This window comes from Schistocerca gregaria, chromosome 3 (assembly GCF_023897955.1).
Source record: "Schistocerca gregaria isolate iqSchGreg1 chromosome 3, iqSchGreg1.2, whole genome shotgun sequence".
In the NCBI taxonomy this organism is placed as follows: Eukaryota; Metazoa; Arthropoda; class Insecta; order Orthoptera; family Acrididae; genus Schistocerca; species Schistocerca gregaria.
This window is the reverse complement of record NC_064922.1, coordinates 555,846,443-555,968,521: the sequence shown is the minus strand read 5'-3', so window position 1 is coordinate 555,968,521 and position 122,079 is coordinate 555,846,443. Positions and strand designations below refer to the sequence as shown.

The 122,079-nt window shown below is 39.2% G+C and overlaps 2 protein-coding genes across 3 annotated transcripts; one reads left to right on the top strand and one right to left on the bottom strand.

Moving 5' to 3' along the window:
* Nucleotides 1–38,510: 38,510 nt before the first annotated feature.
* LOC126354479 (exosome complex component CSL4) lies at nt 38,511–95,550 on the bottom strand. Of its 2 annotated transcripts, XM_050004185.1 has the most exons (7): nt 95,348–95,550; nt 68,577–68,692; nt 64,291–64,365; nt 48,574–48,663; nt 45,972–46,145; nt 40,947–41,028; nt 38,511–38,765 (listed from the first exon to the last, which is right to left on the bottom strand). In XM_050004185.1, exons 1-7 carry the CDS (start codon nt 95,382–95,384, stop codon nt 38,656–38,658), a joined length of 684 nt encoding a protein of 227 aa, XP_049860142.1. In that variant the 5' UTR covers nt 95,385–95,550; the 3' UTR covers nt 38,511–38,655. The 2 variants fall into 2 exon arrangements, with proteins under 2 accessions (XP_049860142.1, XP_049860144.1); XM_050004187.1 differs by lacking the exon at nt 48,574–48,663 and having other exon boundaries at nt 95,348–95,549.
* Nucleotides 95,551–95,643: 93 nt separating this feature from the next.
* LOC126354478 (UDP-galactose translocator) lies at nt 95,644–101,188 on the top strand. Its single transcript, XM_050004184.1, has one exon. It carries the CDS (start codon nt 95,937–95,939, stop codon nt 96,966–96,968), a length of 1,032 nt encoding a protein of 343 aa, XP_049860141.1. The 5' UTR covers nt 95,644–95,936; the 3' UTR covers nt 96,969–101,188.
* The last annotated feature ends 20,891 nt before the right edge of the window (nt 101,189–122,079 follow it).

The window sequence follows — 122,079 nt, the reverse complement described above, 5'->3', positions numbered from 1 at the left end:
ATAACCATAACATATCCAGTTGCAAATACAAAAACAGAAATCCTTGTATATAACTATCGTTTCCGTAGAGTATAATGGCGTGGCCTGTGTCTTAATGAAATCACCCAGGATGTTGAAATAGTAGCACCTTTACCTTGGCCACAATCTAGCATTTACACCTTATAACTTTTTTTTCCCCAAGTTTTATGCCTGACAAACTGTTTGGTTTTTCTTCTTTGGATTTACATTCTTTCTCCATAAGCTACTGTACAGTGTGTAGCAAAGTAATTTTCATATTTTCCCCTCTACATTTGCAAATCGTACAATTTCCTTCTGTATATGCTAATCATACTAGAGACAAACATTTCACACCAACAAATAGTATATGATCAAATTTCTCTACTTCGCTCTGTTAGGTTATTATTTGAGATGATGTAGACAGGCTCTCCGAATTTTGAAAGTAAGTCTTTCTGAGATGCTTTCGCCCTTCTGGTTATATAAACCAATGATCAACAACACAACCCTTCTTTGAATCTTATCTATTTCTTCCATTAATTTGGTAAGAATCCCAGACTAACAAACATTATTCAAAAAAGGTCAAATGATCATTTTTGTAAGTGGCATTTGTGGGTGATCTACATTTCACCTGCATTTTCTTGAGATATGCTTTTGATAGGAGTTGACTGATATGGTGCTTCCTCCTCAAATCATTCTAGCCCAATGTTTTCTTTCAGTCAAGTTGTGCCACAAAATTGTTTTCTCCCCATTTCAGTTCAATACCATCTCATTAGCTACGAAATCTACATATCTAATGTACAACATTCAACTAATCATTAACATTCATCTAACTGTCAATATTTGTCTGACCTTCAACATTCTTGTGTAGCACCAGATTAGATTAGATTAATACTTGTTCAATAGATCATGAATACGACACTTCGTAATGATGTGGAACATGTCAGGTTAATAAAAGATGTATGTACAAGATAATACATTACACAAAATATTGCATGACACTAATGTTTAAGTTGTTGTCCCCCCCCCCCCCCCCCCTTAATTTATATCTAAAATTTCAGCCAATGAGTAGAAACTTCAGTTCTCTTCTTGTATGAACTGCTTATTGTCTATGTTTCGCTTCCATACAAGGCTGCACTCCAGACAAATTCAATACCTCCAGAAGAGACTTTTTTAACACTTAAATTTATATTTCATGTCAAAGAATTTCTCTTCTTCAGTACCCTCCCAGGGTGCCATCTTATCGTAGGCACCCTCTGTGACAGGCAAGAGGGTTTGTGCACCCGAATGGCACTGAGGCCTACGCTGGCAGCAGTGTAGCTACTTGTTAGGGCCACCCAAGCTGGTCAGGTCTCAGCAGAGGAGCCTGATAATGAAAGCCCACAACGTAGGAATGGGAGGACTTCCCCCCCCCCCCCCAGGTAGGTTCGCCAGCAATGGTTGGATACAGGCACAGCAACATGGGGTTTCCCAAGTCTCGAACTGGTCAGTGCTGCCAGACCTTATCTACCTTGAACATTGGGCATACTTCATGGACCAGCGCTAGGTATGGTGGTGGAGAATTAAGTTTTCTGGAGAACGGGGGCCTAAGCTTCATCACCTGGGCTGCAAGGAATATACACATCTCTATACTAAAAACCTCAAAGTGTGCCATGTGCCAATGGGGTGAATGGCTGTTGAGGCAAAACAGCCTCTACCAGGCAACCTCTGGGGCACTTGCGACCCCCAGTTGTATAAGGTTTGCTGAGGCACACGGGACTCTGCCTGGATCAACATCTGTTTCTGTAGCAATTCATGGTCACTCAATGGAGAGACTTCAACTCAAATCTACTCATAATGAGACGGATGTACTGTCAGGTAGAACACGCGCCCACCCAACAACGAGATGTCAAATGGTTAGTCTTCTTTCACATTGGCTTCTTCACGGACAGTCACCAAGAGTGATGCCTCCACACAAACCCAGACTACAGATTCAAGTATGAGTACATGCACATGTATTTCCAGGAGGAAAGCTACACTTGACCCTAAAACCATTTGCAAGCTGTCAACAACAGACTTGGAACCACAGCGAAATACCACAGCTCATGATCAGAGACTCATTAAGCCATCATCTCTACTCATGCAACTAACTCCTCCCATAAGTGAGGAAGATGTCAAATAAAAAGTCCTTCAAAATCACAGAATGTGTCAGCTAAAACACCTGATCAGTGTGCACTCTCCGTTTCCAATGGCGATTTTACTGACAAGGATCTTGATATCCATAAGGTGGACCCGGAGAGCCAGGTACCATCTAAAGTTACTCCCCACCTCTTGTGTAAATCACTGCCACTGATGAAGGAGGACAGGGAAAACCAGTGCTTATCAATGGCCCCCAGGGACTTCTCTATTGCAGTGGAGCTGGAAGGAATTTTTGACTTCCATTAATCAGCCCACTTCCATTGCATGAGTTTGAGAATCAATAAGCGGATTTCAGGCAAAGGAAGTTCGCTTCCCCTAATAGCCTTGCTGGGAATTAGAGTCTTGGTAGACGTGCCTAAAGATGTGACTAAGGTCTTAGCTGAACATTTTCTTACTGTCATTATGTCATCTGGACAAACTTATGATTTCTGTAGGACTGTGGAGATGAGGTGGCTCAAATTCTTCTCATGTAACGAGGTGGTTTACAATCATCCACTCTACATATTGAAATTGGAATCAGCTCCATCCGCAGCCAGGGACACTGCACCAGGACCGGATCAAATTCATTATGCCATGCTCTATCACCTGTGCTCTGGAGCCGAAGGCAAGCTCGTATCTTGTTTCAATCAGATCTGTCACTTGGAAGGAAGCAATATCAATTCCATTAAGAAAACCAGGCAAGCATTTCACCAACTCTTAATAGGTACCAGAGTGTACCCATTACCAGCTGTGTGAGTAAGACTATTGAGCACAACTAGGCAACTATAGCTGACCATTAGGAGACTGGATGCTTGGGCCAATAAAACTGGTTTTAGATCTTCATCAAAGAAGGCTTACTTGCATCAGTTTTAACTGAGCTCATCGAAGTTTTAACCAACGAGAACTCATGATGAGGGACACTATTTTACATTTTAAGGACAATGTGCCCTTTTTGAGTCCACTATTTGATATGAAATTAACCTTGCTTCTGCACCTGAAAGATTTGTGAAAAAGAACATCAAATCACTAAATCTTTTGAATCACCTTGGTGGAAAGGTGTGGCGAGCTGACAGGCCTCACCTCCTACATTTTCGTAGGGCATTTGTCAGATCACAATTAGATTAAGGCAGTGTTGTTTATGGACTGGAACATACTTCCTGTCTCAATTTTAGACATTATCCACCATGAGGGCATTTGGATATCAACTGGAACTTTCTGAATCAGTCCAGTTCAGAGTCTGTGTGCAAAGGTTGGTGAACCACCACTCCGGATTTGGCGACACTTCTTCAAGCTCAACAGGCTCCGAAAATCTTAGCTTTGCCTCAGTAATTAGCATTTAGGGTGACAGTCCACACCAAATTTGTGGCTGTTGAGGAGCTGATCCCATGCAACTGCGCCATGCATAATAGGTGTTACTAACTGTCTCACAGTTCTGCATATATCAGACCTCTGAATACACAACCAGAGATGGAACAAATTGTCACCTTGGTGTCTTCAGAGGTCCAAAGTAATCTTAAGTTCAATACTACAAAAAAAATGTGTACTCCAGATTATTGTATTTTAACAAATCTGTTTTATTGTTAAGGCTTCCAGCAATGGAATGCACCTGACTATGGGTATAACAAGGGCAAAGACAGCTCTAAAAAATTACAGACCAATATCCCTAACATCAATTTGTTGCAGAATCCCTCATTTGAGTACAATAAATTTTGTTGAGACTGAGAAGCTTATGTCCACAAATCAGCATGGTTTTAGAAAGCATTGTTCATGCAAAACTCAGCTTGCCCTTTTCTCACATGATATACTGTGAACTATGGATGAAGGGCAACAGGCAGAGTCCATAGTGCTAGATTTCCGAAAAGCATCTGCCACAGTGCCCCACTGCACACTGGTAAAAAAGGTATGGGAATATGGAATAGGTTTACAGATATGTGACTTACTTGAAGAAGACTTCTGAAGTTACAGAACCCAGTATGTTGTCCTTGATGGCAAGTGTTTATCAGAGAGAAAGGTATCATCAAGAGTGCACTTGGGAAATGTGATAGGATGGCCTTTATTCTTCATACACGTAAATGATTTGCCAGACATGGTGGCAGCAATATGCAGTTGTTTGCTGATGATGTTGTGGTGTACAGTAAGGTGTCAAACTTGAGTGACTGTATGAAAATACAAGATGACTTGGACAAAATTTGTAGTTGGTATGTTGAATGGCAGCTAGCTCTCAATGTAAAAAAATGTAAGTTAATGTGGATGAGTAGGAAAAATAAGCCCCTACAATTTGGATGCAACATTAATAGTATCCTGCTTGACACAGTCACATCATGTAAATATATGAGTGTAACATTGCAAAGCACTATGAAATGAAACAAGCATGTGACGATTTTGGTGGGAAAGGTTCATTGAGAGAATTCTTGGAAAGTGTGGCTCATCTGTATAGGAGACCATGTATAGGATGCTAGTGTGGCCTGTTCTTGAGTACTGCTTAAGTGTTTGGGACCCGTACTAAGTCAGGTTAAAGGAAGACATCGAAGCAGTTCAGAGGCAGGCTGCTAAATTTTTTTCTGGTAGGTTCAAACAACAAGTAAGTATTACAGAGATGCTTAAGAAACTCAAATGGGAATCTCTAGAGGGAAGGTGACATTCTTTTCAAGGAACATTATTGAGAAAATTTAGAGAATCAGCATTTGAAACTGACTGCAGAATAATTCTGTTGCCTCCAACACACTGCAGATAAGGACCAAGAAAATCAAATATGAGAAATTAATGCTCATGTGGAGGCATATAGACAGTCACTTTTCCCTCATTCTATTTGACAGTGAAACAGGATATGAAATGGCTAGTAGTGGTATGAGTGATATGGGGTACCCTCTGCATGCGCTGTAAGGTGGATTGCGGAGTATTGATGTAGATCTAGATGCAAATTGTTCAGCTGTTTTCTCTGATAGGGTTTCCTAGTATGCCTTCCAGAACACTTTACAAATTACGATGCGGAGTTATATGCCATTATGACAGCACTAAAGTGAATTCAAAGGCATCACAGTACAAAGTTTCTCATCTGCTCGGACTTGCTCAGTGCACTATGAACAGTCCACTGCATGTATCCAGTAAACCAATTGATTCAAATCATCCATTCATCTGTGATACAGTATTTTCTACATGGAGGCAAGGAGATGGTATTTTGCTGGGAACCTGGACATGTCGGGATACAGGGGAATGCTACAGCCAACAAAACATGAAAAGAAGTGAGTAGGGATGGCATTATGCATCAATGTGCCATTCCCTTGCACATTGTCATGTCATTGGCTGACAGAAAATCATGTGAGAGTGGGAATCCAAATGGTTGGAAGTGGTGAAGAACAAACTGTGGTTGCTCAAATTGACCACGAAGGCAAGGCAGGGCGGACTTCAGGCCAATGACAGCAATGGAAGAAAGTGCTGTCCACCAGACTGCACATAGGAAATTGCCCACCACCACATGGTTTCCTCCTCTGCCTCCACAAGTCTTTGAAGTTTGTGGTGTGCCACTTTTGGTTCAACACAATCTGGCTTTGTGTTTTCTGTATATTGACATAAGGGCAACCCTCAGATGGGCTGGATATCTGCCCACCATCCTAACGAAGACTAGTGTAACATGGGTTTTGAAATTTTGTGAACTATCAGGCCTCATCCCTTAAATGTAGGGGAGTTGACATCAGCAACATATGAATGAGTAGCTTGCCAAATCAGTTTGACATTTTCATTCTTCTATATTCTGTGTCATAGATTAGTGCATCATGATAGAGGTGTTTTACAACTGATAGGTTGATCTTCATGCTCTATAAATCACTCTGCTCATGGAGACAGCTTCTCCCTTCTCCCTCTCTACCACTCCCCCCACCCAAGTGAACGGCTGGCATGCTGACACTTCATAAGGGTCCTGATGACTATGCTGTTGAGCACCATCCATCAATTAACATCATCTTCAGTAATGCTTTTCTTGCCATTGCCAGTCTACATTTTATATCCTTTCTACTGTAGCCATCATCAGTTTCCTTACTGCCCAAATACCAAAACTCACTCACTACTTTCAGTGTCAAATTTCCTAATTAGATTCCCCCAGCATCACCCGATTTAATTCAACTATTTTAATCTCCTAACATTGTTTTATTTTTGTTGATATTCATCTTATTTCAAGCAATATAGAGTCAATTCATTTTTTTAGTACAGTAGATTACATTTATTTATGGTGTATGATGACTACATGCATACTATAATTATGTCCTGATGGTGGTTGAGTAACGACTGATGATGAGATTGTAGAAGGGTGACAGCTGATCAAGTCTCTTTTATAAAGATAGAGAGAGCGCAAAGGAGGAAGTCTGGACTGCTAAAGTTAACTGTTTAGGAATGTGATTCTTCAAGATAAAGTGCTTGATTTTTTTGTTGCCACAGGAGCAGTTGCTATATGTAGTAGAACAGTATCTAATGCAGGGTCATCTCTGTCCAACTGTGGATTCTTCCCAAATGATTATGAAGGCATATTTCACTACACCAGTTTGTGGTTATGTTCCTATGCCTCACATTTTCGACTGTGGCTGTGTGTTCACCAGCAGTGAAGAATGCTTACACTGTTCATTTTTGTGCACACACATTGTTATGGTAATTTTTATTAGAGAAGTATCAGTAATTTGAAATGCATCATCTCTTGTAAATTATGCACACTACACTTTTCCACTAGTGACAGAGCCAAATGGTGTCACTAAACCTATCCAATATATGAGAACAGAAATCCAAACCCTGAATCTTTGGTTCTTGACTTACCCACTATGGCATTCGACAGCTGTATGCAGTGACGGCTTGTAAGTATACAATATGGGTGATCACAAATTTCTGAATTCAGTTAAATATGAGAGAGTGAAATTAATAGCATCTGCTGTATAACACTTATGCTTATCATCATATTTATACACTTTGAGCTGCTGTCAAAAATCATAATAACAACATTATTATTATTATTATTATTATTATTACTTGCATAACTATAGTGAAAAAAGAAAAAAAATTATTTGTGGAATTTTGTTATTTTTCACATAATTAAGTACAGTTTATGGTAAGAACAAAATAATGTTTAAGTTTTCACTACTCTCAATTTCGCATTTTGTGTAAATGGGAGTTTTTGGGCTTTTTCATTTTTTCGGACAAATGTACAAGACCCCTAAAACATGTATTAGTTAACAAATTAACTTCCAGGCTGAAAATCAGACATTCTTACACTTCTACGTAACAACTTGCGCTTATTATACACTTCTTTGTTGAATGTTTGCTTATAGTCTCACTTATTTCATTTTTTCACTTTCTCAGACAATGGATCTGGTCTATGAGACACTAGTTCCTTTGTGGTTAACTTTTTCTGCTAATTTTCTCTTCTTTTAGCACTTAAAATAGATTCAACTGAGTTATGTTATGGAAAGCTGATTCATGTACAGTAAACAACCAATTATACTCTGAATAGTAATTTCTGTCGAACAGATCATAAAAGTGGGGGAGTTGCCATATATTGTAAAGACAATCTACACATCACAAAACTGGATTTTATCACAGAACTTAGTGTGGACATGGCATTTGAAATTTCAGCAATAAAGCTGTTGGTAAACAAAGTGCCTCTGATTTTATAGGTCTGTACAGATCTCCTAGTAGTATCGTGGACAATTTCTTACAAAACATGGAAAAAATTACAGAAATTGTATGTAATAAGTATAAGAACATAGGCATTGTTATAGCTGATGATTTTAATATAGATTCCTTAAAGTATACTAAAGATTATGAAAAAGTAAATGATATTCTATGTAGCTATAATTTGTCAGACAGGGTTAATGGGCCAACCAGACTAACTAAGGACTCCTCTAGCTGTATAGATCACTTTTACACCAATATAGATAACTGCAGAGTTGACATAATAAACCTTCACCTCTCTGATCATCTTTGCCAGACAATGGAATATGTATGATTCACAAAGTACATATGAGACAATTGAAATAAGATGCACAAATGAAAAATGTTTAGAGAAGTTGGGGTCCGCACTGTAGTCTGAGACACGGAATGACACATTGTGCAGAAAATGTTGCAGACCAATGGAATAACTTTTATAACACTTTCTTCGCCCATTTCAATGTAACATGTCCAATTACTTTCAAAAATAATTATACTCAAAACTACATAAGACTTCCTTCAGAAGTAAAACAGCTGAAGAAGAAAATGTTTATTATTTGGAAAATATATAGAGTGTTCCAGGACACATCAACTAGAGACAACTTACCAAACATGTCGAAAAGCCTATAAACAAGCACTGAATGTATACACAAAGGAAACTATACAGCAAAAAATTGCCACCTCAAATAACATAAGCAAATCAGTATGGAACTAAGTAAATGAGAGAATCAGCAGAAAACCAAAGCCTAGTGTCAACAATATCCAACTAACGACTGATAATGTAAATATTTCAGATCCATGTATGATCAGCAATGTTTTTAATACCCACTTTATAAATTCAGGTAACATGTATGTGACCTCTGTCACTGATGACTACAGAACTCCTTGCCAGGTACAAAAATCAGTGTTCATGTATGAAACAGGTACAACTGAAGTAGAGGGAATAATAAATAAAATGCAAAACAAATTCTCTACGGGATGGGATGAAATCTCCTCCATTATATTAAAACAACGCAAACATTCACTCATACCTCTTCTGGTCCACCTCTTCAATGAAAGTTTGAATAAAGGTGTGTTTCCATCTGAATTAAAATATACAATAGTCAAGCCATTGCACAAAAAAGGTAGTACTGAAAGGTAGATACTGTGTCAAATGCACGCAATAAAGTTAGGAACAAACATTCCACCCTTTATTTTTCATCTAATTTCATAAGTATCATGTGTACTACATCACATATGGCAGATGACGTTGAATAGCCTTTCCTAAAACCATGTTGGGTTTCTCATAGCACTTTTTCTTTGACAAGAAAGTTTTCTAACCATACTGATATAATCTTTCCTAATACTTTGCTTAGGATTGGAATTAAGCTAATGGTAGAAAACTACCGACCCATTTGTATAAATAGTATTTGTGTAAAAGGTATTTACATGTAAAAAAAAGCAACATAATTTTTTATCTGTTAGACCTATTTTATATAATTGTTTCCCACAATGTTATAAGGGGAAATGGTCAACATGTAAACTACCCAAAACAAATCCTTGTATTTGTCCATGGACAATAACTAAATAAATAAAACTACAAACATAAACTGTCATTTGCGGAAATGATTCAATTGTAGTAGTACCATCCACCAACAATATCATTTGACTAGAATACGAATGAGGCACTGAGAGCCATAAAGACCAAAAGCACACCATCTTCGACACCACATTCAAGTGAATATCAGAGAAACCAATATAAACAAAGATTCCAAGACTTACCAAGCGGGAAAGCGCCGGTAGACAAGCACAATAAAATAACACACAAACACACACACAAAATTACTAGCTTTCGCAACCAACGGTTGCTTCTTCAGGAAAGAGGGAAGGAGAGGGACAGACGAAAGGATGTGGGTTTTAAGGGAGAGGGTAAGGAGTCATTCCAATCCCGGAAGCAGAAAGACTTACCTTAGGGGGAAAAAAGGATATGTATATACACACACGCGCGCGCACACACACACACACACACACACACACACACACACACACACACATATCCATCCATACATATACAGACACAAGCAAGACAATGGTGAAGCATGTACAGTGCAAGCTGTTACTGATTTGTTTGACTGATGGGGCTGCTAAGTGCTGTACCACCTAGGGCACTCCCCTGACTTAAGCCCTTTTGAGTTCAGCTCTATTCCTAAACTGAAGGAAACACTTCTTAGCATTCGCTTCAGAACTGCTACAAATTCATCAGGCATTAGACCTTGCCACTCAAACTGTCAACACAACTGGCTTGGGGACCATTTTAATTTCAGGTCATCTGCTGATAAACTTGCAGCTTCTCAGTTGCCAAGGGAAAAATCCAGTATTATTGTAAACATTGAGAAGAGACTATAGAAACAGTTCTTGAACTCAATCCATTTTTTTCACTACACTAAAACCTGTATGTGATGTCATCCAGACTTGCAGGGTTGCTACATGTTCACTGTGGGAATCAGTATGAGCAGTTAATCTGTGAGGCGGAAAACAGAGTGTGCATACTCGAGCAAAATCTTGAGGCCTCTGTTCTGTAGTTATGTAATACACTGATAGCTATTTTGACACATCTCAGCATACGAAGCACTTGGTTTGTATAATAAGCTTGTAAGTGTCATAACCATTTTTCAAACAATCACAATGGCACCTTTGTTTTGTCGCCAATGCAATGAAACTACAATTCAAACAACGAGCAAATGCGCATCTTTAACAAAGAAAAAAAGGAGGCTTTGAAAATAATGAAATAATTATATAACAGTAAGGAAAAGAAATTCTGACATTCATGTAAGGGTGTCAGTACACTTGTCTCATTTGGCACACTTTTTACACCTCTTTCTCATCATTCGCTTCTTCTTCCTGTGGATCCCATCTCTTCTGCACAAAAGTATAGTAGTTGCCATTACTTGTCCACTTGACTGCAACTGGTGTTTCAGTGGTAGATATAAGTAACGTGTACAGTGTGGATGAGTATCAGGGAGGACACAGGGCATTATACTGATTCCGCTAACCAACAAATTTGAGGTCCAGTCTTCCACTGAAACTGAGGCAGTGGGACAATAATGGTACTCCTCAGGGAAATGGCAGCAAGGGACAGGAAATGACACAAGGTGCACAGCCATTAAGTGAACAGGATGCAACCAGCTGCAGACTGTGGTGCACACAGGAACAAATGGTGCCTGTCATCTCGGCTCTAAGGATTATTCTGCAACTAGTAGGGTACAATGAGAAGAGCAGCCTAGTGCGCAGAGTTTCAACAATGCCCACAATTTGTAGCATTGTCACCAGAACTGATTGTGGTTCCTTGGTCTTGAGTTTAGTGGAAGGACTGAATCAAGACACTTTGAAGGTTCTGTGACAAGTTAGGCTGTGACATACTGGACTTGTGCCACAGGGTTGAGATCTGTAGTGTCTGCCAAAATGTTGAAGTGTGCACTACACATCAGATACTGCTACTCAGGTAGCTGAGTGTGTGGGGTGCAAAAAAGGGCTGCTTAGGTTAGGTGACTATCCATCCAATCCAGGTAACAACAGCTGTAGGGAACCCAGAAGTAACAGTGTAAGATTGAAAGTAATGTCTCCCACAGCTGAGAGAATCACAATCCTAATAGCTAACTGCCAAAGCATTCGCAAAAAAAATGCCAGAGTTTGGAGAGCTCATGAAAAGCAGTGAAGCTCACGTAATATTAGGCACAGAAAGCTAGTTGAAACAGGGAAAATAAAAGCAGTGAGATTTTTGTGGCAAACTAAAGTGTATGTCGAAAGGATAGGTAGATAGGAAGCGGAGGTGGTTTATTTGTTACAGTACATGAGAAACTCAAATCCACTGAAGTAGAAACTGAAGCTGCATGTGAGATTGTTTTCACAAAACTCAAATCCAGGGTGGGCATACAATAGTAAATGATCCTTCTATCACCCACCAGACCCACCTTTTGATGTAACCAAAAACCTAATCTCAGTTTGCTTGTACATTCAAGGTCCCAAATCATACTGTAACCATTGGTGGAGATTTTAATCATCCAACAATCAACTGGCAAAATTAGTGTTGTTAGTGGTGGACATGATAAGACATTCTGTGAAATAATACTGAGTGCCTTCTCTGAAAACTCTTTGAGGCTGTCCACATTGAACCTGGTCAGTGGTCATAATGCGGTTGTGGCAATAATGATTACCAAACTAAAACGAGCAGAAAGATATATATGTTCAGAAAAAAGTGTGGGGGGGGGGGGGGGAGAGAGAAAACAATAGGGTCATATCTCAACAAGGAACTTGAAACTTTTGTACAGAGCAGGGGCATGTAGGTGAACTATGACTCAAGGTTAAGAGAGTAGCTGACATGCATTGGATAGATATGTACCAAGTATAACTGTTCATAATGGGAGGGACCCTTCATGGTACACAGTCACTGTAGAGAAACTTCTAAAGAAACAGATATTACTGCATATTAGGTGCAGAATAACGCATAAGGCTATAGATAGAGACATACTGCATCAAACGTGTGTGGCTGTCAAGAGAGCAATGTGTCAAGCCCTAATGGCTACTATAGTGGAAACTGTCAAATGATCTTTCACAAAACCCAAAGAGATTTGGCATAGGCAAAAGCCAGTTAGTGACGGCAAAGTCAGTGCCCATTCCTTACAGAATGAGGCAGGAACTGAAACTGAGGGTAGCATAATGTTTCACTGATTGTATCACGATATATTGTGAAATTTCGAACATTTGCGAGAGCCATGATAAACTTTTACTATTATCATTAATTGTAGGCTTAAACATAATTGCGCTCTTCAGAAATTTTTGAGAACAGCAGGCCTATCGTCATTCAAAACAACCAATCTAATTTCACTATACAATTATGTGATAAATAGGTTAATTAAAGAATTTTTGGAAGGTCACAAAACCACGAGGGTCATCCACAAGGTAAGTTCCGTTTCTATTTCTATCCGCGGCAGCACAGTTCCGAGCATGCGTAGCAGTTACTCTGACTCAAGAAGACATGTACGCCATTTTCAGATTGATGCTGCCAATGTGTGCTTTGTAGTGCTTCTCTATAATGTCAGCCGTAATTGAAAATGCTGACACATGTGAAATCAGATCTGTGATTTGTTTCCTAAACGCAAAGAAAGTTAAACCAACGGAAATTCATCGGCAAATCTGCGAGGTTTATGGACAAAATGCTATGAGTGATTCAATGGTTGGAAGACGGGTCAGACTGTTCAATGAAGGACATGATCAAGCGCACACTGAAGAACGAAATGGATGCCTGTCTGTGGTTACTGATGAACTGGGTCACACAACTGAAGAGAAGATTAAGCACAACTGTAACGTTACACTTAGTGCCCTTGCTATGGAAGTTCCACAAATCTCATGATCACTAATTCATGAAATTGTTACTGAAAAACTGAAATTTTGAAAAGTTTACTCACGTTGGGCACCCAAAATTCTTACTGAACAACATAAAAAACACCGGATGGGCAGTGCACTTCCGTTTTTGACATGCTACAATGAAGAAGGTGATGGTTTTCTTTCTCGGGTAGTCATGGGGGATGAAACTTGGGTATCGTAATGTATAGATACATAAGGAAAATCACCTGACAAAATTTAAAAACCAATGATAATAAACACTAGCACGACTGCTATAAGCATCTGAAAATATGTATTTTGCTATGCCGGAAGGCGAATGACAAATGATGGAAATTTAATTTTTTTTTTGGTCAATTATTTAATAGACTCTGTCTTTAGTTCTCATAGGGAGAAGACGTATTCTTGTGAGAAGCGTGTAGTAGACATAGTATTATCTGAAAAGTAATTTTTATGAAAATATGAAGTGTGAGGATCCTTATTAGTGCAAAACCACAAAAGTTTTCATTTCCTTATGCTCGTTATGCTAACGTCATGTCACTGTAGCTGCCTGCCTCTGAAGAGGAAGTCTGATAAAAAGCAGCATTGTATCCAAAATGAGAATTACATAACTAATTTACGGAAATTTCAACGGGCGCTTTCCCGCTTGGTGAGTCTTGGAATCTTTGTTTTTAATATATTTTTCCCATGTGGAAGTTTCAACAAAGATTCCATGCCTTACCAAGCGGGAAAGCGCCAGTAGATAGACACAATAAAAACACAAACACACACACAAAATTTCAAGCTTTCGCAACCGGCGGTTGCTTCATCAGGAAAGAGGGAAGGAGGGAAGGAGAGGGAAAGACGAAAGGATGTGGGTTTTAAGGGAGAGGGTAAGGAGTCATTCCAATCCCGGGAGCAGAAAGACCTACCTTAGGGGGGACAAAAGGATAGGTATACACTCGCACACACACATATCCATCCGCTCATACACAGACACAAGCAGTCCCTAAGGTAAGTCTTTCCGCTCCCAGGATTGGAATGACTCCTTACCCTCTCCCTTAAAACCCACATCCTTTCATTTTCCCTCTCCTTCCCTTTTTCCTGACGAAGCAACTGACGGTTGCGAAAGCTCGAATTTTGTGTGTATGTTTGTGTCTCTATCGACCTGCCAGCACTTTTGTTTGGTAAGTCACATCATCTTTGTATATTTGCACAGTATGACACCCCTGAAACAATACAGCAATCAATGGAATGGAGGCACACTTCATCCCCAATGAGGGTTAAGCCAAGCAAATCTTGACACCTCAAAAAGTCATGTGCACCCTTTTTTGGAACAGAAAAGGCATTTTGCTGATTGATTGCTTACCACAAGGCCAAACAATCAATGCACATGGTTACTGTGAGACCATTAAGAAATTGTACTGCACATTACAGAACAAGTGCCGAGAATTACTGTCAAAAGGTGTTCTTTTCTTCCATGATAATGCCTGACCTCACACTGCGAATGTGACCAAACAATTCTTACGGGAATTTCACTGGGATGCGTTTGATCATCCTCCGTACATCCTGGGCCTCACTCCTAGCAACTTTCATCTCTTCCTACACCTAAAATCTGTCCTTGGTGGTCAGTACTTCAACAATGATGACGAGCTGAAAGAATGTGTTATCCCATGGTTGAATACACAGGCAGCAACCTTCTATGGAGAAGGCATACAAAAAACTTGTGCCATGCTGTGACAAGTGCCTACAAAATTTCGGTAGCTATGTAGAAAAGTAATTGTAGATTTTTGTACAATAAATATTTTTTCTGTATCTGTACACATTTGTTTAATATAACCAAAGAGGACATACACTTTGTATATTTTTGTGAGTTACTGGTATGAGTGATTTGGATATGTAATTTATTTTGTAGAAAATCAGTGTTGGTGGTTCACAGTTCTGCCAAAGAATACATCACCCCTGAATTTCAATGCATATCAATGCAAATAAACACACATTTGGGAGAATTTTTGGAAACTGCCATTGTCCTTTGCATAATCTGTGAGTAATTTGTAGTAAATCGCCATTTGTGGTTTAGTTACTGTAGCAGATTCTAATTAACATATTGTGTTACACCCAGTTTTTCCGTAAGTGGGACCTATATTTTATCTGCATTTGAATTTGCTAACAACAACATAAATATTTGTATAATAATTGTATAATTAACCCCTAAAACTTCTATAAAAATACCTTGTACCACAGGTTTTTGTGTTCTGTGTATTTTCTTACGTTCTTATATGGAATTAGCAACTTTTTAGCTCAACACATTAAAAGATATTCAGTGGGCTTCATTTAGTTATTTGTTCACTTCTTGTAATACATTCCACCAGTCAAAATGCAGTCCCACAGTGAATGCTATTCTTGGACACAGGACAAGTTGGTTGATGTTCGTAAGCAAATGGAAATTGCTCTGACTACTGTCAGCCTATTGACAGCTGCTGTGAACTGGAGTGTTGGAAAATCTCCTGTGAGTTGTGTACCTGTGATACCTGTACCAGAGGTACTTCAAGTGCTAACCTCTCCTCTGCAAAAAGTATTTGATCTGTCATTACTTATCCACTTGACTGCAAGTGACATTTGAACAGCAGTTTAAGCGTCCAGGACAGGGTGGGCTGGGTCCAGAGAGGACTGAAGGTGTTGCACCAATGCCCCCTAACTAACAAGTTTGAGGTGTGCCTTTCACTGAAACTGGAGATCAAACTGAACTAGTGGGACTCACTTCACCTGTACTGTCCACTGTGAGGAAGAGATTGGGGGGGACAGGGGAGGGGAGATGGAGGAGGAGGAGGAGGAGGAGGAGGAGGAGGAGGAGGAGGCAAACACAGAAGGGTAGGGGTCTATTACTTGTCGCCATTTCAAACACACAGCTAAAGATGGTACCCCTTAAGGAAATGGCAGCAAGACACAGGAAAGGACAGCAGGTGCACTCAGTGTGTATGCCTGGGGACAACAAGAAGAAGAGGCTATTCCAGCAGCCACTGAGGGAACAGGGTGCAACCAACTTCAGACTGTGACGCATGTTGGAACAAATGATGGCTGTCGTCTGGAATAAAAGTTCATTCTTTGGGCATTACAGCAACTGGCAATCTATATGTCGAGAAAACCAGCCTTGCGTATTGAGTTTCAATGAAAATCACAATTTGCAGTATCATCTCCAGAACTCATCATGGACCTTTGGTTCAAGAGGAACTGTGAAAATTCTGTGACAAGCTAGGCTGTGACTTCCTGGACTTGCGCTGTAGGGTTGAGAACTGTAGCATCGCCCTTCGTGGGTCAGGTGTGCACTACACATCATAGGCTGCTACTCAGGTAGCTGACTACATGTGGGATGCATAAAATGTTTTTTTTTAGATTAGGCCATTTTCTATCCAAACAAGATAACAATAACTGTAGGAAACCCAGAAGTATCAGTCTAAGAATGAAAGAAATGCCTCCCACAGGTGAGAGTATTAAAATCCTAATGGTAAACTGCCAAAGCATTTGCAACACAGTGCTAAAGTTTGAAGCGTTCAAGAAACACAGCGAAGCCCACATAATACTCGGTACAGAAAGCTGGGGAAAATTTAAGTACATATCTAAAGGATGGGCAGATGAGAGATGGAGGTGATTTGTTTGTCGCAATGGACAAGAAACTCAAATCCACGAAGGTAGAAATTGAAGCTGCATTTGATATTTTTTGGGGGAGGACTCGGTATATGGGGTGGGCATAAAATGATAATTGGATCCATTTATCACACACCAGACTCATCTCCTGATGTAACTGAAAATTTTACAGAAAACCTCAGTTCACTTATACATAAGTTCCCCAATCATACTGTAATAATTGGTGGAGACTTAAATCATAAAACAATTAATTGGGAAAATTACAGTTTTGTTAGTAGTGGGTGTGACAAGACATCCTGTGAAACTTTACTAAATACCTTCTCTGAAACTTACTTAGAACAGATAATCAGGAACTCCACTTATGACGGAATATATTGGATCTAATGGGAACGAACAGACCTGACCTCTCTGAGGATATTTATATCTAAACTGGTATCTGTAACCATGACTCGGTTGTGGCAACAATGATTACCAAAGTACAAAGGACAACCAAAACAATCAGAAAGAAATATATGCTCAATAAGCTAGACAAAATGTCAGTAGAGACATATCTCGATGAAGAACTTGTATCTTATAGCAAAGGGCAGGGTTGTGCAGAGGAACTCTGGCTCCAGTTTAAAAGAATAGTTGACCATGCAGTAGATATATTTGTACCCAGTAGAACAGTTCTAACAGTAAACCAGATCAACCTTGTGTTGGCAAATGTGATACACAAATCGGACCTATTGGACGTGAGGAGCCTCAGAGGCCAAAACATACATACAGATCATTTTCTGGTATGGGCACGGGTGAGGGCAAGGATACCTAACGCAGTGAAAGAAGACCGACCCAGGGCACAGAAATATAATATAACAACTTTAGAGTCAGTGGAAGTTAGAGAGCAGTATCAGGAGAAGATAATTTGGATTCTGGAAAACGCTGGAGAATATAACAACATTGAAGATCAGTGGGTAGTGATTAAAAAGATGGTGGAGACATCAGCAAGAGAGATACTTGGAATTGGGACAAGACAAGTAAGACCATGATGGTTTGATACTGAATGTGAAATAGCAACTGAAGAAAAGAACTAAGCACATAGAAGGACATTGCGATCACACTGTACGAGGGGGATAGTAGGAGACAACAAAGAAAAATGGAGGATTGAAAAGAGGACTCAAAGAAGAAGAAGAGGAAAAGAGAGAGAGAGAGAGAGAATGGATGAAAGCAAGTGTCAAAGAAATGGAGCTCATGAGAAGCAAAAATGAAAAAATAAAATTCTACAGAGAGGTGAATGCGGCACAGAAGCCTTTTGGTAGTAAAACAAGCTTAATAAAAGAAGAGACAGGAAATATAATAAGTGAAGAGAAGAGAATATGTGAAAGATGGCGCAGGTATTTTTATAGTCTCCTCAACTCTATAAAACTATACCACGGAATCCAATAGAAACGAATGGGGTAGAGGACACAGACAACAATAGTGCCCCACCAAATATAGAAGAAATGAAAACTGCTGTGAAGAAACTGAAAAACAACAAGGTGGCAGGGATAAATGGTATTCCAGAAGAACTGTTTAAGCAAGGAGGCAGAGAGCTGGAACGAAGCCTTCTGGAAATGGTCACCAGAAGATGGGAAGAGGAGTAAATGCCCCAACAATGGAAAGAGTATCATATGCCCCATATATAAGAAAGGAGATCAGATGGAGTGTGGCAATTACAGAGGGATCACACTACTTAATCTGGGATATAAAATATTCTCTAATATGCTATTCGACAGAATCCTCCCAATCATACAGAGGGAGATGGGGCCATACCAATGCAAATTTCTCCCCAGAAAGTCAACTGTTGATCAAATATTCACTTTAAGACAAATCCTTGGGGGAAAAAAAAGAACGAATATGGGGTTGGCACGGATCACCTATTTATAGTTTTCAAAGCAGCTTGTGATAGCATAAATAGAGAGCAGTTATATCAAGTTCTAGATGAACTGGGATTCTCGACAAAGTTGGAAAGACCAACCCATCAGAAGGAAAGTGAAATCATCCAGACTGAGATGGATGGGACATGTGGCTCACACTAGTGATGCAGAAGTACCAAAAAGAATATTTCAAGGAAAGCGAGGATGGCTGAGAGGACATGGCTGACCAAGAGCCAGATGGGAAGATGTAGTCAACTGTTGATCAAATATTCACTTTAAGACAAATCCTTGGGGGAAAAAAAAGAACGAATATGGGGTTGGCACGGATCACCTATTTATAGTTTTCAAAGCAGCTTGTGATAGCATAAATAGAGAGCAGTTATATCAAGTTCTAGATGAACTGGGATTCTCGACAAAGTTGGAAAGACCAACCCATCAGAAGGAAAGTGAAATCATCCAGACTGAGATGGATGGGACATGTGGCTCACACTAGTGATGCAGAAGTACCAAAAAGAATATTTCAAGGAAAGCGAGGATGGCTGAGAGGACATGGCTGACCAAGAGCCAGATGGGAAGATGTAGTAATTGAAGATCTTAGGAAGATGGGCTATAGAAACTGGAGTAAGGACCGTGAGAAATGGAAGGATATTTTAGAAGAGGCCAAGGCTCATCATGAGCTGCAGAGTCATGAAAGAAGAAGAACAGTTAATAATGGGTGGGAACCTCAATAGTATATAATCACTGTAACGAAACTTCTAATGAAACCAAGATTACTACATAATAGGTGTAAAACAAAGCATAGAGATACACATAGAGAAATGCTGAATGAAGTGTGTTTGGTTGTCGAGAGAGCAATGGGTGATGCCTTCAGTGATTACTGTAGCAGAATATTCTCAAGTGATCTTTCACAGAACCCAAAGAAATCCTGGTCGTATGTGAGGGATGTTTGTGGCACCAAAGTTAGTGACCAGTCCCTAGTGAATGAGACAGGAACTGAAATTAAGGGTAGCAAAGCAAAAGCTGAACTGCTTAATTTTGTTTTCAAATGTTTCTTTACAAAAGAAACCCCAGGAGAATTGCCCCATATTAATACTCGTACCACTGAAAAGATAAATGAAATAAGTATTAAGTGTCAGTGGTGTTGAGCAACAACTGACATGGTTAAAACAGAACAAAGCTCCAGGGCCCGAAGGAACATTGCCAGATTCTATACTAAATCTGCGGCTGAGTTAGCCCCTCTTCCAACTTTAATCTATTGAAGATTGCTTAAACAGAAAACCGTGCCTAGTTCTCGGAAAAAGTCACAGGTCACACCCGTCTACAAGGAGGGCAGAGAAGTGACCCACAAAACTACTGTCAAATATCCTTGACACCGATTTCTTGTAGAATCTTAGAACATGTTCTGAGCTCAAACATAATGAGGTATCTTGAACAGAATGATCTCCTCAATGACAACCAGCACGGATTTAGAAAACATCGATCATGTGAACTTAACTCGCACCTTTCTCACATAACGTACTGAAAGCTTTGGATCAAGGCAATTAGGCAGATGCTGTATTTCTTGATTTCCAAAAAGCATTTGACTAACTACCGCACCTACATGGCCTTCAGAAGTACAATCATATACGGTATCGAGTGAAATTTGTGACTAGACTCAGGACTTTTCGGTAGGGAGGATGCAGCATGTTATCTCGGATGGAGAGTCATCATCAAATGTAGAAGTAATTTCAGGTGTGCCCCAGGGAGTGGGTTGGGATCAAGCTGTTTGTGTCATATATTTATGACCTTGCATACAAGATTAATAGTAAAATCAAGCTTTTTGCAGATGATGCAATTATCTATAATGAAGTGTTGTCTGGAAGAGGATGCATAAATATTCATTCAGGTCCTGATAGGATTTCTAAGTGGAGCAAAGGTAGGCAACTTGCTTACATGCTCAGAAATGTAAAATTGTGCACTTCACAAAACAAAAAACATAGTATCTATGATTATAATATCAATGAGTCACAGCTGGAATTGGCCAACTCATACAAATACCTGGGTATAACACCTGGGTAAAGCAGGTGGTAGACTTCAGTTTATTGGTAGAATACTGGAAAAGTGTGACCTGTCTACAAAGGAGATTGCTTACAAATCACTCGCGCAACTCATTCTAGAATATTACTCTGCGGGTGACCCATACCAAATGGGACTACAAGGGGATACTGAAAGTATACAGAGAAGAGCAGCACGAAAGGTCACAGGTTTGTTTGACCAATGGGAAAGTTTTAGAGAGATGCTGAAGAAACTGAACTGGCAGACTCTTGAAGATAGACATAAACGATCCCAAGAAAGTCTGCTAATGAAGTTTTGAGAACTGGCTTTTAATGATGATTTTATGAATATAAAACATGTTATGTATTGGTCATATAGGGATTGTGAGGACAAAATTAGAATAATTACAGCACACACAGAAGCTTTCAAACAATCATTCTTCCTGCACTCCATACGTGAATGGAAAGGAAAGAAACCTTAATAACTGGTACAATGGGACCTAACTCTGCCTAGCACTTCACAGTGGTTTACAGAGTATAGATGTATTTTGCATAATGTATTATGATGTCTCTTTGAATTTTCACGGGAGGAAGTTTTTATTATCTACTCATACTCTTTGTTTTGTTCCTTAAGTATTTATTGTACAGGTAATGCAAATTGAAAAGTAGCACATCAGTGATGTGGAAGAATAGTTCTTGCACCAGCATATGGTCCTCCATTAACATAAACAAGATCATCTGGTGCTTTCTATCACTCCCATACACATTTGTGGTGTATTTGACAAATGGAAGCAATTTTGAAATTATTTGCTAGCATGAATTCATCATCTGGAACATTGTATTAAGGAATCTGTGAAAATGTAACTAACATTCTACCTATCATTCCATTTTCTGAACATCATGTCATGCAAACAGTGAGCAAATGTATTTCATTTACCAGTATTGTGACTACAACTTCTTTAAGGATGTTCTTCCTATTTAACCTTAGTATCTCAATGCAATCCATTTTCAGATATAACAGAGTTTTAGATATCACAAAGTTATTGTAATAACTTTCCGTGTAAATATGCACCAGAAAGCGACCACTGAGGAGAGGAAAATGGCTTTGAGCACTATGGGACTTAACTTCTGAAGTCATCAGTTCCCTAGAACTTAGAACTACTTAAACCTAAGTAACCTAAGGACATCACACACATCCATGCCCGAGGCAGGATTCGAACCCGTGACCGTAGCGGTCTCGCGGTTCCAGGCTGTAGCGCCTAGAACCGCTCGGCCACTCCAGCCAGCTGAGGAGAGGAAGTGAGACGCCAATTGTATTGATGTCACCAATGATGAAGTTTGCAACAGCCCTTTTTGAATGTAGAAACTGGATTTGGACATGTCTCCAAGACATGATGTGGTACAAGATTGCACTAAAAATCAACTACAATATTATGAGTAACATTTTGGCCAAAAGAAATTGGCTCCCGAGGCCAAACTGTGACTCAGTATCTCCACTGTACAGTAAGGAGCAATCTATCCTCTTCCTAATACTGTCATTAATCTATACTGAATTTTCCAGAATCAACTACAGCATGTTGTGGCACCTTAAATGGAAGTGTTACGGAAACTCTCCCAGATGCTTTTAATTTCATATCTGAAACAGTAAAATTTCTCGGTTCCTGGGAAAAGGAAAGTATTTTAATTCCATCCTCCACCTGGGAAGGACCTTACATGCTTGAGTAGCTGTTGAAGTGATACCCTCTACAGGTGCATAAGAATAATCTTGGGAACAATAATCAACTGTCACTTCGGAAAATTCATACACTTCCTCAGTCATTTTCTGAGTGGATTCAGGTAGTATTTTTCAACAATTTATATCATGAAGCTAAAGGAGTGTCAGGCTTTCCTGAATGTGGTTGTTTTATTTTATTTGAAGTTAACACTATTTCATTATTAATACTTAGCTAACTGTTCATACAAATGTGTTATTTCAAGTACCAAAAATAGGAAAATATCTTCATTCACAACTCTTATTACATTATTTTGATGCATAGTATCCTCAGACGACTCCATACACTGGATTTTCACAACTAGCTTGCTTTTCTTTGATTGTCCTTGTTCACCCTACACTGACTTGTGAACATTCTATCTGACTGTTTTAAACAAAAGGACTGCATCCTTAAAGTAGTGAGTCAATGTGAAACCCACTTATCATCATCATCATCATCATCATCATCACCAAACTCACATTATTATGATTCTTCCACACTAAGAAGCCTCAGTCAGTGTTTCTTATTTGGGGAAAATTGTTTTTCTATTTTTTTGCGGCCTCCTTGAACCCACTTTCCATTTGGAGCTGACAATAAATGGGCCAGAGAAATTTGCAGAGATTGTTGCTTGGTTTATGGCCCTCACTGTCAGTGATAAACTAACACAGAGATCTGAAAGTGCAAGTACTAAAAACATCAAAAATTTTGAAGGGTGTTATAGTGATGTGCACATAAGGAGGCAGGTGCAGAGGCAATGCACAGAGCCAAGAGGCAGTGCACCGCATGGCATGATGCTCCAGCCAGTAGTGCCAGTCTGCATTGGCTGCCTGCAGGATGTGTACTGGGATGCACATAGCATATTTAGCATTGATTTTCATGTTAGCTAATGTATGATGAGGTTACTTAGCCACTATAGTGTTCATTATGGATGGCATAAATGAAACATGACAAGTACTGCACTAAGAAGTGATGAGGATAGTCTTCCCAAGCTTATCGATGTTACTAAGTGACAATACTGTGGCACAAAACCCAGACACAGTTGAAGAATGCCTATGTAATAGCTTCCACGTGCAACAAAAATTTGATTTTCAATATATCATGTAAAGAGTCACTGAATGTAAAAATTTAACGTAGTCTAATCATTAATAGGTATAATTTAATGTGAAATGTTCAACGCAGTATGACAAGTATTACAATTATAAACTGTGTATATGCCTCGAGGCAACGTAACTTACCGTGCGCAAATACACTGACTATATTCATCCAGTATTTGAGATGACAGCAGTTGGTGACTTGCAAAAAAAAAAAAAAATTTACACACAATTTCAAATCTTTGTGGAAATTTTTCTTGTTGACACCTCCCCCCATCCTCCTGGCCCCATAAATGATGAAAGCGAAAAAGTTCATTCCTTACTACATTTCCGTTGTTCATAGTGTAAAATTTCAACAGCAGGCATTACTACTCAAGTTTATCAGCAACATATTTTGCATACAGTATCCACATATGATGATGGCGTCCTCTTGGGTAAAATATTCCGGAGGTAAAATAGTCACCCATTCAGATCGAGCGGGGACTACTCAAGAGGATGTCGTTATCAGGAGAAAGAAAGCTGGCGTTCTACGGATCAGAGCCTGGAATGTCAGATCCCTTAATCGGGCAGGTTGGTTAGAAAATTTAAAAAAGGAAATGGACAGGTTAAAGTTAGATATAATGGGAATTAGTGAAGTTCAGTGGCACGAGGAACAAGACCTATGGTCAGGTGACTACAGGATTGTAAACACAAAATCAAATAGGGGTAAAGCAGGAGTAGGTTTAGTAATGAATAGGAAAATAGGAATGTGGGTAAGCTACTACAAACAGCATAGTGAACGCATTATTGTGGACAAGATAGATACGAAGTCCACACCTGCTACAGTAGTACAAGTTTATATGCCAACTAGCTCTGCAGATGACGAAGAAATTGAAGAAATGTATGATGAAATAACAGAAATTATTCAGATAGTGAAGGGAGATGAAAATTTAATAGTCATGGGTGACTGGAATTCAAGTGTAGGAAAAGGGAGAGAAGGAAACGTAGTAGGTGGATATGGATTGGGGCTAATAAATGAAAGAGGAAGCCACCTGGTAGAATTTTGCACAGAACACAACTTAGTCATAGCTAACACTTGGTTTAAGAATCATGAAAGAAGGTTGTATACATGGAAGAACCCTGGAAATACTAAAAGGTATCAGATATAATGGTAAGACAGAGATTTAGGAACCAGGTTTTAAATTGTAAGACATTTCCAGGGCCAGATGTGGACTCTGACCACAATTTATTGGTTATGACCTGTAGATTAAAACTGAAGAAACTGCAAAAAGGTGGGAATTTAAGGAGATGGGACCTGGATAAACTGAAAGAACCAGAGGTTGTACGGAGTTTCAGAGAGAGCATAAGGGAACAATTGTCAGAAATGGGAGAAATAAATACAGTAGAAGAAGAATGGGTAGCTTTGAGGGATGAAGTAGTGAAGGCAGCAGAGGATCAAGTAGGTAAAAAGACGAGAGCTATTGAAACCCTTGGGTAACAGAAGAAATATTGAATTTAATTGATGAAAGGAGAAAATACAAAAATGCAGTAAATGAAGCAGGCAAAAAGGAATACAAACGTCTCAAAAATGAGATCGACAGGAAGTGCAAAATCGCTAAGCAGGGATGGCTAGAAAACAAATGTAAGGATGTAGAGGCTTATCTCACTAGGGGTAAGATAGATACTGCCTACAGGAAAATTAAAGAGACCTTTGGAGATAAGAGAACCACTTGCATGAATATCAAGATCTCAGATGGAAACACAGTTCTAAGCAAAGAAGGGAAAGCAGAAAGGTGGAAGGAGTATATAGAGGGTCTATACAAGGGCGATGCACTTCAGGACAATATTATGGAAATGGGAGAGGATGTAGATGAAGATGAAATGGGAGATACGATACTGCGTGAAGAGTTTAACAGAGCACTGAAAGACCTGAGTCGAAACAAGGCCCCCGGAGTAGACAACATTCCATTGGAACTACTGACGGCCTTGGGAGAGCCAGTCCTGACAAAACTCTAGCATCTGGTGAGTAAGATGTATGAAACAGGCGAAATACCCTCAGACTTCAAGAAGAATATAATAATTCCAATCCCAAAGAAAGCAGGTGTTGACAGATGTGAAAATTACCGAACTATCAGTTTAATAAGCCACAGCTGCAAAATACTAACACGAATTCTTTACCGACGAATGGAAAAACTAGTAGAAGCCGACCTCGGGGAAGATCAGTTTGGATTCCGTAGAAATACTGGAACACATGAGGCAATACTGACCTTACGACTTATCTTAGAGGAAAGATTAGGAAAGGCAAACCTACATTTCTAGCATTTGTAGACTTAGAGAAAGCTTTTGAAAATGTTGACTGGAATACTCTCTTTCAGATTCTGAAGGTGGCAGGGATAAAATACAGAGAGCGAAAGGCTATTTACAATTTGTACAGAAACCAGATGGCAGTTATGAGAGTCAAGGGACATGAAAGGGAAGCAGTGGTTAGGAAGGGAGTGAGACAGGGTTGTAGCCTCTCCCCAATGTTATTCAATCTGTATAATGAGCAAGCAGTAAAGGAAACAAAAGAAAAATTCAGAGTAGGTATTAAAATCCATGGAGAAGAAATAAAAACCTTGAGGTTCGCCAATGACATTGTAATTCTGTCAGAGACAGCAATGGACTTGGAAGAGCAGTTGAATGGAATGGACAGTGTCTTGAGAGAAGTATATAAGATGAACATCAACAAAAGCAAAACGAGGATAATGGAATGTAGTCGAAGTAAGTCGGGTGATGCTCAGGGAATTAGATTAGGAAATGAGACACTTAAAGTAGTAAAGGAGTTTTGCTATTTGGGGAGCAAAATAACTGATGATGGTTGAAGTAGAGAGGATATAAAATGTATATTGGCAATGGCAAGGAAAGTGTTTCTGAAGAAGAGAAATTTGTTAACATCGAGTATAGATTTAAGTGTCAGGAAGTCGTTTCTGAAAGTATTTGTATGGAGCGTAGCCATGCATGGAAGTGAAACATGGACGATAACTAGTTTGAACAAGAAGAGAATAGAAGCTTTCGAAATGTGGTGCTACAGAAGAATGATGAAGATTAAATGGGTACATCATATAACTAATGAGGAAGTATTGAATAGGATAGGGGAGGAGAGAAGTTTGTGACACAACTTGACCAGAAGAAGGGATCGATTGGTAGGACATGTTCTGAGGCATCAAGGGATCACCAATTTAGTATTGGAGGGCAGTGTGGAGGGTAAAAATCGTAGAGGGAGACCACGAGATGAATACACTAAGCGGATTCAGAAGGATGTAGGTTGCAGTAGGTACTGGGAGATGAAGAAGCTTGCACAGGATATAGTAGCATGGAGAGCTGCATCAAACCAGTCTCGGGACTGAAGGCCACAACAACAACATCCACATATATCACTGAATGTACCTGCAAAATTATATAATTGTACGACAAATGATTACAGGTGGTAGGACAAACAGTGAGATGCATGAAAAATTAGCTTTTTCTCAAAACAGAGCAGAAATGACCTAAAACATACTCATCCAGTGTCTGAAAATGAGAGCATGTAGCGACTTCAACAGATTTTAAATATAATTTCAAATATTTTCTTGCTTACATGTTTCTGTGTGTGTGTGTGTGTGTGTGTGTGTGTGTGTGTGTGTGTGTGTTTGTGTGTGTGTGTGAGAGAGAGAGAGTGTCTGCATGTACAGAATGCATTGCGTTGCCAACTTTTCACGTGGAAACCACTATAGCCATGAGGCATGGGGGGGGGGGGGGGGGGGGGGGAGGCGGCAAACAAAACATGCCTTCACCAGTTTTATAAAGCCTTTGTGTTGCTGCAGCTGTGTTATGGTTGTATTATGTGTGGGCTGTTCCATATTTTTAGTGTATATTATCCTTTGTCACTGCAATGTTGTACTCTGCATAATACTAGTCGGCAGTTGCATCCTATGTAAATGTGCACTGCAGGGATAAAAGTCACCACATACCACAGAAAGTAGTCAGTGTGAAGTCAAAATATGCATCTGACTGTAAGTAGAAACAGACACAATGCATGAATACTATAATATTTGTTTCTGCCAGAGCATGAAATAAGCAATTTCGTGTTAGTTAACATTGGTTGTGTGCCACTACAGCATTACCACATTGTGTGTCAACTGTCCCTTGCTCAACGCATTGATTGCTGCACGAATAGTGAGGGACGTTTCGCTGCCATGCCAGGCACAGGGTATTAGACATGAGAGTCTGCTGTGGATGCCCGTTGCCAGAAAGCAGTCAGTGCTTTGGAGCTATCTCAAAGAGGAAGCAGGACAAAACAATATTTCCTGCTACAGTCAGTGTAGTCAAACAGTCTGTGAGTAGGGCTTAAAATATCAGTTTTTACATGCTGCTTGTTCCAGGTGTCTCAGCTGCATACATTAACATGGCACAATTGCAGCAGCATACAATTTGTGCATGACATCAAGAGTTTTGATTGTAGGAAGTCAGTTACAAGATGTGAACAGTCAGCTAACAAGTAATTTTATCGGACTATAAAAATCTGTTTTATTTGTTTTCTGCAATACATTATGTGACTTGTTTCATTATAAGAAATTCTACACTGTTGTAAAATATGTTATTAAAAATCAAAATGTTGTGATGTAACATAGATAATCAATTATTTTAATAAACTGAAAACCTTGGTGAATGATAAAGAGGAAACTGAAAGTATTTCAAGTATCAAAATGATTTAGATGTTAAAGAAATGACCAAACAACATATTGCAAGTGTAATAAGCTACTGGTACTTAATAATCATATTTTTTGCTGGAAGGATGTGTTAACTTACTTATGTGCTGTCATATCCACATTGCAACAGCTGTGACAAACCTTCAACCTGCAGTACTATTGAGTTTCCTGTATACACTGCCTAACTGTGTGTTCTTGGACCTACAGCTTTGTGTGTAGGATAGTACTAATCACAATCCTGTGACTTTCCTCAGAATGCTGGCAAATGGAAGTAAATATAGCAATATTTTGAAAATACTCTTCATGGTAAGGTAACCAGAACTAATGCACATATGTTAAGCCATAAAAGCAGCAATGAAATTTACTACAGGACAGTTCATTGTATGTGTGTTGCAAGAGAACACTAGTTGTGAATAAAGGGACTTGTTTACAAGTAGGAGATGCCATTTTTGCTGATTTTTGTTTCAAAAGATCTTGTATGAAGACCACATCTTGTCTGAAGACCAACTTTTGTAAACACACAACTGCAAAAACCATTCTTTGGACTGAAGTGACCACCACCACCACCACCACCACCACCACCACCACCACCAACAACAACAACAACAACAACGCATTATCTCCTTTGATTAGCAAACAATGACAAATGGCATACTAACAATTCCTGGCAAGCAAAAGCACACTCAGTACTAAAAAGACGAATTGCAGTCTGAAAGAGTTCAACTTTTTTAAAAAAACAAATCAAATTGGTACAGTCTGCTCAAAAGAAACTGTATTACATAGATATTATATCACAAACATTCAATGTATATAGCACTAATCCATTTCAAGTAATAATAGCAGTTAGGCCCTACAGTTGATTTCAACTCATCATTTCATGACTTTTACGAGAACTGTTCATTCCACCATCATTGTAGTATTTGGATAAACAATTGTACATATCAGTTTATGCCAATAAAGGTCACTGGATGTATCCAGTCTTAGAAATTATTCCATCAAATGGTATGTCCTATATGTCTGAAATGCTGTCTTTCTGTAAATAATGGCGCAGAAAATGATTACAAAGGACTATTTTGTTAATGGAAATTGAACAATGAAGTATTGAGAATGTACAAGCTTGATTTGGTGTGGAAGATGCACAATTTCTGAGCAATGGGTTGCAGTTGTACACCCTATCATCAAGTGATACAAGGATAATGTAGCTTTTTCCACCAATGTAAGAATAGCACAGTTACTGACATCATCATCTTCAACCATATAGGGATAAGTAAACCTAAATCTTTCCAGCTGCCCTGTACAGTATGTAAATTTAAAATCTAGTTGGGGTAAATAACTTCATCTTTCAGGAAAGTTCTAGCTTTTCCCCAGAGAGTTAGAGAACAGGTGAATAATGGTAAATTTTGCAATCACCTGACATAGTAATAGTAGTAGCAATGGTTTATTTAATTGAACCATTTGCCCAGACAAACTAGTAACTAACATTTTTGACAAAAGTGAGTTAGAATTGGAAAAACATTGTATATGACACTATATATCTGCTGATTAAACTGTTTCCACTGCAGATTATTTTTATTATAAATGCTGAACTGTGAAATTCTTTGTTGCAGTGTACTTCACTATGAGTGAATGAGCTGTGGGTTGACTAAGAAACAAAGTTAACATTTGTGTATGGAAGGACAATAAACGCAAGGTGCTAGGGGATAGTGGACACCGCTATACATTGAGGGGAAATTGTCCTGTTCTTGGAAAACTGCTATCTGAGGGGGTGAGTGGTACACCGTACTGCTACTTGAAATGAGAAAATGTTTTCATAATTCGTGTAGCCAAAAAGGTGTACATGTTGTATTTTTGTAGAGTTTTATAACAATAATAGAAATTCTAGGATGGAGCAATATGTAAAATACTCACCTATAGTAGATCAATGCACGGAGCACAAAAACACACAATAGCATTCACACTACCTTTCGAGCACTAGCTCTTTTTCCAGGAATAGTACACACATTCACACACACAATGACACAGACACCCAAACACCTACTCCTCCGGCCATGGCAAGACTGACTGAACTAACAACAGAAGTAACCCATCCGAGTGTTTTCTCTCTACCTCTCCTCCCCCCTTTTCAACCCCTCTCCCTTCGCACTCTTTCTCCCTCTTCATCTTTCTCTCCATTTCCTCCTCCCCTTTCTTCCCCCTCCAGTCATCCCTCACCTCTTCCTACATCACTTTTTGCTGTACCCTCTATCCTCTCTTCATCTTGTGTGGGCAGGAAATCATCTGTCCACAGACCTGCCTCTTTCCTGCTACTCCTTCCCCACTTCCATCAGCTCAGGCAACTGCTTTCAATAATGAAGTATCAATAAATTAGTATTGCTGTGGTCTTGGGAGTGTGTGTTTGGGTGTTTTTGCATGTATGTGAATGTGTGAACTATTGCCAGAAAAAGAGCTTGGTGTGAATGCTGTTTTCAGCCGTGTATTTCTGTGCTCCATGTAACTTGAGATGAGGGATATCCTACCCACCTTACAAACATCCTTGTCCATCCCTATTCCAACCCCCAATCCTGCACCCCTTGGGTGCTATGATACAATTACTGCACAGCATTATATGTGGGTATGACAAGTAACTGACTGTCTAATTAATGGCCACTGCCAAACTGTGGCAAAAGCCAATTTGACCATGCAGTTACTGATCAAGCTGCACACCACAATACAAATGGCTTCAACAGCTGCTTCACTACATGAGCCATTTGGATAACCCCTCATAGCACAAGTTTCTCTGAACTATGCAGATAGGAATTGCCTCTTCAACACATCCTACACTCTTTCAATCCCCCTGGCCTAAACCTCCACTAACCTGTACCCACTGCCTCACCTTGCCTTTTCCATACTCTCTTCTCAGTTTCTTCCACTGCCTCCTTCTCCCTACTTTTTTTTTTTTATTGTGCCCTCTATAACAGGGCCAGCCACGGCATGCCAAACTTCATGCGGGTGAAGTGTACATGCCATGGCTCTGCCTATATCAAAGTTGCTTGGTCCTTCTTGGAAGTACTTGGTACAGTGTGACATTTCATTTAGCAATGCAGTGTGATTTTTTCGGTCAGCATAACACTCTTCAATTCAGCAGAATTGTGATATCAGCGGTGTTTACTCTTCACTATTTGTTCATTTTTCACAGGTCCAGTGGATGTTTGCACAAAAAGAGGAAATCAAGCACTCTATCATCACAAGCCTATAACAATGAATGGGAATGACAAAAGAGAGGGATGAAATTCTCAATATATATTATGCAATTGCATAAGCAACAGGTACTGCAAATTTGCTAGGAAACACTATTACAATGCAGAAAGAATATAAAGATTTAGTTGACAATAAAACAGAAAAGAACTGCAATGATTGACAGATGGGATTTATTGTTCAGTACATCAAGAAGCACTTTGTCCTAAATTTGCAGGCATGCAGCATGTGAAGATATCGGTGATATAAATAGTTAAATTTCTGATGTTGCAAGCATTATTCCTTTGTCAGTTGCAACTGTTTTCGACGGAGTTGAACGAAGAATATGAAGACTGTATATATTACTGCAAACTACATTGGTTACGCCAAGAGTCAAACCTGGAACAATTTTTCGATGTAAAACTCTTTATTGTTGAATTTATGTAGGAAAGAGAAGTCAGGAACAAAAATTATAACATCTGGAATGGAGTGCAGACCTTGCATTTTAAGCAGACTTCATTGCACACTGCCCACAATAAGGCACTGCAAGGGGAGGGACAATTTTTTCTGATTTGATGAGGAGGCATTTAGAAAGAAAATCACATTAAACAAATGCAGTCCACAACCCTAAGCTCACTGCTGTTAAAGAAAATGTGAGGTTTCAATAATTCATTGAGGCTCTGGAAGAATTAAAAAAGCAGTTTTCTAAATGTTTTGAGGATACTGTCAATCTTACATCAATTTTCGAGACCATTCGCTGTTTCAGTTGAAAGCGTCCTTGTGAGATGCACATGTAATTATCTGATCTGCAAGGTAATTCCTGTTTTAACGACAAATTCTTTTATGTCAAAACTGTCGAGGATGTCTACATTGCTTTCCTCAGGTAGAGTTTCCATGTCTTCATAATGAGGTAGCAAAAGTGCTTTGATCAACTTATTTGTGTGAAAGACCTTTTTTCGATTATGAAACTAAATAAGTCAAGGCTACATGGCAACCTGAGTGCAAAAATGTGTGAAACTGCTTGCATCTGCCAGTACGCCGACAGTTGGTACCAGACCAAAGATTATATCTTCAGTGCACCAAATAATTAAATAGCACTAAAAATTTGTTTGTGATCCATGCTGCTGAGAAATCTGAAATATAAAACCAAATTGTATGCAGTGCAACTGCACCGATATTTAAATGTGGCATGTTCACAGTTTCCTTCTCCTGTTCAGACAGTATGGCATGGCAGCGGGGAAATGTGCAGCGAAGCCGAGTGCTATGGCACTCATGCCAGGGCATGTCCCATGAGCCAAAATCTTGGCCACCCCTCCTGTATACTTTGTTCATCTTGTTGCATGGCCTTTATGTCATCTGTTAAAATACTGATCTCTTTCACACTACACCTTCCTCCTGTTTTTCCCTACCCCTCCACACTTCCATCTAACAGCCAATGCAACTGCTGCCAAGAATTAATAGTTTTGTCATGTCCATGCGAGTGTGTATTTGGGTGTCTGTGAGACTGTGTGTACTATTGCTAGAAAAGTACTACAGTAGTACTCAAAAGCCAGTGAGAATGCTGTTTTCCGCTGCGTGTTTGTGTACTCCACGTTTCAGTCCGATGTAGATGACTGGTTTCCTTTCCCTTATTTTAACAAATTTGTAGAGCACTAAAATAGTAGTGTGACATGTAATCGAAAGTGCAATGTTCTGAACATAATTCCTATTTTGCAGAGTTTTATCAGCAAATAGTAAGGTGCTCATTTTGGGGATTTTGCACACCTGATTTTGACAAGCAAACACATTTTTGGGCTGCACAGTGCACTGAGGTAGCTGATATGAAGAGATGTACAATAGAAGAGAAAATATTTTGTTGCCATTGTTCACTGATATACATTTCGTTTACCTTTAGAAACCAGTAGATGTACACATTTGTCAAAAGACACTACGTAATATTTTGCTCATTACATTTTGCGAAGTGCAAAATTTTGATTGACAAATTTAAGAACAATTCAACCCTTGAAGACAAAACAGAAAAGCATTCCAACAACTTAAACACAATCACGGATCATGACAGAGGTTTTGTTGAAGAAACACACTGTATCACTTTCAAAGTAGGAGAGCCACTATCGAAGGATAAAACTGTTAGTTGGTATTTAAATTCAGCTCTGAGCCTGCACAAAATGTATGCCCTTTTCCAGAATAAGTACCCTAAATTAAATATCAGTGAAAACATGTAAAGAGATATTTTCAGAAATGATTTTAAATTAAAATTTAATCAGAGTCAGACAAAATGTTTATTAAAATTTTGCCAAATGATTTAAAAAGCTGAAAAGGAAAGTGCAATTCACCACATAACAGCTGAAGCAGCATAAAAGACGCTTGCAGCTGCTGCTGGAAAAGCAAAACAACAGGAAGTAATGTGACTGTGTGACGATCTTCAGTAGCAATTATTCTGCCCACAGTTGAATCAATTCTTCTGCATTTTATCAACATCAGTACTGTTGTTACAATGTGGCAATATGTAATATTGGTAATAACACTGATTTCATGTCTTTATGACAAGTAAACATTGTGAGGACATGCGCAGCAGACACACCTTCATGCAACCTGAAGTACATTCTTGCACATTTCGATCCGCTCAATGATGGTGAGTTTCAGAATCTGATAATCAGGTCTGATCACTGCTTTGAACAGAACAACTGGCAAAAAATTTCCTTTTCCAAAAACTGATCAACTGTAAATATTTCACTGTTGTAGACTGGAAATTCGTCATTGTGTGGCATATTTTCCTACCATGTGATAGGAATTATGTCCTTACAGAGAAGAACAAAGAATCTTTTTGTGTGTATTACCAAAACAACTGATTCAAGTAACTGCCAATGCCAAGGACAACGGATTTCCAGTCTGCAAGGTGAAACCAGAGGATTTCAGGGATCTTAGTGCACTAGACCAAGGGTTGCATAGAGGCTCATTCAAAATAACTGAGTGTGCCTGACAATAAATTTCATGTGACAACCCTACTACTGTAAGGGAAGAAAAAGTCATAACACTCTACAATCATGATGTGGTCAGATCAATGCAAAGAAGCCGAGAGGTACCGAGTAAAGAAATCTGCTGTCAGCTAACGTTTCATTTTTCCCTACCTTGTGTGATAAACTTTTGCCAAGCAAAACTGACAAGAAGAAATCTTTAACTGACACATGTTAGAATTTCTATCCACAACTACCAAGTGAATGATGGATTTGTCATGTCTGTCTGGTGAAACTCATTGATTGAGGATTGAAAATGTAATGCTGACTACATGTTTAAAGTAATAGCAAGGAGAATGGTGTCAAATTTTTCAGTATTTTGTACCGCTGCTTGAGCAGATCTGTATTGCAATAAACATTATGTCATTTTAACCCATGTTGTTATCTTTCCTCAAAATAAGCTTTCAATTTCTGCAACAAGCAACACAGAAAGATCAGTGCATTGCAACAGTGCAAATATTGTAACTGCATGAATACAATGTTGTTCACCCAGGAAAATTGAAATATGATTTTTTTCAAAAATAACATAAGGAATTGTGTAACAACTGTTACAAAAATATGCAGAATGATGTTTTTCCTCATATACACTGCCAGCATCAATAAAACCCAAATAAATAGGCATGAAACAGCTGCCTTTCTTTTTTAGTTACAACACTGTTTAGCTGAATGATTCAATGACTCTATACGACCGTTCTTGCTTTTACTGAACTGCAAAGCTAGCTTGATTCTGGTTCAGTGTAAAGGCTATTTTACGAGATGCTAGTTTAAAGTTTTTTGTGATTTGCATGATCTGGTCATAAATTATGTGAAGTTATAACCATTCAGACTGATTTTTACTGAAGTAAAAATAGCAACAGCCACTGTTCATAATTCTGAAAAGTGCCCATTCTAGCATATTATTCCTCACAACATGTGGCATTCTATCAGAAGACATCAGACTCCCAAAAACACTGGATTTTCAATAAATTATGCTGAATACTGCTGAAAGGCTATCATCGCAGGCCACTGTAAATCAAACCATGCTCTCCTTATGCACAAGACAGGATCACAAGAAAACTTTAATCTTCCCTGGCTTTTAATATCATTCACTTTCAGATACACAAGTGGTCGGGAGATGAGAAGTTGTTGGCAAAAAGCATTAGTCCATTTATTCAGATTGAACTAACAAAACTGTCTGTTACTGGATTTACGTGATGATCACCACAATTGTGTGTGGAACATGTAACTCAGCTCTTCATCTGTCAAACTTCTGGGTTACCTTACTCAGTCCAGATGTAAGCAAGGATTAGATGGCCCATTTCCACAGCTGATGGACTATGACTGTAAGAGTGTATCTAAGGCAAAAACACAAATTTTTCTCTCGTATCATAATTCCTGTGTTGAAGTACCACACAATGATGCATTGCCAACAATTAGATGTCAGACAACTTGTGCCTGTTTTTCAGGGTGTGATGAGAGAATTCTCTGCAACATTAAGCACACTGCCATCACTACTGAAAGGAGTAGTTCTAGAAGTAGTTCTAGAAACCATGGGAAAAAAAGTTAATGTCTGACACTTGTTCAGTTGTACCACTAGAGACAACAGTAGCCATGCTGGTCACAGCTAGGAAAAAGTACTTGAGGAAACATCCCAGCTTTTGCCTGGAGATGTTTAATAAAAGTGTAGAAAAAGCAAATTGAGATATAGAATTACTAGCTATCACTTTCAATGAAGTGGCCAACATTCAGTACTGTTGATAGGCACATGTAAAAATACATGATACTGCCCTGGCTTTTGGAACTAACAGTTTCTACCTTGGGAAAAGAGGGGAGCAGGATGGATTGGCAAAGGTTAGAAAGGAAGAGCAGGTCACTCAGACCCCACAATGAGAAGGACTCACCTGTTGTGAGGATCAGAGGAGACATTTTATCTGTCAGGGGAACTATTAATTCCACAATCTGGGGCAGTGTCATATATCTAGGAGTTTCTGTATGTCCCTATCAGCAGATTCGAAATTTCACAACCTGAATGTAAGTTCTGGATAACAATTCTGTCTCATAGTTTTATATTTTTTTCTAGTACATTTTCCTCTCGTAAACTGGATCTGAAATGCACATTTTCTGAATATGAATTTTTATATACAGGTATTGGATAAAAATACAGAAACACCATGAAAAATGTATGCTTGAATATAAATGCACTAACCATGAACAGCACCTGTGCAATGTCCTCAACACATTGCATCAGTTGTGGTCAGAGCAGTATTTGAGCAGTATTCTATGTAGTTGTGAGTGCATTATCTCAGAGCTATGTAAATTTTAACGCACATAAACTGTTGGTGCTTGTATGGTGGGTGCTTCGTAACCAAGGCAGTCTAAATATTTCATGTTTCAAGAGGCAACATATTGTTGATTTATAACGCATACAGGGAAATGGGAAAAACATCATCCACAAAGTCACAACGTGGATGAGCGTGTGTTGAGTGGTCATGATAGATTGTTATTGAGGAGGATTGTGATGACAAATAAAACAACAGCTGCAAAAGTCACTACAGAACTGAAGGTCACACTCATAAACCCTGTCAACACCATAACAAAACAAAGAGAGCTCCATAAGCAGAGAATTGCAGGGAGCACTGGAATTCCAAAATCACTCGTAAGTGATGCAAATGCCCATAACAGGGAACTTTTGTGCTGAAGCCATAAAACCTGGACCCTAGAGAAATGGAAGAAAGCCACTTTGTCAGATAAATCTTGTTTCATACAGTTTCCAACTTATGGTGGGGTTTATGACCCAGGAAAGGAACATGATGCATGGGTTGATGATGATTTGGGCAACCATACAATGGTACTTCATGTCCATGAGACAATATTTGTTCCCCAACGGAGATGATGTTTCAAGACGACAGGGCCACTGTTCACACAGCTCACATCGTCATGGACTGGTTTTGTTAGCACAAAGATGAATTGTTGCAATTCTTCTGTCCACCACAGTCAGCAGTTCTCAACATTGCTGAGCATTTGTGGTCTACTTAAAAGAGAAGAGTGAGCGATTACTATCCATCTCTATAATTATGTTCTAAACTTGCTATTATTTTGCAAGTGGAATGATATAAGATTCCCTTGAAACCCATACAGGACCTGTATTTATCCATTCTGTTGTTTTGAATGCCAATTTGTTTCCTATAAGAGCATGTTAGGCACAGTAATGTGTTTTGGTGTTCATATTTTTGTCCACACCCTGTATATAGCTAGTCACTTATCTATAAAGCGCAAGAACAACACCACAGTTGAACACAGTTGTAGGCGCAACAAGAATCTGCTTACAAACTGTAGAGGTGCGGTGCTATCATCTTTTGGTCCCTGGTTAGCAGCAGCAGAAGTGCAGCTTATCAGGAACACTTACTTATAATTATCCAAAACTTCTTTCCCTAGCAAACAATGCCTGTTTGATGTTTGCAATTATATCTTATAGTGATCAACAAAACAGTCTCTTGTCTTCAAATTCTGGCCACTATTGGTTTAATTCAATACAAGACAGTGAGAACCACAGCACAACCAAACATGTTATTAGGTTTGTGTATTTTACTGCTGCCATAAACAATTTACTGAAAAATAGTAACACAAGGACAGAAATGGTACATTTATCCTCCTATTACTACTAAGTTTAATGGGTAGTTCAACAGTACACTCAGTTCCATGCCTCACTCTTCAAGATGAGATTTCAGGTGCAGATAGCTCAGTGGAATGATAAACTTATCAGTAATTTTATTTTCTGTTATAGAAATAAGCAATGTTCCTAAGTATTAGTGACAGATGACAAACAGCTACTGGGCTATTTGCATTTGTTTTTCTTTTCAGAACTGTTCACAGGCTTTGTTACTTTCTCACAGAGAAATTTTTGTAATGGGTAATATGCAAAATATTAATTGCCTCATTTGGAAAAAGTAGGGCTGGAGAAAGACAAAAAAGAAAAGCAACAAAAAAAGTACTTAAAAAAGTAAAAATTTGTATATTAGAACTACACACAAATCACTGTAAAATATTACACAGTCATATTGGTGACCACAACAGTAATGGTCATGTTTAAACTTCATAGAAGGTATAACAAGAGTGAAAACATTTTGTAATGTCTCAGTCTACTATTGTATCTTCTGGAACAACTTTTGCTACTTTTCTCCATTCCTTTACAAAAGTTTTTGGGCACTGCATCTGCGTCCAGCTGATAGGTACCATCTCAATACCTGTTCCAAATATAGAAAACATATATTAAATTCAGTTTCTGAATATTGGAATGCTATGTGCAACCAATGCACGGCATGAATTTATGGGACTGCATCAACATACAGCGATTGCACAGACTAAATTCCACAACAGCAGCCACAGTGACTACAATTATTTTATTTAACTGCATTAGTGAACACACCTGTATTTAAATTTATCATGAGCAATGGAGTTTTGAATGCTGTTCAAAATGTAGCGATCATGTGTCCACAACACAGAATAAAATGTTTCAACTTACTAACAATATATTATAAACTTGGTTAGTTTCTTGAGATTGCCCAAAAAGCCAATAAACTGTCTCAGTTACTCTCAAACCAAATTGCACATTATGGAAACATTTATAATCCTTCTGGCGTAGAGACAGATTAGGCCTGCTGAACTACAATGGGGGAGATACGATGTTTTGTTTAAGACGACAACTTCAGGGCTATTCATACAATAAAATATACTGTTACACACTTAGATTTAAAAAAAAGAAGAAGAAGAAGAAGAAGAAGAAGAAAAAAGATATCAAGACTTGAAAGTATGTGCTTCAAGCTTGCAGAACCTTTCCAGCTAATTCTTCAACAAGAGAAAGAACCATACAATGAAGAAGCATCTAATACACAGTTTGAAGCAACTTTACTCTCCTGCTTAAACTAACTTTCCCATAAAATTTAATATCAACTATATGCCTCTCTCTCAATAAATGAATAGCTTAAAATGTCAGAAAAGCTTAAGATTTTACAACAAATTATTCCATCAGACTCCGTGCCAGATCTGTTCTAGATTTCCCAGTTTCAATAATTGATAAGCAAGGCTTAATTATCCCACAAACTTACACACAAGAGCAGGCAGGCAGACAGAACAATTAAACTTGCAACAGCTGTAAATTTTAATGGGACAAACATCAGCAACAAAATGCCAATACTAGGTTTTTCTCATAAACAAAGAAGGTAGGATATCAAATGACAATGTAATTCTAGTGTAGCAGGAAGTCAGAAAAATCATGGCAGAGAGGGGGAGGGGTTGGGGGGGGGGGGGGGGGGATGAGGGAATTCTCTTGGCCAGAAGCTTGCTAAATGCAACAATCAGTTTTTATCATACAGAACACTTGATATCTCAATATGGGGTTCATGGTCACTATTTTTCATTTCTGGATGTTCAGTATTGCATTTCGCACCTAACTATTCACCGAACTCAAACCTTCAACACAAGTGATCTGTTTTGATCAGAAACAGTTAAAGGTCTTTCTTCCTCTTTTATAATAGAACAATATTTAGTTTAGCAATTCAAACTCACATATCACACTCGCTTTCAGAGGACTTTCACTCTTAATACAGTGTACAACTCTTCTTAATTTACAGGGTGAGTTAGGAGGAAAGGTACATACTTAGAGGGGTGATAGCATTAGTGATTCTGACAAAATACTTCATATGGATGTCTGCCCTATTCCGAATGGTTTCCGAGAACACGTTTAATTAACTTTTGTACGTTTTTCTTGAATAACACAAAAACCGGACCCTCCAGTGAAAATGATTCACAGTACAAAATTAAACTATATTAAATTTCTGACAAAAAAGCCCTATTAATTTTTTCTCTAGAACTAATGGTTTGTGCGAAGAGAGCGCGAGAATGTTTAAAAACTCGCTTGACGTGAATGTGCTATAGCTTACGTAGTTTTTGTAGTCCAATTTGGGGTAGCATATTGAGGTAGCAAGTTGAGACGAACAGTTTGATATGGGACACTTGTGGTCCATCAAGTAGGGAAACTACCTCAAATTGGCCTACAAAAATTACGTAAGCTACAGTGCATGCGCGCTGTGCGAGTTTTTCGACATTCTCGTGCTCTCTTTGCACAAACCATTAGTTCTAGAGAAAAAAAATGAATAGGACCTTTTTTGTAGGAAATTTAATATAGTTTAATTTTGTGCTGTGACGCATTTTTGCTGGAGGGTGCAGTTTTTGAGTTATTCAAGAAAAACGTACAAAAGTGATATTAAATGTGTTCTTTCTCGAAACCATTTGGAATAGGGTACACGCTCATATGAAGATTTTTTGTTCAGAATTACTAATACTATCACCCCTCGAAGCATGTACCTTTCCTCCTGACTCACCCTGTATGTCCTTTTTTTTCCAGATGTATTGTGGGAAGTACTTACCAGCTTCGCTATGAGCTATCACAACTCCAAGTTCATTTTCAGCAGTTGACAGTTGATACGAGTGAATGTCTGTCATTGGTAGCTGCAGGAGTAATTAATCAAGGAAAACTGTTATGCTCAACTCTATAGAATAACAAACATGCAATGCAGGTATAAAATAGTCTTACACTAACATATCAAACATAAATAGAACACTATAATTAATTAAACAGAGAGAAAACAGGCTTATTTAAGAAACAAGTTTAACAGATAACCATTTTTACATATCAACCTTTTCTCAGACTTCCTTAAACTATTCTACAGCAGTGTTTATTTACATTTTTAAAACAAAAATGTACAAGTCCCAAAAACAGTGAGGATACAGAACTTCTGTGGGATTCAATCAAAGATTTTTTTTTGCTTTAGCGTCAAAAGTGCAAGTTTACTTTACACCCCTCATCTGCAAATCGGTAAATATGTTGTTACTTAATATAGGTTAGAGCAATGTTCCGCAACTGGTGTGCCATGACACACCGATGTGCCGCCACAAAGTGTGGGTGTGATGTGAACATTTACATATTATTGTCATAAAATAAGGGATTTTGATTGCAGACATACTGTGCATTTTATGCTGTTAAGGAAATTAAATGTAATTTATTTACTTGATTTTAAGTAATAAGATTATTGTATATTCTTTGATAATTTAACTCATGCTATTAATTGTTATATTTTTATAGAAATTAAATGCAATTTAATTACTAAATACTGTTATTATACTATTCTTATCATAAGTTACAACTGCACCAGCTAGGCCACTAGGGTGAGAGTACTTTGTAACACTGCATATTTTATGTATGGCTGGCTGGCGGTAAGTGCTTTTCCCTAAAATTCCAGGGATTAGAAAAAATGTCTATCTCTTATTATTTTTATTGCCTTTTTACATATCTGTTCCAGTTTGTAGCCACTTCTTAAGCTTCATTGCTCTTTATGTTCACTGCCAAAGGATCCACACTTTGTCATACAACAATACAGTATTTCAGTTCAACAATATTGTTGTCAGTCAGTCCTGGACTTTCCATTGTATGAGTATTTCAGTTCAGTTTTATCACAGCTGTGCTCTGCACCAGAGTGAATATAGTGACTACTAAAGTACTTTTTGTTATAGCACTATTAAACTATTTTTTCTTCAATGTGGATAACTTCAATGTATGGAGTGGTCCATCCATGAATGCAAGTAATGCAACCATCAAGCCCGAAAATAAGAAAGAAAGTAGTTCAAAGGCAATGTGATGATGATTATTTGTCTTACAGTTCCTTGTGTGTGTGTGTGTGTGTGTGTGTGTGTGTGTGTGTGTGTGTGTGTGTGTCACATGCCAAATCCCTGAATGTGTCGTGTCATACAAAATGGAATAATGCTGCTATAATTCCCAGTAAACTGAAATGACTTTTATCAACAATACATTCCTCTCTGTTAAGCAAAGACATGAATTATTTTCATTCCTCACTGGAACTAAATAAAAACAAGCATTTTCAAACATATATCTGTGTGAATTGGGCTTGTCAACATTAACTAAATTTAAAACCTCTAAGAGAGAGAGAGAGAGACTCAAATTCATCTATGAAGCTTGCTTTGTCAACGATTCTGCCACAAATCAGCTGTATGTGGTCAGTTAAGGCGGCTGAAGTATCACACTGAAGGTATGGGTAGAGTTACTTTAAAATTTGTATCAGAATTGGTTATTTTCTACAAGGAATTTAAGTTAACAAGTTGTTGATAAATGCATGAGTCTATTTCTGATTAATAAATAATAATAATAATAAATTAATTATTGATTTAATAATCTGTAATTACTGTAATTATATTAAGTGCAACACAATTTTGAAATGACATGTTATGGTGTGCCGTGTTGAGTCTAGGTCCATCACTTTTTCCTGACGGTAGTGTGAGAGCACAGAACTTCTGCAGAATTAAACTCGGGATTTCTCCTCTAAGTGTCAAAACTGCAAGTTTTTTGTACAGTCCTCATCTGTAAACGAGTAATCATGTTATTAATTAATGTAGGGTAAGAGGATATACTTCAACTATTGCACACGAGCATATTACTATACATCTGATATTATGGGCTGGTGCAGATAGTTGTACTGTGTTGGATTGTTTGGGGGAAGAGACCAAACAGTGGGGTCATCGGTCTATTCGGATTAGAGAAGGACAGGGAAGGAATTCAGCCATGCCCCCCTTTCAAAGGAACCATCCCGGCATTTGCCTTGAGTGATTTAGGGAAATCACGGAAAACCTAAATCAGGACATGGCCGGACGCAGGATTGAATGGTCGTCCTCCCAAATGCGAGTCCAGTGTGCTAACCACTGCGCCACCTCGCTCAGTTTTGTATTTTGCTGTTTTATTTGTTTGGGATACTCCTTGGGTGGTGTGTGGTCGATGGAGTTCTCCAGAAGATGTTTTTATGTCATAGTAAATGCAACCTGGAACTTTCAGTACTGCATGGATGGCTGAAGGGAGTGCTCATAGAAGGTGACATCAAGAATAGCCAATGAAAGACATGTTCAAAAGGAAATATATTTACACTTCTGTAGAAAAGTTGTTATGAGAGTCAGTCAAAAGTAAGAATTTCAAATATAACTGCGCCAGTTCAAAATGACAACACTGACAATTAATTTATAACTTTTCAACATAATCTCTGTCCATTTCCACAGTTTTGGGCCCTCTTTTAACAAGGACATGTATTACAATGAGGTAAAATGCAGTCCACCTTCCAAAGCCACTGATGCACGGATGCTTTCACAGCCTCTTCATCTTCAAAGTGAATCCCACTATGAGCTTCTTTTAGGGGCCAAACAGATAAAGTCTAATGGTGACAGGTCACAGGTGAATGGGGGATGAGGCACGACTTAACCATCCAATTTTCACAGTCTCTTCAGAGGTGTGACAACTGGTGTTTGGTCTCACATTGTCATGCAAAAGAAGAACATCTGACAGTTTTTGTTGGGAAAACTTACTGAAGATGAGGTTTAAACTGTCTGAAGGTTATTGGACAGAATTTATTGAGCATCCCTCCTCCAAAAATTCAATCATAGTCATACTGCAGCCCAGAATACTGTAGCTACAACTTTCCCTGCTGATTGCACAGTTTTGAACTTTTTCTTCTTCAGTGAGTTCCTGTGATGCCACTCCACTGACTGCCCCTATTTGATTCTTGGTAAAATAATAATAATAATAATAATAATAATAATAATAATAATATGAACCCATGTTTCGTCTCCAGTCACAATTTTTTACCAGAACTCCCTCCCAAAATGAAAGTGTTGCAAGAGTTGGGAGGCAATTGTTTTTCTTGTCTCCTTAAACTGTCAGTAGCCAAGTTGCATAAACCTTCGAGTATCCCTGCTGTTGAACAATCCTCATCACACTGCCTTTACTGAGAGGGCTACTGCGACATAAACCATCTGTAGTCACCCGGTGGTCACCATGAATTATGTCAACAACTTGCTGACTGTTGTGTAGAGACACTGCAGTCACAGCCCTGCTGCTTTGTGTTTCATCAGTCAATAGTGTTTACCCTTCGGCTTCATTACAGCAACAAATCTATCATGTAACGGCTAATATCCACTACTGCATCACTGTAGACATTTTCCAGTCTTTCATGAAAGTAAATTGGTGTTTCACTGTTTGAATTCAGGAATCCTAACAGCTAAAATTCACTGTTGCATCACTATGCACATTTTCCGATCTTTCACGAAACTGGTTTTCACCATCTGCATTCAAGAATTCTATAACAGATCACAGTCTAATACGAACATCAATAAAGGCCATTTTGAAACTGACTGCTGCACTGATATCTGTTGATGCAGGAAGTTATTGCTGCAGTGCACTCGAGAAGCTTTACAGAATAGCACCAAATTGAAAATTTTCACTTTAAAAACTTCATTCAAGGAGGAAAAAAATTGCAGACTTTCTTTCTGAGTAATGCTTGATGTTAGTTTCAGTAATAATGAAACTTCCACACGCCAAGCATATGCATACTTGATGATGTAATAAATGTTCATAATCATATAAACCAGCAAAGATCATTTCAAAAATGTGCAAGAATAGTTAACGAGTAATATATTGAAACTAAGCCTATGTTAAAACTATTTTTTTATTATTACCCCATAGAGAACCCACTTAACAGCATAGAAGATATGCACGGAGTACAAAATATGAGAACATTTAGTTGTTTGATAAACCTTTAAAGAAACAATCTTCTGGCTTATCAGTGACACCAAGATACAAATAATCTTGAAATGGCCTGGAAACTACCTTATTACAAAAGCTGCTATGATACTGTAAAATCATAAAAAAGTACCATCAACCACTTCATTCCATGACAAATGGTCTAAGGGTTACCACATGACCATCATAGATTTTGATGAAATTTTGTATGAGCAATCACACATGTCCACAATAAACATGGGTGCAGTTTCACAACCATGAATTAAATACTTCCAGAGATACAGCCATTTGTTTGATCCCACAGCACATCTATCAACAGTCCACCTGTGAGGTTTTCTCAGCTTTGAGTCATAAAATGTCCAGCAATATTTTCTTGAAAATAAAGTCATTACACTCTCTTAAGCAAAATAATAAAATAAGGTTTCCTGACTGATTTACACAAGGATAATATGAAGCAAAGTCGACAGAAAAAATAGACGCTAGAAAAAAAATGCAACGTTTAGCTTTTTATATCTCACAAAGCACCTGTGGGATACATCTGAAAATTTGAACATAATAACTTACCAATACAAGGCTCAGAATAAAAAAATTCATTCTCCTGCTGCTTTCCAACTTTACCTATCTTCATTGGGAACATGTTTGAATGTTCACACAAAATTTCATCTAAATCTGTGATAGTTGTATGTGAACTTTTTCAGAAATAAAGCCACTTAGCATGGAAGGGCCCTATAGGCAACATCTTATGTTGACTCAGCCAATTCAGGATTGGCTGGGTCTGCATTGCCTTAACAATACAATTTAGTGTTTTAAAGGATACAACTCTGGCAAGGATAATGTCGCCAGGACGAAAACATTTATACATTTCAACGCCATCTTTTTCGGTGGCTCTTACATCTTCTTTTCGAAGGATTCCCCTGTAAGGTCTTGATAGTACAGTATCTCCAATGCATTTTATGACACATTTACAAAACCGCTGGTTGATCAGTGCAACCTACAAGCATAAAAAGATTTATGACTTATGTAAAGAATAAATGATAACCTTAGGTGAAGAATAAATGACAACTAAGAAAGCCAAGTTTAATAACATAAATGAATACGGAAGATGCACATTTCCAAACAATTTATCATACCATCTTAGAATTATCATCACTATTCAAAATGCAAGTAACAAATGTAGTTTCCTGAAATTATCACACTCAGTAACTGTTTATATTAAAAACAAAGATTCCAAGACTTACCAAGTGGGAAAGCGCCGGCAGACAGGCACAATGAACAAAACACACACACACACACACACACACACACACACACACACACACACACACACACACAGAATTACTAGCTTTCGCAACTGATGGTTGCTTCTTCCCTTAAAACCCACATCCTTTCGTCTTTCCCTCTCCTTCCCTCTTTCCTGAAGAAGCAACAATCGGTTGCGAAAGCTAGTAATTCTGTCTCTGTGTGTGTGTGTGTGTGTGTTTTGTTCATTGTGCCTGTCTGCCGGCGCTTTCCCGCTTGGTAAGTCTTGGAATCTTTGTTTTTAATATATTTTTCCCATGTGGAAGTTTCTTTCTATTTTATTTACATCAGTAACTGTTTACTAATACAAAAGAAGCAATCGGCACCACGCAATACATGAGACCTACCCAGGTGCTGTGCACAGTGTACTGATCACAAACGACCATTCATATACCAAATACAATATTTAGGTGTTGTCCCCCCCCCATCCCACACCCACCCACCATAAAAATAACGCTTTTGACTATGGTATCATAACATGCCAAGATGAGATGTTACTTTATGATCGTGTAACAATCCACTCTGAGGGAAGAGAGCAGTGAGCGATTTCTAAACTGAACTTCTCATTAGATATTATCTCTAGTGAGGTACACTCCATTAATGGAGTAAGTGGTGGTGGGAAGATGTATGGGACAAGTCTTGCATCTAGGTTTATTGCAGGGGTATGATCCATGAGGCAAGGGGTGGGGCAGGGGTGGAGCAGGTATGTACATAGATATTGCGTAGGTTTGATGGATAGAGGAATACCACTATGGGAGGGGTGAGAAGGATAACGCATAGGATATTCCTCATTGCAGGGCACAAAGAGCAGTAGTCAAAACTCCAACAGAGAATGTGATTTAGTTGCTCCAGTCCTTGGTGGCACAGAGTCATTGAGGGAAGTACTCCGCTGTGATAGACTGGTGGTTGTGTGGAAGATGATAGGTGACAGGAGAGACAAGGCACAGGAGGTTTCTTTCTGTCCAAGATGGGTGAGTAATTTCAGTCGATGAGATCCTTAGTATAATTGGAGAGGGGCTGCTTGTAACTGCAGATGTGGCCACCAAGCAAGGCACAGCTGTATACTAGAGACTTCTCGGTATGGATTGTGTGGCAGCTTCTGAATTGGAAGTACTGCTCGTGGTTTGTAGTTCTGATACGGAATGAGGTACTGATGTAGCCATCCTTGAGATGGAAATCAGCATAGAAGAAGGTGGCTTGTTGGGTTGAGAAGGACCAGGTGAAGCAAATGGGAGAGATGATATTGAGGCTGGAGAGTAATGTGGATAGGGTGTCCTCGCCCTTGGTTCAGATCATAAAGTCATCAATGAATCTGAACCAGAAGAGGACTTTGGGATTCTTGTTGGTTAGGAAAGATTTGCCTAGATCAGTGGCCATTAAGCTGTGGCCCGCATGCAGCCTGAATCAATTACTCGTGCCCCATTAGTGTTTTATAACCTGCATCTAGTAACTAACAGCTGAATCTGAAAACATCAACTAACATTACGAGCTTTGTAAGAGAGTAGGTTTTTTACTCAGTAACAAACAGAAATAGTTGCAGAGACAATAATATTTTAAGATGTGCTTAATTTTAATTGACATGGGTGAATTCAGCTGTGAGCTATATAAAGTTACCCACTTATCTCAGGCACAGAATGGTAAGTAGCATGACCATTGCAGGTTTAGAGGCTGAGAGAGGGGGAGGTTTTATTTTTTGTCTTCCCGTACTGACAACTAATGGGCATGTGGAACTCATACTGATCAGCTGCTATGGTACAAATCTTGACACTGAAGTAATGTGGATTCTTGAATGCACTTACACAGACTGTCATCTTCAAATGCTGTGCTTATTTATAGCAAGGAACATTAAACTGTTGTAATACAGCATAGTCAGTAGAAGAAAACTTGCATTTAAATAATATAGCAAAATTTTGTAATGACGTCTTATATTCAAGAGTACATTTAAATGTAAGTACAAGTACTATTATTAATCAAAATCATTCAAACACAAAGTAAAAATAAGAATGCCCCACCACACAACTACACAATGTCCCAGGAGGAATGGTCAATATTCAGTGATGTGACAGGAACGATCATGCAAAGTAAAAATGTCTAGCAAACATAGGCTCTAAAATGCTTACCTTAAGAGCCATGAGCATTTCTTCTTTGATACTGTGAAACAAATCTCTTCTGCTGCAAGCTTGTTGCTTTCCATGTTTTGAGAAGTGGTACTATGGGCCAAAACAAGAAAATAAATCCAGTGAACATGGGTTCTAAAGTCCTTACCTTCCGTGCAATGAGCACTTGTTCATCTTTGATACTGTGAGGCACATCTCTTCTATTGAACAACAGCCTATAGAACTTAAGACATGCGTTTAGAGTCCATGATTATTAGACAATTTCTTTCTTGTTTTGGGCCATACTACATACTCCCAAAAAACCATAGAGGGAGGCCAAGAGATGAATACAGCAAGTAGATTCAGAAGGATGTAGGTTGCAGTAGTTACTCGGAGCTCAAGATCATTACACAAAAGAGAGTAGCATGGAGAGCTGTATCAAACTTGTCTTTGGACTGAAGACCACAACAGCAACATTGTAAGGGGTACTCAGGGGTAGATATAGACTCAGGTGACAATTAGGTAGTGATGAAAAGTAGGGTAAGTTTAAAACCTAGGTACAAGGAAGGTAACAGTGAAGAAACCATGGGTAACAGAAAAAAAAATTCAGTTGATTGATGAGAGTAGGAAGTACAAAAATAGTCAAGGAAATTCAGGAATACAAGCCACTTAGGAATAAAATAAATATGAAGTGCACAGAGGCTAAGATGAAATGCCGACATGAAAAACATGAAGAAATAAAAAAATGAAATGACTGACGGAAGGACTGACTCAGCATACAGAAAGTCAAAACAACCTCAAGTGAAATCAAAGCAAGGGTGGTAACATTAAGAGTGCAATGGGAATTAAGAGCACAGAGGGGAGAGAGAGGATACTTGGAAAGAATACTTTTAGGGCCTCTATGAAGGGGAGGACTTATTTGATGACATGATAAAAGAAGAAACAGAAGTTGACAGGAAAGAGATAGGGGGTCCAGTACTAGAATAAGAGTTTAGAAGAGCTTTGGAAGATTTAAAATCAAGTAAGGCAGCAGGGACAGATAACATTCCATCAGGATTTCTAAAATCATTTGGGGAAGTGGAAACAAAACGATTAGTCACACTGGTGTATAGAATGTATGAGACTGGCGATGTACCATCAGACTTTCAGAAAAACATCATCTACAAAATTCGCACGGTTGTAAGGGCCGGCAAGTGTGGAAATTATCACACAATCATCAATTTGGTTTTAGGAAAGGTAAAGGCACTAAAGAGGCAATTCTGACATTGCAGTTGACAATGGAAGCAAGACTGAAGAAAAGTCAAGACATTTTCACTAGATATGTAAACCTGCAAAAAATGTTCAACAATATAAAATGGTGCAATATGTTAGAAATCCTGAGGATAATAGTGAAAAGCTACAGGGAAACATGGGTAATATGATATGTAGACAATCCAAGAGGAAACAATAAGACTGGAAAAGTTGGTAGGTCTGGGATGTAGCAGACCTTCGCCCCTGCTGTTCAATGTATACATCGAAGGAGCAATGACGGAAATAAAAGAAGGGTTCAAGAGTGGGATTAAAAATTCAAGGTGAAAGGATATCAATGATAAGATTCACTGAAGATATTGCTATTCTCAATTAAAGTGAAGATGAACTGCAGTACCTACTGAATGGAATGAACAGGCTAATGAGTACAGCATAGGGACTGAGTGTAAATCAAAGGAAGACGAAAGTAATGACAAGTAGTAGAAATGACAGCAGCGACAAACTTGACATTGGAATTTGCAATCACAAAGTTGATGAAGATAGGGAATTCAGTTCCCTAGGCAGCAAAAATAGAGAGAGAGAGCATGGAAAACATAAAAAGCAGATAAGCACTGGCAAAAAGAGCATTCCTGGCCTACAAACGTCTATAGGTTTTAATCTGACAAAGAAATTTCTGAGGACATATGGAGCAGAGCATTGTGTGGCAGTGAGATATACTGTGGAAAAACCAGAACAGAAGAGAATAGAAGCATTTGGGATGTGGTGCAACAGAAGAACACTGAAAATTAAGTGGACTGATTGGAGGAGGTTCTCTGCGGAATCAGCGAGGAAAGGAATACATGAAAAACACTGACAAGAAGAGTGGACAAGCTTACAGGACATCTGTTAAGACAACATGGGATAAATTCCATGGTACTTCAGGGAGCTGTAGAGGGTAACAACTGTAGAGGATGACATAGATTTGGGACACACCAAGCAAATAATTGAGGACATAGTTTGCAGGTGCTACTCTGAGATGAAAAGACTGGCACAGGAGAGGAATTCATGGTAGGCCACATCAAACTAGTCAGAAAACTGACTACTCAAAAACAGAAAGAGGAAAAAGAGGTTATTGTGGAGGGAGGGGTTGCAGCTGGCGAGGGGTCTTTTGATGGTCAACACCATTTGGAGGAATTCCATGAGCTAGGGGGCTGCAGCCAGCGAGGGGCATTTGAGGGCCAACACCATTTGCAGAGATTCCATAAGCAATACAACAATGCCAAAAGAGTATGTGGGGAAACTTTTCTGTATTGGTGCAGACGGAAGGAGCAAGGATCCATAGCAAAGGATAAAAATGCATAAAAGCATATACAATACATTAAAATATGTATGAAAAACTCATGAAAATACATGGGAAAAAACCGTGGAAATACTTGGGAAAAAAATTCACAAAACAGATGAATAGGTGAAGTATGGGGCAGAAACGTAAAACATGAGAGCATTTGGCCGATATTGAAATGTGGAAAAGTGTGAAAACACAAGAATATAAAAAAAAATACATAAAAAGACACAACAGTGAGATAACGCTTGGTAGATGGGTGTGTCTGAAGAAGGAATACAACAGGTTTAAACAAATTTGGTGTGGTTAATATTTGTGTGCTGGAATAAGAGAAGAGTGGGGGAGAAGGGAGGTTAGGTAAGGTTGAGGTTCAACAAGTTTATGTGGCACAGCAGAAAGATAGTGTGAAGGTTTAGGATTAATTTATCAGTGTGAAAAAATTTGAGACAAGAGGTGGTGTACCAAAAATCTGCATCACCACATTTTGTGCATGGATGAGATTGTTGACGCACTGTGATTCTTAAGTTAGAGCGTCTACAGTCGGAAGGAGAAAGGTAAAACACAGGAAAAGAGAGAGAGAGAGAGAGAGAGAGAGAGAGAGAGAGAGAGAGAGAGAGAGAGAGAGAGAGAAGGATGGACAAAGGATAAAATAATGAGTTAAAGAATAGTAGCACAGGAAAGGAGCCACAAAGGAGCACTCCCATCACGACTCTGTGTCACACAGGACTGGAGCAACTGAATTGTATTCTCTGCCAAGGTTTTGATTATTGCTCACCGTACCCTGAATTGAGGTATATTCTACCCTTCCCACTGCTACCACTGTGGTATTCTGCTGCATACCATACATATGCAATACCCTTGTCCATCCCTACTCCATCCCTGCCCCCAACCCTTTGCCTCATGGCTAATACCCCTGCAATGAATGTAGATGCAAGACTTGTGACATAAATCCTCTCACCACCTCCGCCAGTCCGGTCATGGGCATCCCCTATCCACTCAAAGGCTGGGCTACTTGTGAAAGCACACATGTGATCTGAAAAGATAACCTGCAACCAATGTGCTGCTTTCTATGTGGGCATGACAACTAACAAACTGTCTGCCTGCATGGAAGCCACTGACAAACTGTGGCCAAAAGACAGCTGGACCATCCTGTTGCTGAACACATTGTACAACACAATGTGCTGCTCTTCAATCTCAAGGGTCTATGAGTGTTTGATAAAGAAGACTTATGAGAGAAATTGTGTCTTCAACCAGCAAATAATAGCACTACACAATATCAACAATGAAGGCCACATCATTGTGCAGCATACGTGATAATGTCACACAGAATGCTTCATTACTGTTGCAAAGGAGGTGAATGGAAGAATTACCTCTTATTAGGTGGATGGTTAAGTAACAGATTAGGATACTTCTGTCTAGCACTGAATGGTGATATATTCTCTCTTGGAACTTAACAATAACAATTTTTTTGTAAATCACCTCAAAATACGTTGTTAACACTACTAGTGCATCCAGACGTTTCCCCGTCGTTTTCTAGTTTTCCGAGGGCAACTTTCAGATGAGAGCTGTGTAATCATGGGAGGCACTCCAAGCAGCGTAAGTCCAAACACAGACTGAGACAAAATCAAATGAGCATGAGACCAGTGCATAGTAAATGTTTGCAGTCTGGCATACAAGGTGAGAAAAAATTTACTCACAAGTAAAAAAGCTATGATTATCTTAACATCAATAAGTGACTTAAATATAAACATTTACTTTACAGTTTTGCACTCCTAAGTATCTCTTGAAGTGGCACAAAAATGAAGAAAAATAATAATGTAAGTTAACAGTAACACCAGGGGTATGATGCTCAGAGAGGAGTGTAAGATCATTATAAATACAGCCCATAACTGTTTAATAATAATTTCAATGGAGCAGCGGCATTGTTGAGTATGGAGCGTACAGATTCTGTCATACCCTTTGGAACATCTATTTGGCACAAACTGACATTTTACTTACTGAAACAATTACTAACAAAGAGATAGAGGGGCTGGCCAGTACTTACCTCAGCTCAGTACAGCCGATAGAAACACAAAAAACAACCGAAAATTTAAGTTCCTAGCTTTCGGAATAAATGTTCCTTCATCAGGGAGGAGAGAGGGGAAAGAAAGGGACGAAGGGAAAGTGGATTTAGTTACTCACAACCCAGGTTATGAAGCAACAGGGAGAGGAAAACAGGGAAGGTAGCAAGGACTGAGTAAGACTGTTGTGCTTGAAGGGTAATTGACTTCTGCAAATGGCTTGAAAAAAGAACAAAACATGTTGTTATTTATGCTGGAAATGGAGACTTGCTGTTTCTCATGTGTTGTGTGGCAGTAAATAATCATGTTTACCTCTTCGTTAAAAACAAAAGCGCCTGCAACCTCACTGAATCAAGTAACCTAAAATTTAAGCTGCAGATAAATCTTGAAACAGAAATGAAGTCCAATTAAAATTACTTGATTTTTGATGTCTGCCATTTGCTGCTACAGTGCTGCCACACCAGCTGACAACTACTGCTCAGTTATAGGTGACACACGAACATGGTGGGTCACATCACAAATGCTGTTAAAGTGTAACATGTACCAAAGTTGGAAGCAGCTGCCATGAGGTACGACAGAAATGTGAGGTGTTGTGCTGACAGTTGATTTTAAGTGACGGGTGACTGAACTGCGGCAACAAAGTGTTTTGTAGCCCTGAATTTAAACTCATGTTCTAACCTAACCACAACCTCGTGATGTGCATTGTAAACAAACAATTGGCAGTGAGAAATCAGTGGTAGAACTAAAATCATGATCACTTTGCCCACTGCAATTACAGCTAACTTCTAGGCCTCTGAGCAAACTCAAGACAGAATAATTCTAGTTTCAGCACTAAAAAACAATTTTTTTGCTCACATACATTGGTTACCTGAAACTATCCTCACATTGGCTACATGAACTGCCACATTACGAACTGATGAGCAGTCCTGGCTGGGACTTTATGTAGATTGTGGAAGGTACTGGCTGAATCCAAATGAAAAAAGAATGGTAGGGAGAAAAATAAGTGCAAATAGAAAAGTCAATATGATAATGAAAATAATGTGTCAAACAATTAAAAATTTAAAAAGATTATATTTAAATCAATTAATTGAATAAAAATAATAATGAAAGTCTTTTGATTAGATTTAGAAATAATAAAAAATGCTATGTTGCACGAGTTTAAAGCGTGCGGTCTTCTACATGACAGGTTAATGCACTATCCACTGTGCTATGACAGCAAAATGAGTAATGTTATTAGATTTATGACACTGACCTGATATTCTAGTTGCAACGATGAACTGTGGCCTTCAAAAATTTGACTTCACGTAATGTCAGGTGAAACATTTCTAATGTAAGCCACTCTGTGATTATAACAATTGTTTATGTGAGGCTGAATCACATTTAGTGTGGAAGAATCCAGTAGTGCTTGGTCAGTGCCATGTATGAAACACCTGTATATTGTTAGCATCTGTGTGTGTGTGTGTGTGTGCGTGTGTGTGTGCGCGCGCGCGCGCGCACGCGTGCGCGCACGCGTGCGCGCACCTCCCCACACGGTTTTCATGGCGCACACTGTTATCAAAGCTGTCGAAATGTCAAATTAAAGGGCCAGATCCAGGACTCGGGATCAAAACACAACAAGAAAGAAAACCAGATGTGGTGAACTGACCAATTGTTGAGGCAGTGTGGTAACAGTGAACAGTTTGGGCATGACGCTGGGCACTCTGATTGGAAGAAATCAGCATGTGAAGTGTCAGCTATCAAGTAATTTCAATCAGACTATAGCAATAGTTATCAGTTACACTAAGGTTACAGTAAGATAACACCCCTCTCATCTTTCTCATCATCTCTCTAACTTACAATTGTCATATCAGAGAACAGGGTGCTCTGCTCCTGTAATATGTGATGTACAACTGGAGTACAATGCTGCTCTGTTTTGTCAGACACACTATAATATTGAACCCTTTTAGTTGTTAAATCTCCATGTCATGACAACCCCTGCTGTCACTTAACAAGATGCCATAAAAGTATCTCGTATGTATTAAAACACACTTTAAAATTAACATGATAATGGAATCCTACATGGGGAAAGAAGCGGTACAATATAAAATGATCTGTGAGATTTAACATAATGCAAAAAACAATATTTAATACTACAGTTAATTTTTTGAAGTAATGTGCAACGTAGTATGTCTGTACACACATACAAGGTCTGCACACTAATGAGCAGGTATAGAGAGTAAAGCCGCTTAGCAAAGGTACAAAACTTAAAGTGATAGAGCTAGTGAATTTTACAACCAGAAAGTTAAATAAAATTTGATTATTAGTTGGTGATAGAGAAGGAAAATTTTAAACTTCCATGAGGAGAGGCTGATGCAGAAAGGAAATAATAGACTATAGTTTCTAACATGCAGATATATGAGGAGCTTCAAAAAGTAATTTACACATTACTATGGCAGGTCAAGTAACTTTTATTGAATGCTGCATTACACTTAAAATTGACACCAATATATGACACTATTTTCAAATATAGTTGCCAAATCTCTGTAAAAACCAGTCAAACTTTATATCAATTGTTCAATATCTCGCCAATAAAAGGTGGCTCTTGGTCACAGAGTCATTCAAGACCCACTGTGTGAATATCTTCGTTAAAGTAAACTCTCTTCCCCCACAAATGTTCCTTCACCTTATCAAAAAATATAAAAATCATATGTGCAAGATCTGGATTTTCTGATCAGCATCATCCACACCTCTGCAGGCTTGGTCAAATTGTTAGAACCATTTCACTATGGCTGCACATAACATTGCTTTTGGTCCACATATCGCTAGAATTTCACAGTGAACCTGTGTACAATTTAGATTTTTGCCCACGACAATTGTACAAAGCAGCTCAACTTTCGATGATATTTCCAGTTGCCATGCCATTTTATTTCCATTTTGTGATGCACGTATTATCCGTAACACAGCAGAACTGTCTCTGAAGGAAATCTGGAACATGTACACTCTCTTCTGACAATGCGCCACTCTAGTTTCACAAGGGTCTTAATGTGGGATGATGTACGTAACTTAGTTTCTGAAGTCTCTATATAACTAGCATATGAACTGAAATGGATGACAAATCTGTAAATAAATTAGTCGTGTTTGTGTAAGTTGGTAAGTAAAAACCTGAAGGTCTAGAACAAATGTCTGTAGAAAGTCATGCACAAAGAAATGATAGAAGCACAATTGAGTCATTCACATACTTGTGAGAATAAGGAACAACTCCTTCAAACCAATAGCAAACTCACAGCTGCACAAGGAGTGTGCAAGCAGGTGCCAGAGGAGTAACACCTCATTAAAAAGCCTTGGATCACCAGGCCTGGGTGACAGAACCTTCCAAGGGCCCCTAACCAGGGATACGGAGAAGACTCCAATGGCAGCTGCAATGGAAATGAGTCCTTTCACATTACATAGCTAGTAGATGAGACATATTCTCCCTTGAAGTTAATAAAGAGAGAATATGCTGTCTTGTAGGTGATGGAATTCATTCTACAAAGGTTAAGGGAAGAAAACCCTGATTAAAAATCACTTTTCTCCGGGAGAGGTTGAACACTGGGCTGACAACGCTCTGTAAAAAAATCTGTAGCCAAACTTGAACAAAGGAAACTAGGATTGGTTAATCAATATGGGCTTGGCATGGAAAAGATTGATGGTAAGGAACAAATAAATTGTGGGAGAAACTTAAAAAGTGTAAGCTGGATTCACGTATAGGAATCTAAAGATGGATTGAGATATCTACGTATTGCCCGGCAACCTGGAGAGTGCTGATGGATCAAACAACAGAACTGCAAGACGTAAGGCAGAGTGGAAGTGGGATCCCAGAAAAGAGAAAAGGCAATCTATTTTACAGATGCAGAGAGAAAGCAAGAGTTTTGCACAGGGGTCATGGTCTAGTATCAACTAAAACATTTGGTTACTGGGTTTGCTCCTGTTGGCCCTAGATTATCAATGCTCAGGATAAAGCAGATATTCTTTATTCACTCTATAAATTAATCTGTACATTTGGCAAGCAGTAAAGGAAACAAAAGAAAATTTGGAGTGGGAATTAAAATCCATGGAAAAGAAATAAAAACTTTGAGATCTGTGGATGACACTGTAATTCTATCAGAGGCAGCAAAGGAACTGGAAGAGCAGTTGAACGGAACTGACAGTGTCTTGAAAGGAGGATGCACGACGAACATCAACAGAAGCAAAACGAGGATAATAGAATGAAGCCGAATTACATCAGGTGATGCTGAGGGAATTAGAATAGGAAATGAGACACTTAAAGTAGTAGATGAGTTTTGTACTTGGGGAGCAGAATAACTGATTATGGTGGGGGTAGAGAGGATATAAAATGTAGACGGGCAATGGCAAGGAAAGCGTTTCTTGAAGAGAAATTTGTTAACATTGAGTATAGATTTAAATGTCAGGAAGTTGTTTCTGAAAGTATTTGTATGGAGTGCAGCCGTGTTTGGAAGTGAAACATGGTCGACAAACAGTTTAGACAAGAAGAGAATAGAAGCTTTTGAAATGTGGTACTACAGAAGGATGCTCAAGATTAGACAGGTAGATCGTGTAACTCATGAGGAGGTACTGAACATAATTGAGAAGATGAGGAGTTTGTGGCACAACTTGACTAGAAGAAGGGATCAGTTGGTAGGGCATGTTCTGAGGCATCAAGGGATCACCGATTTAGTATTGGACAGCAGCGAAGAGGATAAAAATCGTAGAGGGAGACCAAGAGATGAATACATGAAGCAGATTCAAAAGGATGTAGGTTGCAGTAGGTACTTTGAGATGAAGAAGCTTGCAGAGGATAGAGTAGGATGGAGAGCTGCATCAAACCAGTTCCTGGACTGAAGACCACAACAACAACAACAACAACAACAACAACAACAACAATCAACATCCCTGCACCAACAGAAGAATGCAAGGAAGAAGAGGTTCTTTGAACCTCTGGACAGAACATGCTATGACCATCCAGGACGCGACATAAAAATAATAGGTGGTGGCCTAAATGCTCAATCTGGGAAAGAACAGATCTTTAGACCAACAACTGGACTTCACACAAACATATCATAAGCAATGGTAACGGAATGAGACATTATGCAGCATCTAGAAATACGGTGGTAGATTGAACACTGTTTCACATACATATACGAAAGAGCATGGACCGCGTCAGATGGAAATGTAGTAAATCAAACTGACCATCTGCTGAGAGATGCAAGGCACAAATCAGATCTATTTGATGTGAGGAAACTTAAAGGTCCAAATACAGATTCAGATTATTTTCTGGCCTGGGCAAGAGTGAGGGCTACGATCTCCAATGCAGTACGAGGAACACGGCTTAGTGTGGTGCCTAAATATAATATAAAAGCCTTAGAATCAGCTGAAATTAGAGAACAGTACCAGTACAAGTTAACACAGATACTCAAAAATACTGCTGAATGTAGTAACATTGAATACCACTGTGAAATAAAAGATGCAGTGGAGACAGCAAACGAAACGCTAGAAAGCAAAATAAGGAGTACAAGATCTCCATTGTTTGATGCTGAATGAAAAATAGTAATGGGAAAACAAACGAGGTATATAAAAGAGCACTACAATCACAGTGTACAGGAAGGATGGTGGAAGATTATGAACAAAAAGGCTTTAAAAGAGGACATACCAAATAAGGAAGAGTGTGGAAGAAAGCAAACACTGAAGAACTGAAGCTTTAAAAAAGGCTTGATAAAAGATGAAATAAGAAAAATTTAAAGTGAGATGAAAGAGATATGTGAAAAATAGTACCGACACTTTTACAATCTGCTCAACCTCAGAATAATAGCATCACGAGAGATAGCTAACTTACACGGAGAAAATGACTTGATGCTACACCTCCACAATCCCTAGTAGAAACATGAAATGCCAAGAAGAAACTGAAAAGAGAAACAAGGCAGCAGGAACAGACCATATCTCGGCAAAGTTGCTTAAGCAAGGAAATAGTGAATCGGAACGGATTGTCTTTAAAACTACTACTTTAGTATGGGAAGAGTAGTAAATGACCTTGCAATGGAAATAAGAAATAATATGCCCCATATACAAGAAGGGAGATCAGTTAGAATGTGATAAATATGGATGTACCACATTCCTTAACTTACTGTATAAAGTATTCTCTAATGTACTATTTGACCATCTTCTCCCAACAATTTACAGAGAGACGAGGGGCATATCAAAGTCGATTTTTCCCAAAAAAGCAAACAGTAGATCAGATATATACTCTACGGAAAATCTGAGGGAAGGCAATCAAATTTGGTACTGGCACGCTTCACCTCTTTATAGACTTCAAAGTAGCATATGATAGTATTGTTGCGATCCACATGCTGGGATCGCACTGTGATCAGGAAATCAAGCATAGAGAGTGTGAGTTATCCAGTGCACACCTGGAGTCATCAGTGGTACAGCAGCATTTATAATAACATTTATTTATTTATTGTGTGGAGTGCACAAAGGTATAAGTGACTTCAAAGCTGCAGTCAACAGCCAGGCATAAGCACAAGTACTGAGAAGGAGTGTTGATGCCTAGTGAGTCGTGACATTGCTGACAGATCAATGTCAGAACTGTATGATGTGCTTGTGGTGGTGATGGAGCAAGGAAAATGCTGCCCACCCAGAAGCTCCATGGTGACCTACTACAGCTTCCACCTCAGTGCTCTCAAAGACAGCCCGTTATGCGCCTAGGTGGAGACTACTGTCTATGGTTCAAGATGTTGGATTTCATGAACACTAGATGCTGGTTAACCACCATGGATTGATCAAGGCTGCAGAAGATAATCACACGATGGCTGTGAGTCTGAACAGACAATGCTCGCATGGTTGGTGTGAAGGACCCAATAGTGGAGGAGTGCTGGCCACACACTGGTCTTCTCATCTGCAATGGCTCAGTAGGCAGTCTGGCATACCACAGCTGTGGTATGCATCAGGTTGCCTGCCTCTCGATGTTGAAGTCGGTTAGCAAGTAACAGGCTGGCCATCATCGATCACCTTGTCATGGTTTCACTGAAACTAAACAGACTGTCTTTCTGTCCGGATCTAGAGACATGGACTGAATGACAGCATGACAGAATGTGTCCTTGAACTCTGAATGCCCCTCTATTTGAGAAGGGCCAAGTCTGCAACTATAACGCAGTCGTTCTGAGCATATTTGCTCTTATTTACGCCTTGTCTTGTTGTAGTAATTCAACAATAATTCAGGGTTTCTGAGCACAGTTCTTTCCTGCCAATGTGTGATTTTGTAATGGCACTCAGGAGGTGTAGTTAGATAGTGTTACCTCACAATGTCTTGTTAAGAAGCACAGCAGCACTTGCTGTGTCCAATGGTAGTGAGCATATAGATTACATTTAGAACTAGAACACACGACGTGTGTGTTCTGATCCAGCAGCAGCTTCAAGTAATTATGACTGGCTAAAAGGTGTCAGCATCATATATACGAAATTTCTAAACAGTCTAAATAAGTATTTTGAAGCCGAAATTATATCTTTTGTGACTATTTTTATTAATTATTTCTGATTAAATATGTTTAGTTATTAATGTGAATGAAGGTGTGATTGCAAAATAATATAATAAATGAATGACGTTAGATCTATTGAGTATATGCTAGTGTGAGAACTGTGGTTGTACAGAGAGAGTGAATCATACTCTCAGAGGAAATTTGTAAATTGAAAATAGCCTGTTTATGGGACTAGGGAAACAAATATTTTACAATAATTCTATTATTCAGAGGGTGAGTTCTTTTGGTAACTATGGATTTTTTAAATTTGTTAATTTAAAAAATTGTTCATAACAGCTATTAGTTGTGATTGGTCAAACATAAAAGATGTGGGATTGCAGCATTTTATAGTAATATCGGACTGGCTATGATGCAAGTCAGGCAGAAGAAAGTAAGTTCACGCATATTTTGTGGACTGAGAGAATTTTTTCCGAAGTGTAAGGAGCTCAGCAACCGTCACATTCAGATGCATACATTAGAAGCTCTGAATAAATGCAATAATTATGAGTAAACCTTAACCATTGAATGCCACAAAGTGAACGCGAATGTGTGACTAAGACGAACAAGCAAAATTCCATTTTTTATGCATAAACTACAATTTTTGAACTAACTAAAATCAACACGGCATACTGTGCAAGTCAAGAATATGAAACAAATGTCCAAAGGGATCAAGTTGCAAAATATTTGACTGAGCATTTTGTCACAGACTGCTCATTTTGTAATCTTTTTGGTAACTGGTTCACTTAGATACCATAAGCTTGCTACTATGAGTGACTAATTGCTTTTGAGTATCGATACTGTAACTTAAGACAAGAACTGGCTTGGCAGAGTTTCTGTATCACACGAGTAACTCACTCACAAACTATATTGCTTAACAACTATATTAACTTTATACCAGAAAACATTTTATGCAACCTGCAGGTGTGTGTAATGCAGCTAGTTTCCGCTATATCTTTCTCTAGCCGAAGAACATTATTCATTCTCTAACAGGTCAGATGCTGAAGATTGTATCACCAAAAGATGAGTGGACATTTTCTGTAGGACAAACAACAAACCACGCCATTGCATGTCGTCCATTGCATTCAGCAATTCAAAAGCTGTAGTAGCTCGAAACTGCTACTGGGAACAGTTTTGAAAGAGAACAATGCAGCACAGTGAGCGAGGGACAGAATAATACAAGTGGAAAAGGAGATTGAATGCAATGATAACTGGGTATTTAGATGGTAAATGGATGGCAAACATCAAGATGACAGAGGATGCAGGATATAATTGGACAAGATAGTGTCAGACGCAGTTGGCAGGTGGCACAATGGAGTGGCACTGTAGGCAACGGACAAAATGGATGGGGGCCCTGGATCTGGCGTAGCTGAGGGATGAGATCTGACCCGCTGGGATGACATACCATGACTACAGCAGAATACTGGAGATAAGTGTATTTTATTTATTACTTGCTTGTACTATGAAACTTGGAAGGATGGAAAAGAGACAGTTCCGTAAATGTGAAAGAGGGAATTGAGATTCTGTCTAATGTGAGTGCCAGTCAAATAAGCAATACTGAACAAAGACAAACAGGTGATTTATTAAATAATGAAGTTCCAGTTGATGATGTACCTCAGTTATCTACAACTGTGGGGACAGAACTGGAACAAAATGTTCAAAAAATGCATCTCTTGGTGATAGCTTGAATTTCAACATCAAGAGGTTGAATGATTTTAGTGATTTTAACCTGTCTAATGATAGTCAATTGGACATAACTGAACACAAAACAGTGAAAGCAAATACCAAATTTGGTATGTTGCCTGTAAAGCTATTAGAACATGAAACTGTATTGGGGTAAATAATGCAGAAAGTATGCAGTATTCAAGTTTAACATGAAGACAAATTTCATTGAAGTAAATACAGAACAGACATAATCTTGATAATAAAATGTACAAACAGTCTTGTGAGCATCCCAGTAGTATTACTGGTTCAGCTGGTGAGCTTAAGAAATTTAAATCTGAAATTAATGTAAAGCTGGAAAACCAGGCTGCTGAATTAAAGAAAATGTGGGAGAAAGATTTGCAGTTGCTTGACACTAAGGTGGACGAATGAATTTCTGAAGTTGAGAAAAACTGTAAGAAAATGTCAGAGAATGTTAAACGTCAGTTAATAAATATTGTTAAAAAAGTGGCAATTGGAAGCAAACAAAGAGTAGATCAAGTTAAAGAGAATGAATATAAAAAGGAGGAGAAAGCTGCTGCTGCAGAATTTGTTTACAAAATGATCACAAAACTTTGGACAGTAAAATTAATACTGGAAGTGCAAACTGTTTAAAATCTGTGAGGGCTGTGTCTGATTGTGTGAAAGTGATAGAAACTAAATTGCTTGAGCATGATAGCAAGCTGACTATAGTGGAGCATAGCATTAGAATAGGCACAAAACAGTGTCGGATATAATTTGGTGACGGAATCCTCTGAAGTGGTCTATATTATAGTTTTTACATTTTGACCCATCTGCAAGTATGCATCTGAAAGGATTTTGGACTGATCGCAAAATACTGGTTTTATGGCGTCAATAGTTACGATGCCACAAAGTAGGTGCACGCTCTCGCAAGTTGGCATTACAAGAGAAGACTAACTATGCCGACCACAGTGCCCTCTGGCTGACGCTGTGGAGCTCAGCGAGTGACATCTTGATTTCTCCCAATTTCATCAAGAGCAGATGGTCTGGAAATATTGGTTGTACTACTGAGTGGGCTAGCTTACTATTGAGACTTTGAATTAGTTGCATTCAGTTAAAACTTGGACAGCAATGAGTATTTGTTAGCTTTGAGATTATACAGAACACTCATCCTAACTCCACAGGATTAGATATTGACTATGGCTTCACACCTACGTGCTCATCCTAGCCAAAGTTATGAATGCATTTGATATTTACTTGTGTTTTTGACTCTATTAAAAGTGTTAAAGTTACATGCAGTACCGAAGTGCTTCACCTCTCCTGCTCCTACTCACTTCCTTCACTCTCAGCCTACATTACAGAAGCAGTTCACAGGAGCAGACCCACACACCGCCTCTCCAGGTGGGATACAAAAGGTTTTATTACATCAAAATTCTTGGGTGCAGCTGGGACATGGAGTGTTACTGCTACTGAGCAGCATGATATGTTAGAAACATTTAAGAAAGCCTTTTTTTAGAGTAGTTTTGGGGTAAACAAAACAGAGAGTTGCAAAATTTTATCTGAGCAGGTGAGAAGTTCAATCCCAGAAAGGAAAGTGTAAAGAGGTTTGCATCGAAGTGGGTTACTAATTTATCTGACACATAAGTTTGAAACTGAAAAAATTATTATGGGTTTAGACAGGAATTTCCCTATGAATTGGCATAACAAAATTATTGCGGCTCCCAGGTATGACATAAACAAGTTAATTAATTACTTGGAAAGGGTCAATAAATTATTATAGGAAAAAGAGCTGGAAAATAGGAACTTAAGGCTCTAGAGAAATGTAGAAGGTCACGGAGTCTAATAATAGGACACCCTCCTCGTGCAGAAGTAACTGAAAGTTATACATACTAAATACATTAGCAAAAATGAAATTTTAACCAATTCTCACCTTTGCTGTGACAATGTCCCCAGGAGCAGGTACAATACTCTGATCATTAATACTTCGAACTTCTATAATAGTTGACTGTAAAGAGAAAAAGCAAGTAAATTTAACATTTCACACCTGCCAACAGTCAAAATCTTTCAACAGATGTTAGAAAACATGCAAAGCGAACTCTTTTTCTTTTAAAAAGGTGCAGTGTTGATATTATTGGACTGCAAAATAATGTACTCTGTGTGGCTAGGAAAAATTAGGATATATCCCTTAGTTAATGCAATGCACCGCGTAAGATGGCCAGGCCAGAATGTTTCTGCATGGTAGGCTACTACTTCCTGATACAACAAGAACTGCGCAATGATGCTGAGATGGATATTTCATGTTGCCACCAAGCTGATCAACTAGAGGTGCGAAAGCAGCAACGCAGCCAAAAGACAGAACCATCGCAGTTGTGGCGGCCCAGTGACTTCACATCTGAGTCATGAACTTATCGTGGCTTATATGACCAGAACCGGTGCATTAGCAAAACAAGTACACCTCAAGCCAGTATAAAGAACCCTCATTTTTAGTCAAGTTATTGGAGCTTACAGGGCACCAGTCCTGAGAAGGGATCTACATCCATCCATGAGCCTATCAGTCTATGAATCTACTTGGATCCAGCAGTCACCCTTCTTGGAGTCTGTCGCAGCTAGCTGCGCCACTGCTGATAGCGCCAAGTCTGATGCTGTGACTTGCTTCTCTCCAACCAGCAGATCATCCGGTGGATTCACTTCAGCTGCTACCGCCTCCCACCCTGGATGTGTCTAGCTCCATTGGGGGATATGCAACTGCTTGTCCACCATCACCTACATGGGCAAACTTCTTGCTGCCTGCCTCTGCTCAGGACAAACTCTGCCGTTGGGAGCTGCCACTTCCGCACAAGGTCACAAGCATGATCGTTCTCCATTTTTTGTCCTCGTTTGGGGCTGCTAACAGCCTCTACAGATGCAGCTGAGGCAGAGTTCCTGTTATGCTGGATCAGTGGCCTTGCACTGTGGCATCTGTTGCTGCCACACACTGATTGTGGTGTCTTCCTAGACTAAGTGCATGCTGTTTACACCCCATGGGTGCTTGCCTCCCAGCGTGACACAATGGATGTACTTTCAGTAATAAATGGTTTTTAACTGCTGTTCCTATGATATCTCATCAGCTGTTTAACAGGCACCTAGTCACCACTGCACTAGTTCCACCACACACCACAGTAACCAGTCAACCTGGTCATTACAAATCTTGTCAGAGCAGTTGCTGATTGATGTCTGCAGCTGGGTCAGGACTTACACTTCAGACGCAGTATGCAGTTCAGAAATGGGTGTTTTGGTGAGTCAGTTTTTATTTTTGTGGCCTTTTGTACATTTTTGTTCATGGTCATGGAGAATAGACAGGTCATACAAAGGATAATGAAATTGCAATCATGTTGGACTATAATCTGATTTAAAGTTTTTTGTTGTTTTACATTTTTCTCTATCTCAGTGTTTGTAGTAAGTGTCCTCTTTTGGTGTTGTATTGTTAGACAGATGTTGCACAAATGTGGGCAATGATGATGCAGTGGACAGCTGAAATTCTGTCAAAAGGGTTTGCTGTGTTGTTGGAGAAGAATGAAGCATTGCAAAGGCAGGCAGGCAGACACTCTAAAGGCAAATAATAAGGACAGACAAGCTGAGATAGTGGAAACAGAAGATCTAGTCAGTATAACTCTTCCTTTAATGGATCCTGTTGTAGCTGATCTCGTGGGTCCTTCTTTGGGTAAGCCAGCAAAGGAAACATTGGTGTTTATTAGTGACTATGGAGCTGCCACTAAGCTGCATAATTGGTCAGATGAGCTTTCATAAGGTCAATTTGGAACTGGTTTGCAACAAAAAGACCTATGCCATGTACCATAAAGGGTGAGTCTGAAGGACTGGGCTGCCACCATTATAGTTGCTACACAGCTTCAGGACGTTGACATTGCGAGCTGGGGGCAGGATAAGAGGAGTGTTATTTCCTCCAACGTAAAGTGCTATTTGTGTAAGAACCGTGCTTAGAAGCAATGCTGTCAAACACAATAACATGAATGTGAAGTAGTGTGGAATCAGACATGAGGCTGTTAGAACAAGAAGTGAAATGGGCAGCAACACCAAAGCATTTGTTAAATGCCAATGACAATTCCTACAACATCAGACAGCGACACAGAATGCTGCAAAAGCATATGCAAAGGAAAAGTCCTGCTTAGTGGGCACGGTAAACAGTGGACACAGGGGCTTGTGTCTGGATCCCCTAGGTATGAAGGGACTGAAGTCCCCACAGTATAAGTTACACGCAGCAAGGGATAATGATGTGGCATCAATGGGATTGATAACAGTGCAATGAATTTTCAAGAATATATGGAACTACTGCTACATCTCTGTGAGGGGTACTGAATGGTCCTAGGGCATCACACAAAAGGTGATCTTTCACAGTATATGACTGGACTTTGTCAGAAATTGCTCCATCTGGGAATGACAGCTGCAAATGTTGCTTTAGGGCGAAGTTCACCAGTCATGAAGGTGGTACCAAAGAAACTGCAGACACACGCATTAAAGCTCACTTGCACAATAAGGTACTGAAAGGTACAAGAAAGTTACTTTGGATGAGTGTGGGCACTGTCCTAGTGAAGTGATGTGTGTTATAGAGCCATTGGAAAGAAATGGTGAACTCGATACTTCACACTGTTTTGTGAGTACGGTCTGGCAAATGTGCAGGAAATAGGTGATGATTATATGGGTCTGGTGGCTGTGAATAGTTTTGGCTCTGAGGACACGAATCTGCCAAAGTGTTTACTGATAGCCAACTTGGGACATCCTAGATGAGGATGAACTGGATGCGTCAAGTAAAGATCTTCACCACAAGCAAACGAAGGAGAAGTCAATTACGGAAGCTTCGTTAGTATGATTTGTGGATCTGTTCAATACTGGTGGATCATTACCAGCAACACGAGTGATGCAACACTGTATACTGATGTAATAATAACCCTCCAGTCTGCAGGAAGATGTAAAGAATACATAAGCACCTACAACCTATAATGGAAGAATTCATCAATCAGGAGTTGACTGATGGCATCACTCAAGAGCATTTTAGTCCATGTGTTGGGCACTGAAGCTGAATGAAACACACAAACCCAACAAGAAATACAGCAATGCTGACAGCTTGAGTGGAAAGATTGGGGTCATGCAAGTGCTTGGCAGGAGCCCCACAAAGAGGCAAGATGTGCACACTGCTGACATGGACTGACTGGTGTTTAGAAGACAGTCGCACTTTGCTTGCACAAGGAACTATTGTGTAGAATGATAAAGTGTGGACCACACATTGTGGTACCTGCAGCTTTGATAGATGAGGTTTTATGGGAAGCACATGACCATGTAATAACACGTCATGGAGGGTGATGGAAACTTATCTTTGAGTAGTGAATAAATACGTGTGGAGGATGAGGAGGCAGGACGTTGGGCACTATGCAAGGAATTCTACAGCATGCGCACAACGTGCATTCATTCATTAACATGTTCCATTGCAAAGATTACCACAGGCATCCAAGCCATTTGAAATGACGTGGATGACATGCTGGGTCTATTCAACTTGACACTGACTGGTAACTGATACATGCAAGACCACCACAGCTCATTTTTCACATTATATTTTGACTATTGCAAACCCAAATCAACAGGAAAATATCGCAGCACAGGCATTGGTAAACAATTTGATACTGAAATTTGGCAGTCCCAATCCAATCCGTACAGATCAAGGCACTAATTGTATGACTGATCTCTTTAAGCCACTATGTCGTCTACTGTGCATTCAGAAGCTGAAAAATCCGTAAACATAAAGCATCTGATGATACAAACTGTCAAATAGCTGCCACACTATTACCAAGAAAAGTTTTATCATTGCCCCAGGATACCATATGATCGCAAAAGCCACCTAGATGTAAGCAAGAATGTATTTTATGAAAATGACATTATAGATCATAAGTAAGGCATAAATAAGATTCACTATGCACAAAACACATAGGTGCACTTGAAAACAGCTCTGTAAGCTGAAACAGGCAAGCTTCTTGTGCAGAAATCTCTAAAGAGTATAATGCAGTTATTGGAATGGACATATAAAATGTCATATTCCGACTTAGTTCATGCTGCAGGCTCTACTGACACACACACGCACGTATGCGCGTGCACGCGCACACGCACAAAATCATAACTTCTGTTTGTTTGTTACATTTATATGTGGTATTTACATTCAATACACTGTACCTTGTCTTTCTTAACAATGTTGACAAATCCAGCCAGTGCGGAGTAAATATAACCATGTCTCTCATAAGTTCCACAGCCGGAGATATGCCCTTTATCAGCCAGACAGAGCCGCTGACCTTGAAAGTTTGGGAAAAAAAATTAAAAACTAACAGTTAAATAATAAAAAAGCAATCTCAGAGAGAAATACAAATAACAACTTTGTTGGTTGGTTTAAAAGGGGAAGGGGACCAAACTGCTTGGCCATCGGTCCCTTGTTCCTGTTAAAACAATCATACAGGATAAGAAGAAAATAAATGAGACATAGAGCACAAAACCAAAAGGAAGGAAATACTACAAGAACAACAGAAAAGCAACAAACACTACAAAGAAAAAAAGAGGACAAGAAAACCACATAGAGATGAAAGAAAAGAGGTAGAGGAGATTAAAACAAGAAATCAGATCACCATGGTTGACTGACCACAAGAATAAAAAGGAGAAGCCAGCCACTCTGCCACACATTAAAACCTCCACCCTAAAGCACTATGGTGGAGGACACAGAGGGACAAGGGACATGCTCGAAAACTTAGATCAAATGATAAAACCCACCCTCACAAATAAAACGTAAAACTAAAGCTGCTGTTGAGGCACTGTCGCCCAACACTGAAGGTAGGGTGCTGGGAAAGTTAAAAGTCCGCTGCAGAGTGGCTAAGAGGGGGCAGACCAGCAAGAGGTAGATCACCGTCATTTCTGAACCACAGCGACACTGAGATAGGTCCTCACAGGAGCAGTACGAAATGCAGAAGTCATCTGCATACAGAAAAGGTGAGACCGACGGTCCTACAGCTGCTACTAGACCGTTAATAGCCACTAAAAATAGACACACACTCAATATTATGGAACATGCGGAATGCCATACTCCTGAATACGGGAGGAACTATGGGAGGTGCCAACTTGGACAAGGAAAGTATGGAGCGACAGGAAGCTTTGGACAAAAATCGAGAGCAGGCCCCAGAGACCCCACTCATATAATGTGGCAAGGATATGATGACACCAGATAGTGTTGTATGCATTACGTAAGTCAAAAAAGACGGCAACCAGGTGCTGATGTCTGGAAAAGGCTGTTCGGATGGCAGACTCAAGGGACACAAGATTGTTCAGTGGTAAAGTGACCCTGACCGAAGTCGCCCTGACATAGAGCCAGTAGGCCAATGATTCCAGGACCCAACCCAACCACCGACACACCATATGTTCCAGCAGCTTACAAAGAACGTTGGTGAGGCTGATGAGCCAATAGCTATCCACATCATGCAGGTATTTACCAGGTTTGAGCACTAGAATGATGGTGCTCTCCCACCATTGTGATGGAAAAACGCAATCACACCAGATCCGATTGAAGACGATGAGGAGATGTCGCTTCTAGGAAGACAAAAGACGTTTAATCATCTGACTGTGGATCCGATCCACCCCAGGAGCTGCGTTGGAGCTCCCACTCTGTAAATGGGGTGTTATAGGATTCACTGTGGCATGTAGTGAATGAGAGGACTTTCCTTTCTATCCGCCGTTTGTGGGTGCAAAAGGCCTGGGGTTGTTCTCCGACACAGAGGCTCGAACGTAGTGGTCAGCAAAGTGTTCGGCAATTGCATTTGCATCGGCATAAAACACACCACTGATGTTAACACAAGGGATACCTGTTGGGGTCTGGTACTCAAAACAACATCTGATCTTCGTTCAGACTTGGGAAGGTGAGTTATGGCACCCAATGGTCGACACGTACCTCTCCCAACAATCCTGCTGGCGAACGCGGGCACGGAGCCACTTAAAGGCTATTAGGTACTCAGGGGAAGGGTGCCCCTTATGTTGCTGAAGAGCTTGCTGATGCTCTTTAATTGCCTCTGTGACTACCAGCTACCACCAGGGACTGCATTTCGCTGGGGACACCATGAAGAACGAGGGATCGATCAATGCAGTGACCTGCTCAACCACAACATCGATGGCACCATGTGGAGGACATTCAATAGTGACAGCAGAGGTGAAGGCTTCCCAGTCTGTCTTGTGGAAAACCCATCTGGGTAGGTGTCCATGGGCATAACGCCGGGTTAGTGACAGGAAGATGGGGAAATGGTCACTACCACAAAGGTCATCATGCACTCTCCAATAGACAGATGGGAGAAGTTCTGGGCTGCCTCTGCAATGGCTGAGTAAGTGCCCTGAGCCACACTGAAATGTGTGGGGGGCCCAGTATTGAAGAGGCAGAGGTCAAGTTGAGACAGGAAAGTTTTGACATCTCTACCTCAGCCAGTATGCACACACCCCATAAAGGGTTGTGTGCATTAAAATCTCCCAAAAGTAGGAAAGATTTAGGGAGTTGATGAATCAGTGCAGCCAATGCGTTCTGGGGTACTGCACCATCTGGAGGAAGATATATGTGGTAGACAGTTTTTTCCTGTGTTGTCCTTATCCTGGCACCCAGTCTCTCAAAAATGTTAATGTTAGAAACCTTAATTGGAAAAGTAGGTTACAGAATTTAAAGAGGGAAATGGGTAGGCTATAGTTGGTGGTGGTGGTGTGTTGGGGCTTAAGGGTGCTCAACATCAAGGTCATCAGTGCCCTGACACACATTAAAAGGAACAAATGTGGACAGACCTAATAAAACTGAAGCTCATACTCAAAGAAAGCAGGAAAAGAAGGAAAATGCGACACAAGAAAGTAAAACCTAAGGAAAGGGAAAACATAGCAACAAGAATGCCACAGGAAATTGACATTGGATGGCCACTTACATAAAATATGGGCGAGCTTGTCCCACAGTGAGCAAATTAAAATCCTCTTCCTAAAATCTTTGTAAAAACATTTGACATGGCACAGAACTTTAAAACTTTAACCACATTCGTCCGAGTGTTGCCTAAAAGAGATGGCAGGTCTGCTGGCAAGTCAGTCGCGGCCCGCTGGTCAGAAAATAAAACGCAATCCAATAAAATGTGGCGCACAGTGACCTGGACGCCGCAAGCACCACACATTGGAGGGTCCTCTCGCCGGAGCAGGAAGCCAGGCGTCATAGGGCTGTGGCCTATTCAAAGCCAAGTGAGGAGAACCTCTTCCCGTCGATGGGGCTGAAAGGAAGTACACCACACGCGCATTGTGGGCTTGACTATAAGCAGCTTATTGTCAGTCACTTCCAGCCTCTCACCCTCCCACCAACGCATGACCCGTGAGCTCAACAGTGAGGTGAATGCGTGCAAGGGGATAGCACACTGAGATACTTGTGGATCGAGACACGCCTCCTTGGCTGCGAGATCTGCCCTTTCATTCCCAGCAATGCTGACATTCCCCGGAACCCAGCAGAAAGCTACAACCTTCCCCAGTCGCTGTAGTCGGAGGAGGGCATCCTGGATGGTCTGGACCATTGTGTCTGCCGAATACAAACGTTGCAATGAGTGAAAGGGCACTGAGTGAATCGGAACAGACAATAAATTTGAGAGAGGAAGAACGTCTCATCTGCTCCAGTGCCCGAAAGATCGCAGACAATTCGGCATCAAAGACAGTAAAAGTCTGAGGCAGTCGGACCTTGAGGACACGACCCAGAAAAACAACCAACGGAATCCTCTTGTTTCGACCCATCCGTAAAAACAGCCAAACTGTCGTGGTGCTCAGATAAAATGGCAGAAAATGCTGCATTAAAAACAGTGGCAGGAGTGCAATCTCTCTTGTACTGCAATAAATCTAAAATCACTCCGGGCCTCTTCAGTAACCAGGGTGCTACAGAAGAATGCTCAAGATTAGATTGGTAGATCACATAACTAATGAAGAGGTACTGAATGGAAATTAGTGACACAACTTGGTAGGATATGTTCTGAGGCATCAAGGGATCACCAAGTTAGTATTGGAGTGCAGCATTGAGGGTAAAAAACTTAGAGGAAGATCAAGAGATGAATACATTAAGCAGATTCAGAAGGATGTAGGGTGCAGGACTAACTTGGAGATAACAAAGCTTGCACGGGACAATGTACATCAAACCAGTCTCCAGACTGAAGACCACCACAACAACAATGCTTGGAGAGAAACAGCAGAATTTGTGGAGAGAAAGAGTAAAAAAAATTCCACATATTTTCAGTTTATACACATTTTTAACATATTATTTATTATAATTATAATAATGAAGGGTAAACACAGTGAATATTAAAACCTGATCGGTATTATACGAGTTTAGTTCACAAAGATATGTGAACATATGGAAAAAAAAAATCAGTAATGCTTAATTACTCTGACAGGGTGTTGTCCCTGCACCTGCACAGCTGCTGAAGTATTCTGCAAATGAATCTCTTTCAGAAAATCCGTCAGCATATGCATAACTGCCACTGCCAATACTTAGAGGCAGTATTCGTCCATTTCTTTTTAATTAAAAATGAGGCTCTTTTTTTCCTCTAAGAGTGCATCTCTAAGTAAAATATGTAAACAGCAAGTAACAGTAACCAAATTATCACTCATTTCTGGCTTTAGATTGATAGATGAGTAAAATATGCGAAATATGTAACTTAACAGAGAGAACACATTTTCAGAAACTCTACAAGCTCTTCAGAGATGTTAGTTAAAAACTGCTCCTTTCCCCCCTGTACCAGAAATTTGACGAGAGAAAAGTTTCATCATGTTCAATGTAACTGAAATGTCTCATCACTTACAAGAACATGTGGCATTACTATGTCTGGATTTGATAGTTTAGTAGGCAGCAGAAACATTTTACCAGTTGCAGGTAATTTTCCAATATTACTTTTGTCAAAAATTCAACTGTTCCCTTCGTTCCTGTATAACTGACATTAATGAAAATGAATTTGTAGTTCGCATCAACCACAGCAAGATGAAAATTGGAGAAGAAAGGTTTGTAATTGTAATACAATGAACCTGATTACATAGGTGAAATAACTCCCACATGATTTCTGTTGATGCCACCAACACAATAAGGAAATTGACATTTTTCTTCAAATTGCTTACATTTTGACTTTAACTGGTTAGGTGAGATTGGTGGCAAAAGCATCAGCAGTAATTTCTTACGTAGAACTAACAGCACAAGTTGTATGATTTTGTCAACATAAGAACCAGATAATTTGAATGCAAATGCCAGGGACCTGAATGTTTACCTCATTACCATAAACCAAAAAATAAAACAAAAATAAGATAAGTGTAATACTAAAATTACAACTATTTTTGCTACTACAGTAACTAAAACACCATACATAATTATTTGACTGGGTCATGTATTTTAGAGGAAAAGGCGGAGGAACATCTAGGACCTACATCAAAAGAGGCAGAGGAAAATAAAAAAAATACTGGAAGTTGTTGTTCTAGTAAAGGGAATAAACCTGCACTGGCTAATATCAATAACATTTTCAAACAAAGTGTATCACAAGTGAGAGAAGCTTACCACCCACTCTGCTTGTTTACCTTATTTTTCTTTTCTTCTGTCAACTTTTCATTAGTTATTTTTGCAACATATTTGACAGAAGTACATCCAGCACTGAGGACGATGTGTGAAGTCCACATGACAATGGTGAAATGAGTGCCAATTTCATCTAATAAAGACTTTTTTTTTTCAAAAAATGTGGAAGACATTGTGTTATTTAGACCTAGAAGTTCAAATGACAAAATTTTGATGATAAATTCTCCATGGGCCGAGACAGAAAACATTGGCTGAAGAAAAAAACGCTATGATGATATAGATTCATTTTTTGAAAGTATCGCCAAATTGAGAACTTTACAGCTAGAATGAGATTTACACTCTGCGGCGGACTGTGCGCTGATATGAAACTTCCTGACAGATTAAAACTGTGTACCGGACCGAGACTCTAATTCAGGACCTTTGCCTTTCGCGGGCAAGTGCTCTACCAACTGAGCTACCCAAGGACAACTCACGCCCCGTCCTCACAGCCTTACTTCTGCCAGTACCTCGTCTCCTACCTTCCAAACTTTACAGAAGCTCTCCTGTGAACATTGCAGGACTAGCACTCCTGAAAGAAAGGATATCGCGGAGACATGGCTTAGCCACAGCCTGGGGGATATTTCCATTGTGGTCATTTTTCAACCAGTGTTGATTGACAAGTTGTTCAAAATAACCTCCCTCAATACTTTCTGGAGAATTGATTGGTTTTCAGCATTTTCCTCACATAGCTGTAGTTGAATGGGGAACTACAGTTACAAATGCTCTTCAAACCACAACTCAATTCCGTATTTTTCCTCTTTAACAAACAATGCCAGAAGTTAAGTCATAAATGACAGATAAAATTCCTAGGACTCATCCGTGTTCAAACCCCAGACATCTACATACATACTCTGCAAACCATTGGGATGTGCATGGCAGATATTATTTACCTTCGAGTGTTATAAGACATGCTATGTCTTCTTCCTGTTACAAAAACATACAGAGTGCAGGAAGAATGACAGCTTAAATGCATCTGTAGGCACTGTAACTATTCCATTCTTGTCTTGGTGGTCCCTCTGAGAATGATACTTAGGGAGCTGAAGAATATCTTCTGATTCTTCACTTATACTGGTCCTTGAAACTATGTGAGTAAACCTTCACAAAGTAATCGGCATCTATCTTCAAGTTTCCACCAATTCAGGTTTTTCAACACTTTTTTGGGCCCTATGATCAGTCCAATAAATCTATGACAATCTGTGCCACTCTTCTTCATACATTCAGAATCCCCTGTTAGTTCTAATTGGTATGGGCTCCACAAACTCGAGAAATAATCTAAACTGGAATGAACAAGTGATCTGCAAGAAGTCTCCTTCATAGATTGACAGCATTTTTCAAGTATCCTGCCAATTAAACTACGTCTATCATCTGCCTTACCTACTAGTGAGCACTTATCTGATCATATTTCAAATTCCTGAGAATTATTACACCCAGGCATTTGTATGATCTGACTGATTCCAATTGTGAATCATTGTTGCTGTAGTCATAGGATACTATGTTTTCCATTTTACATTTATTACATCTAAATCACACATCTTCACAGTGGTGCAAGCAGTAAACTGAAGCTACATTTCTGTCTCTTTCTCAGTGGAACAACATTTGAAAATGGAATGTGGCACTTCTGCTCTTTCTTTGCTACCCTCAGTTTCAGTTTCTGATAAAGAGTCAGCTATGGTAGTTATTGAAGGCTTCGTGCTTTGTCCTTCCGACAGTCAAATGCATTTCACTGATCTTCTCTCTATCTATACCTATACACTTTATTTTACACCTATTATGCAGTAGTTGCTGTTCTTTACAGAAAGTCGATGCCGTGGGGTCCCTCCTATCAGCATGGCATGGACAGGTTTTACCTTGATACAAAAACAAAGATCTTGTGAGAGCACAGCAGATTCAAAGTCAATGCTATTTGTTGCCATTAGATCTAATATATTCGCATCATTAGTGCTTCATGTCCTGTTGACAACAAGGTCACTACAGACAGAGCACAATCCCAGATTAGGGAAGGATGGGGGAGGAAACCGGTTGTGCCCTTTCAAAGGAATCATCCCAGCATTTGTCTGAAGTCGTCCGAGTCCAGTGTGCTAACCACAGTGCCACCTTGCTCGGTCCACCATTAGTGGGCTTCCAAACTATCTATTCCCAGCAGTTTTCAAAGAAACCATCCAGCATCATTTTGAAGACCTTTTGTGATGATATGCCGTACCATCGATAGTTCTCCACTACATGATACAGGAACAGCAAGTAGCTATAAGTTTTGCAGTGTTAATAATAAGGAAGTATTTCATATATTTTGTATGGATATTTGATGCTGTAAAAAAGTTTATTATTTTTTGCAGTGGCGGAAGGAACAGTCTTTCTGTCAAGATGCAGCCACTGTCGCTGTGCAACCTTTGCGTCGAATTGATGACCATTTTCCAGAGAAGACGTCCTGAAGCAATTCGCCCTATCCTGTATTAATAACGATGCCGAAAGAAAAAATTGTAACCTGAATTTAAAAATTACAAGATGTGTTCAGTTCATATTCAGCTTTGGCCATGATTAGCTGGAAGCGATTCGTGCATTTCATTAATGTTTGAGACGTGGCAATATTATTATCGTGTGTAACCTGCAGTATCACTATCCAGTCTTTCAGCAAGAGTAATAAGAAATAGTGAGAAAGACACTGTAAAGTATAGATTTAGCAGCCACAGACCAGTAGCCGCAGTGTGGTGACATGTGCATCACAATAACATGAATATAAGGGAATTTCGAGACGAGGCTAGCCGTGCTGAGCAGAAAACTGCACCGCATAAGGGTAATGACTGTAATAGGTAGGTTGATGTCATCACACTAGAGTAAGTCTGTTGTTATGAGCACCATGACTGGGTAACAGGTTTTAGTGCAACAAATGCATATCAAAGTGACATAAAAATGTCTCAATTTTGAGGCAGAAGTCGTCTTGTTACAGAAGTCCAGCAGCATCACCAAAACGGCAGTCACACCAGACAGTAAGACCACTGGGTATTGCCAGCAGCAACCACGTGTTTGAAACTGGGCTGCATCTGCTGCTGTCAGCACTGTGTCCCTCACACGGCTTACTGCCACAGCTCCACCAACCTGCCATCCACACCTACATGGCTGCCATACTGATTTCCCTCCCTGTTACTTAATACCACAGTGTCAGATGCCGTCCAAGTCATTTCAAGGGGCAGCAGGTCGAATCCACAAACTGTCAGGATGGGCACATGGGGGCCAATGGGCCATCCCAGTTGCTGTCGCCAATGGAGCAGTAGCACACTGCTAAAGTCACAACCGTCGCCTACACAGGCCACTGACTGTCCACAGACCTGCCTTCAGCATTGTTGGGTGCCTATGTCACATCCTCTTACTAAGGAGAAGTTGCCACCCATACAACAGCCCTCGCCAGGGTCAACAGAGTAAGACATGTTCTGTCTCGCTAAGCCATGACAAAGCATGTACTGAGACTGAATAAGTGCCTTCTTTCATCACAAGTGTTTCCACTGGATGCTCCACCTTGTCACCACCACCACTGCCACCACCAAGTGCAACTGCACTCATCGGAATAGTGTCAGAAATTAGTTTTTATAATCTGTCACCACACCATCTGGTGACAGCAGAGTGAGAAACAACACCTACAACAGCCTCCATGGATGAAGAAGGTGACTAAACTACTGCATGGGTGCAGTTTTGTCACGACATTGCAAGTTGATGGGTTTTTCAAGGGGCTGAGTAGGTGAAGGTGAGAATAATTAAGTTACAGTAAGGAGTAACATGATAATGTTATGGTAAGTATTCTCGTGATTTGATTTTGTTTCATACGAAGCAAGGAATATGGCTAAGTATTTAACTACTTAAAGATAATGAAAAGTTAGGACAGTGGTACGTTTGAGTGCTTTTCCCATTTATGATTGTGTAACTGACAAGAATCAAACAACGGAAAACCCAGGCTGGAATGTAACAATATTATGAGGAGGAAAATTGCTAAACACCATATAGCAGAGATGCTGAGTCACAGAGAGGCACAATAAAAAGATTTTCACACTTAAAGCTTCCGGCCAATGGCCTTTGTCGACAATAGACACACATACACACACACATACTCACGCAAACACAACTCGTACACATAACTGCAATCTCAGGCAATTGAAACCACACTGAGTTACGAGGGGAATGTTCCTCTGTGGCCGGATGGTGGGGCTTTTGGGAGGTGGAGAGAGACAGGAAAGATAAGACTTGGGAGATTCGTAATTGTACAAGGTTGCGAGGATAATTACAGTCAATGAAGGCTTAAATGAAGCCCTCTGTATATTTTGAGAGGGACTGCTCGTCACTGCAGATGCGACGACCATGGATGGCAAGGCTGTATGGAAGGGACTTCTTGGTATGGAGTGTCCTATCACCTCCCAAAGCCCCACTGTTGGGCCACAGAGGAGCATTCCCCTTGTAACTCAGTACCACCCAGGACTGAAGCAAGTGAATTACATTCTCTGCCAGAGTTTCGATTACCTATTGTCATGTCCTGAAATTCAAAATGTCCTGCCCACTATCCTTCCCACCCCTCTTACAGTGGTATTCCGCCACCCACCAAACCTACACAATATACTTGTCCATCCTTGCACAACCTCTGCTCCCAATCCCTTACCTCACGGCTCATACCCCTGTAATAGATGTAGATACATGACCTCTCCCATACTTCCTCCCACCACCACCTACTCCAGTCCGGTCACTAACATCACCTATCCCATCAAAGGCAGGGCTACCTGTGAAACCAGTTACGTGGGCTACAAGCTAAGCTGCAACCACTGTGCTGCATTCTATGTAGGCAGGACAACCAACAAGCTGTCTGTCCGCATGAATGGCCACCGATGAACTGTAGCCAAGAAACAAGTGGTCCACCCTCTTGCTCAACATGCTGCCATACATGACATCCTTTATTTCAATGACTGCTTCACAGACAGTGTCATATGGATCCTTCCCACCAACAGACTGCAGTTGTGTGTGTGTGTGTGTGTGTGTGTGTGTGTGTGTGTGTGTGTGTGTATTGTTGACAAAGACCATTGGCCAAAAACTTTAAGTGTGAAATTCTTTCTGTTGTGCCTATCTGCGACTCAGCATCTCCGCTATATGGTGACTAGCAACTTTCCTTCTCATAATATTGTAACTGACAAGAGATGATCATGCTGTGGTCAGTACCACACTGCAAGGGGCTACCACAGAAAAGGTATTGAGAATTTCAAACAGATGAAGTACCTAAGTTGTTAGCAAAGAAAGTAGAGCAATCTAAGGTATTAGAAGTACTTGATGCTAAGGTGAAGAAAATATCTTACCACAAAACTCTGGAGTATAGGGAGAGGATGCGGACAGAGTACAATAAGTGGATAGTGGAAACAGGCCTCAGGAGGTGACAAATATGTTAATTATGGAGAGAATGACAAGGAGGAAAAGAGAGGAAGGGCAGGGGGGGGGGGGGGGGATGGAGGAAGCTAGAAGGGACAGGCACAGGCTTGTGGATAGTTTACCTGCTCATGCAGAAAGGCTGTCTAACATTAATATATTGGAACCTGACAGACCAGAAAAGATAACTTAGTTATAGATGGTGACAAAATAAAAGTTCCTGAAAATTTACATGAAGCATAGGATAATGACATCATTGAATTTAGGATGAGTAACACAGGAGTACCTGCTCAGATATCCAGAGGAACTGATGAGTCTGAGGTAGCAGTATGTCGACCCGATTGGGTGACCTTGGGTGTTGTGCTGAGGTCAGGGAGCCTGTGCCAGTTGCACAGGGAAGTGCATGTGCCAGTGATTCTTGCATCATGCAGAGTGGAACAGCAGATGATGTTGTTTCAGGTACTAAAAGGAATACACAAGAAGCTGTTGGTAGTTGTGTTGCAGATGTTGTGGCCACACGACACTGGCACATATATTTCTCCAAAAGCAGGGTGAATGGAGGAAATAGAAGAGGAGATGAGTTCGCAGAGTGGGTGATCAAGTCGACAGGGCTAAATCTGTTGAACAATGTATGTCAGAAGTTCAGCATGTGGCATGAACGCAGATACTGGGTCATGGCCTTGCACAGCAAACAGCTGAATTGCGCAGTGAGCTGTTTAGAGCACAGCCAAAGTCTGATGTAAGTGACTAATGTAAAGTGAGTGAAGAGTACAACGAAAGCCAGAAAGTAAACATTCTGACTTAACCTCACGCCAATGTTAACCTACAGCGACAGAAAGCTATTGTCAGCATAGAGCCATCATAAGGTTGTCATTGTACAAGACAAACCAGTTAAACCAAGTACAAATACATTAAGGATTACTTGGTGTGGTATAGTGCTGCCAAGTTGTTTTGAGTGAGCACGAATACCGGAAAAACAAACGTTTCAAGGAGGATTCAGTTTGTAATGGGCACTACAACCACCGAGGTGCCGAGCATATGAGCTGAATGGAGCCAGACTATGTTTTGTTAGGTTTTGAGATGTTAAGGATAATTTATTGAAAAAGGAAGACTGACATTTTCAGTTTGTAAGTGTGGAAATGAGAGTTAGAAGTTTCATTTTTTGTTTATGCATAAGCATGACAAGGGGCCTAGCAGTGAAATATGTTTCATATAGTGAGAAATCCGACGTGAAATATTGCATTAGCAGTCGCAGGCTGGTAGCCACAGTGTGGTGACATGTGGGTCAGAATAACATACACATAAGGGAATTGTAAGACGAGGCTAACTGCGCTCAGCATTAAACTACACTGAGCAGCTGTAATGACCTTAGCAGGGAGGTCAGTGTCACCACACTGGGACAAGTCTCTTGTTATAGGCAACATGATTAGGTGGCAGGTTTTAGTGGAAAAAATGGGCCTCTGAGCAATATAAATGTGTCTCAATTTTGAAGCAGAAGACGACTTGTCACCACAGTCCAGTAGCACCACCACAAAGCTAGGACCAGAGGCAGACAGCGAGATGACTGAACATTGACAGCAGCAGCCACAGACTTGAGACTGGGCAGTGCCTGCCACCACCAGAACAGTTTCCTCCTCAGGACTTAGTACCACAGTGCCATCTACCATCTGATGTCTGCCAGGGAGCAACAGGTTGAATCCCACACACAAGAGTCTCCGTCACTGAAGGGCGAGTATCATGCTGATGATGTCACAACTATGGCCAAAGGAGGCCACTGACTGTCCATGGGACTCCTTATGCAGCGTCCTCTCATTGGAGTGGAAGCTGCCGCCCATATGTCACTACTAGCGAGAGTCTACAGATTGAAGTGTGTTCTGCCTCACCAAGCCACAGAGAAGTATGCACTGTGATTGAATAAAAGCCTTCTTTCATCAGTAGTGTTTCCACTGGGCCCTCTGGCCCGTCACCACCATCACTAACCACACTGAGCACAACTGCATTCATCAAATCCTACCTGAAAAACATTTTCATAAATCACTGGCATAGTAGACATTCTCTTTTATAGATCAAGTGATGTTGTCTGAGCTGAAATGCCATTTAAAATATATTTTACAAGAACATATACTGAATAACAATATCTTTGAATTACTGAAGTTATGCTACAGAATTTGAAATGATTTTATTTTACAATAGCTGGGCAAAAGTGTTATGGAGTGTACTTTTCCAAGGCTAAACTGACTTTATTTTAGTTTTGAACTGAAGAAAAGGGAATTTAACTGTAAAAAACATTTATGTGACCATTCTGAAATAACAATACAGAGATTACCTTTCTGAGTGAAGGTTATCTTAAACAAGCATTATAGATGCAACTGATGTGATCTTAAGGCTGAGTACCATCATGTCAAGTAAGGAACTGAGGGAAAATAATATCTTCAGGCTACAAGCGCTTCTTATGATTAATTTCATAGGTTTAATCGGGTCTCTAGACAATCTCAAACTGAATGTTGACGGACGAGAAAACTGCACTAGGTGGACATCTGTGACATTCTATAACAATGATTAAACAAGACAGTGGTAAGTCGATCCAAATCTTGAACATTACAATTACTATTAGTGTTCAAAAGCTTAAGCCCCCCCCCCAATCAGCCATCAAAATAGAACCTGTAACCTAGTTAACTTTATCTTTGGAACTATGCAGTGTGGTGAACCAGTTATATGAGTTAAACATTATAGTAGTAATAGCTCGTAAGCAATAGGGTAACACATCCCGATACAGCGTATGAAGACCTATGGGCCACTGCACTGTGGATCCATAATTGGCACCTAAACACTGACATAATCACATGCTGTGTGTCTATGGTGGCACACAGTTTTTTTTTTTTTTTTTTTACCACGATAATACTGTATACGTTTCATGTATGAGAATGTTAATATGTTACTCAATGTGAAATGGGTATTTTTAGTGCTTAAAACACTAAATGTGTTATGACTTCAATTTCTGTGCTCAGAGTGTAACAACTTTACATGGCGGCTCTTCAGAAGTTACAAATTACAGTAAAAAGTAGAAATCTACACTGAATACCTATCTGAAAAATGCAAAACAGCAGATGCAATTACAATGTCAAACATTTTAAAGGTGACACTTCATCAACAACTGTTGATAGGAATCAAACAACTGAATGTAAAGGGAGTGACCACATGGCCTGAAGAAACGGCAATTGGCACCACAGCATCAACACAAATAAGTCGATGCAGTGACAGGAGGGAGCACGAGTTCAGTAAACAACAAAATGTATGAAAGAGAGTTGGTAATCAATGTTGATAAAATTTTCAACAAAGAAGTGTCATGACTCTACCAAGAGCTTGAAGCGGCCCTACTAAAGCAGATAATGGTCATACATAGAGCAGCAAAATTATATAGTAACACCAGCAGCTCAGGCCAGAGTTGTCAGTGGTTTCCCATTGCTGTAACAGGCAAACCTGCAGAGTGCCTGAGGTCTACATCTGCTCGATATTTAACACACATTTCATTACAAATAGCTAAAGGTAAAGTCAGAAAATCTTGATTAAATAATATATAAATCCAATAAGGGAGTTTTAGTGCATATTATAAATATAAATTGTACATTAAGTGCAAAAAGTACATGGGGCAGGAGGGGGGGGGGGGGGGGGGCAACTTAACTTAACTATTAGATCTGACTTCAACTTGGCCACCAGACAATACAGTACCATATTATGATTTTTCTTCTTTCATATTACATATGAAACCGCTTGAGCAATGCCAAAAAAGTGAAAAAGGGCTACTAAACTAACACAATGTTTCCCAATTACAATGCCAATGTTGGAGGAGACTTTAATCATTCAACAATCAATTGGAAAAATTACAGTTTTGTAAGCAGTGGGCATGTCAAGGCATCCTGTCAAACATTATTAAACTCCCTCTCTTAAAACTTCCCAGAACAGATAATTTGGGAGACCTATCACCGACAAACTGATCTGACCTCTTTGAGGATGTCTGTACCGTAACTGGTATCAGTGACCATGAGTGTTGTTTTAGCAACTACAATAAGTAAAAGTACAAAGGGCAGCTAAAACAATTAGGGAGATTTACAGTTCATTGGGCTAGATAAAGAGGCAGCATGGTCCTACCTAAAAGAGGAACTCAAAACCTTTACCTTTTGGAAGAGCTTGTAGACTACAGCCCAAATTTTAAAATAAACAGTTGACCAAGCACTAAACGGATAAGTACCTAACAGAACAGTTCGTGATAGGAGGAATCCTGTATTTCACATAGTGTTGTATCACAAGTTTTAAGCAGGGCTTTGCAACCAGCCAAGAGGTACTCGGACCAGCCATCAACATAATTCTGCAGCTGAATGCTACAATAGTGCTGGCTTAGCACATTCAACACGGCATTCTGCCTGCAGTGGTGGACTAGGTCACTTCATGGAGTTTCGAAACAGGGCATTTCCATAACCAGCTAAGTAACAAGAACCTAGCTCCTGTCATAACACATCTGGCCAGAGTGAGTAAACACTTCCAGCTCAGCCAGTAGCAGGATTCCTTCAGTGCTGTGCATCTGACTGTTGCAGTCTGCATGCTAGTCATTGGCTGAATGTGAGGCTTAGCTACTACAGCCTCCTTGAGCAATGATCTACAAGCCGTTGGATAGCTTTGATGGTTCTGGGTTTTGAACTGGATCTGCTGAGTTGAAACTACCACATGGGTACCATCAGCTATCTCTCCACCCACACTCTACAGGTCCTGGATTCAACTCTGAACACTTGCCATCCACTTTGGACTGTGTGCAGTGAATGCTAGCCCAGTTGCCTTTCACAACTACTATAGCAGTATCGTATTAAAAGATCTCTCCAGAAACGAAAGAAATTCCAGTCATATGTTAAAGCTGTCACTTATAAGTGTCTAGACACTCAAGGACGATATAGGAGCTAAAACTGTGGGGTAGCAAAGACAAAGCAGAAGTGCTGAATTCTGTTTTCAAATGTTCCTTCAAAAGGAAGATACAGAAGCAATGCCCCAGTTTACTGTGGAAAACTGTGCTACTTTTTTTTTTATAGTCTTAGAGATGAATCCTGGTTAGAAGTGCTTTCACAATCAGGTACTAACAATGCTTTCTCTTCTGCATTCATGACCAATTTTGAAAGATGTTTTCCAAAGAAACTGACTATAGTCAATTCATGTCGAAACACAAAATTTAGTTCCTGGATTACGTGACAAATTAAGACTTCCTGTACAACTTTAAAGAGATTCATTTCTCAGCTGAAAAGATCTACAGATCCCCAGCACACAGAATTCATAAATACTTACAAGAATGTATATATCAAAAGGCAAAACTACTTAGAAACAACAGAACAAAAGACTTGGTCAATATATCAAAATCTATGTGGATATTGTTAAAATCAAAACAGACATTAAACATGAAGAGCAGGAAATTATGCTTAAAAATGCTGATAACATTAATATTGGCAAAAAGACCAGCCAACCTACAGAAATGGTTTCTTTATAAATGCTTCCCAAACACTGAGCTTAAATTTTACAAATCATCAGAGTAAATGTAAGAACTGTACCTCTACAAACATACTTCGCAAGCTCCCGTATGGTCCATGGCTGAAGGTATCTTGTACCACCACTAGTCATTTTCCTTCCTGTGCCACTCATAAACAGAGCAAGGAAAAAGCAACTGTCTACATGGCTCTATACAAACCGCAATTCCTCTTATCTTGTCTTAGTGCTCCTTAGGCAAAATATATGTTGGCAGCAGTAGAATCATTTATGCAGTCAACTTCAAACACTGGTTTCTCTATGCTTTCTCAAGAGTGTTCATCAAAAAGAATACCATCTTCCCTCCAGGGATTCCCATTTCAAGGGAGTATTTTGCCGTATCCAAACGAATTTGGGTGATAAAAGGAATAGAGAACAAATGGTTTCAATGATATTGCACAGTTGATTACAGGTTGTGGAACTCACATCAGCTCTTCCTTATCACAAAATTAGATTAGTAACTGCTGCAGAGAAGTGAAAGTTGTTCAACAATCTCCGTCCATAACAACTGATCTAAGTCCCAATGTCCTTGCATTCACAGTTCAATGCTAACATGCTGACCCTTAATGTGAATATAACAAATTATATTACATTTGGAAAAATGAATCAGAACCAATATATCTAACTGGTACTTGACTGAAATGAGTTAGAAAGGGTACAATGCACAAAACATTTAGGAATATTTCAAGACTTAAATTGAAAGAACATGTAACTAAACTCTTCCAGAGACTCAGTCTTGGGTCATTCCATGCAAGTGGTCTAAAGGTTCCCACATGATCATCGGGGATATTGCTGAAATTTTGTGTGAATATCTGCACATGTTCCCAATAAATGTTGGTAAGTTTCACTGGAGACATAGTAATTTGTTTGACACCATAGTGCAGCTGTCAACAGTACACCCAAGAGCTTTCAGCAACTTTGAGATGTAATATCTCTGGCAATTTCTTGAAAGAAACGAAAGTATGCCAAATTGTACAATCTTTTGCAGTCTCTTAAGTGAAGTAATAAAAAAATTGGAACTTTGCACACAATAAATTATCTATACAGGGAGACAAGATACTGGCAGAATTGAAGCTGAGAGGATGAGTTGTGAGTAGTGCTTGGGTAGCTCAGCTGGCAGAGCACTTGCCTGCAAAAGGCAAATGTCCTGAGTTCGAGTCGCAGTCCGGCGTGCAGTTTTAATCTGCCAGGAAGGTCTTAGAATATAAAATGTCTCCTCCTACTGTTTCTCAGAATTTACAAATCAAGGAAAATGATGAGGAATTTTAAAAAAATTCCAGAAGTGGTTACTTTTGGCCATAAAAAATAAAAAAACAGCATGCTCTTGTGCAAACTCTTTTAAATCATTTGCATTGAAAAGACCATGTTCTCAGCCACCTAAAAGGCAAAATTTAGTTTTGCAATGCAGGCATCTAAGGCCCTAAAAAACAACAACAGCATCATGTAGGTACATTGAAAATGGCCTACATTCCACTGTTACTCAAATCTCACATCTTTTATGATGTTATATAATTGTTTATTACTTCCTGGGGAAGGCAGTAACAAAATTCTTGAGATAAAGTATGAATAACATGAAAATATTCATAAAAGGGGTGTCTTTTATCACGAGCCATTGTGACATATTTCAATCTGTTTTTCTGCTGTCACTGCAGAATCAAACTGGTTATAAATTTCACAGTTTAACTGTGCATTACCAAGGCAGTGGAGATCATGGAGGTAAAATTGTTGCATAACAGCTGCTGCACACATTGTATACATAGCCTACAGGTTTTAGAGCATTGTCACATTGCATAATCATTCAAGATGACCGCCATGTTGGTAGTGTGTTCTGCTGTGGTCTTATCATGTATTTTGGTGGAAAACAGAATCCACTAACTTTCGCGATCAGTTAGTGAGTGCATGTAGTGCCTCTGACACCGCTTTGTTGTGTCGGATTGTGAAACATCAGTATGGTTTACATCAACAGCAGTGGCAGCTGCAGTACCAGCTGACACACTGCCAGCCACAGAGAACATTGGCTTCAGCAGTGGAGGCAGTGTGTGATGCAGGCAGCTGTAGAAATAACAGATGCATCAGCAACAACAGCATCTGTATGTGAGGAGCAACAAGCAAAGTAGCAAAATGGCCACGAATACACATTTCAACTGGTGTGTGGCTTTTTTGTGCCCCATGTTTCCTGTTCTCTATCCTACAGCCAAATAAGCTAGAAACTGACTACATTTGAGAAAAATAGAAGTGATTTTTGCTACCAACACCTCACATTGTGAAGAATTTGGGACATGAAATTTGTTCCTCTCTGATTGAGCTGTCTCTATATCCATGTGAAAGCATGGATACTGGAGAAAACTACTTGGTCTCTGCTGGCAACAGCTACCACTGGTCATTGTAGCGAGAGTGGATCGCCAAAAATAGTAATCAGAGCTACTTCATAAGGAAAACATAATAACAGCACACCGAGTAGCAGAAAAACAGGTGCTTTAAAACGAAGTACATCTGCTGAAATGGTATAGTCGGTGACACCTTCAGGTGCATTGTCTGCGGAAAAGATCACCATAGTCGATGATCTTCTTACGGAACTTTCAAAATGAACTGAGGCATACAAGAACCTTAAAAATAGCGGGAGGGAAAAAAAAGGAGGGGGGGGGGGACCATAAACTTGGGCACTCACCATCACTCGAGCACAATTACAAGGGCAGAATAAGGAGTTACGTAAATAAAATGAGCATATATGTAAAAAAAAATTAGCTAATATCAGTGCATCAAATGTGTGGAAAAAAATTCACCATCTGGAATCAAACATAGCCAACCGCAGATAGAAAACCAAAGGTTAAGAACAGAAAGTAAGCCAACTCCATTGTCCTTGGCAGCTGTTGCAGCCACTGGCTCAGCTTCAAAACTGAAGAGCAAAGGAGAAGAATGCATACAGTAAGCCAAATCAAAACAGTAGTGAGTCCTCTTCTTGCAATCGGGAAACGATAAAGATGCCAAGACCATACTTGAAACAATCACTAAACTAATCAATCCCAGAGAAGAAAAGAGTAAAAATAAAAGCAGACCCACAGCAAACAGAGTCACCTTAGGAACAAAAACACAAGCAGATAAAAGGAAAATCATAGAACAGACAGCCAAACTGAAAGGTACGCGAGTCATGAAGAGCTGAGGAAATTCCGACCTCTCCTTGTAGTGTACCATGTCACAATATTTTAACTGATCAGAACTTCCTGGATGAACTATATGAGATCAACTTACACGAACACATCTCTAAGGAAGAGTTCTATGAGGAAGTAAAAAACTTCAAAACAAGTCCAAAAGGTAATCAAACAGTTAATAACGTCCTGGAATCACTCCAAGGGTTTGTTTTCTGCTGCAAAGGGAAAAAGTTTATATTCAGTTCGAGTCCTTGTACATCAACGATGTTGCACAGTATTCATACAGAGCCTTCTGCTGTCCAAATAAGAGATACATTTTTTTAGGGTCAAAAGCTTGCTCACACTTAGTGACATCAAAGCACGGTTGACTGTGTGACACCCAGACATAACTGACAACAGCGAACAAATCATAGTTGACACAATAAATAAAAACAGCCTCTTTGTTCTAAACAAAACTGGACAAACACCTACATACTGCAACAATGCAGAAGGATCCAGCAATATTGTGATCTCAACAGCAAATGCAATGTCTATAATATGTGTTAACAAGTGAGAAGTACTAGAAAATACCGCACACAAGTGACCACAATGTCGTACTCATCCACAACACAAACACATATACAAACATGAACACACAAACTCCACATCAACAAAAATGACTTCTTCTAAACAAAACTGATTGGCAAAAATTAAGGGACATGGTTGAAGAATTTTCCCTCCATACATTCAATGGTATCATGGACTATAAAGCTCACAATCTGATGGACTTGCTTCGAAAAGCACAACAATCAGCTATCCCAAATACTGGCTGTACACCGAAACAGATACTCCCCTGGTCCACTGAGTAAACAAAACTAAGGAAAGAAGCCAGAGACAAAAGGAAACATTATCAGAAAGCAAAAACAGCTCAACAGTGGCTGGTAAGATTCTTACTATACTGTGATGCAAAGAAAAATATAAAAACAAATTATACGAGACCAGACAGGACCAGTGGAACAATTTTGTCAAAATTCAGCTACAAACAATATATGGTGGAAACCATTCACACTACTAATAGATAAGGCAAAGACACTGACAGAAATGTCAACTTATGGTGCACAGATGACACTACTACAAGGGGCCAGAGATATTCAGCATGGTGCCTGCTGAACAAGCTTCTCCCTGATGACGAAAAGGAAAATGACCAGCAACATCACACAGACTTACAAAGACAAATGGAAGACACCTATACAAATCACTCCATTACTGTCCCTTTTGACCAAGAAGAGGTAGCATTTGCAACAAAACAATTAAACAATAAGAAGACTCCCAGTCCAGATGGCATACACTGAGAAACACTAAAAATACTGTTGTACAGGTCACCCCAAATCTTAACAGAGTTACTGAATGAAGCATTGCTGCAAGGTAGTGTACCTGGTATGTGGAAAACAGTGAACATAGTAATTATCAAAAACTCAGAGGATCAGTACCCATCAGACCCAAAGACTTACACCAATTAAAACTTTGGAAGGTTGGGACACAGCAAAAAGACTGGGAAACATCTGCCAAAGGCTGTCAGTTTTTCCCATTCTTCCCGAACGTATGAGAACAGTTGAGGCTCAGACCTGTTAACTCAAGTCGTGGTGTGGTACACTTCCTGAAAGCCCATGGCCCTTACCCTACACATTGTATAACACTACAATGTGGGACACAAATGTAAGTCTGATGTCAGAAGTCAAAGACATAGGGCAAACTTTAAAAGACCCAGATAAGTGGAAAACTCTTAAACACTTCACTGATGAAATATTCAGAGCACTACACAAGACTTATAAGCAGCAATAACCATATACAATATCATAACCCGAAACACACCCTACACCATAATGCATGGGACAACAGAGTTAAAAACTCTGATATTGAAACAGATGAACATATAGACACGGACGATGACATGAATACTCCAATATCACCAAATATATATACACCATAGTAGCAGGTCACATGACTGCAACAAAGTAATACAAAAATGGAATTCAGAAATAAGTTAGCAGTAGATATAAAACGTCAAATTCTCCTGTCTGTACAAGTAAAACAAGTATTTCTTTAGTTCTTTAGATCATTACTCTCCAACATGTAAATGCGTAACTTATGAAATGTACAACATAAAAAATTGTGCATAAACTTACATATGCAGTATAATAAGACATAAATACACAAAAACAGGTGCACAGTATCAATAAGAAGTGCCCTTCAGGGAGATGAGGCTCAAGGTCACCTCCTGAGGCTCCTCTCCCACTTACGACATGGTTAAGTAGTGGAAGGAATTATAGTGACAGGTAGTACCGTCATACCTTATAAATAAATCATGTAGAGTTAATATCACAACATAAATACATAGAGTAGCTGCTATGGTAGAATAGAATATGCTAATCCACGTGGGGTGGGGTGTAGGGAGGATTGCATATTCGATTCCATTTTTTAAAAATGAATTTTGTACAGCTGAACACTGCAGAGATGCCTAAAAAACAAAAAGGACGGCTTATTTGCAGTTTTTTCTGACTCAAGCTCATTTCCTAGTCATCAGGACTTTTAATACCTTCCACAGAGAGAACTAACCCAATTGCAAAACGTAATAGATGATGTCAGATTTGAGTGTCAGTGGAATATGGAACTATTTTCAATGCACCTCCAGCTTGTCATTGTTTTTTAGGGCTTTATATGCTCGCCTTGCAAAACCACATGTAGTTTTTTAGGTGGTTTAGAACACCGTCTTTTTAATGAATAGTGTTTTAAAGGATTTCCAGAAGTTTTTTCTTTTTAATTGTGAATGAAATTTTACATTTAAGACATTGTGTTGCTTAGTATATACATGTCAAGTTTCAGGTTTATCTCACAGTTACTTTCAGAGATATACAAAGGTAAACTTAAACATTCTTTCAAGTGTCTATTTTTTCGGCCAATTTTGCCTCACCTCGTCATTTTTTAGGATATTATATGCTTGCACTGCTAAACCAAATTTAGTTTTTTTTAAGTAGCTTAGAACATGATGTTTCTAATGAAAATGGTTTAAAATAGTTTGCAGAACATTCTTTTTGTGAAAGTACTATTTTTCGCGTTCTTAGAAAAAGCATCATCTCTGTCCTCAATTTGTAAGCTATCGGAAGGTAGGACAAGAATGAAATTTTATATTCTATGACCTTGTATTGGTAGGTTATTAGATGCATAGTTACAGGTTTATTATTATTGCCAGAAATATAAACAAATAAACCGTTTTTTTTTTCTTCTTCCTCTTTTTTTCCCCAATGTGAGTTTTTTCAGTTGACTTTGCTTCACATTATCCATACAAAAATTTCTCAAGTAATCTTTTAATTATATCACTTAAGATAGAGCAAAAAGTTGTACAGACATTCAAGTTTTATTTATTTCAAGAAAATATTGCCTGAGATATCAAGTCTTAAAGTTGCTGAAAACTGAAGGGTGCAGTGTTGATAGCTGCACTATGAGGTCAAACAAATGATTATATCTCTGGAAGTATTGAACTGATTGTGATATTTTACTAATGTTTGTTGGGAAAATATGCAAATATTCATACGAAATTTCAGCAAAATCTGTGATGACCATGTGGAAACTTTTTTCAAAATTAGACAAATTGGCATGGAATAGCCCTTTTGCATGTCTTGATCTGAGAATCATTTTTACAGTTTGTTACTCAGAAGGTGCTACAATAGTTTCTTTTGGTTACTTCTAGCCCCTTATGGCTTATAGAATAGTGTTTAGTGGTAAAACCACCAGTCGATCAAAAGAAAATTTTACATTACAGGAGAGGGTTATTCAAATCTTGTTACATGGCTCTGCTACACTTCACTGCAAGCCTCAACTTAAAAAGTTGTGTGCACTTTCTGTAAACTCCCCCCCCCCCCCCCCCCCCACACACACACGTGTTGATGACAAGAGCTATTATCACAGTTGTAACACACAATTGTGGGTCCTTCTACGTAAAACTTTGGCTTTGGTGTCATTCTTTATAATGCACTGCCAAAATAGATAAAGATGTTGGAAAAGGAAATAGGCTCATTTCTTGTTGGGAAGTGCTTCTACAATGTGTTATCTTGCAGAAATACTAGATCTCCACTAATTGTTGAGTGCTTTGTACTCTGTATTTGTTGTACAACCTAAGCTGTGTTTGTCTTTGCAAAAGAATGTTTCTGCTGTTGGTTTTCTGTTTTCTCTGTTCCACATTAAGTGTAATACAACTCCTTAGGGGAGAGATCTGGTGCAAGAGTAGTTGTGACAGATGTACTGTCAGCAGGTGTTCGTGTAATCTACTTGTAGGCCTAGACCAGGTGTAAGTAGTTCTCCTTCCACATTGTGTACCAAATGAGCTGGCTAAGCCAGTGAATGCTCTGAGCTTGCAATTGGGTGGAGATGGGTTTGAGAGCTGTCCAGGCATCATGACGGGTTTTCCACAGTTTCTCCCAAGTTACTAAGGGGAATGCTGAGAATGTTCCATTGATTAGACCATTGCCACCTTCCTGCTCCATCCTTGCCTAATCCTTTCCTATTTGGTTGTTTCAAATATGTCTTTATTATTTCTGTATTGTATGTGGCACATCCAATGTCGTCATGCTGAATGATCCAAGGATGAATAAATACCCCTCTCACCACGGCAAGGTAAGTGATTTCGATATTAGTGTCAGTGAGGCTGAGAAACAGTGGATCCTTGTCATATTATCTATTTAACTTGCAATTGACTTAGCGCCCATTTTACCCATAAAGCAGTGATTGGACAATTTAAGTAGAGGCCACACCCTTCTACGAGAAGGTTAGGTGTGAGGCACAAATTACTGTCCTGTCTCACTAACAACCATCTTTTGTAGAATCCTAGAATATACTCTGAGTTTAAATAAAATAGAATGATCTCCTACTTGCCAACTAGTAAAGATTTCGAAACACACCTTGTGCTTTTTTCATATGACATTCTGAAACCCACGACCAAAGGAATCAGGTTGATACAATATTTCTCAACTTCCAAAAAGCACCTGACTCAGTACTATGCTCTTATTAACAGTACTATGATTATATGTGGTACTAATCAAAATTTGTGATTGGATTGAGGATTTCTTGTTAGGAAGGACAGATCCTGTTATCTTGGATGGAAAGCCTTCACAACAGAAGCAAGGGTAACTTCAGAAGTACTCCAGATAAACATGTGGAAACTTCTTTGTGGTTTTTTTTTTTTTTTTGTCATCAGTCTACTGACTGGTTTGATGCGGGCCGCCATGAATTCCTTTCCTGTGCTAACCTCTTCATCTCAGAGTAGCACTTGCAACCTATGTCCTCAATTATTTGCTTGACGTATTCCAATCTCTGTCTTTCTCTACAGTTTTTGCCCTCTACAGCTCCCTCTAGTACCATGGAAGTCATTCCCTCATGTCTTAGCAGATGTCCTATCATCCTGTCCCTTCTCCTTATCAGTGTTTCCCACATATTCCTTTCCTCTCCGATTCTGCATAGAACCTCCCCATTCCTTACCTTATCAGTCCACCTAATTTTCAACATTCGTCTAAAGCACCACATCTCAAATGCTTCGATTCTCTTCTGTTCCGGTTTTAAAACAGTCCATGTTTCACTACCATACAATGCTGTACTCCAGACGTACATCCTCAGAAATTTCTTCCTCAAATTAAGGCCGGTATTTGATATTAGTAGACTTCTCTTAGCCAGAAATGTCTTTTTTTGCCATAGCGAGTCTGCTTTTGAAGTTATCCTTGCTCCGTCCGTCATTGGTTATTTTACTGCCTAGGTAGCAGAAATCCTTAACTTCACTGACTTCGTGACCATCAATCCTTATGTTAAGTTACTCGCTGTTCTCATTTCTACTACTTCTCATTACCTTCGTCTTTCATTGTTCATACTGTATATCAATAATCTGACAGATAATATTAGTAGCAGCCTCAGACTTTTTGCATATGGTGCATTTATCTATGATGAAGTACTATCTGGGAAATGCTGCAAAACTATTCAGTCAGCTCTGGGGCAAGATTGTAAAGTGGAGCAAAGACTGGAAACTTGCTTTACATAAATAATAATGGTTCAAATAAAGGTTCTTAGTTGAATACAATATGTAAGTACTATTATTGGGGCAACTGTACAGAAATGTAAAATTACGTGCTTCAAAAAACAAAAAAAATCATATCATCTTATGACTGCAATATCAAAGACACACAATTGGAATGAGTCAGCTCATACAAATAGCTGGGTTTAAGAATTTTGTAGGGATAGTAAATGGATAAAACAGAGGCCCAGATGTCGGTAAGGCATGTGGCAGACTTCAGCTCAGAAGCAGGATACTGGGGAAAGGCAGTTAGACTACAAAGAAAACTGCTTGCAAATGATTGGTGTGTCCAATCTTAGAATGTTGCTCAAGTAGCCTATACGGAGAACCCACATCAAATTGCAGTGATTTTGTGTCAAGTGATCTTGTGGTTCTCACTCGACCATCTCCAATTTCGTTAAAATTTGGCGCGCTGGTTTACTAAAGGAACAAAGGAAGATTTATAAATCTCTAGTTCTCAAAACCTGTGAGTAGGAGCCTCTTTAGTGAAGAACACACAAGTGTCACTGCAACATTTCAAAAATTTTAGCCATGTTTGAAGTGATGTAGTTCCATGGTAATTACAGTCTAGCTGCAAAACTTGGCAAGCTAATTCAACAGTTTGAATTGTGCACATCCTGTAAGTTTTATGTCTATCATCTGTCGGTGCTACACTGCCATATGCATATGGTGCTTTTTAATTGTAAGATTTTTATTTCTGACAAATTTTTATATAATATGCTACACTCTATCAACCAATAATAACAACATGGCATGAGATTCTTACTCAGAATGAACATGTTCTGTTACATCCTGAAGCATCGAGTAATATCTGGTTTAGTAACAGGGGGGGGGGGGGGAGGGAGTGGTTTAACATTTTTTGGAGAGAGACAAAAGCTAGATTATAATAATCATGTTCAAATGGATGAAGGATGCAGTAGTTACCCAGAGATGAGACTTACAGTGGGTAGACTGGCGTGGAGCCCTGCATCAAACCACTCTCCGGACTAACAGCAGTAACACAACACTGTAATTAATTCATACCATTTCCACGCGTAGTGACAAAAATGTAATATCAATAATGGTACACAATTGTTCACATTCATGTGACGTATATTTTCCATTCTGTTATCAATGCCGATGATCTTACCTGGCACACATATCAGATCACTCTCATGTGTATCCATTTCTTCACATAATTTCGCTGCACAAATGTCGCAATCCTGTACTTCCTCTAATGTTGTTGTTCTTCTACCAAACCGTTTCCATTACCACGAGCATCACTTCACCATCAACAGAAGTCAGGACTGACGATTGATGAGTCGTAACCAAGGATGTTAGGTAGTGACTAGCGACAGCACTTACTTTGGCTCGACAAGCGAAGGAATAACTCTACAGCCAAGTCTTTGGAGCAATGTGTTTGTGTGTCATCCGCGTGTCAAAGCGTAGTCGGAATTTGGAAGTGCGGCGGTGTGCTGCAAGTGCAGCGTGTGTATGACATAAATCAAAACGGATAGAAAACATGATCGTAATCACGAGTTTAACGTGTGTAGGGGAAAGTCTGATTGAAGGAAATGGCGTTAATGCGTTTGAAAAGAGCGAATAGATTGTTGATGTGGCAATATTACTCTTTCTATCCAGTGCCGGACATACTTGGACGTGGCTTGTAACTTGTGTGTGGTGTGGACATGTACTGCTTGAAATTATATTATAATCTCTAAACGCAGCTCCCGTTCAAGATGTCGAGTGTGTCGAATCTCAAAGTCGCATCCAATATTCAGCAGAGACGAGTGTTGATATTGAAACATTTAAGTCTTATTACGCTCACATTACAGAATGCAATTCTCGGTCTCAGTATGCGGTATGCGAGGACTAGAGTGGGTGACATGTTTTTTTCGTCAACTGCAGTATTTATGTCTGAAGTTGTGAAGCTATTTACATGTATTTTGTTGGTATGGCAAGAAGAAGGTTCCTTGCAGAGATGTGTAACAGCTTTACACAACACTATTATCAAGCAGCCCATGGACACTTTGAAAGTATGTGTACCGTCATTGGTATACATCATTCAGAACAATATGCTTTATGTATCTGCGTCTCATCTCGATGCAGCAACTTATCAAGTAACATATCAGTTAAAGATTCTCACAACTGCCATGTTCACTGTTTTGATTTTACGAAGAAGCCTCCGACCTTTACAGTGGGTGGCTCTTGTAGTATTGTTGATAGGAGTGGTTTTGGTGCAATTAGCACACACTGATCCTCCAACTCCTCCACCTGCAGGTGCTCCAAAACAGAATCGTTTTATTGGTTTTTCTGCCGCTTTGTTTGCATGTGTTCTTTCTGGCTTTGCAGGAATATATTTTGAAAAAATTCTCAAAGGATCAGACATATCTGTATGGATGCGTAATGTGCAGCTTAGTTTTTTGTCTCTCCCATTTGGTCTCTTAACATGCCTCTTCAATGACTGGACGAAAATCAAACATGTTGGTTTCTTTTTTGGGTACGATTTCTTTGTTTGGTACTTAGTTGTTCTCCAGGCTGGGGGTGGTCTCTTGGTTGCAATGGTGGTTAAATATGCTGACAACATTCTTAAGGGTTTTGCTACATCGTTGGCCATTGTTATATCATGTATCGCATCCATTTATCTCTTCAATTTCCAACTTGAGCTTCAGTTTGTAGTAGGGGCACTACTTGTTATGTGTTCAATATTTATGTACAGTTATCAGCCTAAAGCTCCCCAACCACAGAGTGGCATTACTATAAAGGTATAAAAGACACTGCAAATGGATGTGTATTTTAGTGGTGTTTTTATGCCAACATCTTAGATAATGTATGTTCCAGTTTTGCTATATCTTTGAAGAAAAAGTAGTTTCATACTATGGAAGACTAGAGAAAGGGAAATCATTTGCTTAACAAGCAAAATGATAAATCAAAAGCATGCTAATCTGAGAGAATAACATACATAATACACATGCAAATATGCGTTTGCAGACAGAGGTAGACAAGGAAAGAACTAGTAACTGAAGCCAGAAGCACAGTTGCCACTCAGAATGAATCAGTCTAGGTAACTGCTATTTCACTTCTTGAATGACTGATGTATCATTCCCTCAAATTAAACTGTTTCATGAAAACTTTTGTTTATGAGGGCAATCCCATAATTAAAACTGCTCATGTTAATTAGCCTTTGAATTTATTCCTAACTATGTATCCTATTTGGCACAAAACTAAATTAAGATTTTTAGCAGTATTACTGGTTTGTCCAGATCTTTTATTCACAAATTTCTACTTTTATTGCCTGTTATTTACTACTGAATATGCAATATTATCATCATATGTTGTATTATGATTATTTCACAAAACTTAAATCCATGTAAGATGTTAGATTCTTTGTGGTTGTCTCAGATACTTTTTTTATGTGACATAAGTCTGATGACATGTATATCTTATTCCAAATAGTTTAAAAGTATAACTTAATGTTAATACATCATTGTCAGTGACTGGAGGCACATTTTGTGTTTATGGTTGTTGCTTAAAACATATTCCAAATTAACTAAATTGCTTAGGGGATTATCATTTGTGACACGATATTTTAAATGGAAACATATTTAATAGCTAAGATTTTTGGAGAATTGGAATGTCAGTATCAGAAGTGTGATATGTGAGATTATTTTTATGCCTAGAGAGGTATGTGCTGTGTCAGCATCATGCTCAAGTTGTTTCTTCCATAATATTTTCATTTGACTAAAAGAGAATGTATTTACATGTAAATATCATAACTATTTTGATCCAGAGATGTTTCTATTACTGACTGAAAGATTTTGTACAAATTGCCAGTATTGCTCATTCGTATGATAAAATTCTATAATTACATGCACACACATTATTTTTTGGATCGATAAAACATGCAACAATGTTTTTCAGATAGTTTAATACATTAGGTAGTACAGTAAAAAAAAAATGTTGGAGAACTCTGTAGAAACATTCATGATCCTATAATGTGGTACAGTGCTAAGTGGTGTTACTTTGAAACATGAAGTGCTGCACAGATATCATCATTGGAATTGTGTAAATTGGGTTAAGATGCAGAAAGTGTTAAGAATCAGTTTCACTGACTGTAGTCAGAAAATTATGGTGGTGTTTCCTGGAATCAGTTGTTATATAGTTTTATCATTGGCAGTGAACCACATAAATTCTGTTGCTCAATAACACTTCTCTAACATACAGAAAATGTCTTTTTGACAGGAAGCATCTTAAGCCTCTACCTTGTTGCTTGGTTAACTACATAAGATTTAGTTTGCTTATTATTGTGGCATTGTACAAATGTATTTAAGAGCTGATAGACATTGGAAATTATTCTTCGTAACACAGGTACACTGCTGGAGTAGTGCACAAAGATTTTGTGTTTACTGCAGCCAAATTTGCTAATGGTCTTACATTTGTATTGTGTGTTATTACTTTTCTCACAGCCATCGGCTCCTGGAGTAATCAGGTTTAATGATGGGTCACTTGGTGATCATCTCTAACTTTGAGTCTTTGATCATCTAACATTCCATTCAAAGCAACAGGTAAAATTGTTACCGATAGTTAATCAGTCTTTAAATTCCATTTTCTTCTCTGGAACTTGTGTAGGCATTATGCAGGATAATGCATATAGTCTCCCACCTTGCCCATTTTGTACACTGTGATCTAAAGATGTTATGCTTAAGCAGAAACGGGGAGTTAAAAGGATAAGTTTCAGAAAGAAATTGTTTATTTGCAAATAATTTGTCACTTGGTACAGAGACTATCAAGATCATTTGCAGAAGATGTATCAACTTATTACAACAAGTATATTAAGTGAGGCCTCAAAGGCTAGCTTACAGTTAAGAGTAGAAAATATGTGGAGAATTGGAGTCAGTCACAGTATAAAACTGCATATTGCATTACATCACCCTCTGCCTTTATTGAAGAGTGTTTTATATTGTAGGCATACACTCTGGCTGTACAGCACCAGAGTTCAGTGTCACAGGCATGATAAATGATACTTAAATACGCTGATTTAAAACCCAAGAGACTACATTCCTGAAACAAAACTGAAGTTTGTAGCATTTCATGAAGGCTTGGTTGTTGAAGTGGGTCTTAATCCATTGTATAGTCTTCATGGCTTTTCAGTGGAACACTTAAGCATCATTGCCTAATCACTATTTTTGGGCTAAACAGCTACAGTCTGTTATGGAGGACTTCACGCTATGTATAGTCATTGTTGTTTTGGCTTTTGTTTTCATTGGTCCCTTTATTATGAAAACTGAAAATCGGTAAGAAACATTATAGAGCTGTTAATTGCAAACACATGGGAGAACTGTACTATGACAAGATATGTGGATGTCCAAAACAAAGATGTATTAACTAGAATTCTTGGAGGACAGTGTTGAACTTGATGGAGACACCCAAGCATTGTCATGAAAATGAAAGTGTACTGAAACACTTCCTAAAGAACCCTTGTTGGCAGTGCACATCACTACCAGGATGTGTAATTCATTTTGTGTTAATGTGGGACAGTGGGGTATATAAGCACCATTATGTGAATTGGAGTAAACTGTTCATTCACAATTTGGAGTTTAAGTATATACCACCTTTTTTTTTTTTTTTTTTAACGTTAAAAGGAACCAGGCAACATAGGTAAGGGAAATTGATTTATTTGCACTCGGAAGGTCAGTAATTAATAGGGACAACAGTTTTCACAGCTGCCTCAGGAAAAAAATAGGTCCTACATAAAATTGTAAATTTGCGTACACCTAAGTGCAAAACAAGAAAATTCCCATTTGCAAATATTGTATTAACATTAAATGGTGCTAGGAGTGGGGAGAGGAGGCTTCTCTTGCACTTATCAACAGCTGCGAAAAAAGAGAGAGATGATGACTGACTAGAATGCTGAAAGGTATTTTTTTTCTTTCACATAATTAGCAGAGAGTTTTCCAACTCTTATAAAACTGTCACAATACACTATAGCATTGTCTGCTATTCTGTTTTAGATTCTTTTCTGCCTTCCATTTACTATTTTGTTGTAGTCTCCCATGCTTTGGAATCTGTGTGTGATTTCACATTTATTATTGACTGCGAGTGTCTCCCTTCCATTGTTCAGAAACATCAGAGTGTTTTCATGGCATGAAAAATAATATTTGTGTATTTGACATGAATGGAGACTGTGCATCATTTGTCACCATATAGTAACTACTATGTAGTAGATCTTATTTTAAATTTTGTTAATGTCAAGCATTTAAGATTTAATTAATGTTTACTGAAATTGTAATAACTGTTAGTATTTAACCAGGCAGACTATCTCATACCGATTAGGTACATGTCTAATTACTGTAGTCTTGGACAAAGGTTGTTTGAAATTACAACCTTTTTTATGGTGTGTTCTGTTTCCTGTGGTGTTTTCTGTGGCTCTTTGTACTTAGTTTAAATCAAAATACCACATTTTGTAATAGCCTTTAAAGCTTTGATTTGTACTGTGTAAAATGTTTTGACATAGTTGCTCTTTATCTGAGTACTAATTCATGTAATTGGTGCTATTTGGCTGACATCAATGGATGTTGCTTATTTATTTATTTGTTTAGTTAGCTCTTAGTGGCACAGAGCTCTCTCTCTCTCTCTCTCTCTCTCTCTCTCTCTCTCTCTCTCTCTCTCTCTCTCTCTCTCTCTCTCTCTCTCTCTCTGTCTATGCTGTCTCATTCTCTGCAAACAAGTTACTTTAGTGGATTATATTATTTTTTTGTGTATTAAGTTACTCTTATTCTAGAGGGAAAATTGCTATAAAACAATTGTCCAATTAAAGCAGTGTGCATATTTTCTGGTAGCCTAAACTTAATACTGCCTGTAAATTAAAGATAACCAACATTTACTGAATCAAGTCACTGATGCCAGTATGTTGTGGAGAGAGATGTATTAACGATTTTTTATGGAAATGTGACTGGTAAATAATAAACAGAACTTATTTTTTCCAAACATATATTGAAATTAATTTGTTATATAATAGAAAGAAACTTCCACATGGGAAAAATATATTATATTAAAAACAAAGATTCCAAGACTTACCAAGCGGGAAAGCGCTGGTAGGCAAAATAAAATAACACACAAACACACACACAAAATTGGTTGCTTTGTCAGGAAAGAGGGAAGGAGAAGGAAAGATGAAAGGATGTGGGTTTTAAGGGAGAGGGTCATTCCAATCCCGGGTGCGGAAAGACTTACCTTAGGGGGGAAAAAGGATAGGTATATACTCGCGCGCGCGCGCACACACACACACACACACACACACACACACACACACACACACACACACACACACACACACACACACATGTGTGTGCGCGCGCGAGTATATACCTATCCTTTTTTCCCCCCTAAGGTAAGTCTTTCCACTCCCGGGATTGGAATGACTCCTTACCCTCTCCCTTAAAACCCACATCCTTTCATCTTTCTTTCTCGTTCCCTCTTTCCTGACAAAGCAACTGCCGGTTGCGAAAGCTCGTAATTTTGTTTGTGTGTTATTTTATAGTGCCTGTCTACCGGCGCTTTCCCGCTTGGTAAGTCTTGGAATCTTTGTTTATATATATACTCTGCCAACTACTATGAGGTGCATGGCAGAAAGTACATTACACTGTACCAGATCTTTATGGTTTGTTCCTGCTCCATTCATGTATGGAGTGTGGGAAAAATGATTGATTGAATGCCCCTGTGTTTGCATTAATTCCTCTAATCTTATCCCCATGATCCCTATGTGAGCAATATGTTGGGGGTCGCAGTATATCTCTAGAGTAACGATTTAAAGCTGGTTCTTATAACTTTAATAGACTTTCAGATAGTTTGTCTATCTTCAAGCCTTTCAGTGCAGATCCTTCAGTATCTCTGTGACACTCTCCCATGGATTAAAGAAACCTGTGTCCATTCATGCTGCCCTTCTCTGCATTTGTTCAATATCTCCTGTTAGTCCTATCTGCTATAGGTCCCACATACTTAAGCAATATTCTAGCATGGGACACGAGTGATTTATAAGCAATCTCTTTTGTAGACTGATTGCACTTCCCAGTATTCTACCAATAAATCAGTCTACCACCTGCTTCACACATGATTGAGGCTATGTGATCAATTCATTTCATATCCCTACAAAGTGCTACACCCAGGTATTTGTATGAGTTGGCCACTTCCAACAGTGACTCATTGATATTGTAGTCAGAGGATACTATGTTTTTTCGTTTTGTGAAGTGCAGAGTTTTACATTTCTGAACATTTAGAGTAAGTTCTCAATCTCTGCACCACATTGAAAACTTATCAAGATGTGACTGATTCAGATAGTCCTTCATTATAGACAACTGCATCATCTGCAAAAAGCCCGATTTTACTATTAATATTGTCTGGAAGGTCATTAATATACAACATGAACACTCGCCTGGGGAACACCCAAAGTTACCTCTACATCTGGCAACGAATCTGCATCCAAAGAAACATGCTGTGTCCTCCCTATCGAAAATTCCTCAATCCAGTCACAAATTTACTTGATACCGCATTCAATCATACTTTTGACACTAAGTGTAGATGCGGTACTGAGTCAACTGCTTTTTGGGAATCGAGAAATACTGCATCTACTTGGTTGCTGTGATCCAAAGCTTTCAGTATATCATGTGAGAAAAGTGCGAGTTGGCTTTCACATAATCGTTTTCAAAATCCATGCTGGTTGACCTTCAAGAGGTCATTGTGTTCAACATACCAAGATATGATTTTGTTCTTATTCACTGAAAAGGATGGTTTGAGCAATGAGTGTACGAAGTACTGATGACATAATTTGTTTCTTGTTGTATGGTTTATCGTGTACTCTCACACAGAAATTAGGAAATGTAAATGACAGTTTACGATTAACAGTACTAGTGTTACTCAAAGTTCTAAAAGATAACTGTAAATTACTGATTTTTCAGAAACTCGCCTGAGTATCACATCAAAGTAATCTTTAAGGTGTATACCCCGAGGTATCCTCTCTAAATATTCAGGTAATCTTTTACAATATTTCTTTTTGAGAAGTCAGGCAATCACTTCTGGAAAATTAATGTTTTTAGTGGATGACTTATCTGTCTCTTTCGAAAGACAGATCACATTGTACCACGAGTTTCTGTAAGTACAGTGCAAAAGTGTTGGGTTTGGATCTCCTCAAGAAATTCTTCAGTGGTGGATGCCTTGTCTTTGCTGAACAAGATCCTCCTATATTTGCTTCTGGCCACTTCTGGATTAGTCTCCAAAATTTGGAATGTGCCCCGCAACCTACTTACTTGGATTACTTTCTTAAGTTTCTAATTTATTATTGTGTTAATTTGCAACAAAGAAAATGCATACCATTGGTTTGTCTGTATTCCATTGTCTCTCAAATAGTCACATTTGTTATTATTTACACAGTTACATATTGAATTTGCTTTCCAAGAATTAAATCTCTCGAACATGAACTGACAGAACTGCAAATGCCAAACTTTCTGGGTTGGTACAGTATACATCAATAACAAAACTAATGGATCTTGAGAAAGATCTTAAGATCTAATCTCAAGAGAACATTGGATGTGCAGTGGCAATCCTCTTAAATATTTCTTGGAACATGATATAATTAGCTCATATGCATCATGTCTGGGAGTTTTGTGTGGTATCCCTAAATCGCCATGGAAGAATAACAGATTACTTTCTTCAAGAAGCTTGACATAGTGACATCACTTCTGGAATATGCACTCCTGATGAATAGTGGTCCACTGATCGTGGTTATTGTATGGATCCTATCATATGTCAGCCAATGACTGAAAGTATGTATTTGGTTAATAGTAGGACCTGAAGATGATGCAAATGTAACATTGAAGCTAGTCATCTGAGTAACAAGTATTTTGAAAATATAGCTTGTAGCTTATTCTCTTCCTTGTCCTTCACAATTGAGCTATCACTCAAGATCCGATGACTTTGGATAGAGTTTTTAGGCTCTAACCTAGTTTGCTTTCCACAGACATTAAATACTTTACAAAGGGGCTCCATCTGGGTGCTGAACAGATTTTATGCTTAACGTAATTTAACACGTCTTTTCAAGTATTTTGCATGCATCAATGGGGTACACAATCGTAGCCAGTGATTTGCTGAAGTATATTGTGATACAGGCAGTTTTGGAGTGTGATTTGTAGGGATGCGGCTGTAGTAGAGTTGGTGAAAGAATGTCCATGAGAGCAGACAGCACTGCTGCAACCTTTCAGCTATGAAGTGCAAACAGCTGCAGATGAAAACAATAGTCGGTGAAAACAATAGTCATTCATAGAGCTGCAGCAACATGGAGGTACTCCCGTTGACACAACACAAAATCAGGTTATGTGGTTGTCTGAGGGAGGTGCGTGAAGCAGCCATACCAAGTCCATTACAGTTGTCGGAGACCACCTCTTGCTGACGGTGTTGTAGGTACACCAACAGTGGATACCAATGTCACTGGCAAATTCTGTGGCAGCTTGAAGTTGGCTGGCCACCACTTAGCTAGTTCGTCTTCGATGTTTTTACATTGCAGTTAGGGCTGTTGTAAGCCAAGACACAAAAATATCATAGGTATGTAAGTTCTTACAGTGACTAAGAAAGATGTGTTTAGAAGTGTTTGAAATTTGCCTGAATGGACGCTGCCAAATGTCTGTACTTGTTCCCAATGGATATGGGCATTATACCTTATTTTCAGGATTTCTCATAAAATCACTATAAACTCTGACACTTTATGATCTGTTCCAGTAATAAATATTAGAGAGCTGTTTTTTTTTTTGGATGTGATTAGATTATTGGCTTACAAATAGGCAGAGTCAATTATTATTGCATTACCTACTTGGTGGCAGTTTATTCCCTAGCATAAGATGATTGCCCTTGATTTTGGAAGTGGGGAGATGCGTTCTGGCCCTAAAAAGGCAATTAAACAAAGGACCTTGCCATGAGTTGTCAACTGCATGAGTCTTTTTGGGGCTGTCTAGTATATATTTTGAGTGTAGACTTCATGAAAATAAGTCCCAGAATAAGACTAAGTGAGCCTGACAAAACATTATTACTTGATAAAGAGACAGCCTTTTCACAGTTTTTTGTATGGAAAGAAGGGGCTTTGAATAATCAGGAATTATGAGCCACCATACTGTCATTAGCTAAAATTAGATTTTCGGAACTTTGCTTTCGAGTAACAACTATTACCAAGAAACAGCGAAGCATTTGGGATACTATCTTTTTATTGACTTGCATTTCGGCATAAAAATGAATCTGCTGAAGAAGTAATGATAGGTGGATAGATTGCTGCTTACAACATAGAGGAGGCACTAAGGGGCCAACAGTCACATTGAAAGAAGACTACAAGACATTGTCAACTATTGGACTAAGTTCTTTCTCACTCAGATCAGTACATGGCCTTAGCTCCTGGAGACAACAGTCAGAGAGAGAGAGAGAGAGAGAGAGAGTGTTTCTACATCTGGCAAAGGACTTAATCTGGTAGTGGGGAGGCCTATTATCTATCAGTCTTTTCTCAATGTGCCTGTGTCTGCCACTCAGTGGTCCCTCTATCTGATAAGTAGCAATCTATCCATTTCATACTGCTGGATTTTCCACTATTTGTTGAAGAAATGATAAGACTGTTCCTGCAAAAAGAAAGAATATCAACATAACAAATACAGTACACTGCTGCATACACCAATTTGCACTCAAACTGTATTTGGAATCATAGAAATGTTGTTATATGGTTTTGCTTCTTTTTAAATTTACAGCTGAAGTGGATAAATATAGTTTGCTCAGTAATGGACACCTCATATTACTGAAACTGAAAGTAATAAGCATTTACAAAACTTTCAGTGACATTACTATTAGGTTTTCTCCTCTCCCCCCCCCCCCCCCCTCCCTTCTTGCTGTACTTGCTGCGTCTGCTCCTGATATACAAGTAATGAGATGAAAACTGAGGCTGTTCACTAAGAAAAAGACTTTCAGTTGTTGTCTTCAGTCTGAAGACTGGTTTCACACAGACCGCCACACTGTGCAAGTCTCTTCATCTTTGCACGACTACTGCAGTTTTTATCAGTTTAAAGCTGTGTACCATATTTAAGACTTTGGCTTCCTCTAAAATTTTAACCCCTCACAAATCTGTCTGTTACCATACTAACTATTCCTTTAATGCCCCAGCATGTGATTAACCATTTTATTCCTTATATAAGTCAAATTGCACAGTTCAGATCCTTTCTCCCTGTTTAAAATAAATACATCCTCATAAAGTACCTGATATATTTATCTAATCTATAACATTTTCCTGTAAGGCCACATTTCAAAAGCTTTTGTTCCCTTCTCTATACTTTTTACTGTCCACATTTGACTTCTAAATGTGACTACACTTCAAACAGTTTCAGAATAGACACCTGAATATTAAAATTTGTATTTGCCGTTAACAAATTTCTCTTTTCAGAAACATGTTTCTTGCAGTGGTAATTTGTCTTATGTACTCTGTACTTTCCCATCATCAGTTGTTTTGCTGCCCAAAAAGAAAAAGTTGATTATTAATTTTAATGTCTCATTTCCTAATCTGATTCCTCTGGTACTACATTTCATTACCTTTGAGTTACTTTTATTGTGCTGTCAGTTCCATTCAACTGATTTTCCCTTTGACCATCTCTGTGCACATTACAAGTCACTGACAAATCTTCATTTCCTTACCTTTTTTGTCATTGCTTGTTTTACTTGCACATGGATTGGCACTTATGGTAGACTGCTAGCCTATCTCGATCCCCTTTCAGTTATTGCATCTGTCTATGGGATTTGGCTCATAACTGCAGATTGGTTTCAGTGAAAGTTGTAGATAATCTTGCAATCCCTGTATTTTATCCGTGCTGATTGCATTAAGACAAACCGGCATCTGTATTTTACTCTTGAATGAGAGAATGAAAAATGATGTGAAAATAATTCAGTATTACCTTGAATCAATTTTATTGCAACTGTTCTCAGTTAAATTTATTTCATGTAAAATAACAATATATAAGTTTCAAACCAGTTTTCATTCTGCTGTCAAAGGTATTGCAAGTGTGATTCAGAATGAAAGGCACAGGATCCTTCCAGTTCTCAGAAAGTGATTGCACACCACAGAACTGCTGAAGTGTCTAGACAAATCTCTATTTGCAGTGCGAATTCTGTCAGACATAGGGGATACAATAATGTAAAAGGTGGCATACTATGCTTACTGTCACTCCATGATGTCGTATGTGATTATTTTTTGGGGTAATTCATCAAGCCAAGTTTTCTGGGTACTAAAACATGCAATAAAAGTTATGTGGTATGAACTCAACAACGTCCTGCAGAGGCATGTTCAGGGAACTAGGGATACTAAATATTGCTTCCCAATATATTTATTTGTTAATGAAATTTGTCATCAAAAATATATCTGTTTTTCAAACTAACATCTCAGTTCATGGAGTCAGTACTAGAAATAAGGATAATATTTACAAGGATGTAAAGTCACTTACTCTTGTACAAATAGGTGTGCATTATTCAGGAACACGTATTTTCAACAACTTGCCAGCAGCCATAAAAAGCTTAACAACCAACAATATTCAGTTTAAGAGAAACCCGAAGGATTTATTGGTGGCCAACTCCTTCTACTCCATTGACGACTTTCTCAGTAGAACCAACAGATTTTTGTTTATTTATTTATTTGTGTGTGTGTGTGGGGGGGGGGGGGGGGAAGTACAATCTAACTTCTGCACCAGTTCATACAGTAATGTGTTCATTGTCAATAAGTATTGTAGTAGTTCTATTATATGTTTGTTACCTTATAAATAAATAAATAAAACATTTTTTTAAGTTCAGTGCATTCAAACAATCTTAGTCAATGAGTGTTGTAAAATGATTCTTGCATATAGTGTTCATTAAAAAATACGATCATTCCACTTGGGACCTGTGGAAGGTACATTAGCTTATTTGTTTTAGTTGTAAATATTTGTCATGTATTATTATTTTTCTGACATGTTCTACATCCTGGAGGACCACCTCACTATCGATCAATCGGAATGAAAGTAAATCTAATCGAGCTTCAAAACCAATAAAGTTCGTGTTGTTATTAACATATGATTTCTTTTTTTTTTTTAATCAGTTTTTGCCATTTGCTTTGGGCTTCTGGAAACTACAAAGATTCTTATATACAATAGGGAAAATGTTACTATATTCCGGTTTCACCACATGCAGTGTCATGAAGGTTGACTTGTGTTTGACCCAATGAATTATTGAAAAGCAGAGTAGAAAATAATATTGGGACTTAAGCGTGATGACCTTGGTAATGTGTTTTATTAAACATTTCTTATTCATTTGTCAAGCAGGGTTCCTATCATCAGTGATTTCATGGTGAATATAGTAAAACGGCAGGCTACACACACACACACACACACACACACACACACACACACACACACACACACACACACACACACTCTCTCTCTCTCTCTCTTTCTCACTCTGCCAATGAGGTGCCTGGTGTTTGCCCAATCAGAAGATCACAAAAGAGAGGTGCAAAATTTTGAATTGAGGTCAACTTCACATTTTAATTTGCTTGACTAATTACAAATTATTAAAGGAGAGGTGATGGGACATTGTCCTTGACCACAAAAGGCTACAAGTCATGAATGAACAAGATTCAACTAAAGTTCTTAAGATTCTATAAAGAGAAGTCAGAGTACCTACACTGATCACAAGTGGTATGTGAGCAAATCCAGTTACATGTACATACAACACAGTGCAGAGCTTATTCATGGCAGCAGTTATTGAAAGGTAAAACAGGTTGCTGGTGTGGAACACAAAAATAATAATTAATAAAAATGGCACCTTATGCAAGCTTTCTCCCAGCATAGCAACATAATAACAAAAATAGAGAAAGTTACTAATTACAAATGACAGGCCTTTTCATCACACTAACTCGTTGCGGAAGAAATGTTAAGCCAGGACTGTCATAATACGACATCAGGGACAAGTGACAATTTTTTTTATTATTATTCAGCTTAATATAGTACAATGACATTTGGGGGGAACCATAACCTCGTGTTCTTATAGGTTATTTCAAGTACACAGTAATGGATAAACATAACTAAACTTTTCAGAACAAAATGATTTACAAAGATTTTGCAAAAATTAAACATAAGTCATTCCCATTAAAAGAAGACAGTCAATCATTCTCACCATCACTTGGCCCTATATGATTGTAAGCAGATTTTAACACACAAAAGCAAAACATAATTACATAAAACAAAACAGTAATGAGTCTTAGAAAATTTACCTTACTGCACAAGTTCAACAAAGCTCTAATTACGATAAGCCAATATGCTCAAAAAGGCTAGGTAATAAACCATGTGTTCATTAATAGCTGTCTGTCTACATATCATTAGCATTTGTCACTGTAGAAATACATTTACTGGCACAATAAATTATGCCGTAATCATTATTACAGAGCAAAATAAGTTTACCGAGATCAGTATTTATGAAAACTGTGGTATGAAATTACTGCTGTGAATCACAAGACCATAGTGTTAATCATGTACATACAGAAATAGTGTTTCCATTTGGACAGTATTAAAAGTGAGCACAAAAAAAGAAAATCACATAAAATGTGAAGTACATTGATCTTATTGAAAGTCGGCATAAAAAAAAAAGATCATCAAAGCAGTAAAAGTCAGGGCACTAAAATCCTGATAAGGGTTGACATATATTTTTACCATACTGTTGTCCGCCCCGGTAGCGGAATGGTCAACATAACGGACTGTTAATCCTCTGGGCTCAGGTTTGATTCCCAGCTGGGTTGGGGAATTTTCTCCGCCCAGGGATTGGGTGTTGTGCTGTCCTCATCATCATCCTCATTGACTGCAGGTCGCCGAAGTGGCATCAGATTGAAAGACCGGCACCTGGTAAATGGCCTGCCCGATGGGGGGCCTTAGCCGCATGATTTAAATAAATAAATAACCAGACTGTTGATCAGGGTGAGAACAGAAAACATACTAGTCATGTGGTTTTTTAGTCTTACTCGTCAGTCCCATGCAAATTCCCTCCCAGGCACAAGTGAATGAAGTGCTCGTTCATTGACTAATACTGCATCCTACTTCATTCATTTCTGCCACAAACTGTCTTCATCTCATTACTTAAGATTTACTTAGACATCTTTTGTGATTTCCAGTGTATTACACCCATCTTCACTAGGAAGACACACCTTCTGAGGTCCCACATGGAAGCCATTCACTAGACTATTATGTTCATGGCTCCCACAGTTCAAAAGTTCCATTTTGTCTATGAGCCACTCTCTCATGGCAGATGTCAGTCCACAGTCACTCACGTCATTGATTTAAATAAATATCCTCATCATGGAAAACATGTAATCAGTGTTTGTGAGAATGCTCATCAGTCATAACATCCACACAAATGTGTTCAATTCAATTCAATTTTTATTATCACATAACATGCCTTATACAATCAAAGATTGTGACATACGTGACTTGTCAGTTTTACACTATATATAACAATACTGAAAATAGACAATAAACTAATAATATATATGATGTAACATCTTCAAATGGGTACTTTAATTCCAATTATAATGCATTGTTGCCATTCATAAAATCTTCTACACTATAGTAACATTTATCTTTCAGATATTTTTCCAGGTCTCTTTTGGTACCTTTTACATTTGGGTCATCCATATCTTTCCATATTTTATTTACAGATTTCATGCCCATATAGTATTAGGTTTTTTCATATAATTTTAAACAGTGGGTAGGTAACATGTAGCTCGTTCTTTGTCTAGTATCATATTGATGCAAGAAGAAGTTGCCCTCAAAAAGTTGTGGGTTTATTTTCGTGAAAGTGAGAGTTTCATAGATGTATATGCTTGGAATGCTCATTAGATCCAGTTTTACAAATAAAGGTTTGCGGTGTTGCTTTGGTTTTGCTCCCACCATTGCTTGGATGATTCTTTTTTGTAGTCTAAAAGCTCTAAGTAAATTTGTTTTTTCAGACCCCCAGATAATTATACTATACCTAATGACTGAAACAAAATATGCATTATATACAGTTTTTCTTACAGCTAAATCAGTAATACTATACAATATATTCATAATATATACAAGGCTATTCAGTCGACCCAGTATGTTGTCCACATGGTGAGTCCATAACAGGTTTTTATTGACTAACAAGCCAAGGAATTTGACACAGTCTGCAGTCTCTAATTTTTTGTCCATATACCGTATTTCACTTATAGACTGAGCAGATTGTTTTGTGATAAAATGAACAATTTCTGTCTTTGTAAAATTTAATGTCAAGTTATTGTTTTTGACCCATGCCAAGTGTTTGTTCAATATGACGAATTAGGTCTACCTCATTTTTACAACAGACTACAGCTGTTGAGTCATCTGCATATAGGATAGTATCAGACTGGACCTGACATGGCATATCATTAATATAATACAGAAAAAGCAGTGGCCCTAATATTGAACCTTGTGGAACACCTAATTGAGTGGTTTTTTCCAGCCAGAGAGAAATTTCTTGCCGTTGATGTTAATAAGTACCCTTTGTTTTCTGTTTGCCACGTATGATGACATCCAGCTAAGAGATTTGCCTTGAAAACCATAGCGTGCCAATTTTTGGAGAAGCAGGTCATGATTTACTGTGTCGAAGGCTTTGGGCAGGTCACAAAATCTGCCTGACACTCACATTCTATCATCAAGACATCTGCTGACTTTTGTGACTAATTCATTTATTGCATGGATTGTGCTGCAGCCTTTTCTGAAACCATATTGATTGCCTAAGATAATGCTGTTAGATGAATTGTGATTTTCAATCTGATCACATGCAGCTCTTTCAAATATTTTTGAGAAAATTGGTAACAGTGAGATTGGCCTATAGTTGCCCATTTCATCTTGTTTGCCTTTTTTATGTATGGGCGGAACTTCTGCATATTTTAATCAATCTGGGAAATGTCCCTCATCAAATGATTGGTTGATTATGAAAGAGAATGGATATGCAATATTGTGACAGACTATTTTTATTATTTCAGTGGGGACCTCATCACACCCTGCAGATTTTGAATTTTTTAGGGACATTATGATTTTGTTGGCAAGTCCCCCCGCAGGTCGACTCCCCACCCTCTCCCCCCAAACCCACATACAAACACCCCCCCGCCCGACAAAGCCAAAAAATTGTGTGTGTTTGTGTGTCCCTCAATGTTTCCATTAACACACCAATGCTTCCATCTGGCAAGCCACAGCATCCCTGCCTCCAGATATATTCCTCCCACATGGAATGCCTCCCCCTACCACACTCATACATATATATACATGAACACAATAGAGGGAAACATTCCACATGGGAAAAATAAATCCAAAAACAAAGAAGCCGCAACCTACCAAATGAAAGTGCTAGCATGTTGATAGGAGACAACAAAAAACACACCAAGCATCTCTGACTTCTCTACAACTTTTCCTACTTCTTCACCTCATCATACCCCAACATTTGTTGGTACACCTTCTGTACAATTTCTCTTTGCTTTTTGTTAACTTTGTCATTTACTTCCTATGACACTTTGCAATGGTATTCCAGAGTCTAATCTCATTTTCAATGCACCCTACAGATTTGGACTGCTGTTCTGTCACCTCAGAAACCTTCTTGCTAACTTCTTAGTGCCATTGGTGTACCATTTCCAGATCACTCCTAACTTCAGCCATTTCTCTTCAGATTTCCTCTACGGTAGTCACTCTCTCAATGTATGAGTCTGCCCTCTTCTCAAGTTCATCTTCTGCACTTTTTTTTGCATAGATATTGGTGTATGCTGTTTGGGCTTGGAAATATTGCATTTGAAAAGTGCTAAGATTGAATGCAGGTACAGCAACCATCCCCTAGCCTGGTAATGTTCTTGAGGATTTTGCAGCTCCGGATGACCGATGGTCATCTCACCATCTGAAATGCTTCAGAAAGTCCTTGACCTGTATTGCATTGCCTAAGAAAGCTTTTACATTGTCAGAAAATATCCCACCTTTGCACTCAGTGGCATCCCATTCCATGCTTACCCCTCAAAAGTGGTTCATACTGATTAGACTTCTTGCTTGCAAATGAACAGACCTTTGCATATAAGACACAAAATCCCTAAATACGAGGGACATTACATAAATAAAATAAAGCACACTATTTTTTTTACTTACACTTTCCTTTTTTCCAGTCCTTCAGTATAGTCTGCCTGCTTCTGTATGGTTGAATCCCAGTGTCTTGGAAGCTCTTATTATCCACCCAGGATGCCATTTCTATTCGTCTATCAAATGGTTCAGATAGCAGCAGCAGAGAGCTCTTCCAGAGAAAGATAACAACTTCAGGAACAAGTCAAAGTCTGGTGTACTCATGTCGTCCTATAGGGAGGCTGCAGCAACACTTCCCATCCATATTCACACAGTTTTTGGACTACAATAGTGCTGATTTGTGGGCAAGCAATGTCACAGAGAATGAGTGGCTCAGCACAGAGCAACTGCGGTTGAGTTCTGTGCATTTTTCTGCACAGGTTTCACATGAAGTTATGATAACACACTGTTGAGATACTTGTACCACATAGGACTCTATCTGTCATGATGATTCCTTGGTGATCATAAGCAAAAATCATCATTTGCTTGGGCTCTGATTGAGTGCATCAAAATTATTTGAACATGGAGAATCTGAAGCTGTCCATTCATTGGACTGTGATTTCAACTGTGGTTCTAATTCACATTTTATCAATAGCAACAATTCAACATAAGAATCCTAGACCATCATGGTCGAATAATTGTTTGAGCAAGGCTGCAATGTACAGGAATTTTTAGATTAGATTAGATTTACATTCATTCCAATTCATCCATAGTGAGGAGGTCCTCACTTCTCTTCAGCAGTCAAACAGTGTTGGAACCATCTTGCAGAAATTTTTCTCTTCTTCAAATCTTTTCTCAGAATACCTCCATGAAAATGATTAACACAACGTGAAACTGTACTTTGGTCCACTGTAAACTCACCGCAAACTTCATTTAATGCACTGTAGATTTCTATTGGGTTTTTGCCATTTAAAGTTTTGATCTTGATGTACGACCTCTGGTGTTCAACAGTCACAGTACCTGATACCCCTACATGGTTCATTTCTACCTCTCACCATCATTATGCGAGTCAGAACTGTGTGACATGTACAACAGAAATTACAAATTAAACACTCCATTCAGTCTAACAGCTAACCAGAAGTTCTGCGACAGCTAATATCCTGGCAGGCATCACAATATAAACAGTGTCCATATGTCACTTAAAACCCTTCTGTCTATTCATGATTCTTATTCATGCATATTCCATGGACTTCTGAAAACTACTATTCTTATTAATAGTAGGGAAAACATTACTATATAGCGTGCCCCAGTTGTGTTAGGACTGCTTGTGTGAAATTCCAAACTGCAATGTTGTCTCGAGATGAGTTGTGGTGTTGAAGTTTCAGTAACAGCCACGTGGAAGATAAAAACTCGAGCATTGCTGCAGAAGGCACCCTGGTCACACATGTAACAATACATGTCTGACACTCATCAGAAAATGGTAGTGAAACAGTGAGGCAACATCAAGTTTTGTGCTTGGTGGGGAGAATTCATTGAATTTAACCCAAATATCAAGAGGCAGGTTCATGGTTGCCCTCCGTGACAGCACCCAAGCCCAAAGTGTGAATTTTTGGCCAGCAAACAGCTCACAGTCCGGGTCATCTATGATATTCATCGGATATGGCCCCAGCTGCTTCTGCTTGCTCTCCACATTGAAACTGCCAAAGAAAGGACATCATTACAATTCAATTAAGAATGTCCAAGAAAATTGTACTACAGTAGTAAATGCAGTTCCAAAAATGTGCTACAGGGACTCATATTTTTCATAGCAACAGTCCTAACTGAGCTGGGACACATTATGTGTACCCCAGTTCCACCATGTGCAATGTCATGTGAAATTTGTATGAAAGTTTACTTATATTTGAAGCATTGAATTATTTCAAAGATGCAACGGAAACTAATACTGAGACTGCAAAGTGATGATCCAGAGAATGGGTTTTATTAAATATTTGTTATTCATTTTGCCTCACATATCATGTGCCAAGAACAATCTTATTAATATGTTTCCTTAAAGGGGCGAGGTTCCCTTCACAGGCTGACACCTGCACGCTTAGCATAGGGTCTTTGACTGCCAAGCCATGACAGGCTGTAGTGTTAGGTGTGAGGTTTGGCTGTGGCCACTGACAATCACCCAACAGTCAGTGTTGCAATACATGACACTTGTTCACGTCAAAAACTACGGGAGTTACCCTAGATTTTCATACCAGCGTTCACTATAATTACAGGTGGATCTCAAAGGAAACAAGAAGCTAAGTCCAACATACTGACTAAAAGTCTAATACTTCCAATAAATCCCAACCTGTTAAACTTCTTCTCTGGTTTCTGAGTAACCATTCTTCACAGGAAATTGAGTAGGATACAATTATATGGTCCTATTGCGGGTAGATGCTAACTTCAAAGTCAACTTGTCAAAAATAAACAAGACTTCTAGGATTTGGCACACACAAATTTGGATTTATGCCATGGTACTGTTGCATTTAGCCAAGAAAGTAGTTATTCATCATTGGTATGACAATTTGATGCAGATCTCATACGATTCACAAAAAGAAATCAATGAATCTATGCAAATATTCACATAATATGACACCAAAGAGCATTAATTCTCATGGCTGATAATTTAAGTAAATGTGAGGATTACCTGCATCAAAAAGTGAATTGTTTAATAGATTCCAAACAAAACTGAGACATATACTAGGCTATCTGCAGAGAGCATGAGGCAATCACAGTGCCTTCATCAGAAACAATGTATCCTCTAACACCTATGATTCCCTTGCTATCTGCCACTGTCTGGCACATCCTTTCAGAGTGAGAGGTAGTAGACCAAATGCAAAAACTGACAACTAGGTGCCAGATGTTGTCTAATTGGAAGGATGACAGAGAATGGTAGGAATTCGTTACTATGGACCCATACAAGTTTACCAGACGAAATTCTGAACAAAGTTCAGTGGACAGTGTCCTTGACTTTGTGCGTTAATTTGCTTGACCAATCGCAAATGTTAAAATAAGACAGGACATCTCTCAGCTACATCAGGTCACAAGCCACAGTTGAATAAGATTAAACAAAAGTCCCAACGATTCTAAAAAGAGAACACAGAAAAACTACCCTGATCACTATTGGTACATATGTGCGTCAAATTAACCACACATTACAGCAGTTATTTATGATGGAGATTACGGAAAAGAGTAAAACTGTTTACTGATATGAAACACAAAAATAACATGTAAATTGAGGGGGAGGGAAAGAAAGGAAAGGAAAGGAAAGGAAAGGGAGGGGATCTCTGCTGTCAGGTGCACGGGGACATAATGGGGAATCAGCGGTGATGAGTCAAAATGTGTGCCTGACCGGGATTTGAATCCAAGATCTACTTACGAGACAAGTGCATTAATCACTGCACTATCCGGAACACAGTGTTATTGCATCTGCATGGACTATCTCGGAATGCCTCGCATCCAATTCACAGTGCCATCAAGTGCCATCTATCTGCAGTCCCTGTCCATTTCCTTTGTGTTTGCTGCTCTGAGATTCCCACAGGAGGTTGGATGTATTTGTGTATCTGCACTGAAGAAGGTGGATCCATTGCCCAGCTAGGCTAATTAATTATATGAATGTGTGGTGTTTGTTTTTGGACATGTCTGAAAGAACAAACATTGCACAGAATCCACAGCTGTGATACATAATATGTAAATTGATGGGGACAGGGGAGGAAAGGAAAGGAAAGGAAAGGAAAGGAAAGGAAAGGAAAGGAAAGGAAAGGGAGGCAATCACTGCTGTCAGCTACATTGGAACATTGTGCGGAATCAGTGGTGACAAGTGAAAATGTGTACCTCATCGGGATTTGAACCCTTGATCTCCTACTTACTAGGCAGGTGTATTAATCAAAAGAAGAGACGCAACACATTCATATAATTAATTAGCCTAGCTGGGCAATGGATCCATGTTCTTCACTGGGGATGCACAAATACGTCTGACCTCCTGAGGGAACCTCAGAGTAGAGAACGTGGAGGAAATGGACAGAGACTGCGAAAGGTGACGCTCGATGGGAGTGTGGATCGGCCGTGAGGTGTGCCAAGGTAATCCACACAGTTTCAATAACAATGTGCCCCAGATAGCACAGTGGTTAATGCACCAGCCTAGTAAGCAAAAGATAGTGTGTTCAAATCCCAGTCAGGTACACACTTTCATTCATCACTGCTGCTCCATGTAATGTCCTAATGCAGCTGACAGCAGTGATAACCATCCCTTTCCTTTTCTTTCGTCTCCTCCCCCTGCTGCGGATTTCTCTTCTTTTGCACATGTTCGAAATAAAATAATAATCAATAAAACTGTGTGCCTTCACAGGCCTCCCAGCATAGAAATATAACAGAAAATGCAGAATACTAATTCATTGTTAGCTAGGAATTACAAATGACAGTTACATGAAAGGAAGCTTAAACAGATGCCTTTCACTGATCCAGTGTTGCGAGCTTTGACTATAGTTTTTTCAAAACACACAGCATTAGCAGTGCAGGGGATTTATATAAAGTGTGTTGGGGGATGTGGAAAACGGTGCAGTCGTCGTTATAATGGAGAAATGGAGCAATTTATCTGACATCCAAAAAAGAATGATCATTGGGTTTTGGGCCAAGGGTGGAAGCACTTTCGAAATGGCTAAGTCTGTAAACTGTTTGCATGCTGCCTTGGTTTAAAATATACTGTGCATGGCAAAATGGCACTACCCAAAACTGGCGCCAAGGCAACTGTAGTGCACCACGGGCTATAGATGGCAGGGATAAACAACAGCCCTAGAAATACGTGTGAGTGAACAGACATGCAATTGTCAAGCAACTGACCACCCAGATGAATCAAGGGGATATCGACAGTGTCTCCTCAGCAACCATGCAGAAAATGTAGCCTCTTATGTGGTTCCGTAGCAGGCACCTCATTCATGCACCCATGTTGACAGCTACTCTCCAATAATGAAGGCTGGAATTTGCACACCAGTACTGCACTGAACCTGAACGGCCATTGAGTAGCGACAAGTGGCCTCATCAGGTGAAATATGTGTTATGCCCCATTGGACAGATCGCACAAAACATTTGGAGGCACACTCCCTGTAACAATCATTGGAGCACTATGGTCTGGGGAATATTTTTGTGACATTCTCTAGCTGATCTTGTCGTTCTGGAAGCCACATTAGATGAACAAAAATAAGCATCTATCTTTTGGGATGATGTCCACGCCTACATGTAGTTTGCCGTTCTTCGGCAGGAGGATGCAACACATCACACAGCTCGCAGTGCTCATGAGTGGTTCAAAGAGCACCATGATGAGTTGGTGCTGCAATTTTTTTTCAATTTTGACCGAGATAAACTCACACTGCAGTGTTCTTCTCTGGCATGCCAATGTAGAAGTGTGCACAGAAACAAATAGGAGAAAAATCTGTGCAGTACACCCATTTATTTATAACGGATGAAGAAAAATGGTGTCACGAAATTTTAACCCTGGATAGCTGATGCCAGTAGGATCCAAACTTACTAATGCTGTGTAGGTCGAAAACGCACAATGTTTAAACTACAGAAAATTGGCACCACACGCTCGAATTAGCCATGGGATTGCCCTGTTGCTGGATGCTCTGGAGAACGCGTGACCACGAATGCTTTGCCTGCCAGAGATCAAGATGTATCCAACGCAGCCCACATGCTTGGTGGTAGTGTCCCAGCCTTCCACTGTGGGGACGAATGCGCCTGGGACCCAAGACATCCATTGTAGTTTCATGATAAGACGTACAGGGAACAAATCTGTCAACAGCTGTTAGTTTGCGTACAGAAAGTCTTTTACAAATTGTGTCGGCCCTGGAAAGGGCTTTTTTTGTAGCGAGGACATTGTTAAAACAGGTGCTCTAACTGACGACCCTCTGACACGACACAAGCTTGGTAACTTCAAACGGTGGGTGAAGAATCCCCACAGTAAAAAGTCTGATGGCATGAGGTCTGGTGATGTCATACGAGCACCTCTGCCAATTATTCAGCCATCGAAGAGTTCATTTAAATATTCATGTACAGAACGGCTATTATGTGCGGGTGCCACATCATGTTGCAACCACATGCGTATCTGTATGTCTAGGGGAACATCTTCCAGCAGGCTGGGTAGAGTTTCTTGCAAAAAGTGAAGGTAATTTTCCCTGGTAAGTCGAGGAGGTAGACGGACCAGCCCAGTCTGATAGTCACCCATAGTGCTTACCCAAATGTTGAGCGAATATTGTTCCTGGTGTCTGTAGACATATGTTACGTGAGGATTTCCCCTTGCCCAGTAATGAACGTTTCAGTGTTGAAAACGCCATCCCGATGAAAGGTGCACTCGTCAGTAAACAACACAATGGTGAGGAAGCCCGAAACTTGTGCAACATATCACAGAAACCAGCGGCAAAATCCTAGCCTGTGTTTGCATAGTCCGCCACAGGATTAGGTCTCGGACAGGGTGGAAACTAAATGGATGCTGGCCGTCATCCCTCAAAACTTCGAGACTAAATTGTTGAGTGACCCCCATGTCACATCCAACTGTTCGAGTATTTGTCATAGGTACTTCCTTGAAACGCTCGAGAACATTCTCTTCAAACGCGGATCCTATCGTGTTTGAGGTCTTCCAGCATCACTATGATATCCCGCTAACGAGCCTTTTTCACCAAGTCGCTGATGAATTGCTGTGAACATTTGCGGATGGGGGTGACGTCTTGCTGGGTACCGTTCCTCATACAACCGTCGAGCTTCACGGCGCATTACCGTCGTCTACTCCATAAACAAAAGCCATGTCTCGCTGTTCTCCAAACGAATACTGTGTCGCCATGCATAGTGTATGACTAAATCGCAGGTGACGTGTGTGCCCTCCGAAGCGAAGCTTACATGTGAATGCCTCCGACGTGAGGTAGAGACAAACAGCAAAACCCATTCCACACGTGTACGTATCACGTTGGGGCAGTGGCGGAGCTGTCTGTCAACCGACGAACGGCAACAGGGCAATTCCACGACCAATCGGAGCGCGTGGCACCAAGTTTCCGTAGTTTAAATAGGTGGGTTGTCGACCTACACAACATTAGTAATTTTGGTTACTATTGTCATCAGCTATCCAGTGTTAAAATTTGATGCTATCCAGGGTTAAAATTTCGTGACACAATTTTTTTCCACCCGTATATAAAAGCCGACTTCGAAATTTTCCTTTGTGTGAGACTGTGGGTACGAGATTTGTGTATCAGTTTGATTCTAGATTCGCATATTTTACTGTTCGCGTCACTTCTGCACAATGTTTCGCTGATTGTATCACTATCCGTTTATATCGTAACATATTGTGAAATTTTGAACATTCGCGAGTGCCACGATAAACTCGTACCGTTATCATCAATTATAGGCTTAAACTTAATTGTGCTCTTCTAAAACTTTTGAGAACAGTTGGCCCATCCTCGTTCAAAACAATCATTCTTTAATTTCATTGTACAATTACTGAAAATAGGTGATTTATGAAATTTTCGGATGCTTACAAAACTATATTTTCCTAAGTTACCGGTACAATTATTTCGGATCCATGATTTATTTTGGTAGCAAATCAGCGTTTGTGGTTCGAAGTTCTACATCTACATCTACATCTACATGACTATTTGCAATTCACATATAAGTGCTTGGCAGAGGGTTCATCGAACCACAATCATACTATCTCTCTACTATTCCACTCCCGAACAGCGAGCGGGAAAAACGAACACCTAAACCTTTCTGTTCGAGCTCTGATTTCTCTTATTTTATTTTGATGATCATTCCTACCTATGTAGGTTGGGCTCAACAAAATATTTTCGCATTCGGAAGAGAAAGTTGGTGACTGAAATTTCGTAAAAAGGTCTCGCCGCGACGAAAAACGTCTATGCTGTAATGACTTCCATCCCAACTCGTGTATCATATCTGCCACACTCTCTCCCCTATAACGTGATAATACAAAACGAGCTGCCCTTTTTTGCACCCTCTCGATGTCCTCCGTCAATCCCACCTGGTAAGGATCCCACACCGCGCAGCAATATTCTAACAGAGGACGAACGAGTGTAGTGTAAGCTGTCTCTTTAGTGGACTTGTTGCATCTTCTAAGTGTCCTGCCAATGAAACGCAACCTTTGGCTCGCCTTCCCGACAATATTATCTATGTGGTCCTTCCAACTGAAGTTGTTCGTAATTTTAACACCCAGGTACTTAGTTGAATTGACAGCCTTGAGAATTGTACTATTTATCGAGTAATCGAATTCCAACGGATTTCTTTTGGAACTCATGTGGATCATCTCTGCCAAAGGATACATCAGTCCTGAATCTCATTGTATATCAGTGCAAATAAACGTGCGTTTTGGAGAATTTTCGGAAGCTGCCATTACCCTTTGCATAATCTACAAGCAATTTGTAGCAAATCGGCGTGTGTGATTTAGTTACTGTAGTTGATATTCTAACTAACATATTGTTTTAGATCCGGTTTTCCCTTAAAGAGTAGTAGTCCCATATATTATCTGCATTTACCGTAAATTAATTCTGGTTTCGAGTTTGCTAACAATTATAATTAATCTCAAAACATTTTAGGAAACTAATAATTTTTACCATAGGTTTTTGTGCTGTCTTAATATAAATCTCTCTTTGCGTATTTGCTTCAGTTCTTACAAGGAATTAACAACTTTTTAGCCTAACAGATTAAAAGATAATAATTGGGCTTAATTTAAAGT

Coding starts and splice junctions, on each gene's coding strand:
- LOC126354479 (XM_050004185.1), bottom strand. CDS start 95,384: ATGGATACACATGAGAGTGATCTGATATGTGTGCCAG. Junction 48,664..64,290: donor GGGACATTGTCACAGCAAAG/GTGAGAATTGGT, acceptor TTTGGCCCATAG/TACCACTTCTCAAAACATGG. Junction 38,766..40,946: donor GATAGCTCATAGCGAAGCTG/GTAAGTACTTCC, acceptor TATTTGGAACAG/GTATTGAGATGGTACCTATC.
- LOC126354478 (XM_050004184.1), top strand. CDS start 95,937: ATGTCGAGTGTGTCGAATCTCAAAGTCGCATCCAATATTCAGCAGAGA.